Source organism: Pyrus communis, chromosome 2, assembly GCF_041283825.1.
Source record: "Pyrus communis isolate YQ-2024b chromosome 2, ASM4128382v1, whole genome shotgun sequence".
NCBI classification, from domain to species: Eukaryota; Viridiplantae; Streptophyta; class Magnoliopsida; order Rosales; family Rosaceae; genus Pyrus; species Pyrus communis.
In genome coordinates, this window is record NC_142566.1 from 24,090,325 (window position 1) to 24,230,097 (window position 139,773).

General features: G+C 37.7%; 14 protein-coding genes and 4 pseudogenes across 29 annotated transcripts; 11 read left to right on the forward strand and 7 right to left on the reverse strand.

Moving 5' to 3' along the window:
• Nucleotides 1-205: 205 nt before the first annotated feature.
• On the reverse strand, nt 206-1,141 carry LOC137748460 (auxin-binding protein ABP19a). Its single transcript, XM_068488613.2, has one exon. It carries the CDS (start codon nt 1,023-1,025, stop codon nt 396-398), a length of 630 nt encoding a protein of 209 aa, XP_068344714.2. The 5' UTR covers nt 1,026-1,141; the 3' UTR covers nt 206-395.
• A 2,382-nt stretch (nt 1,142-3,523) lies between these two features.
• LOC148698794 (uncharacterized) lies at nt 3,524-7,241 on the forward strand. The gene is made up of 2 exons (XM_088677761.1): nt 3,524-5,501; nt 5,548-7,241. Exons 1-2 carry the CDS (start codon nt 4,389-4,391, stop codon nt 5,692-5,694), a joined length of 1,260 nt encoding a protein of 419 aa, XP_088533887.1. The 5' UTR covers nt 3,524-4,388; the 3' UTR covers nt 5,695-7,241.
• A 318-nt stretch (nt 7,242-7,559) lies between these two features.
• LOC148698795 (uncharacterized) lies at nt 7,560-10,362 on the reverse strand. Its single transcript, XM_088679050.1, has 5 exons — nt 10,093-10,362; nt 9,028-9,177; nt 8,833-8,901; nt 7,954-8,613; nt 7,560-7,586 (listed from the first exon to the last, which is right to left on the reverse strand). The coding sequence occupies exons 1-5, from the start codon at nt 10,360-10,362 to the stop codon at nt 7,560-7,562; spliced, it is 1,176 nt and encodes a 391-aa protein (XP_088535176.1).
• Nucleotides 10,363-14,078: 3,716 nt separating this feature from the next.
• On the forward strand, nt 14,079-17,386 carry LOC148698796 (putative glucan endo-1,3-beta-glucosidase BG4 pseudogene; annotated as a pseudogene).
• Nucleotides 17,387-18,036: 650 nt separating this feature from the next.
• LOC137748459 (putative glucan endo-1,3-beta-glucosidase BG4) lies at nt 18,037-19,080 on the forward strand. Its single transcript, XM_068488612.2, has one exon. The coding sequence runs from the start codon at nt 18,049-18,051 to the stop codon at nt 19,078-19,080; it is 1,032 nt and encodes a 343-aa protein (XP_068344713.2). The 5' UTR covers nt 18,037-18,048.
• A 2,068-nt stretch (nt 19,081-21,148) lies between these two features.
• On the forward strand, nt 21,149-25,457 carry LOC137747724 (E3 ubiquitin-protein ligase SPL2-like; annotated as a pseudogene).
• A 3,413-nt stretch (nt 25,458-28,870) lies between these two features.
• LOC137746492 (E3 ubiquitin-protein ligase SPL2) lies at nt 28,871-32,053 on the forward strand. 9 transcript variants are annotated; one of them, XM_088688356.1, is made up of 6 exons: nt 28,871-29,344; nt 29,912-30,084; nt 30,161-30,582; nt 30,655-30,776; nt 31,321-31,440; nt 31,663-32,053. In XM_088688356.1, exons 3-6 carry the CDS (start codon nt 30,580-30,582, stop codon nt 31,973-31,975), a joined length of 558 nt encoding a protein of 185 aa, XP_088544482.1. In that variant the 5' UTR covers nt 28,871-29,344; nt 29,912-30,084; nt 30,161-30,579; the 3' UTR covers nt 31,976-32,053. The 9 variants fall into 9 exon arrangements, 6 of the variants coding, with proteins under 6 accessions (XP_088544482.1, XP_088544484.1, XP_088544494.1 ...); XM_088688358.1 differs by having other exon boundaries at nt 30,166-30,582; XM_088688368.1 differs by having other exon boundaries at nt 30,192-30,582.
• Nucleotides 32,054-36,850: 4,797 nt separating this feature from the next.
• LOC137746675 (putative glucan endo-1,3-beta-glucosidase BG4 pseudogene) lies at nt 36,851-38,548 on the forward strand (annotated as a pseudogene). The gene is made up of 2 exons (XR_015952297.1): nt 36,851-36,982; nt 37,431-38,548. The product of XR_015952297.1 is annotated as a putative glucan endo-1,3-beta-glucosidase BG4 pseudogene (transcript).
• Nucleotides 38,549-39,936: 1,388 nt separating this feature from the next.
• Nucleotides 39,937-41,069, forward strand: LOC137748449 (putative glucan endo-1,3-beta-glucosidase BG4 pseudogene; annotated as a pseudogene).
• A 306-nt stretch (nt 41,070-41,375) lies between these two features.
• Nucleotides 41,376-44,001, reverse strand: LOC137748448 (12-oxophytodienoate reductase 3). The gene is made up of 5 exons (XM_068488599.2): nt 43,656-44,001; nt 43,329-43,469; nt 42,529-42,659; nt 42,250-42,432; nt 41,376-42,163 (listed from the first exon to the last, which is right to left on the reverse strand). The coding sequence occupies exons 1-5, from the start codon at nt 43,733-43,735 to the stop codon at nt 41,502-41,504; spliced, it is 1,197 nt and encodes a 398-aa protein (XP_068344700.2). The 5' UTR covers nt 43,736-44,001; the 3' UTR covers nt 41,376-41,501.
• Nucleotides 44,002-47,899: 3,898 nt separating this feature from the next.
• Nucleotides 47,900-55,738, forward strand: LOC137747658 (uncharacterized). Of its 2 annotated transcripts, XM_068487801.2 has the most exons (19): nt 47,900-48,392; nt 48,979-49,304; nt 49,569-49,745; nt 49,842-49,925; nt 50,040-50,099; nt 50,520-50,564; nt 51,087-51,286; nt 51,681-52,145; nt 52,264-52,390; nt 52,495-52,692; nt 52,807-52,896; nt 53,028-53,090; nt 53,190-53,264; nt 53,397-53,447; nt 53,767-53,844; nt 54,293-54,427; nt 54,514-54,621; nt 55,010-55,075; nt 55,376-55,738. In XM_068487801.2, the coding sequence occupies exons 2-19, from the start codon at nt 48,996-48,998 to the stop codon at nt 55,442-55,444; spliced, it is 2,400 nt and encodes a 799-aa protein (XP_068343902.2). In that variant the 5' UTR covers nt 47,900-48,392; nt 48,979-48,995; the 3' UTR covers nt 55,445-55,738. The 2 variants fall into 2 exon arrangements, with proteins under 2 accessions (XP_068343902.2, XP_068343903.2); XM_068487802.2 differs by lacking the exon at nt 47,900-48,392 and having other exon boundaries at nt 49,174-49,304; nt 49,562-49,745.
• Nucleotides 55,739-59,303: 3,565 nt separating this feature from the next.
• Nucleotides 59,304-61,826, forward strand: LOC137748500 (growth-regulating factor 1). The gene is made up of 4 exons (XM_068488661.2): nt 59,304-59,944; nt 60,191-60,647; nt 60,998-61,437; nt 61,666-61,826. Exons 1-4 carry the CDS (start codon nt 59,746-59,748, stop codon nt 61,671-61,673), a joined length of 1,104 nt encoding a protein of 367 aa, XP_068344762.2. The 5' UTR covers nt 59,304-59,745; the 3' UTR covers nt 61,674-61,826.
• A 5,137-nt stretch (nt 61,827-66,963) lies between these two features.
• On the reverse strand, nt 66,964-75,507 carry ELF8 (binding protein). The gene is made up of 24 exons (XM_068487640.2): nt 75,101-75,507; nt 74,888-74,954; nt 74,568-74,762; nt 74,051-74,151; nt 73,451-73,504; nt 73,137-73,253; nt 72,979-73,042; nt 72,632-72,846; nt 72,038-72,122; nt 71,627-71,727; nt 71,450-71,542; nt 70,862-70,930; nt 70,646-70,738; nt 70,211-70,477; nt 69,943-70,023; nt 69,693-69,851; nt 69,481-69,576; nt 69,283-69,384; nt 69,092-69,199; nt 68,769-68,993; nt 68,421-68,687; nt 68,239-68,310; nt 67,512-67,826; nt 66,964-67,317 (listed from the first exon to the last, which is right to left on the reverse strand). Exons 1-24 carry the CDS (start codon nt 75,239-75,241, stop codon nt 67,132-67,134), a joined length of 3,273 nt encoding a protein of 1,090 aa, XP_068343741.2. The 5' UTR covers nt 75,242-75,507; the 3' UTR covers nt 66,964-67,131.
• A 35-nt stretch (nt 75,508-75,542) lies between these two features.
• LOC137748644 (mediator of RNA polymerase II transcription subunit 20a) lies at nt 75,543-77,401 on the forward strand. 5 transcript variants are annotated; one of them, XM_088688384.1, is made up of 5 exons: nt 75,543-75,691; nt 75,777-75,878; nt 76,003-76,211; nt 76,293-76,382; nt 76,853-77,401. In XM_088688384.1, the coding sequence occupies exons 2-5, from the start codon at nt 75,860-75,862 to the stop codon at nt 77,093-77,095; spliced, it is 561 nt and encodes a 186-aa protein (XP_088544510.1). In that variant the 5' UTR covers nt 75,543-75,691; nt 75,777-75,859; the 3' UTR covers nt 77,096-77,401. The 5 variants fall into 5 exon arrangements, with proteins under 5 accessions (XP_088544510.1, XP_088544514.1, XP_088544511.1 ...); XM_088688385.1 differs by having other exon boundaries at nt 75,548-75,691; nt 75,793-75,878; XM_088688387.1 differs by having other exon boundaries at nt 75,569-75,878; nt 75,969-76,211.
• Nucleotides 77,402-78,134: 733 nt separating this feature from the next.
• Nucleotides 78,135-80,931, forward strand: LOC137748878 (uncharacterized). 2 transcript variants are annotated; one of them, XM_088688383.1, is made up of 11 exons: nt 78,135-78,464; nt 78,552-78,596; nt 78,752-78,807; nt 78,918-78,984; nt 79,088-79,127; nt 79,337-79,429; nt 79,513-79,559; nt 79,661-79,721; nt 79,974-80,065; nt 80,142-80,378; nt 80,551-80,931. In XM_088688383.1, exons 2-11 carry the CDS (start codon nt 78,570-78,572, stop codon nt 80,701-80,703), a joined length of 873 nt encoding a protein of 290 aa, XP_088544509.1. In that variant the 5' UTR covers nt 78,135-78,464; nt 78,552-78,569; the 3' UTR covers nt 80,704-80,931. The 2 variants fall into 2 exon arrangements, with proteins under 2 accessions (XP_088544509.1, XP_068345168.2); XM_068489067.2 differs by having other exon boundaries at nt 78,141-78,415.
• Nucleotides 80,932-81,098: 167 nt separating this feature from the next.
• On the reverse strand, nt 81,099-83,703 carry LOC137747719 (cytochrome P450 CYP72A616-like). The gene is made up of 5 exons (XM_088688382.1): nt 83,316-83,703; nt 82,673-82,893; nt 82,333-82,583; nt 81,843-82,239; nt 81,099-81,757 (listed from the first exon to the last, which is right to left on the reverse strand). Exons 1-5 carry the CDS (start codon nt 83,635-83,637, stop codon nt 81,329-81,331), a joined length of 1,620 nt encoding a protein of 539 aa, XP_088544508.1. The 5' UTR covers nt 83,638-83,703; the 3' UTR covers nt 81,099-81,328.
• A 9,653-nt stretch (nt 83,704-93,356) lies between these two features.
• LOC137748623 (transcription factor MYB123) lies at nt 93,357-94,954 on the reverse strand. The gene is given in 4 exon segments (XM_068488793.2): nt 93,357-93,519; nt 93,521-94,205; nt 94,319-94,448; nt 94,685-94,954. Coding segments are annotated over 4 exon segments (987 nt in total). The 5' UTR covers nt 94,818-94,954; the 3' UTR covers nt 93,357-93,480.
• Nucleotides 94,955-121,832: 26,878 nt separating this feature from the next.
• LOC137747718 (transcription factor MYB1-like) lies at nt 121,833-123,974 on the reverse strand. The gene is made up of 3 exons (XM_068487877.2): nt 123,716-123,974; nt 123,487-123,616; nt 121,833-122,972 (listed from the first exon to the last, which is right to left on the reverse strand). The coding sequence occupies exons 1-3, from the start codon at nt 123,846-123,848 to the stop codon at nt 122,321-122,323; spliced, it is 915 nt and encodes a 304-aa protein (XP_068343978.2). The 5' UTR covers nt 123,849-123,974; the 3' UTR covers nt 121,833-122,320.
• Between the last annotated feature and the right edge of the window lie 15,799 nt (nt 123,975-139,773).

Consider the following 139,773-nt stretch of genomic DNA (forward strand, 5'->3'; position numbering starts at 1 on the left):
GGGGGTGGGGGTGGGGGTGGGTGGGGGTACATAAGAAGACAGTTTTCGAATTCTGTCTTGTTTTGTGTATCAAAACTGTAAAATTTTTCTCCGGTTCACCTTATCGTGCAATTTTCAATGAATAAGGTACGCTAGTGTTCTTGTTTCTTGATTGAAAATTAAGCATGTTACCTCAATAATATAGAAATAATATAAAAAGAACGAATTTTGTTTGAAAGATGCATATATTGCCTTCAACATAATTGCTGCTACATTGGTCAGACTGAAGCAGTATAATGCTTCTGAAAGCGTACAAGAATCACACTAAACAGAACTCTTTTACTCTCAATCACAACGAGAAAACAAAGGGACATGGAATAACCCCAGAAGACGGGGGATGAAAAGAAAGAGACATTCTAATTGGTACCACCAAGAACACCCTTAAGCTTCTTTATCTGCGCAGCGTCGAGGAAGGTAGTCTGCGCTATCAATTCAGTAGGTAAGTCGTTTTGGAACAGTGCAAAGTCCAGAATCTGCAGACCGGGGCTTGGACTACTGAAGCTAACGAATGCAAGGGCTGGAGTTTTATCTCCATTCACTTGGAAGTGCAGTAGACCTTGAGGGAACACCATAATGTCACCTTTTTTAAGAGTTTTCAGATAAACCGTGTTAGCTGAGGAAACAAACCCGGCAATTATTGTTCCGTGAGCAACAAGTAGGACTTCAGAAGCCCCGGGGTGAGTGTGAAATGGGATGACTCCACCCACAGCTAGGTCTAGGCGTGCGAGTGAAATGCCGAGGCCATTCACACCAGGAAATTGAGCAGCAAAAGCAGGGGTGACTGCAGCTTTGATGATATTCGTGGTGTTGCCAGGAATGCCTAGGCCAGAGTACACGAAATCATCTACCGTAACTTTAGCAGGCTTTTTGCAAGAGTAGCCAGCAGGGCCCTCCGGAGCTTTGTAGTTTGCGACGCAGAAGTCTTGCACGGAAGCAAGGGAGGAGGAGAGGAGGAGAGAAAATGTGAAGAAGATAGGGAAAATCATCTTCAAGGATCGTTTGGTAATTTTTTTCGGTTTTAGCCTTCTGTTTTGAGGTATTTCTTGATAAGGAAATTAGGACTGTATATATAGAGGGATAACGTGAATTTCTTGAGCCATTTGCAATTGGTTGTTTGGAATATGCCCATGAAGGATTCACATGTGCAGTAATATTATAACGTAACGTATACGACCGAGGGAAGCGACAGATTTCAAACTGTGATGCATGTGATTAAGATATTTTCTTCATATAACAACAAGAAGCCTCTTTTTGCTTTTGAAAAATGCAGTAACAGCAAGATATCATGTACACAAAATCTACCGACCTACTGTCAACTCCTACTGTTAATTTTTAAGTTTCCAAATCTTTTGTAGTTTAATTAACAATACGGGCTGGTTTGGTATTGCTGTGCTTTGAAAAAAAACTGTTTATGTTGTGCTGTGAAAATAAGCAGCTGTGAAATAAAGCAGCAAAGTGTTTGGTAAACTTTTTTGTAAAAGTGCTTTTGAAAAAAAAAAAAAAAAAAAAACAGTATTATAGTGTTTGATAAACTTTTATGTAAAATAAATGTGAAAAAAAAACTGGTTTTCAAAGCTGAGTTTTGCAGCTTTGTGTTTTTGACTTTTTTCACCGAAAATTGTGAAAAAAACTGAAGCTGAATGTTTACCAAACATAAAAAGCTTCCAGCTTTTTTTGATAACCACTTTTTTCAGAATCACCACAGTATCAAATTAGGGTGAAGTATCATAAGAATTTTTTTTTTTCCGTGTTCCACTAAACGAATATCAGCTTTTCCGACTGCGTTCTATAACGCTAGCTATATCAATCAAGCAGAAGCAGCACATCCAACTACTTTGCAGATTGGCAATCAGATTGAGGTACTCAAAGACTTTAGCTTGCTCAAGCGCGTACAGCCAGCTCATAGATGCAAAGGTTTAATTTAGTCCGAAATGTTTCTACGTCAATCTTTGCCATTGTGACTTGAGAATCTAAGATTGGAAACAACAAGGAGTGTCCAAAAATGATGCAGAAGATTGTGGTCCTTGAGTCAGGGGGAGGCATAAGAAGACATCTTGACAGCTAAAAGGGGGCAGGAAAATTGGAAATGTGTGGATATCAGAAGTTCCCTGTCTCGCAGGGTTCTTGGATTTCATTATTGGGAATTCTGGAAAGTCTTTTCAAATTCTGTCTCTTTGTATATATATATATAGTAACTGTAATAATTGTTTACATTTCACCTTATCATTACAATATCAGTCAATGCAGATTAACCATACATATTGCAGATTGCATATATATCTGTTGATTCTAAAAATTACAAAACCTACGTGGCGTGCAGGCCGAGTAACTAATAAGCTAACTACGTCCTTCGGTTGAATGCGGGGCGTGCCAACTCGTCAGCCGAGGAGTAAAATTCGTTGATGTCGCGTTGAGCGCGTTGTTGACTTCTTTATCTTGCGACTGCGACCGCGACCGAGGAAGGAACACTCTCGGTCTTTGGGTTCTAGAGCCTGAAGACAAGGCTACTAATTCTGCGAAGTTCACAAATCGTCGGAGCCCGATTCGGTCACTGTGATTATATTTGTAAGAGTATAGGCACGTCGAATCGAGACCAAACTATATGGACACAGGTACTCAAATGTGATGTATGTCTTGATGGTGAATGTAGTTCGGCCGTCGGAATGCCGAACTCTAAAACTCACTTGTGAGTATCCAATCATAAAATCACTCGGCGTCCAGTACGCCGAATAACGCAATTCGTAACACCTTACTACGCCGAGAGGGCTAGCAAGGTGACCTCTACCAACAAGGGTTCGAAAACCCTTCTCGGCCGAGATTTAGATAGGTAACCAGTCGGCCTCGACGCAGTGCTGTTTATCCAAACTGAAGGTGCTTCTCGGTCGGCTGATTTTGCAGCAACATTGTTGTTTATCCAAACTGAAGGTGTTTGCCGGGTGCCTCCACAGTGCTGTTTATCCAAACTGAAGGTGTGTCGGCAGAAAAGAAAAGGAAAAAATCTCAAGGTATTTGAGAGACTTTGCGCAGGGCAATTGTATGTTGAATTCAATCTCCTTCCTTGTTGCATGATTTCTTGTATTTATAGTACCCGTTCCTTGAGACCAAATCACGCCCTTATCTGGATTGGGAGTCCTTGTCCTGTTCCAACTTTACTTCGAACAAACCCACTCCCATTAGGACTTTGAACTTTCCCCTCTTCCGAGGCTTTATTCTTTGTTGACCGGGAATCCTGGTTGCACCAGGACTTCCTCAACCTTTTTGTTTATCTGGAATATTCTTTCTTAGGATAGGACTCGACCAACCCTACTAACTGGCCCGGAATCTATCAAGCAACCCATAGTAGTTGACATAGCATTGGGCCGAGCCCAACCCTATGCTCGGCTCAACAATATTATTTCGAGCCCAAACATTGCCCCCTCGCTTCTGAGGTCATCGACTGTCGACCTTGAAGAAGCGGAACCATCTTTTGCTTTTTAGACTTCGCTTTTCTTGATAGCCATCACTGCATATTTATGGGATATGATTGCACCATCCTTGTTACTCCGATCGTACAGCCACGTGTCGACTCTCTGCCAATCCTAACAATTTTCAATCATGGCCCTCGAAAACGTGCACTCACCGAAGCGTCTCTTGCTCATTAATGCATTAAAACCGCCGCCGCACGCAATCGTGCGTCCTGGATCCTCGAAAACCTCGATCCTATCCCCGCAGGTTCCCAAAATATCCGAAATGATTGGGACCATTTCCCAGTTAAATTTCCCCCCAATTCAAACTAGTGCTTTCGAATATTAAACGGTTTGTCTTCTTTCTGAAACGCCTATAAATACCCAAATTTCTTCCATTCGCATCCCACGCTTTCAGACATTTTGAAAACCTCCCTTTGCCATTCCTGCTTGCTCAAACAAACGCCCTCGAGTTCATCTCTTTGAAACCTCATTCAAACCCACGCATTACTCTCTTCTCTACCAATGGCCTCCTTCATCTCCAAGTTTTCCGATGAGTGCAACAAGTGCAAAGACTTTATTGACCGGAGCGCCATCAAAACGCTACGCTTCGAAAATGACCTGGCCACCACACACCAAATTCTGGGCCCACTGTTCAAAGACGCAGTGCCGTCGTGCATCACTAACCTTTTCAAGGAACAATGCTTAACACCTCTGCTGCAGGGGTTTGATTGGTCGAAATGGTGCTTGGCACGGCCCCAAGGGGCTTGGCCCTCGACTACCGCAGCCTGGGCCACCTGGGTCGACCGAATGAGCGCATTCTTCGGCAAAGAGTGGAAAGCCCTTGGTATCTATAATGCCATCATGCTCTCGACCATGGAGATTACCATGGACAGATAACTGCTCATGGCGGCGCTGAGTTTATGGTGTTCGGCCACTAACACCATGATCCTTCCTTTCGGCCCTCTCGGCCCCACAGTCCTCGACATCTCGGCTATCCTTGGGACTTCTCCATCTGGTCTCCCAATCGATGCCGCCCTTTCCGGATGCCTCTCGCTCCTCGACCTAAAAGCGCTGTTCGACGAACGGGCCATCGAAACACTCAGCCGGGGCGATCGGGAGCCTTTGAAAGAAGAAGTTCAGAAGCTCCACAAGAACTTCTTCAACTACAACACTCTCATCCTCCACTTCGCCGGCCGAGGCGAGAAAAGCCTTAGGAAGGGAGAACACGAAGCCTTCCTATTCTACTGGTACAACAAATTCATTTGTTGTACCAGGTCGAACAAATGCCTGGTCGAGAATATGCCGGTGGCCCATGCCCTGGCTAGTGGTCGCTCCTTGGCGTTCAGCCCGGCTATCCTTGCCAATCTCTTCCGCTGCTTGGCCGAGACGACCATCAACAGAATCGACTCGCACCAGAACGGACCCCTTTGCGTATTCCAACTCTGGTTGCAGGTTTACTTATCCACCATTCGGCCCGAGGTTCCTGCTTTCCAGCGTTCAGCAGCGCTCGGCCCTCAACTGGCCTCTCGACCGGCGTCTCCTCACCGGGCCGACGAGGTCCTCAAACACTTCTTTAATCTCGACGTCCTCTCTGACAACGAGTTTCTGGTGTGTCGACGCCAGGAGTACCCTGCTTCAATCAGGCTTCCAACGGCCGCGTGGGCCGAGACCGAAGATGTTGATCTTCGTCAGCATTGGGGGTCATTTGTGTTGGCCCGCGACCTCTCCGTTGGTTGCGATGCCCGCCGAGCCAGCTGGAAGGTCTATCATCCCCATTTCGTCGCCCGGCAGCTTGGCTACCTCCAAGGTTGCCCTGTACCCCTGCTTGCCACTCATTCCTTATTAAGTCGAGGACATTTTTCTGGTTTATTCGAGAGGGAATGTAAGACGACGGAGCAGGAGTTTCAGGATAAGTGTAAAAAATTTCAGCTTCGGCCGACCGTTCCTGAATCCTTGGGTACTGACACCTTCGGGGACTGGTGGGATGAGTACACCAGCGACTTCTTTGGCGCCTCGGTCGAAGACGTGGTAAGCAGAGTCTTCGGCGACCGGCCCAAACTAGCTCATGCGGCCCAACCCAAGGAGTCGACCCAAGGTATATTGTCCTTTCGCTCTTTGTACTTCAATTACTTGCCCCATGTTATTAATTACTTTGCTATTTCAGGGGGTCGTGTGTCGAGGAAGGTGGAAGCGATCGCTGCGGTGGTGAGGGTGAAAAAATTGGTTCTCACGAAGAGGACCATTGCCACCGGGAAGACAGTATCAGCCAAACGCCCCCATCAAGACGCCGAGCCGGAGGATGACGCTCCTCGCCCTTCCAAACGCGTCAAGAAGTTGGCGAAGAAAGGCGACCAGGAGATTCACGTTGTTCCTAGTGACACCACCGGGACAACTGCACCTGCCGGCTCTCATTCTATCCCGGCTGCCCCGGCTTTGGCAGACCCCCTTCCTCCAGCCGTCTCTCCGACTGAGGCTACGGCTGATCTGGTCGTCGTATCAGCTCCAGCTTCGGAGCTGGCCATGGCGCCTGCCGTGGGGAAGACGGCCGCACCTGTCGAGGCACCCTCCATCCAGCAACCAACGGTCATTCTGGAAGAGGTATAATTCCACTGCCATCCTTTTGTTTATTTAGCCTTCTAGTCGTAACAAAGGTTTTCTCAGGACGTCGAGAGCGACGAGAGTGACGAGGTCCCGCTGGAGCGTCGCCCTCGACCAGCCAACTCACCTCCCGTCCACCCTCCTCCGGTGGTCGAGGCAGCCGCTTAAACGCATCCCCCTACGGCGGATCGTGGAAAAAGGCCCCTGGCCGATCCTGAGGCGACGGCCGAAACGTCGTTCCATCCGCAGGATGAAGACCTCCCCATTCCTCCGCAAAAAGTCTCTTCGGCCTTTGTAAGTCTTATCTCTTTTGTGTTGATTTTATCATGACATGTTCTTAAAGAAATATTAAATGTCAGGTGCCTGAACATTCATTTTACCGACAATTTTATGCGCCGACAGGCGTTGTCTATATTTCTTGGCCACCGTCATGGCCATCAAATGTAGATAACCTCCATCGGCCGCGTGAATTGAGAAGCGGTCTAAGGCACTGGGCTCGGCCATTAAGTTCCCTGGGTTCGAGCAATGACCCAGAGGGCATAGTCGAAGTTTCCTCCCGGCAGGTCTAAAATAATCCCTTTGTCATGCACTACATTACCACGTCTTATTTTCCTTTACAAGTTTTTCTCTATGTGCAGCCTTTGTGGGAAGTGGAACTTGACGCTCTTCTTCAGAGCACGACTGGTGAGGCCGGCTCCTCTGTTGCTCCCGCCGAACCAGTGGAGACCGTGCCAGAGACCCAAGCTTTCGTCAGGCTGCACGAACACCTGTCCCTCTCCGCCTCCCAAGTCCTCCAATGCAAGGGTCTTGACTCCGTTGGGGAGTGCTTAAATGACTTTGCCAGCGGCGGTTACTTGAGCACGGAGAATATCTCCTACCTCACTGACCTTCTGGAGCGGACTCGGCAGCACTTCACCATTTTTGAACAAGCTTTTCGGGCCGAGGACGACTTGAAGGCGGCCAAGGTCGCGCATGAGGCTGGCCGAGCGGAGGTGGAGGTGATAAAGGCCAAGAAAGCGCAGCTGACCGAGTTTGATCGCCAGATCTCCGACCTCCAGAGTCAAATTGCTGAGCTTCAATGGCAAAGGTCTGCTGCTGCTTCAGAGCTTGAGAGGGATTTTGAGGCCAACAGAGCTCGACTTATGGCCTTCGCTGCCGGCATGCGGCACATCCAGCAACTGCAGCTCAACAAGAAAACGAGGCAGGTTGAGATAATTTTGAGCGAAGTAAAGTGGCTGGAGTTAAAAACTGCCCTCGAGACTTTCCTCCCTTCGACCCCCTAGAAAATTATTTTTGTATCTGCTCACTTTTGTTATTAATATAATGGTATTTATTCTTGCATTTCCCACGTGACTGGATAGTACTTTTTTAAAAATTTTCCATTAATCGGCAATTTGTGAATTAAACCGGTCCGATCTCTAAGATGATATGCCCTATTGCCGAGAACTTTATGAACAATGAATGGCCCTTCCCAGTTCAGCGACCATTTGCCAAACCTGGGGTCTTTAATCCCAACAGGCAACACCGTTTGCCACATTAATTCTCCTTCGCGAAACATTTTCTGTCTTACGCGCTGGTTATACGCTCGCTCGGCAATTTTCTTCTGTGCTATTAACAAGTTGCCCGCGTCGATCCGATTTTCTTCTAAGTCTTCTAATTCTTGTCGTATCGCTTGACTATATTCGATACTGAACAAACTACTCTGCTCGATTACTCGTAATGAGTTTATACTCAACTCGACTGGTAACATAGCATCGTGTCCATAAGTTAACGCGTAAGGAGTAGTTCCAGTGGCCGACCGGGGTGAAGTTCGGTATGCCCGTAATGCTTCGTTTAACTTCAAATGCCACAGCCCAGGCCTTTCTCTTACCCTTTTTTTGAGGATGCCGATCAACACTTTATTGCTTGCCTCAGCCTGCCCATTTGCCTGAGGGTAGTATGGTGTAGATTGCTCAAGTCGGATATTCAGACTTGCCGCGTATTCCTTAAACCTGTCGGCCGTGAATATGGTGCCATTGTCGGTTATGATCATTTTTGGCACGCCGAATATGGTCACAATATTTTCCTCTACGAAATTGCATACCTCTTTGGCTGTTAATTCGGCATATGACCTTGCCTCGACCCACTTAGTGAAATAGTCAGTTGCTACTATTATCCACGCGTGTTTTGCCGCCCCCGACGATGGCGTGATTTTGCCAATTACGTCTATTGCCCATCCCCTGAACGGCCATGGTTTAGTAACCGAGTGGAGTAATTCGGCCGGGGCTCTCTGCACGGGTCCATGAATCTGGCATGGTACGCATCTCCGTGCATATTCAATGCAATCCTTTAACATACTGGGCCAAAAATAACCGTGTTGTCGAAGCAACCAACGCATCTTTCGTCCTGATTGGTAAGCCCCACAAATTCCTTCATGTACCTCGGTCATTGTTTGGGCAGCCTCGTGTGGGCCGAGGCACAATAGTAATAACCCGTCCTCACCCTTGCGGTATAATTCATTTTGGTATGACACATAATTGGTGGCGAGGACCTTCGTTCTTCGGTCGTGTTTCCTATCGGGGTTATCGAGGTATCGTAGCATCGTCTTTCTCCAATTGTCTGGTTGCACCTGGACGGCACATACTTCTACGGGGTCTCCTCGTTCTAGTAAGGATGGGAGCGACATCACCCTTGTGCGTATTAGGTGCGTGCATTGGAGAGTTTGCCGATTGACCAAGGCTGGGTACGATCGCAAGCTTGTGGGTGTTACCCGGCCTCGCTTGCCCCCCGTGAGTTGTGCTCCGGAGGCGATCTGGGCGAGTTCTTCGGCGTCCGTGTTCTGAATACGCGAAATATGTTCAAATGTGATCCGTTCAAACGACTCAGGCAGGTAGGTAGCGACCATGTGATAGGGCGCTAAAGTATAACTCATGCAACGAAACATGTCGTTGAGTTGGTTAATCACGAGTTCGGAATCACCGAGGACGAGAACGCGGGATGCTCGTAAATCGTGTAGAACGTGGAGGCCGATGATGAGGGCCTCATATTCGGCCTGATTATTTGTACAGCTGAAATCCAACTTAAGAGAAAAATACCAGCGGTAGTGGTCGGGTGACTGAATGGCAATACCAACACCAGCCGAGGTCGAAGTATTGGAACCATCAAAATACATAGTCCAATGGTTATCACGTGTTGTGATTAAACCGATGTCGACGTCGCCCCCCTCAAAACCATAAGGGGAAGGGTGTTGGGCTAAGAAATCGGCGAGAGCTTGCCCTTTGACGGCCTTTTGGGGTACGTACTGTAGGCTGAACTCGGACAAGGCGAGCGTCCATTTCTCAATTCGGCCTTTGACAATGGGCCGAGTGAGCATGTAACGAATCACGTCTTTTTGGGCGATGACCTGTGTAATATATGGGAGCATGTAATGCCGAAGTTTTGATGCGGCGAAAAACAAAGCTAAGCAAAGTTTTTCGACAAGTGAATAATTGAGCTCCGGCGAATTCAGATTACGGCTGAGATAAAAGATAGCTTGTTCACACCCTACATTGTTATCTTGCGCGAGGAGACAACCAATGGATTCAGCGACTGCCGAAATGTACAATTTAAGGGGTTTGCCGCGACAAGGTGGAATTAGCACGGGTGGTGTGGAAAGGGCCACCTTGATTTGCGTAAATGTCGTTTGATGCTTTTCGCACCATTCAAATTTGTCGGAATCCTTAAGTTTAAGGAGCGTAGAAAATGCCTTCATCTTACCGGCCGAATTGGCGATGAAGCGACGGAGGAAATTTATCTTCCTGAGTAATGACTGGAGCTGCTTCTTTGTTGTCGGAGGTGGGGCGCTAATGATTGCGCGGGCTTTATTTTCGTCGACTTCAATACCGCGATGGTGCACCAAAAACCCTAAGAAATTACCGGTCGAAACACCAAAGGCACACTTGGCCGGGTTCATTTTGAGATTATTCTTGCGCATGCGAAGGAACGCTTGCCACAAATCATCCAGATGCGTTTGGCGGCGCTTAGACTTTACCACCACATCATCGATATAAACTTCGACGATTGTACCGGTTAAGTCGTGGAATATCGTATTCATGGCTCGTTGGTATGTGGCACCAGCATTCTTGAGGTTGAATGGCATGACTACCCATTCGTAAGTACCGAGTGCCCCAGGGCAGCGGAAAGCCGTCTTGTGGACATCGGCTTCAGCGATAAAGATCTGGTTGTAACCGGCATGACCGTCCATGAAAGATAGCAATTCATGATTAGCTGCAGCATCAATTAACAAGTCTGAGATTGGCATTGTATATTCATCCTTGGGAGTGGCCAGATTTAGATTACGGAAATCGATGCAAATGCGAATGGCTCCACTTTTCTTTAACACCGGGACGATATTGGCCAACCATTCGACGTACTGTGCGGTCCTAATAAACCCGGCTTTTAGAAGCCAAACTAATTCGTCCTTGATGCCAAGTTGTACTTCGGTCGAAAATTGACGTGGGGGTTGTCGAAAAGGCTTACACTCGTCCTTGATGAGTAGCTCATGCTCTACAAGGTTTCGATCGAGGCCTGGCATTTCATGATAGTTCCATGCGAAGCAATCTCTAAATTCCTAGAGTAATTTACGGAGCTCGACCTTCATAGACGGTGGGAGTAACGCGTTGATAAACAATGTTCGAGGATCATCGACTGTGCCCACATTGACTTCCTCCAATGGGTCCTTAACCTGGGGCCGATTGTCTTCGAGTTCGACTAGTGCGGCCTGAACCTTATCAAAAGATAGAACGGGGCCGTTATCCGCTTCGGCCAAAAATTTGATTAAGTTGATGCCGGAATTTGGTTCCTTGGCAATGGTGTACCAATGGGCCAGCAGACGTTCCATTGTCAATGAAACTGCGGCCTGACGCCTTTCTTGCTTGGTGGTATCAATCATCGACATTGGTGAGTAAATATGCCAAGCCAAGTTTCGCCGAATCCTGTTGGACAGTCTCAGCCCCGACCTCAATAACTTTCTGTACCGAAATTCTCGTCGGCCGCCCATCCTCGTTAAAACCTTGGAGGGTGATATAGCCGACGTGATCATCGTAATAGCGAGCCTGAATCATGTTGGTTTCAAATGGCTGATTATCGGCTGGGTGTACTACGACCGATTTGTCATCCCAAAAAATGAGGACTTGGTATAGTGATGAAGGAATGAAACTAGTTTGGTGGATCCAATCGCGGCCAAGTAATGCGTTATAGTCGGTCTTTGAGTCAATTATAAAGAATGTCGTCATGTGGTGACGACCGGCAATGCTGACTTCTAACGGGAGCACTCATTTGGTCTGGGACTTATCGCCGATGAAGCTGCTCATAGTTATACCTGACGGGATGAACTCTTTATCAGAACGGCGTAAGGCCTTCATGGCGGACATCGGCATAATGTTGACTATGGCTTCACAGTCGACAAACACTTTAGAAATGGGAAATCATTCGATATGAGCCGTGACGTATAACGGCTTTAGATGTTGGAGATTAACCGAGGGGGAACATGGGAATAATTCAGCCAAAGCTGCCTTAAGGTTGTCTTCGTTTCGGACTTCCCTATCGTCGTCGTTTGCGACGAAATCCACTTGTGTTGCTTCCTCAGCAACTACGTCTCCGTCCAAGAAATTTGACTGATAGGTACTTGGTTGGAACTCAGCTGGTAGGACGTGGACCATATTGATCTCCATATGTTCGAGGACCGAGGGACCCATCGGATCGTGGTCGTTGTTTTCCGTATAAGTAACCATAGTAATAGTCGGCGGAGCATCCTCAATCGAACTTTGGAGTGCCTCGGTGTGAACCGGCATCTGAGGCGTGTTGACCGAGTCTAGCTTATTTTGGCTGTTTTCCTCGACCATGTTTACTGCTGAAGATTTATCTTGGTCCTGCACTTTACGGGCTCGTTCTTCATAGGCGATACGGGCATTCCTCGTGTCTAGATATGCATCCAACCGCGCTACCTTTTTTTCCTCATCGGCTGTGAGGCCGAAGAGAGATACAGCCGAGAAAACTTCAAAATGATATCGCAAATGCTGAAGGTCTTCGAGAGAAAAGGGTAATTCGGCGGCGTCAATATCCGTGTAGGGATCGACCTCAAAACCAAGGACTCGAGCCTCCCGTATATGTTGGAATCTAGCTTTTATCACTGGGTCGGAAGTTTTCTGGATAATTTGCTCGGCATCAGGGCAAGTTAGTGCTAGGTCGAGGGCTTCCTGACACGTATTGGGTAGTCCGTACAAGTCATTGGCGGAATATTTCTTATGAAACTCTCGCATGTATTCCAAGGAGTCACCGAGGAATGGAGGGTGCAGGTTGCGTCGTATTTTGATGAATGGTTCGAGCGGTGGTAACGGAGAAAGTTTCCTTTCGGCCTCTTATCTAAAATTCTCGAGACGAGCTCTCGTCTCCCCAGGCCGGAGAAGAAGCTTGATACGTTTCTCAGACTCTTCAATAGTGGTCTCAAAGTCGGGAGTCGCTACTTTATTCCCTTCGAGTGACTCGGTCATGATAGTCGGGGTTGGCCGTTCACTAATGCTTTCCAAGGCATCTTTTAGTTGCCACCAGTTGGCAGGGTTGGCCTGCACTTCTCGTCGTCGAGCCATGCAAACTATCCGTTGGCGACGACGTTTTTAAGATTTAGACAACGCCATATATAGGCCAGTCGGAGAATTGTAACTGTACCAGCGTTGATCCGGTGTCCTGGGTGGTTTGAACGTTTTTCGATCGGCTGGTGAGCACGACCTGTTGGCATTGCGCGAGTAATAATCCTCGTTATAGAAAGGTACGTCAAAGTTAAGACGCCGCCTGACCGGGGCCTGGTCTTTTGGTCGTACCTGTGGGCTGAGTCTCTCAAACACTTGGCGTCGTGGACCATTACCAAATCCCCTTGGCAATGTTGTATAGGTCATAGATGGTGGGCCTAAAGTTGGTGTCGAAGACGTCTTTTTCCTAGGTTCGACTGGTGTTTTACAATGGTCGCATAAAACCACTGATTCATGAGTTTCCTCAGAACTCGACCCCGTCATAGCCTCATCGATGGGTGGCCCCGAGCGTTCCGCTGGTGGTGCATTTGAAAATAAATCAATCTTCAGTCGTGGTTGACCATTCTGCTTACGGACATGCTGCACCGGGCCATATTCGGCCTTCCCTTTTACTTTATTTTTAGGGAAATGAGCCTCTACCATACCAATTGTTGTTGAGGGGAAAGGATTGACGTCGACCACCATCTACTTCTCCGGGAATTTTAACTTTCCTTTCTCGATCCAACTTTGAATCGTGTCTTGGAATGCAACACAGTTATTGGTTGCATGTTTATTAGAATTATGATACTTGCAGTATATCTTGCCCTTCAATTCGTCGGCCTTAGGGATAGTGTGCCCCAGCCAAAGTTTGATGATTTTTGCTACCAATAATTGATCGAAAATTGCATCGGCCTTGGTGATATCGAAAGTGTATACTTTCAATGTTTTACTTATTTCCTCGGCGGCCGAACGGGTCTTGGTGTCTTTGGGACTAACTTGAGCTAACGTCTTGTAGACATAAGGTTTATCTATTACTATCTCGGCCGCGTCCACACTAGCATATTGAGGATCCTCGTTTTCGGCCAATGCATAGCTAACTGTGGGATTCTTATACAACGTTCCCCGGGATTGTGACTTTGACATCTTATCTTCTCGGAGCAGATAATCATACTGCTCAACGTGTTGAGCAAGTTCGTACATATCTTGAATATTTGCCCCTAGAAACTTCTTTTTGTATTCCACGTCCAAACCGTTTAGGGCGATCCTGACAAATTCCACTTCGGGGAGAGGTACTCGGCACCAATTCCTGGCCGACTTAAACCTTGTTAGGTATTCCATTGGAGATTCGTCAGACGCTTAAGCCATCCTGGCCAACGATGATACGGACATTTCCATCCCCGGCTGATAAAATTGTTCATGGAATTTCTCGACTAATTCTTCCCAACTCTGTACGGAGTTGGGTGGGAGATTAATGTACCAAGCGAAAGCTGAGCCTGTCAGTGAAAAATTAAACTGCCGTAATTTATAGAAGTCACTATTGACGTCTCCACACTGCGCCGTGAACCAAGCCATATGTTCTAATGAGGATAAAGACGATTCTCCGACGAAAAGACTGAAATCAGGGATCTTGAAACCTCGTGGGTATTCAAACCTCTCTACATAAGCCGGGTATGGATGGATGAATTTTGGAAACTTCGGTCCCTTCTTTAGGGCCGAGTCAATCATTCTCTGGACCTCGGTCATGTTTACGGAAGCGGTTTCTTCTCATTGGTTTGGTCCATCGGATCTATTGCATGGTCTGTGTGTCGTTGTTACTTCGTATTGCGTCTAGTAAATCATTCATCTTTTGACCAATCGACTGCTCGACCTGTAAATACTGTTCATCGAGTCGTCTCCGAAGAAACAACCTAGGTGGTGGATCAGAACCCTCCCCACCATCGTCGTCGCAATCTTCCATTATTCATTCAACGAACATGCCTGCTGTTTGGTTAGAGACTTCTGAGTTGCGAGGTTGTCCGCCGAGATAGATTTCATTCTCTCGGCGTGTCGCGCTTGTGGCCTCGGGCGGCGCAACAATGATCGGATTTTTTGCCGGGTGCAAATCCTGCCCAAGGTCTTGCACTGGTAAGTCAGCTGTTGACTTTCCCATGATTGTTTTCTTCTTTACAGACCGTGTCTCAATGGTCATGAACTCCGAAGGTCTAGCACAATGGTCCCACTGGGCGTGCCAAAATGTTGACTCTAAAAATACAAAACCTACGTGGCGCGCAGGCCGAGTAACTAATAAGCTAACTACGTCATTCGGTTGAATGCGGGGCGTGCCAACTTGTCGGCCAAGCTCGGCCGAGGAGTAAAATTTGTTGATGTCGCGTTGAGCGCGTTGTTGACTTCTTTATCTTGTGACTGCGACCGAGGAAGGAACACTCTCGGTCTTTGGGTTCTAAAGCCTGAAGACAAGGCTACTAATTCTGCGAAGTTCACAAATCGTCGGAGCCCGATTTGGTCACTGTGGTTATATTCGTAAGAGTATAGGCACGTCGAATCGAGACCAAACTATATGGACACAGGTACTCAAATGTGATGTATGTCTTGATGGTGAATGTAGTTCGGCCGTCGGAATGCCGAACTCTGAAACTCACTTGTGAGTATCCAATCATAAAATCACTCGGCGTCCAGTACGCCGAATAACGCAATTCGTAACACCTTACTACACCGAGAGGGCTAGCAAGGTGACCTCTACCAACAAGGGTTCAAAAACCCTTCTCGGCCGAGACTTAGATAGGTAACCAGTCGGCATTGACGCAGTGCTGTTTATCCAAACTGAAGGTGCTTCTCGGTCGGCTGATTATGCGGCAACAGTGCTGTTTATCCAAACTGAAGGTGTTCGCCGGGTGCCTCCACAATGCTGTTTATCCAAACTGAAGGTGTGTCGGCAGAAAAGAAAAGGAAAAAATCTCAAGGTATTTGAGAAGCTTTGCGCAGGGCAATTGTATGTTGAATTCAAGCTCCTTCTTTGTTGCATGATTTCTTGTATTTATAGCACCCGTTCCTTGAGACCGAATCGCGCCCTTATCTGGATTGGGAGTCCTTGTCCCATTCCAACTTTACTTCGAACAAACCCACTCCCATTAGGACTTTGAACTTTCCCCTTTTCCGAGGCTTTATTCTTTGCTGACCGGGAATTCTGGTTGCACCAGGACTTCCTCGACCTTTTTGTTTATCTGGAATATTCCTTCTTAGGATAGGACTCGACCGACCCTGCTAACTGGCCCGGAATCTATCAAGCAACCCATAGTAGTTGACATAGCTTTGGGCCGAGCCCAACCCTATGCTCGGCCCAACAATATTATTTCGGGCCCAAACAATATCATACTAATCTCAAAGTAAACCCTAGTACTTGGGTATCACCGGGAGTACATCCTTGTGTGAAAAAAAATGAAAAAATATGGCAAAATAAAAAAGCAAAATGAACAGGACTGACCTAAAATTGAATAGCAGCATCCAACGTGCATATAAGAAAATCTGAGGAAAAGTTAAACAAACAGGTTATGACGTTAAAAGCAGACAAGCATCTCAAATCAGGGCATATATATGGAATGAACTACTCTTGATTTAATCCAAGGCTCAAGTTGTTTTAGGTAGAGAGACTTCATTTAGCCATCTCATCAATCAGGTAGTGTCATCCCTCCAACCAGTAGCCACCGGTTTACCCCGATTGCTCTTTGAGGTTGTGTTACCTTCTTATACATTGTTATCCACTAAATATCAAGGTTTTTAGGCTCCGCTTTTAAATAAATTTGCTGCAAACTTATGCCCAGTTAAGTTGGCTAGACTGATATGCCCCTATTTCTGCACCCGATTTCGAATTCCACTCCCATAGTTTAGAATAGGGTGTTAATTTTTTTTTTATTGACGTATATTCATGATCATCTCAAGTGATTTCGTCTATATATGATTAGAATGAATTAATTATCTAATGCAATTTTTCACTAGAAATTGATCAGTCTTGACAGAATCTTTTGCTACATAATCAAGATGCCGTGAACTCATGGTTTAATACCAATGTAGAAACACACCTAAATGACGTTAACTTCAATTTCATTGCTGTTAATAATGAGGTTATTCCTGGTTCCTTGGGAGGGTATGTCTTTCCTGTAATGAAGTATCTACAAAAAGTTCTCCACGATTAAAACTTAGCGGTATTAAGGTGACAACTGTTTTGCCCGGAAATGCCTTACAATCTTCCTATCCGCCTTCGAGTGGTGCGTTCACATCAGAACAAGCAATGTTAAGAGTGGCATTCTTTCATTTATCCGCGAAAGGACCACCCCTTGTGATCAACGTGTATCCTTACTTCGCCTATGCATCAGACCCTACGAATCTACTCTTGATCTCTGCACAATTTACCGCAACTAGCCCCTTGATTGGGTCGTGAGCTGTTACAACCTGTTTGATGCCATGGTGGATGCTTTATTCACGGCAATGGAGAAAGCTGGAGGGTTGATGTCAGTGTTGTGGTGGCGGAGAGTGGTTGGCCTTTGGACGGGATTGGAAATTTCACCACTCCAAAACTTGCTGGGACATATAACAGGAATTTTGTGAAGAACAGAACCTCGAAACAGGGACACCAAAAAAACTTGGTGCTTACGTTAGAGGGTACATTTTTGCCATGTTCAATGAGAATCAGAAACCTAGTGGTTCTTCAAAAAAAAGTAACCTAGTGGCGTGGAGCAACATTTTGGACTTTGTTATCCTAACAAGCAACCTGTTAACCTTTAAGAAAACTTATGTATCCATCATGTAATTAATAAAGAGAGTGCATGATCTTGAAATTTCTCTATAACTTTTTCCAATTAGGGAGGGTAATTGAACTGGTGTGCGCAGGGGAACCGCAATGCCCCGGCCAACTAGCACCTACTACCGGACTAGTCACAGGGATCAAACTCATTACATATATATATTCTCCTCACCATTTTAATTTTTAAGGGAATAGTACGATATTCGTTGATATGGTGAATGAAGAAGCAAAAAGAGGGATGTTGTGCATTTATTCAGACCTGGATAAATATCGTCATCGGGATTCTTATCATCATGATAGATTTAATTGTATTGATTAGAAAATCATTAAGTATAAATGCAAAAACTTGAAATTTATGGAAGGAGTGAAAGAAATTTACGAGGGCAGTCTTGTTCATTGTCAAAGCAATCAAAGAAAAAGATATACCCGTGCACTCCAAGAATCAACTCCTGAATCATGTATTGGTCTTTAATTCTTATAACTTTGTCTTTATTCAGTGTATCTGCTGCTGTAAATTGCTTGAGTTTAAAGATTTAATCCCTGCCAGGTCAAATTTTGTAATTATAAAGTCTCTTCTCTCTGAGATAAAAAATATTCACAAAAATTCTCAGCCATTTCAATTGCGCTCAGTAATCAGAAAGTGATGGCAGTACTGCATTGGATTGCACTCATTTTATCCTTTGTAGCAACCGTCCACAACCATATAGGCCTCATCGAAGCTTCGCCCAACATAGGTGTTTGCTATGGAATGATAGGAAATGACCTGCCTTCTGCACCAGAAGTGGTTAATCTCTACAAAACTTACGGTATTGGGAAGATGAGGCTCTTTGATCCCAACCCCTCAGCACTCCAAGCACTGAGAGGGAGACAAATCAATGTCACGCTAGGCATTCGTAATGAAGACTTACCAAATTTAGCTGTTAGTCAAGATGCTGTGAACTCATGGTTTGCATCCAATGTAGAGCCTTACTTAAATGATATCATCTTCAACTACATTTCAGTTGGTAACGAGGTTATTCCTGGTGCCTTGGGTGACTATGTTTTGACGGTAATGCTTTCTCTACAGAACATCCTAGATGAAAAAAATTTGGCCGGTATTAAGGTCACCACAGTTGTGCCAGGGTCTGCCTTGGGAGTTTCATACCCACCTTCGAGTGGTCAGTTTACGTCCGAGGTAAGTAGTATTATGAGTGGCATTGTTCCATTTTTAGCGCAACGATCTTCGCCCCTTATGATCAACGTGTACCCTTACTTTGCCTATGCATCAGACCCTGCAAACATTCGGTTAGACTACGCTCAGTTTACTGCGACAAGTCCCGTGGTTCAGGATGGAAGTTTGAGCTATTATAACATGTTTGATGCCATAGTTGATGCATTTTTGGCAGCAATGGAGAAAATAGGTGGTGTTGGGGCTAATGTGGTTGATGTGGTGGTGTCTGAGAGCGGTTGGCCTTCAGATGGGAACGGAAATTTCACCACTCCAGAACTTGCTGCGACATATAACAAGAACTACATGAACCACATAACGTCGATGGCAGGGACACCGAAAAGACCTGGTGCTTACATTGAAGGGTACATGTTTGCCATGTTCAATGAGAATCAGAAACCTAATGGTGTGGAGCAACATTTTGGACTTTTTCATCCTAACATGCAACCTGTTTACCCTGTCTTTTAATTCATAAATTAGATATTATCCAAGATCAGGTTATGCATCTTTCTATTCTTTCTTTTATATATTAATTATAAAGATTTAGTTTAACATATTTTGTAATTATAAGATGACTGAATATATTTGCGATTATTCAGTTTGACTCACTATTTATTTAAGAAAATCAGTAAACACTCTTTTTAGCCTCTCACACTTAAAGTGTGACCCTTTTTCATCTCGGTTAAGTTTTCTGTAGCTTAGCTTGCATGTTTTATCAGTTCAGTTACATTTAGGAGCTCTATGGCTTGAATGTAAATGCATATACAATATTTCCTTAGTATCTTTGCATCGATGTGAACATTTCGAGTAGGATTTTGGAGTTACTTTGCCATCCCAGAAACTCCTCGAGTGGCATCTTAAGAGTCTGTAGTACATCTGTTGCTGAGCCAATTTTTCTATATCATGCCTCGTATTTGAGGTTCCTCAGTTGCTATTTCCTTATATCGTTGATTTTCAACACCGTCGCCATGATTCAAACTATACATTTGATACTTATCCTTTACTAGATTGTGATTAACTAGAGGGAGGTGGAGTGACATATGAGTAATTCAAATTGGAAGCATTGTAATGCTCATGCAATTTTCAGCGGATAAGATGGATGAACACTACCGGCTTATTTCTTGATTGACACTCATTCGAGCGAGACGGTAACCATTCTTCAACCACAACATGGAGCTCTATTTACATTGCACCAACTCTAGCTTAGGGTTGCAAAATCCTGCCTCTATCTAAATTTCGGTTTCAATAATGTGATTGGAAATCACAAAATCTGTGGATTTTACATTTCTTTATTGTGTTATTTATAATTAAGTCGTCCCGATTTAGGGTTTGCTCATTAAGTTGAGTGTCTTTTGAGAGTGGCAACGGTTTTAAGGAATGTTTGTTCCAATAATTATACAATTAAGAAAATACATTCAAATTATGAGAATAGATATGCTAAACATAGAACCATATCAAGTCGGATTTAGTAAACATTCTGATATACTAAACATAGAATATTATCATGTTTTTTTTTTTAACAAACGATATTATCTACACTAATGAGGTGGAAGAGTGGCTAAGCCTCATAATATGCTAGCAATAATGTGGTTCAAATTCGCCTTTAGCGAGAATTGAACCTAAGACTTCTCACTTACAAGTGAAAAAGAATATTACTATACCTTAGTACTAAGTGGCTAATTTTAAGTTTTACATACTAACATTAAATTACAGTTCCCAACGATTACACTAATATACAACATTGTCCTATATGGGAAAAAAAAAAACTCTACAGTCGAGCAAGGCCAGAACCTACTTCTCACACTTAAATCATGGTCACTGCTCTCATATGAAATGGCACCGGCCACCATTACACCAACCCTAATCTACAAAATACGAACACGACGAATCTGATGTCATATGGATGGCTAACTGGAGAGTTTCGTCGACAGACCCTTGAGTAGCTTCCACTACACCAACCCTAATCCTTTATTAAAATTTGTTTCTAGGGTCTTTCTCAAGAATATCCAAATAATCATAGCGTTAACTATAATCTATTTTAGTTTGATGTAGGAGATGATGTTCCAGGGCGACGGTTGTGTGTCATATGCCAGATGATAGAAGGCAATCCGCATTCATTCCTTGTGGGCATCTGGTTTGTTGCCAACGCTGTACGTAATGCATTAGCGAAAAGTTCCTATTTTACCAAAGTGCCCTATTTGCCAGCAAGAAATTCTCGTTGCAGCGCGAATATATATGAATCTTAGCATCAATTTGCATTTCTTAGGGTTTAGTGTTAGAGTTCCATAAGTTTCGGTAATTTTCCCCCTCATGAAGTAAATACTCTTGTTTTGTGTATTTACCTTCTCTAGTTGCATCACTTTCTTTGATCTCATGGGCTATAAGCGTAACAAAATAGCACTGATGACTGCTAGTTTTGGGAACAGTTTTGAACGATGCAAGGAGCCTTCCTACAAACATATTTCAAAACATAGGCAGTTAACTTAATTCATATCAGATGTATGAATGTACACTTATGCACGTTTACACATATGATATGGCACTCGATCTATCGGTTAAATATCAGAAGGTAATGGCAGTTTCGCAATTGATAATGCTTATTCTCTAGCTCGTAGCAGCCATTCAAATCCATATAGGCGTCGTTGAAGCTTAAACTCTTCAAAGCGTATGGTATTGGCAAAATAAGGTTCTTCAATCCCAATCCAAAAGCACTCAACGCACTGACTGGGTCAATAAATCGATTAGTAGGGGAGCGGGGAAGACAATTAGGAGAAAGAAAAATAGGAAGGGTAGTTAACATTCCCAATATGAAAGCTTAGACGTCCAGTCTAAATATATACAATGATTTGTAAAGAAGGAAAATACACCTTATCTCTCACAATTCTCAACAATTCACCCATATACCAAAGGAATTAATTACCAGCTAGGGAGATTACATTTTTAAATTTACATCTCTCTAATAGCGGTGGGACCGGCTTGCTTTGGTGGGTCTCTCTTTATTAGAGACATGGTTCAAATGTAGTTTACACAATGAGGTTTCTTTAGAACTGTTAGGATTATAGGATATTATGATCTCATAGAATCACGTTTGCTAGAGAATATGCTGTTAATTAAGGTGAAAAGTACGAGAGTAATAGACTCACTGTAAGTCTCTATGTAATTTCAAAAATCTATTCACTGAAAGCCTTCCTTCTTCTTCTATATTTCTTTGGCCCCCTTAACAAGCATCACCCTATACCAAATAATCTGTCACGTTCTTTCTCGTTTAGGTTTAGGGTTAAGGCCATCGCTCATCTTGTATAAGCAAACCCTGACGAAACCCACTGCCAATGCCATCGCCGGAGCAAGTTTTAATCTTCCTAGTCTCCAAACTCGCCCGACAGCCCCATTTTGGGCGTTGCCCTAGGGTATGCCGCGGTGCGCACCTTGCTCAAATTGAGCTCCTACTCCTCGGTCCTACCCAAGGTCCGTATCGCTCCCTCCGTAAAAATTTCTGATCTCCGGCCAAGCCTCGCGTTTGATCAATCCGACCAGTTCACTGCAAAGCTCGCCGTCTTCCGTGGCACCGTTGAAGCCAAGTCTGCCTTGGACGACAGCAAATGGAATATCTTTAAAAAGTCTGATGTACTCGTCTCACGAGGAACAATAGATAGAGCCGTCATTGTTCGGAGAACTCAAACGGTACGTTTTTGTTTCTTGTCACTGTAGTCTGTCTGTAGTCTTTTTGGACGAAACTGAAATGGAAATTGAATTTTTGTGAGGTGTGTATTTAACGAATGGATGGCCCTTTTCGGATGGTGGGATTTTCGAGCGTATTGGAGAGCACTTTGGAGAGCTTTGACAGATCCAGGATCAAGCTCCTTACGAAAGGTGCTCAAATTATGTATTTTCATTATTTTCTGTGAATTTTGTTGCTTATATAATTCATTTGACCACATACAAAAAACAAAAAACAAAAAACAAAAAACAAAAAAAAAAAAAAAGAAAAGAGAAAAAGAACATGAATGGTAATTTTGAATCATATTTGTGTAGGTTCCTTTCATTCTTGTTGAAGGCGGTGGTCGCGAAAAAAAACCGATTTCCGATTTTGTTGTTGTAAATGTGCATAGATCAAGGCAGCCGTTACCTCTCACTACAGTTTATCGACGCTTGCACCCTGTTATCGCTTCTCCTTCTCCCTGTTCATTCTTCGAGGCACTTTATGGCCGTGACGAGTGCCAAGTGAGTTTTGCAATTTTTCTTTCTCATTGTTTTAGGCGTCCAAAGTATCATTTTCTTAATGTATAACCCGAACCCTATCTTTTTCGTCTCTAGCATAGGGCTACATACTAATATAGAGAGAGTGCCCATGTGGGTTCCACAAAAAATATAGCCCTAGCTAAAGGAGTTGCCTGCTATATTTAGCAAGCATGGTAGCCCTTAGCTCATTGATAGCCCGTTTGCTAGAGACGGGTCCTATCGATCATAGCTGGAGATGGTCTTATCATCTGAGTTAGTGTTTTTAACTTCACTAACTCTTGTAATGTGATTTTTTGTTTGTTTGTTTTGCTTCTGGGTTTCAAGGGTGGAGTGCTCGAGGAAGAGGAGATTCTTCGTTTGGGAAGGGAAATTAGTGCTATTGGTCTCTACAGTTTCAAAAATGGACTGCTGGAAGTCAAGTCCTGCAAGGATCTTCCCAATTTTCTGCAAGTGGATTTTGTTCTCAGCACTTTCTTTTGAATCTGTACTTTGATGTGTGCATTCTAACTGATGTATCTTTTGCAGCTCTAGGATGTCTAAGGAACAGATGGTTGTAGATCTTGCATTACGTACAAAACAATTGTTCTGGAGTGGGATTGTTCTTGGTTCAATGTCAATTGGCCTCCTTGGCTATTCTGCTGTCAGGTGCAAATATATCCTCTTGTTCCTTCACATTCAACCAATGATTAAAAAAATGAGGTTTTTTTTATATGGGTCCAAAGTAACTAAAAATTGAACCTATTTCAAAAGTCAAAAGTCACTAAAAATTGAACCTATTTCAAAAAGTAGTCTATAAAATTGGACCTATTTCAAAATTTCTCTTAAAAATTGTCGATATGCCACTCATTACTACGGTATGGTGGTATTCTTCTTCACTTGGAATTGAGAGGTCTTAGGTTCGAATCTCGTAGATGACGAATTCAATACCAAATTAGGCTGCCCATTGTGTGACTTAGCCGAACTCCCCCTCCCCTTAATGTAAAAATATCAATGTATTAAAAAAAATTGTCGATATATACTCGATAGGGGGCGAAGCACTATCTTTCCTAGATTTCTCTGAAATTTCAAAGATATTTTGGTAATATTGGCAATGTGAGTTATAATTATCTCGGTGAATAATTCACAATTTAGACATTTGAGAAATTCCGTGATACAAGTTTTGATAAAAAAATAAATTAGATTTTCACATCTTATTTTTCTCTTTCTCATTAATTGAACTTTTTTCATTAAGGTGGTTTGACTTTTGTTCATTTTATTATTTGAATATTAAATTTGTTTTTCATGTCAACACTATTATTATTATTATTTTTTTTAGTAAAGTCAACATTATTAATTTTAGAACTGAATAACTTATTAGTCATTTCCAAATATATCCTTTTAGTATTTTTTTTTTCATATATTTTTATTTTAAATTTGTATCCATTTTTTTGCTGAATAGAACCATGTTTATTACATGTATTTATTTAATTTATGTTTGAAAATGTATCAATGGTTATTTCTTAAAATATATTAATAATTATGTGGGTACATTATTTTTTCGCTAGAACTATGTGAAAAATAAACAATATTACTCTATTATTGATTTTTGAGTAATTATGATAGTTTAATAATATTGTTTAAATTTGTCTAAAGTTAACTTTTGTTGGGATATTGAATGCATAAATGCAAGAGTTAAACCTCTTAAATGATGGTAATAACCTCAACCAAAATATTTAAACAAATTAAGTTTTAGTCTAATAATTAGGTTGACTAAACACCAGAACCAAAATAACCTTGTGATAAAATTCAACCGATTTGGGATCAATTCCGAGAATAAGATTCATTGCACTTTCTAGTCAATGTTCCATAAGTTTGGTTTGAAATTCAAAGGCATATAAAGTTTTTATACAACTGCTCTATCTATGTTCGCATACAACTACTTAACATGATGCTTTAATATTTTAATTACTTTTTCTGCATAATTTGTGTCTTACAAGGTTTCATAAAAACCCTAAAGGAAAAACAAAATGGAATGGAATAGAACAATCCCTTTCCACATTGCATCTAATATTCCAAGTTTTGTTACTAAGTTTATATGTTAAATGCGGATGGTTGATTTGGGAATTTTGTAGAAGTTTCAGACAATTTATGTGTTTTATATCACGTTTCCATTGTTTATTGTTCTTCCACCGATATTGATATATATATATATATATATATATATATATATATCTTTCAATATTTCTCTAAGATCAAGCTATAGATACCACCAAAACCAAAACTTAAATCCTTGTTAATCTACAAATATTTGTTTCAGGATTTGGAATTGATGGAAAGCGTGCAAGCAACAAAGGCAGCTACTGCAATCAATCCGTGCTTCTGAGAACAAAGCTGAAACTCAAGTTCAAGAAGTGGATGCAGAGGATGATGTTCCAAGGCATCAGTTGTGTGTCGTATGTCTTACGAGTAGAAGGCAGAACGCATTCCTTCCTTGTGGGCATCTGCTTTGTTGCCAACCATGTAGTGTACTGATGAAAAATCACGTTTCACCGAAGTGCCCTCTTTGTCGGAAGGAAATTCTAGTTTTGGTACGAATATATGAATCTTAATTAGCATCAGTTTTTCTAGTCTTATTTTGTGGCTTAGCCAAATCCCCTTCCTTCAATATCTTTGTGGGGGAAAAAACACACTTTTGCTAGTAGTAGGAAAGTAGTTATATGGTGAGGGGGTTTTCTAGTTACATCGTTTCATCACTTTCTTTGCTCTCAGCATAATGGGCTATAAACGAGCTGCGCTCGAACGACCTTAAAAACTTAGAAGTTCTATATTGAACTCAAACTATCTTGAGCTATTTTACTATGATGAGTTGTCCGCTCTTGTAACAAAACATAAATGATATAACACAACACTTTCAAATATAATGCTTTATCTCGCATAAACATGATTTTTTTAATGCACGTAGTCTCTTTGGAAACAAAAGATCTGAGGGATATAATATCAATATCCTTCCTAGAAAAGTTCAAACTGAAGATCGTCACTTGAAAAAAACAAACATAATTCTCCAAAAACAAAATCTCAAATAAGATCTTTCATTACACGTAAGTTTATTTTGAACAAGATCTAGTTCAAGATGTCTCATGAAAAAAAAATAAAAAACGAATTACCTATGAGCTTTGCTAGCCAATCATACCAATGTTCTTTGTTTCTTATTGAGCCGAACATTAGTGGCTTTGCTTGTCTCTTTCACGAGCTGAACGCCAAACGTTAGTGGATTGCGTTCTTCAAATAAGATGTGATAGAAGCCTTCACAGCCTTTCCTCAATATCCGTTTCGCCTTTATGGCGGAGATTAATTCATGCTTCAGTTTCCTACGTTCACCTGTGAGAGTGACCACATGCATGCTTGGTCGTCGAAAAGTGACCACTTTGTTTCGGCATTCTACCAAAGCATGATTATGAAACAGCCAATCCGTTCCTAAGATTACGTCAAAGTCCACGATATCCAACGGAATGAGATTAACTGGCACCATTTAATGAGGACGGGCATCCTCTGTACTCCCATTGGATGTAACAGACTTCGCCTCGTAGCATAGCGATTCACATACGTACCTGATAGGAGTACCTTGAGGTTGGATCATTTGAGAAAACAAGGGTGATATGACTGAGTGGATGACATTCGGATCAATCAAAATTTTTGTGAAGTGACCAAGGATGTTTAACGTACCTAAGATCATGTCGGGGTTGTTTTGAGCATCCTTGTGAGTGATGTTTTTGACACGGCCATGGGTCTGCTATCTTCCCGCATGGCCTGTTCCTCAGTTTCCCGATTCAGGTTACCTCGACCCTGGTTGCCTAAGTTTGCCTGCTTGTCTGTCAGCTTTGCCATTGATGGACGTTCTCCTGTGTTCTGATATTGACCACGTCCATTCCAATGTGCCCTCATCCTAGTAATGAGGTGCGCCTCTCTGGTGTTACATAGTGCTTTCAGCATAGGAACCAGACCGTCTGAATACTAGTTGACAGCTCTCGGATATAGCGTAGTATTGCTCTGATAGTGGATGACGCCTCCATATGCGGCCAATTGAAAGGGCCAGTTCTTATGAGTAAGTTTGGCTAATAAGGGACTGTTGTGAGCTAATTCTGCTACTTTTGGGACATTGGTTAGCCCGATGTCCTTGCTGACCGCATGTATAACAACATGTACTCTTGTATTGAAAACAATTTTGAGCACTGGATTTGCTGGAACTGTCCTGAGAGCAGAAACGAGAATTACTCGTAGACTTAGACCTCAGAACGTGGTGTACTGGAATTGGAACCTCCACTAGAAGATACAGGGTTGTAATTGCTCCGTTAGAAAGATTAACTCTATCAGGGTTCAAAGGAAGACTGCCCCCTGGTGCTCTCATGCTGAATGCTACTACCTTCATCACCAAGATTGTCACTCGGGGCATTTCCCGAATCCTCAATGCGAAGTAAAGCATCGTAGAATTTGAGATATGTGGTACATTTCACAAATGCCGCTAGAGAAGCCTGCAAGTGACCTTTTTGGAATCCTCGACGCAAAGTAAAGTCTCAAATAATTTCAGGTCTTGTATTTCGGAGGCATGAACCTGCTCTCAAATCGTTGCTTGAGTATATCCACTCTTCTCTTTCGCCCTTGGGGATTTGTTCCTTCTTATACCTCCACCACGACATTGCTACTCTTTGCAAGAACCATATTGCCATCACGACCCATTGGACAGAAATTAACTGAAGTGTGCGAGAGGTAAAAAGAAGTGTGTGGATAGCACCACCCTAAATCAATATGATTATTTGTTTAAATGAATATCAAAACACTATGTTATATGTATGGTATTTTTTTACTTCATTTTTTTTGTTGACAACTTGAATTTCATATAATAAAAGAAATATATCCTCGAAGGGTCTATGAATTAGAATTATAAGGAAGTGAACATATACTCCTTTAAAAAGATTGAAATAGTGCAAAGCTCTACAAATATCACATTTTCTTAGAACCATATAACATAAAGAAACATATCACTTTAACTATGTAGTCATTTTTCATAGTTAAGGTGATATGATTCTTTATGTTATCTGGATAACTATGTAGTCACTTTTCATAGTTAAAGTGATATGATTCCTTATGTTATCTGGTTCTAAGAAAATGTGATATTCCTAGAGCTTTGCACTCTTTCAATCCTTTTAAAAGAGTATATGCTCACTTCCTAACAATTCTAATTAATAGAATTAAAGACTTTTGGCTAAGAAGTGCTTCATGGATAATGACATTAATTGATTCATGGGCTTGTAGACCCCGTAGGTCAATTTGGGACAACGGGTGCACAAAGTTGAGAATCTATCATACATGTTCATAAGGACGAGTGTTATCTAAATAGTACAAGAAAATAGCCAAAGTAAGGGAATAGCTCGGAGGTCCACGTAGGATTTCCACTTAGCCTACCATGGTCATTTTCTTAATTTCACGGGTTCGGCATATAGATACAATAAATTTTGGGATGAGATGTTTTTTCCCTTTTCCCCCCTAATATTTTTGTATTTTTTCCATTTTAATGATTAGATTAATCTTAATCGTTGAATTTTTTATTATTATTTAATCCGAGAGTCCAGAACATGACACATGACACAATATTAACTTTTTTCAATTTTTTTTAGTTGGAAATCCAATGGCCCTTCCAAAGCCACGTCAGCAAGCCATTGGGGTCTGCTGTTGGACCCCTGCAACGGAGCCCATTGTTGCAATTTATGTTGACCGCTCTCCTCTCTTAGCACATGTATTACACGCACATAACAAAAGAAAAATAATAAACATGGTTGACATCATGCTAACGTCAGCCTAACCGACTGACAAAAGCAGAGCATATCTTGCATGGGTATTTGGACATGCTTTGCATGGGCCACCAATTGCCCAAGCAAATTTGGACCGCTGGAGGTGTTTAAATGGGTTGGAGGGCATCTCTTGTTCCTGATTTTCAAGTCAAAAAGGAAAAATGGCAATGTAACGCGACATTGGGATTCCTTTTTCAATTAGAATTTAAAGGACAAAAAAGGAGAGAGACTAAGAAAAAATAAATATGCACTATGAATTCACAACTTCTCCGTGCTCTCTCATCCGTCGCCCGCCTTGTATAAGCAAATACTGACGACAACCACCGCGCGCAATGCCGCGCGGTCAAATTTTAAACTCCCTAGTCCCCGGACTCGCCCTCTCCTTCAAAAGCCACCTTGTGGGCTTCGCCCTAGCGTACGCCGCTGTGCTCACTCTCCACAAATTCAGCTCCTACTCTTCAGCCCTACGCAAGATCCGCAAAGCTCCCTCCGTCAAAGTCTCCGGGCTCCGTTCAAACCCAGCGCTCGATCAATCCGACCAGTCCGACGCAAAGCTCATTGTCGTACGAGGCATCGTTGAAGCCAAGTCTGCCTTCGACCGCAAATGGAATAGTTTCAAGTCCGGCGTACTTGTTCAGAATACCCTACATTTTCAGAGAACCCAATCTGTGCGTTTTGTTTTTTTTTATTATTCTACAAAAACTTCCATAACTTAATACCGTTAAATTAATAACCTCGGTCCGGTTCCGAGTTGAGATAACGTTTGCCTAAAAATGATTTTCTGATGTGTCGTGTAAATTCTATTTTTTTTTTAATTCTTTTAAATGCAAAATAAAATAATCTCTTCAACGTAATATGTAAGTTAATAATATTAACTTAAATAGAGTTTTTAAATATTTATTAAAATAAATAATGTAATATATTTATAACATATTTTAAGAAAAATGATTAGATTTATGAATTTTATTTGGTCAAATAAATATATATTATTGTTACTTAATAAAGAATATAAAATTCTAATGTTTCTGAAGAAAGTTTGTTCAAAAAAATAAAGAGGATAAAGAATACCTTAATTAATTAATAAGTTGTTAAATTTATCAATTTTTTTTTTTTTGCTAAATTAGTAGATTTTCTTTGGTCTTAAGGTTATTAATTTATTGAGATTTAATTATAATCCGTCTTACCTGTAGTCTATTTGCATAATACTGAATTGGAAATTGAATTTTTGTGTGAAGTGTGTAGTTAGCGATTGGATGGCCCTTTTCGGATGGCGGTCTGATGATAGTATTATTCTTGTTGATCGTGGTTTCGGCCTGAAGTCAATTCTTGATTTTGTTTATCGACATAATCATCATGTTGACGCTTCCCTCTATTCAGCCCTGAAGACACAATTGGCGATAAGTACCCTGTGAGTTTTGCAAACTTTTGGCTCTTACTGTGCTTATTTTTACTACTTTGCTGTTTTTTTTAACAAAAGAATATAGGTCAGGCTGCACGTCTTGCTGTATTTTGCAGTCCTAGGATTTAGCCCACCTTAGCATGCTTGCTGGAGTCGGGGTTTGGGCATTTTCGGGCCGAAAGGAGCCGGCTGAATAGACACTCTAAAACCTCGGACACGTACTCGACACGGTTTGGACACGAACAAGACACGATTAAGACACTGGTCAAGATACGGTAGAGGCATTTTTTGTAAATATAAAAGATATTTTGGGGCATTTTTATAAAAGATATCTTGTGTTTTAATTATTGTGTATGGTGAACAAATTTGATGAACATGATTATTGTGTTTATTATATTTTAATCGGCATTCCTAGCCACGTCCGTATTCCTTTTTTTTGAAATTTATCGTGTTGCGTGTCGCAATCTCCGTGTCCGTGTTCATGCAACCTATCCATAATTGGAGATGGTAGTGTCTTTAGTTTCTATAATCTTTTTAATGTAAATTTTTTTTTGTTCTGATTTGCTTTTGGTTTTGAAGGTTGGTGTGCTCGATGACGTGAAGATTCTTCCTTTGGGAAAGGAAATTAGTGCTGTTGGTCTCTACAGTTTCAAAAATGGAGTGCCGGTAATCAGGCCCTGCAAGGATCTTCCCTATTTTCTGTAAGTGGCTTTGTTCTCAGCACCTTCTTTTGAATCTTCAGTACTAATCTTATTATGGCAATTGTGCTTTAATACTAGCTCTTTGTACTTTGATGTGCATTAAGGCTATTTCCAACCGAAATAGTTAAATATAACTCTGTCTATAATTATAATCTTGTAAAAAATTATTTTGCAATGAACAGTGTCAGACCATACTCATATATCATCTCCAATTAAAGAAACTAAACATAGCCCTTCAATAATTTATTATTTTAAAGTTTTTACTTTAGATTTATTAGTTAATTTAATTAAATTACTTTTGGATATTTTCAAATCTAACCGTTAAATTTAAATTAATTATTGCATTTGAAGAGCTGGGTCCCAAAAAAAGGTTAAAATGTGGGCTACATTTGGCCAAATAATGGTCTGGTGGTGAGCTCTATAGAATTATAGTTCATCCATTGGTTGAAGATGAGTTTTTGGACCAATTAGACTATTTTTTTGGCTTTTGGACCTTTAGCTCTCTCAATTGAAGATGGCCTAAGTGATTTTGTATCTTTTGCAGCTCTGAGATGTCTAAGGATCAGATGGTTGTAGATCTTATACTACGCACAAAAATACTCTTCTGGAGTGGGATTGTTCTTGGATCAATATCAATCGGAGTCCTTGGCCATTCTGTTGCCAGGTACAGTTTTCCTTGAAACATTAAATTCTTGTCTTGCAAGTTACGTTCAACCTTTATCGCTACTGTATGTTTATAGGCTCGTCTAAGGGTCAACCTTTTGTAGTGCTACTGAATTTGGATAACACGCGTGTAATCTCCTCTTGTTCCTTCACCGTCGTTCAACCAAGGATTAAAAATTTGACAAAACTTAAATTCTTGTTGATTTACAAATATTTGTTTCAGGAATTGGAATAGATGGAGAGTGTTGGTTTACGAATATTTGTTTCAGCAACAAAGGCAGCGGCAGCAATCAATCCCTGCTAATGAGAGCAACGTTGAAACTCAAGCTGAAGTAGGAGTGGATGCAGCGGTTGATGTTCCACAGCAGCAGTTGTGTGTCGTATGTCATACGAGTAGAAGGCAATACGCATTCATTCCTTGTGGGCATCTGATTTGTTGCGAACTCTGTAGTGTAAATGTGAGAAATCTAGTTTCACCAAAGTGCCCTCTTTGTCGGGAAGAATTCTTCCTTTCGGTGCGAATCTATGACCCTTAGATCATATCGATGTATCTTTCAATGTTCAGGCTCTCAATGTCAAGAGAAAATTTGTGTGCATAAATGAAAAAGATAATCATGCAAACCAAAGGAACCTAACAAAATAAGGGTAAGGGATATCAGATCACTGACTTCACGAATGCATGATCTCAAGGGGTTATCCATTCCAATATAATCCTAAAGGCCAAAGGAGTGGCCATTTACTAGACTCAACAACTGAACTCACCCGCCACTTAGGACATTGGTTTAGTATTATTCATTACCTCTCAGTGAAAGGTAGGTTTAAATCTTATAAATTAACAATAAAACTAAAATTTATCAATAAACCTACACCCAATAATCAAATACTATTATCACGCAATCTTTATTCTAAAACCCTAAGACACTCTTATTGAGAAAAACAAGCTCGTTTTGACCGACGGACGATGATTTTAGAATTTTGAATCGTTCAACTAAGATATAAATTGATTTATGCACGTTTTTTTCATTTGATTTCAATTTTTTTGGGAGTTTAAGAAACTAATCAATTGCTGATTGATTCATATCTTGCACAATATAAAAGGTTTTGTACTTATTTTCATGTTTATACTAGAAAACGATATTAAACTGAAAATTTGTGGGTTGAACTCTTTAACTTTCATTAGATTTTTATATGTTTAAAAATATATTATGATTGTCAATTAAAGTTAACAGACATTATTTATGACGGTAAGCCCTTCTTTCCTATATTCTTAAACTGATTTAATTTGTTTATGTGACCTGAAATTAATTCTTTCTGCTCAACCCTAATGAATATGATTTTGTTTTAATGTGTAATCGTTTCTTCATTTCGCGCGGATGATCCATTTTGTACAGTACTTGGTTTGAAGGTTGGAAAACCCTCTGGATCGCAATTTCCTTGTAGCATCTGCGCAGAAGAAAGGTTGGAAAACCCAATGCATGGATCTTTTCGATTTAGAAAACCCAAAGGATTATGACAATGGTAAAATTTTGGAACATAATACAGAAAAAACTACAAATTGTGTATCACTACGTAGTAGAACTGAGGAGCACGTGCGGAATGGAACAGCGGAGTTTTCTCAATCAGGGAGATTTACACCTAGATAATCAAGTGCTTGATGGGAATTTTAACTTGACGACGAGAAGGGTTAGTGGAAATGTTGTTGTTCCAGTTGATCCTGAAACCAAGATGGTTTGTTTCAAAAGAGAACCTGGCGGTGCAAATGCTGAAGTATGTTGATTTTACAGAAACGGAAGAGGCATCTTTCTCTAGCCAAGGTGCAAACAATCATGGATCATTGCAGATAATAAGTGAGTAGTACCAATTACTTTGCTCTGCTAGAGGCCCCTGCTTCACGACTGACTTTGGGTTTGATGCACCTCATACTTTGCAGGTATTATATAAATTTATATAAGTTGTGACTAAAATTTAAATTAAGCATTGATGACACTTATTCGAGCTCTCTTCGCCTTTCGACAGTACACTGTAGGAGCTTTGATTTTATTGATTGACAAACCAGTATACGATAGGAGCTCTGATTTTATTGATTGACAAAACAAAGATATGATACACAAAACGTAGTAGAGTTTCAAAACAGAGAACAGTTTCTGATTTTGTTTATCGACGTAATCATCCTGTTGACGCTTCCCTCTATTCAGCCCTGAAGACACTTTTTGGTAATGCATGTCACGGCATCATTTTGTTGATGCTTCCCTATATTAAGCCCTGAAGACACTTTTTGGTAATGCATGTCACGGCATCCTAATCTCATAACATTCTCATCCAATGTTTTAAAAGACAAAGGCGTAGGTGATGCGTTCCATGGAATTATATATATATATATATATATATATATATATATACACACAATATCTTGATGAGATATATATAGTCTTAAAAGAGAAAAACAAAGAATAATATATAACAAAATTATGCTAAAAAGTACAGATATCTTTTGAGATTTTTCGGTCTATAAATAAAAAATATTAAAAAAATTCTTTGTGCTTATCTTTTAGTTTTTTAATATATAGAAAATACTACAAAAACAAAAACTTACAAAAAAGAATAATATAAGAATATGATGACAAAAAGTTGTTAGGAAAGAGAAAAATCAGCCACAAAAGCTTGCATCTTCTTCGTTTCTCCAAACTCTCTGTAACCCAAGAAAAACCCAGATTTCAACTGGATTTTTTTCCAGGTTTCGTCAACTTTTAAACAAAGCCGACGCCCAATCGAATGCCCTAAGGTGCGCCCCGACAAAGTTAGGTGAGTTTTTCATCTACTCCCACAAAACATAGGCGAAATGGCTGCCGCCCCACGTCCAAGGCCGCCTTGGCGAGCTCCAAGGCGAGTTTTTTAAAACACTATTCCCATCACATGCCAAACGCTCAAAACATCAGCAAAATGCATGTCAACAGTGATGTTTTGGCGTGCCATGATGCAAGGGTTAGCGTGTCAAGTGTTAGACAAATGCATGGCATGACAAGCTAACCTTCGCATCGTGGCACACCAAAACATCGATGTTGGCCCCGACACGCCATGCATTATGTCGACAATTTGCGAGGCTTGTTATGGCATGCCATGATGGGAGGGTTAGTGTGTTGAGACAAGTCATGGCTTGTCAAGACTTGTGACATGTCATCGCATGTCAACAATGATGTTTTAGCATACCACAATGTGAAGGTTAGCGCATGTTAGAAAAATGCATGGACATGACATGCTAAGCCTCGCATTGTGGCACGCCAAAACATCAATGTTGGTCCCGACATGATAAGCGTTGTGAATTGTTGACAGAATGCATGTCATGACATGCCATGCATTCTGTCGACAATTCACAAGTCTTGTTATGGCGTGCCACAATGGGAGGGTTAGTTAGTCAAGACAAGTCATGGCTTGTCAAGACATGTCATCCCCTACATTCTGCTAACAATTCATGAGGGTTGTTATGATATGCATTTTTCTAGCACTTTGCTTATTATTTCGGAATAATTTTTTTTTTAAAAAAAGATCTAGGAAAAAGTAGATCCCGGGGCTTAAAATTAATTTTTTAGAAATTAATACAAAACAGGACGCTAGTCATATATGAACGTGTTCTTACCGGTAAGAACACGTTTATTAGTAAAGCTGAAAATTTACACATGTTCTTACAGGTAAGAACACGTTCATTAGTAGATTTGAAAGTTTACAAGCGTTCTTACTGGTAATAACCTTTGTAAATTTTCAGCTCACTCATGGAACGTGTGCTTACCGGTAAAAACACTTCATATATAATTGGCTACTATTTTTTAGTAATTTCCAAAAAAAATAATTTAAGACTCTAGGGTCTACTATTTCCTAGATCTTTTTTAACACTTTCAAACATAATGCCTTTGATTATCACATATGATAAACCACTATTATCTTCTTCCACGACTGGATATAGTCCTATCAGGAGTCCAATTTCTAATCTACTTTGAATTGTAATTATGTTATCACTTGAACATTAGTTTTGTCCTCCACGGATTACTATTAGCTTTGTACTGTTATAAATATCAATGATCAGTAGACTCGCTCATTCATTGAATTAGAGATCACAAACTTTGTTCTATTCTCTTTCAACATATACGTGATTTTTTTATATCCACAGTTTTAGAAACAAAAGATCAGAGAGATATAATATCAGTCTCTTTCTTAGAAAAAATTCAAACTGAAGATCGTTGATCTCTTTCTTAGAAAGATTTCATTTCTTCAATACGTAGGACACCGAATCAGCATCCGGGAAGCCACAGCTTGTATTCCATGCTCTCTAGTGAACCCAGCAACAAATGTACCAGTTTTGAGCCACGTGAAGATAGGTCAGTTTAGATCCCCAGTTTTGTTGAAGCTTATTGAGCCTTTCGATCACTGTCAGACCTAGAATAAGTGGATCAGAGTCAACGGCATCCATGCGAGCAATCGCCGGTGACAGCATGAAAATGTATCAAATTAAGACTCAGAGCTATACGAAAATGAAACATAGAAATGAAAAATGCAGAAACTCACAACTTTTTACTTTTTGACAACGGATATCGTTAATGGGTTAAATTTTAGTTGTCAGGATAGGATTGCTTTTCCTCACTGCTGTAAACCGCCATCTGCGAACCTAGTGCAAATTTGAAATGTTTCAAATCAATTTACAGCCTTACTAGAATTCCCCATCGAACAGAGAAATGTGGATAAATATTGGTCAAAATGTCAATAAAAAGTATAACATGACTAAAACTTGCTATAAAGAGTAAAATGTTAATTGAGGGGGTGTATTCAATTGAGATTTTAAAGGATTTTAATTCTTTTAATGAATCTAAAGGTATTCAATCGGGATTTTAAATGATTCTCTGAAATTAAAGGTGTATTCAATTAGAATTTGAAGGTAGTTTATTAAAATTCTTAGAAATCCGGATGTATTCAATTAGGATTTTAAAGAAGTTTATAACATTCCAATTGTATTCAATTAGAAATTGATTTTAAAGAATTTTAGAAAGTTGAGGAATTAGAGGGAATTGGAGAGATTTTGTAGTGTATTTTAAGCATCCACAAATCTCACCTCTTCCCATGAGATTTCGAGAGAATTGAATCAAAATTTTATATAAAATCTCTACAAATCAATTAAACTCCATAAAAATCCATAGATTTATAAATCTATTAAAGTCTCTCAAATTTTCATTAAGCCGAAATTGTTAGAGCTGTCAATAGCATGTATCCTCATCACCAATTCAAATAAAATAAAAAATTGTATTCTTAGCTAATTTGTCCAATTCCAAATTTACCATCTTTTTCCATAAAATTACCGTCTTATCTCGAATCAGTTGAATCTGTAATTGCAGAGCACTAATTGTTAGTGTGTGTGTATATATAGAGGAATGGACACCTATCAGAGACTCAAATTAGATAAGGTAGACAGACTAGGCTTTCATCATCTGGATCAGGCAATCCAATCCTTCCTGTAGAAAAACCACTGCGCGCCGCTAATCTGATCAGTGTATCTTGAGGTAGTATCAACCTGCCATTCCTTATTTCATTTTTTTTTTTTCTAGAATACGATCTGTACTTGAGGGTTGTTATTTTGTTGATTTTACCATTGGATGGATATTCTTGATAGAACTGTTTCCTGAAGAAATTCCTGTGCATAATCTAAAAATTTGTATGGAAGGAGTGCAAGAAATTTGAGAGGATCAATATTTTGATTACAATGAAAGTAATCACATAAAGAGTGCAACAAATTTATGTATGGATGTATATGTATGTATATTATACGTATATGGTTTCTAAGAGAGTTTGTACGTATATGGAAGGTTGTCCTCCGTTTAGGCTATATATAGTTTCGTATTATACTATTTCGGTCCTTTTGGACAGGATGCTAGCTCCACAGTTTTTGCTTTCTGTCCCATCTCTCATTAGTTTATTATGTACACTTATGAAGGTTTACATATATAACAGGCACTCGATCGGTTATCAGAAGGTGATGGCAGTTTTGCAATGGATTGCGCTCATGCTGTCGTTTCTAGCAGCGATTCAAGGTGTTGTGGATGGTTATTCGGTTGACATTGGCGTTAACTATGGATTGTTGGGGGATGACCTACCTAAACCTAGAGAAGTGGTTAAACTCTTGAAGGCGTATGGTGTTGGCAAGGTAAGGCTGTTCAATCCTGATCCAGATGTACTCTGGGCACTGAGGGGGCAAAACATTGATGTCATGGTAGGCGTTCCTAATGAAAACTTAAAAGCTTTGGCAGAAAGCCAAGGTGCTGTGAACAACTGGTTTGATAACAATATAGAGCCCTACCTAAATGACGTTAACATCTACTTCATCACCGTTGGCAACGAGGTTATTCCCGGTCCCTTAGGAAACTACGTTTGGCAAGTAATGCAGTATCTACAAAACATCCTCGACGAAAGGAGCTACCGTGGTATTAAAGTCTCCACTGTTATACCAGGGACTGCCTTAAAAACTTCATTTCCACCTTCAAAGGGTGAATTCAACGGACAGTCGAGCGGTGTCATGACTTCCATTTGTGGGTTTTTACTTTTTCGAGGATCGCCACTTATGATCAATGTGTATCCTTACTTTGCCTATGCATCAAACCCTACCAAAGCTCCCTTACAATATGCTCTATTTAATTCATCAACACCCGTACACGACGGGAACTTGAGCTATTACAGCCTGTTTGATGCCACTGTTGATGCTTTTATCTCAGCAATGGAGAGAGTCGGGGGAGCTGGTGTCGAGGTGGGGGTATCGGAGAGTGGCTGGCCTTCTGCCGGGAACGGAATTTTCACTAGTCCGGAGCTTGCTGGTACATATAACCGGAATTTCATGAAACGCGTAACCTCCCTGAAAGGGACACCAAAACGACCTGGTCATTACATCGAAGGCTTTATCTTTGCCCTGTTCAATGAGAATCAGAAACCAGCTGGTGTGGAGCAAAATTTCGGGCTGTTTTATCCTACCATGAAACCTGTTTACACTGTATTTTAATGATTCAACATATCAATTTGATATGTAATTAATCTTTCATGTATTCATCAATAAAGTTACACATCTGAGTTTTCTTTTAGTTTTCGACTTGATTTCATCCTGTATTTCATTCAATTGCAACACCATATCGGTTTATTAAATTTCGAAATTTGAACATATAAGAAGAATTGGATGGAAATTGGAATGCAAAAAAATGTAAATTTCAATCATGGATTCGAGCCATAATAACATGGTTTCATGGAGAACATCACTGGATGTGGATGTTCGAAAATGAATGTTTTTTCGTTATTTTTTAAACAATCAAAGAAAAAGATATACTATTACACTCTATGAATCATGGCTCGTTTGTATGTGCTTTTAAAATAACTGAAAGCGCTTTTACAAAAAATAATGTTTTTGGATTTCAAAAGCACATAGCTGGTGCTTCTTGCGGAAAGCACTTCAAGTGCTTTTTCATAATTTACTTTCATTTTTATTAAGGATTGGTTCTAAAAACATTTTCATCAAAAGCACTTTAAATTATTTTAAAAGTATATCCAAACGAGCTCAATTACTTAAGTAATTATCCGCGAAATTAATTCAGTAATCTCTCCTTTTATCAGGAATAACTTCCCAAAATTAGTTTTTAGACACACGACATAATTTAATTTAGAAGGGGATAAGGCCACACATGTGCGAGCAAAATGGACTCACTTAGTCGCTTGTTTCCGCAATCATACTATAAGACAGGTAACTTTGAAAGTCAAATAATACAATTAAATGGGTAAAACTAAAGAAGTAAGCAGTTAACCAAACAAGGTAACAAAAGTAAAATAAATGAAAATCTGTGACGAGCATGACGAGTGGTGATGGGGATTCAACGAATCAAAGAAACCAAAACAAATACTAAGGTTTCGTGAAAATTTGTGGATTTCTGTTATCCGTTTGTTGTAGCATCTTAGCTAATTTGCGGACTTCCTAATTCACCATTTTTCCCCGAAAATTGTGTTCTTATCTCCAATTAGTTGAATCTGTACTTGTTGCAGAACAGTTAAACATATATATATAAAGAGAGGAATGGTCACTTTCCACAGACTCCATTTTCATCATCTGGATCAGCCTTCAGTTAATCAAATCCTTCCGGAAAAAACCACAGCGCGCCGCTAATCTGCTTAGTGTTCCTTGAGGTAGGATGTATCAGCATGCAATTCTTTATTCTACCTTTTTTTTCCTTGGAAAGATACGATCAACTAGCCGTAGTGTAATAGTAGAGTAAAATTTTTAGTTTTGAGGGTATAACTGTTATTCTGTTGATTCTACCATTTGAAATCGTTGATAAAACTTTTTAATGAAGCAACCAATTCATGTATAAATGTATATATACAACCTATAAGTGAGTTTATATATATTTATACTGCTAGCTGGCTCCACAGTTTAGCTTTCTGTTCCGTCTCTCATCAGTTTGTTATGTACATTTTATGCAGGTTTTATATTATAAGGCACTCAGTGATCAGAAAGTGATGGCAGTTTCGCAATGGATTGCGTTCACTCTATCATTCCTAGCAACCATTTACAACCACAACATAGAAATTGTGGAAGCTAAGATGACACTTGACATCGGTGTTAACTATGGGACGTTGGGGGATAACCTGCCTTCTCACGAAGATGTGGTTCAGCTCTTCAAAGACAACCATATTAACAAGATGAGGCTGTTCAATCCTAATCCGGAGGTACTCAAAGCGCTGATGGGGCAAGGAATCTCCATAGTGCTAGGCATTCCTAACGAAGACTTAGCCAGTTTGTCGGAAAGTCAAGAAGCTGTGGATCAATGGTTTGCTGTCAATGTACAGCCCTACATAGATGACATTGAATTCAACTACATTGCCGTTGGAAACGAGGTTATACCTGGGGAATTAGGCAGCTTTGTTTGGCAAGTAATGCAGTATCTACAGCACACCATCGACGAATACCACTACCAAAGCCTAAGGGTGACCACTGTTTTGCCAGCGACTGCCTTGGGAGTTTCATATCCACCTTCAGCCGGTCAGTTCAGCGGAGAGGCAGCCGGTATCATGGCTTCCATTTGTCCCTTTTTGAATTATCAAGGGTCGCCCCTTATGATCAACGTGTATCCTTACTTTGCCTATGCGGCAAAAGCTTCCGATATTCCCTTAGACTACGCTCAATTTACGGCAACAAAACCCGGGTTACAAGATGGGAACTTGAGCTATTACAACCTATTTGATGCCACAGTTGATGCTTTTTTCTCAGCAATAGAGAAATCCGGGGGACCTGATGTAGCCGTGGTGGTGTCCGAGAGTGGTTGGCCATCTGCTGGGAACGGAGATTTCACTGATACAGAACTTGCCGGGACGTATGTTAGAAATTTCGTAAGACATATAACCTCCAACGTAGGAACACCGAAAAGACCCGGTGCTTACATAGAAGGCTTCGTCTTTGCAATGTTTAATGAGAATCAGAAACCTAGCGAAGAGGAGCAAAACTTCGGAATATTTTATCCCAACAAGAAACCTGTGTATCCTGTATTTTAAGGATTCAACAAAAACTTGTATATACGCATTAATAAAGTCACATATCCGAGTTGTTCTGTGAGCTTTCTACTCCATTTCATCTTGTATTTTCAAGCTCTTAAGTCTATAAAACATTAATCAATTAGCTTGTTCAGAATTGATCATGTAAGAACGACTTCTGCTAAAAGAGCACGTACAAAATTTGTATTCAAAGCCAAAGCAATCCATGCTAAAGCACTTGGAATTGCTTCTTGAAGAAGCACATCACAAAGTGCTTCCATGACCTAGAAGCACTTTTCAGTTTTTGGAAAAAAATAGTCAAAAGAGCAATCTCTCGTACTTTTTAGCCTTGTCAGAAGCAATCATAAACAAAAGCAAAATCATCTCAAAATCATGTAAACAACCACATAATCTTATATTATTTGAACCAGATCACTCAATATCCAAATGGTAACCTTAAAATATTTGAACCAGATAATTCGATATCCAAATGGTACAAGTACAATTTCCAAAACATTCAAATCAGAGACGGGAGAGTGGTTCCTCTTTCCCGTTTGATTTGTTCAGAAAAGGGTAGTCAGTGTACCCAACAACAGGATCTTGTGTGTAGAAAGTCTTCCTGTTATACTTGGTCAAGGGTGCATTAAGCTTAAATCTCAGAACCAAATCAGGGTTTGAAATAAAAAGGCGACCGTAGGACACCAAATCAGCATCCCCGGAAGCCACAGCTTGCATTCCAAGCTCTCTAGTAAACCCTCCGCTAGCAAGAAATGTACCGTGATAAGTTTTCCTCAAAGTCCTCATAAACACAGCTTCCTCTTCATCACTACCAGGTTTTCCAGCTTCCGCTTGACCATAGGCTGCGTAGCGAGGCTGAGTCACATGAAGATAGGTTAGTCTTGTGCCCCAGTTTTGTTGGAGCTTATTGAGCCTTTCGATCACTGCCAGACCTAGAATAAGTGGATTAGAGTCAACAGCATCCATGTGATCAATAGCTGGTGACATTCGAACCCCAACTCTATCAGCACCTATTGCTCCAACCACTGCTTGAACAATCTGAATCAAGAATTTGCACCGGTTTTCCAGCGATCCACCATACTCATCTGTTCGATCATTGATCCCGTCTTTCAAGAATTGGTCAATGAGATAGCCATGTGCCCCATGAATCTCAATTCCATCAAAACCTAAACAACATGAAAATGAATCACAATAAGACTCAGAGCTATACGAAAATGAAAAATAGAAATGAAAAATGGCCATAGAAACAGACCCGCACGAATGGCATTCAAGGCAGCCTGGCGATATTGCTCAACAACTTGAGGAATTTCATGGGTGTCGAGTGCTCGAGGCTTAGGGTAAAAGCCATAAGAGCCATCCGGCAACAGAATTCTCCACCTCCTTGAAACAGGATTGTTGGTTGACGATATTGGTGCTCCCCCGGCAGGTTGATAAACTAAATCAATTCAAATTAAAAGTAAAAATAATCAGTTCACTGCTCGAAACCTTAAACCAAACTCTATTGCAACAATTGATTGAATGTGAAGTTTACCTTCATGAGATGAACGGCCAACGTGCCAGAGTTGACAGAAAATAATGGCACCTTTGGCATGAACCGCGTCCACCACCTTCTTCCATGCCTCCACTTGTTCGTCGTTGTAAATCCCAGGAACATGCGGAAATCTGCTTCCACATTAACAATTCAATATCAATAAGGCACATCATTTGGAGAAAAAAAAATTCACAGAAAAATTTTATCTTTGACAAAAACCTAGATATCCAAAAAAAGAGCGAATGGATTCAAATTAACATGATGAACTGTGTGTGAAATAGTAAAGAGTTCAAACTACAAAACATTATTGAAGCGTGTTAGTAAAAACAGTCCACCATTTTACCTTAACGTTATTAGATTGTAAATCAAAACCGAATTTTAAACAAGTCTACTCGAGTATAATTTAATAATCTGACATCGTAATATATTAAACCATTAGCTAAAAGAAATGAAGCATTGTACTAGACATTGATTAACCTATTGAATTAACTATAGAAAACTAGTACAAACTCAGTTTTTTGCAGACTAGTTTCGAGGTCCACTTTGTGAGGATCCTAGGCATTCTAGTTATTTATTGTATATTGTGCGGTCAGTTTTCATCAAATACTATTTGTGTTTAATTTTAAGTAAAAAAAATCAAATGATTTCTGATTTTACGATGCATAATAAATAACTAAAATATAAAGATTTCTAAAATCTCCAAAATAGTGAATAATGGAGATGATTACTACAAAATTTGATAGTGCCACCCTATAATTACTAAAAAGCCAATGAGAAACAATCGGAAACTACAAAATTACCCGGCCCCAGTGTCGGAGATGATAGTGCCTTCACTGATTAGAAAGCCGCCGGCGGTTGATCTTTGAGCGTAGTACTCGGCCAGTGCCGGCTGCGGCACTCCGTTCAACGCCCGGCACCTCGTCATCGGCGCCAGCACCACCCTGCCAAAAAGGACGAATCCGTCAAAACACCCCCAAACTAAACAACCAAATGACAAATATACGCTCCCGGATTTCGGAAGAAATCGGAACCCGCCAAATGAGACCAACTGCGAACTGTCCTGAGAAGGAAGCACCAAACTTGATGCATCCGCGAAGTATTGTATCATCAAAAGGGGAAGGACTGACCTGTGAGAGAGATTGAACTTCCCCATCTTGTACGGAGAAAAGAGAGTGGTGTGCCCTCCCTGCGACGAAGCCTCCGCCATTTCTGCCGATCTCAGATTGCGGGGTTGAAATCTAAGGACGAGCAACGAAGTCAATACAAAGTAGAAGAAAAGGAGGGAGCTTTATAAGCAGGGGCTGCCTGTGATCCTGTAGACGCGCTGCTCCTGGAGCGCTGCCGTTGGGATGATGATGGTGGACTTTTTGGTTGCTGGTGCTGCCCCTTGTTAGTGGGTTTTAATGGTGGTGGTGGACGGTCAACCTTGGCGGGACCCACGACGGAGAGAATCATTGGGCGTTTGCTAATGGCAATGAAATTCACGTGGGGATTAATGTATTTCCGGAGAGATTTATCGGTATACGGATAGTAAATCACATGTTACTATTCAAATTATAGTTTCGTGTGTTAAAAAGTTAATAATTTAAAAAATAAAATTTTTCATCTTTAAAAACAGATAATATTCTACTTGTATACCGGTCACAATAAAATATTTCTTTATTTCCGGTGCCGTTTGTTTCCGAACTTGGAATGTTACTTGAGACGTGTTTGACCGTCGAGTTGACTGGACTCTGTTTCCCGTTTGTGTTGACGATGTTGTGGTCGGTAATGGGCTGGATTTTGATTTGGGTTTGTAATGTGATTGAATTAGGCCCAATTTGTCGATTTGGGTCAATTTTGATCTATAAATAATTGAATTGAAAATTCATGTTTCAATTGATTGGAGCTGACCATATATTCATGACATGAATAAGGACTTACATAGTATATGTACATCATTATTATGACATTTTGTGCTAATAATGCAACTATGTATGAAAATTTCTTTAAATGCATTCTATCACTGACACAAAATATCACGTTGACAGTTAACTCATATTATATAAGCTGCTCATCCAAAAAACAAACAGTACACTAGTCACTAGCAACAATAAAGGAATGATATTCATCTTTTCCAATCCTAAAACCAAACCATGCTCTACTCTATTTAGTTCACCTTTACATGTTAAGTGTTGTTGGTTATGGGATGGAAGATAAGGTATTAAACATTTGAGATTTAATTGATGCATTGCGGTCCAAGTCTTTAGAACGACAGGCGTGTAAGCAATGACTTTCTTCATCAATACTCAATAAAGTATCCTTGTCATCATGTAGTATAAGAGTAATACAACATTGGTATTTTATCTGATTCGTCCATTCATTAGGAGAGATTTTTCAATGTGTCAGAAACACGTCTCGGTACATCAAGTTATCAACTGTTATAACACAAGAGGTTGGAGACTTGAAAGAAAAAAAATCAACCACTTGTGTTATAACACTTAATGTATTAGACCGTGTTTTTAACACACTAAAAAATTTCTCATCAACTAGATACTTCCAATTGTTGCATTGGCAAAAGATTTGAGACTCGTTTGGTTTGATTTGTGCCACCAATGGCAATGAAAAGTCATAAAAATACACCCACAACTCCTTCATCGATCTATACACATACATTATGTATCAAAACAATTATTGTATCAAAACAATTATTGTACATATTAAATTGAAGATCTATACAAATTCAATTGGAAATCAATGTCAATTAAGATGGGGATCCAAGACTTGCACAAAAACATGATAGGAAGATATTATTGAAAATGTCCATGATTACGCATTTACCATTTGTGAAAGGGAAAATGAAAAGAAAGGCCAAATCTTTTGGATTTTTGGCTAATGAAGATATATCATTTTCATACTCAACCATACCTTACTACTAAGAGCTATAATTTCATTTTTATGAGCCTTAATCATGGTGGTTTGAGTTTGTCTCGTATACTCAAAACAATCTTATGCCAAAAGTTTTTATGCCAATCTACGTAGAATTGACATAAAGGTTGGAGTTTCTTATTTCCTTCAAATTTGATTGCATGTCATTCCACTTAAGATTTAACATCTTCTTTGAATATGATATTAGAGTTTTCCCACCTTTCAGCTAGCTTATTCTTATTAATCTACTCTTTAACGCACATACCGATGTTACCCATCAATTCTATATGTCATTATTTGGTCGCATTGCACAAAAACAAGATGTTTGATATATCATAGATCCTAATTCATTAAACCACCATTTCAAAATCAAAGTACTCTATCATATTACGAATAAATCAAACTCTTAACACGTCGTAAAACTAACATCACTCATCTATATTCCTCAAATGCACAAATCCTAATAATTTGCTTTTTTCGCACACCTTTTGTTTTCTCCACTTCTTTGCTAGGGTTTGGTAGGTACAATTATATGATGTTTAAAAGCTTAGAACAGGTAAAATTCATAATTCCCCACCCCAGTGTCACGCTAGCAATGATGTAGTCATGTTGGTCATCCAGTTTGAACTTCCACCCAAGCTTATAACTGACGTGGCATGTGGTCCCCATCCCATACAACATGAGTAGCAAGGGGACAATTTTGTCACCCAAATCATGCCTACATATCCATGCTCAATATATATTTTTATAAGTTAGAAAAATAAATTTAAAATAAAAATAACCGACAAAATATTAAGAAGAAAATGAGTAAGAAAACCCATTGCGCCACGTGTCCTCCACATCCATGTAAACGGTATAAGCATTTACACCTCACCAACCCCCAAAAATGTCTAGCGAGGAAATGCGAGATCCGCGGCGTGTGTACCAGACAGAGAGAGCAACGCCACTAGTAAAGAAAAAAAGATAATATTTTTAAAATGGGAAAGTATTAAATAATTAGGAAAAAGTAGAAAGAAAAAATAAATAAATAAATAGAGGAAGGTGGGTCAATGTGATACAATAATTTTTTTTTTTTTTTCAATCAAGCTATAAATTTTGTTAAACTTTTTTGTCAAAATAAAAAATTAATCACTTTACTAAATTAAACAATTGAACTCACTTGTCATTCAATACCATAATATAGTATTGTTATACTATCTACTTGTAAGTTAGAGGATTTCTTCGGTACAGTCGATATTTTCATAGAAATATTAAAAAAATTAGAGAAAAATAAGGAAATGGAGGGTGAAGTCTAAACTTCACCTCATATCGGAAATTTTGTTAAGTCTATGCTTAAATTGACATATACCGTCAATATTTATGACATATCTGTTAAATATTGGATAAACTTTTATATTTTGTTCAAACTAAATCCTTAAAGTCTCATTTTAAAATTTCTATCATTTCCATCAAAAACAACCCATATTGATATTTGATATATCCGTTGATATTTCTATAAATTTACATACATATATTTTAAACACTGGTGAGGGATAAGTTCAAAACTCGTGAATAATAATTTTGACAAAAACATAGTTGTATAAAAATAAATTCACATGTAAGATTGTAAACAACAAGTAGTTTTTCTCTCGACTCATAAGTGAAACGTTTAAATAAATAAGAGAAAAATAGAGCAATAGTTTTTAAATTTTAACTAAATGATAGCTTTAATCCTTGAACTATAATTCCATTAAATTTAGTCCTTGAATTTGATTGAATGTGGATTACTGGTCCTTTTATGTTACCTCCGTTAGATCTTAGGTTAGTTTGTTGACTTGATTAATGTGGCTTCACATTTTGTTTTCTTGTATTTGTCATGTAGCTATAAAAAAATTATGAAAATAAAATAAAATACAGACATTAGGTAATGAGATTTCTATCACTCCCTTCACAACCCGTCTCTAAAACAAGTTAAATACTAATTATTAGGCTTTTTAGTTAAAATAGTTCCTGAGATTAGCATAAATCTTTACTTGAATCCATGAAATTTAAAATCAACAGAACTCGTCTCTGAGTTTGTCCATCATAAATTATTTTGATCATTCGGTGAAAAACCTTCGTCAAATAAGGACAAAATGACAAAATTTTCCTTAATTTTTATCAAATAGTTGGGCTCATTTGTTTATTAAATTGAAGGTATTTTTATCATTTTACTTCTTATTTAATAGAGAGTTTTCACGGAATGATTAAGATGATTGGTGGTGGAGCACTTCTATCGATTTTAAATCTCAATGACGAAAGTGAGAAATTATGTCAATCTAAAAAATCATTTAACTAAAATGCGTTATTATTATCCTCTAACTATATCTAAAACAAGTTCTATTGCTTAAGAGAAAAATTAAGTATCGCTTACATACAAGAGTTACTTAAGTTTATAATATGTTTAAGTCGTAGTATTTAATATTTAATAACAATACGTGACAATGCCGAGTACTGACATAGGATGGCCATGCACTCGTTACCGAATACAAACCTGTAATCCGGAACGAGATAGAGTTTTCACACGGTTACGCGCACAAACACGAACCAAACAAACAAAAAAAAATTATAAGCAGCCGACCGCCGTTACTGACCGTCCCTCCTTTTTCCTCCTCCATTTTTCGACGCACACGACGCGAGGCCCCCTCTCTCCCTCTCTTCCTCTCTTCCTCTCTTCTCTCTCTCTCTCTCTCTGTCTTCGTAATTTCTGTTTATTTTGTTCCGAAAATGCAATTAGAACTAATTAATTAATCAAATTAATTAAGCTTAAAGCCGATTATTAGTTTAACACCTTCCTCCTCGTCCTCTCCTCCATCATTTCGTTCGAGGAGAAGAACAAGAAGCAGCAGAAATAGAAGACGAAAGCTTTGTTACGGCCGCCGGAGATTCCTCCCCCTAAAATTCTTATATTCCTTTTCGAATTTCAAGAGAATTCAGAGGTCAGTTCATAATTTTTTTGGATTAATTTGTTGCGTATATTCTATCTTTTGTGATTATAATTTCCAATTATCTATTTTTCGTTAAGTACGGATGATTATTGGTGCCTTATGCTCGAATTTCATGGTTTTTTTGCTGAAAATCTTCCAATTTTATTCAGCTGGGAAATTCATGTTTACCAAAAATTTGTCAACTTTATTACTCTCTCTCTCTCTCTCTCTCTCTCTCTCGTGTAACTGAAAGGGCTTGGCAGCAGAAAGTTAACTGATCGACTATTAAGACGGAGGAATAACGTTATAGCATAATTATCTACTTTTAATTCGATTTAGGAACTTCTTTCCAGCTGAAGAATTAAGTTTTTTTTTAATTGTTTATTTCATTGTTAATTTTGGAGATTAATCAACCGGAAAGTTTGAAGTGAACATCAAAGGTTAAAACTTTAAGTAGTGACAGCACGAAACTGATCCTTCGGAGAGTTTCGGCTCGGAGACGATCGAATTAGGAAATATCTGTTATTTTTATGCTCTGTAAGGTCGAAGTTTCGGGGTTTAAGGAGTGAATTGTTGTCAATGTCGAATTTTTTGATAGGAAGAAAGCCTTTTAGTATGAATAAAGATGAAGAGACGGGTAGCCCCAGTTGGGGTGCTTCGTTTTTCGCGCAAACGGAAGATGTTGCAAGAGCAGTTGCTGCTGTAGCGGCCGCTGCTACTGCCACTCATTCTCCGCGGCCATCTTCTGTGTACTCATTGAATGAAGATGGTGGTGGTGGCAGTCCGCTTCAGAGGTTACAACGCCATGTTACGAAAGTTCTAAAAGGTTTCCAGCATCCTCCTGAAGTGAAGCGAGGAACTTACAATCCTGAAGTTTTGACTAGCCAGAAGCGGCAATGGGCAAACTTTCAGTTGCAGTATTTGGTATGCAGTTTCGTATAGTGACCCATTTGTTTCCATGCAACTTATTTGTATGCATTTCAGAATTTGGTTAATCAAGAATCAAGATAAATAATTTTACATCGTACATTCCAAATTACTTCCATTTTTTTAGATTAAACGGTTCGAGGAAAAATTACTTCATCTCTAAAACAAGTTCTGTATGTTAGTTTCAAAATACATTTGCATATAGAAGCAAAAATTTTGTCCCAAGAGATTCCGTAACCCCTCCGTATTTCAAGTGTGCAGGATCATAAGTCTTTAAAGCAGCCAACGAGGCTTTTTGAGAGCATGGTAGTTGTGGGGCTTCATCCTAATTGTGATATTCAGGCACTTCAAAGGCAATACATTGGAAGAAAGTCTGAAGGTTCAGGGAGATTTAGTAGTCAGAATCACTATCGTGTAGAACCTAATATCGAACCTCAGGTGGGGATTTTGTTACCAAATGGCCAATTTATTTGCATAGTGATATGCTTGGAAGTAATTTGAGTGCTAGGTATTAACATGTGTTTCTACTTCCAGGTGTTATTTGTTTATCCTCCGGAAAAGCAGCTGCCTCTACAATACAAGGATCTGCTTTCATTTTGCTTTCCCAGAGGCATAGAGGTTAGGTTTTTTTCTTGACAGATGTTTTGCCATCCTGTTGACACCTCGGCTGTGAATGACACCGTGGAAATAATCATTTTCTAATATTGACACCTCGTATGTGTATGAATTCAGGTACATGCTGTTGAGAGAACTCCTTCAATGAGTGAGTTGAATGAAATTCTTCTAGGGCAGGTATTGTGCGACATTCTGCTCTCATATTCTAATTGCTAATTAATATTTAGGCCACTTTCTTCCTTCATCTGTTTTCTACCTTTTACCCTTAGAGAATCATATATAAAAGGTTTTAGCGTAGGATAATGTTTTTTCCTATCCAAGCTCTACCGGATATAGAACCCCTATTCTTCATGTTTCCACTAGAAAATGAGATTAAACAGAAAGTTTGTGTGTTGAGTTTACTAAGGTTTTAGGATGCTTGTATAGCAACTCTTCTTTCCATGGGACTTTAAACTATTCTGTTATGATAAGATAATTGATAAAGCTGTAGCAGAATGATATAACAATATCATGCAGAAGTTTTCAACTTCTAATAAAAAGTATTAGGCAAAACTTGTTTTATTTACTTGTACTGACCATGGTGATGCTTATTTTCAGGAGCATTTTAAACGGAGTGATCTGTCATTTGTATTCAGACTACAGGTAAATTATAACCTGTTATGCATCCGTGACTCCTTTGTTCTTGATTTTCCTCAATTCGTTATAAAATTTATCTATTTTGCTGCATTTGCCTTTTGACATTTAAATATCTAGTGGTGGTGCTGTGCGATAGAACCATTAGTGGTGTTGCTTGAAATTTATCATTGAAACAACATTGTTTTGGTCGTAATTCAGACAACAGGTTACTTAGAGTTGTATTAGTGCCCACAGAGAAGAAGATTGCTGAGAAAGCACAAAGCATAGTTACTCGGATTGAATTTTTTTTCCTTAATTTTGATTAGATTTATATATGTTTAAGAGGATATTATGGATTGCCAGTTACAGTTAACATACATTATTTAAGAAGATAATCCCTTTTCTACTATATTCTTTATTTTGATTTAATTTGTTTTTGTGAAATGAAATTGTTCTTCGTGCTCAAACCTAAACAATTTAATTTTGTTTTAATGTGAATTATTTCTTCATTTCCTGGATGACCTATTTTGTACAATACTTGGTTTGAAGGTTGCCGATGATTCAACTTTGTATGGGTGCTGCGTGTTAGTGGAAGAAGTAGTGCAAAAACCCTCTGGATTGCTTTCCATGATTGCAGAGAAACATCCTTCTCGCCCGTCTTTGAGCCGTCATATATTAACCACTCAGAGATGTTATTGCATTCTCTCAAGGGTTCCGGCATTTGAGTTACATTTTGGTGTATTGAATAGGTGTGTTGTTGTTGTATTGGATGCTCGTACTTACGCGTGCAGAAAATAAATGCGTGTTTCCTGCTATCTATTTATGCATTAGATGGAAGGTCGTGCAATAACTAATCTAAAAACAACTGAGAGATTCAATTCTTAGTTCATTGAGGAAAAAATTATGGTAGCTTTCTCAATATAAGGTGGAACCGATGTGACTTCTAAACAACACATAAAAGCTTTTGAACTGTCAGCTAAAGGACTCTTGAAACTAAGATTTAGGTTTTTTGAGTAACTGGCGCATAGTTGTGTGCAGGAAGACATATGCTCTTTTGGTCTTTGATAGGTCCTATAATTAGACAATCATCTTTACCGTTTGACAATGTTACTCAAGTTGAATATGTTTGCTATTTTCGTGTAGCATCTTCACAGAGGAAAGGTTGGAGCGATTAACCCAAGGAATAGATCTTTTAGATTTAGAAAGCCCAAAGGATTGTGACAATGGTGAAATTTTCGAAGATACTACAGAAGAAACTTCAAATGGTGTATCACTAAGTAGTAGAACTGAGGAGGACTTGCTGAATGGAACAGCAGAGTTTTCTCAATCAGGGAGATTTGCAGATAATGGGAGTCACCTAGACAATCAAATGGTTGATGGGGATTTTAACTTGCCAACGGGAAGGGTTAGTGAAGATGTTGTTCCAGTTGATCCTGAAACCAAGATGGTTAGTTGCAAAAGAGAATCTGGTGGTGTAAATGCTGAAGTTTGTGAGGTCTACGTTGATGACTTCTCTACAAACAAGCAAGCTGTAGAAAGGCGATTACCAAATGCTGTCCTACCTCTCCTGCGCTTCTATCAGTATGAAAGCTCTGATTCTTCCTCCAGGTAGCAGTTGTACTTTTTTCTATGAATTTTTGGGGGGTGGTGGTTGGTAATTATCAAGGATATGGGCTACTTAAATGTCTAAGTTTCTGTACTTAATATTTGGAAGTGTTTTATGCAGTTTTCAAGGCTCTCCTAGTGAGGACAGAAATTTTAGGAGCGATGTTGTTGATTTTACAGAAACGGATGAGGCATCTTTCTCTGGCCAAGATGATTCTGACCTCATTGATATTCTTGAATGGGCCAAGGTGCAAAAAGGACTTTTTTCTTGGATCTAGATATGAACTGAAGCTCTTTTTTAATGAGAATCTAGAGCCCAATGTCTCTTGACAAAATTATCCCAATTTTTCAGGCAAACAATCATGGATCATTGCAGATAATAAGTGAGTACTACCAATTATGTTGCCCTGCTAGAGGTACCACTGTCAAGTTTCATCCTTTGGACCACCTGCATCCCTTGGAATATCATAGACCAAAAGCAAACGTTTTACGTACTGCTGGCTCAACCATTGATCTGGGTTCATGCAGTACGAGTCTGGAATTCGCTGAGGTAGAGACGTATGATAGCTTTACGAACTTATCTCATATGTGGTGGATTTCGTTGATCTTTTCCCTTAATAATGTTTTTGTTCATTTGAACTGTATTTCTGTTGGTTGTTATCAGGCACAAAGTGCTTTCTTGGTAGAGGAGGAAGCAACTGCATTATCAGTATGGGCTATTGCATGCATATGTGGCTCCTTACGACTTGAAAATGTAAGTGAATGGCTCAACATATGTACGCTGTATTGATTACCTTTATATGAATGAGTGCCGATTTGGGCTACTTCTCTTAGAGGCCTGCTTCATGGCTGATGTTGGGTTTGATTCTCCTCAATACTTTGCAGGTATTAGCATTATTTGCAGGAGCACTGTTGGAGAAGCAGATTGTAATCATTTGTTCCAATTTGGTATGTATTATACATTATTCCAAGTTTATATAGGTCTTGTGAAGATTAACAGTCCGATTTATGTATTCTTTTTACACCTATGTTTTCTGATGTGTACAGGGGATCTTATCGGCCTCAGTGTTATCAATTATCCCTCTGATCCGCCCCTACCAGTGGCAAAGTCTTCTAATGCCGGTATACTTCCCTTACTGCCTACATGTTAGTTTTTAAATATCTATACTTCCCTTACTGCCTACAAGTTATTTTTTAAATATATTAAATGCATTGCTGTTTTCATGTGAATGACAATGTGCATAAACTTTCCAGGTTTTACCAAATGACATGCTGGACTTTTTAGACGCACCCGTCCCTTACATAGTGAGTTCTCAAGTTTTTGGCTGTTATGCATGTCATTTGAAGGCAGAGGCCTATGGTTTATCAATTGTATTTGTTGGTTTATCTGGATCCAGCATTTTCTCAAATTATTATTTGAAAGGAAAACCTCCGTCTGTTTGTCTTCTCCAAGTAATATTACAAATATAAAACATTAGTGCCCCTTCCCCAACCAGCAAAAACTCCGAATACACAGATCACTTTTTAAACCCTTTGCACTAAGCCATCTTTTTCCTTTTTCTAGTTAGCCTTAGTATCGTATCTGACATTTGATTGGTTATAATGACAAAATTTTCTTCTGTAGGTTGGTGTGAAGAACAAAACAGATGAAGTACAGTCGAAACTTTCCAATACAATTGTAGTTGATGCCAACAAGAACCAGGTTTGTTGTTTTCAAGCAGTTTATTTTTCTACTCGTGGAACATGCATAAAAGGCTCTTATAAGTCGTACCTAAAATTCAATCGTATAGTCATTATTCATTGCAATTGTCTCAAGTATATGGTTTTCTCACCATAAAAGAATATTAGCTTATCATCTTTTGAGATAATTATGTTTCAGTGCCAGACAATTCGTTCTAAGAATAATTTTGTGGGTTCAGGGCATGGACAAATCTGCGATTTGGCCTTGGGTTGACAAATAATGTGTGATATTCTTGCCCATAAAACTGAAACCAAAAATCTTTAATTGACGCATCATGTGTTTAGCATTTTCTCATGTTTATTTTAGTCAATTGTCGTGTGTTATCTGGTTTCTCGTGTATGACTAATGTTTATTAAAATGCAAGTATTCTTATAGAAAAACTAAATGCTTCCATTGCATGATATACTAGGTGAAGTCGCCGACAATACCACATTTACCACAACATAAGGAATTATTTTCATCCTTAAGTCCTTATCACGCAAAGCTTGTGGGAGAGAGTTTTTTGGGTAGGAAAAGGCCGGTGTACGAGTGCACAGAAGAACAGGTGTGTTTTGCTTTTTCTATTGTGTATGATTTCAAAAAAATTATTCGTCTACCTTTAATTTTCATGTATTTATTTTCTGCTTGTAGGTTGCAGCTGCCAAGGGTTTCCTAGGAGTGTTAAGAACTTACTTGGATTCTCTTTGCTCTAACCTCCGTTCACATACAATTACGAACGTACAGTCCAATGATGATAAGGTCAGTATTTTGTCCAACAGTGAGCTTTTAAGGGACTCAAGTGCCTTGGAGGATTATTATGTTTCTTTGACCTTCTTTTGTAATGATTAGTACTTTAAAAGATAATCTTCCCGAAAAAAAATATATATATATATATATATATATATGCATGGACTAAGTTGTGTCTCAGATATGGAATGTCAGCGTAAGGCATCATTAAATCCATTCATTTGGCTCTTCAGTTTTTATGATAATAGTGCAGATTAATCGTCAATTTTGTGTTTACCAAAAAAAAATTTGTCAATTTTGTTTGAATGTAAAAATTCCTTGCCTGTGGATCTAGTGAACATTCATATGTGGATGCACGTTCATAATGCTACAGATCTGACACTGATTTCCCTCCAATTAGGTATCATTACTTCTGAAGGAGAGTTTCATCGACTCATTTCCTAGTCGTGATCGACCATTTATGAAGGTGCGTTCCTTGAGATAATTTTCTTTTGTCCATGTGAGTAATAAAATTGTCAAAGAAAACATAAATCTAAGCTTTGAAAGAGGCATGACTTCGGTCAAGAATGGATAATGTTCGTTACGGTATTCTGTGTTTGTATATTGTAATCAATTTATGCAAGATAAATATTAACCACCTTTTTGCTTTATTTCTGAAAGTGACTTGTAATCTTGCTTCAATGCTTACTCTGGGTGCGCTTTGAGTTGTATTGTATAAAGCTGAAAGCACACTGATGTATCATTTTCCTCCCTAAATGCTATGCAGCTTTTTGTGGACACACAAATGTTTTCTGTACATACGGATCTCGTTCTCTCCTTCTTCCAGAAGGAATAGTGCCGCTGCCATGCGAGGTCAGGCCTTGTGTTATATTTTCGTGTTGTAAACCTGAACGCAAGTTCAGTAATGCAACATCATAAGTTCCATCATTCATGAATTCAATCTTTGTTTCTTGAGATCATGCTTCGCATCTCTGAATGAAAAATCGCCCGCTTTGCTGCATATTGTATCATGATGAATCTGTATTTTTTAACATATGAGAGACCTCAAAAGAATTCTAGTATATCCCGCTTTAATTGTAAATACTAATTTTGTTTATTTATTTACTGCCACCAGTAGTGAGATTTTCCATTGGTTTATTTGTTTGATAAGTAAGACATGGTCCTGTTTCACTGTTCGAGTTTAGTAAGTGATTGCTGAGAGCCTTATTTGATGCTGTCATTCTGGTCGATTCATCTGCCAAAAGACACCATGTTTGGGTATATGTCAATTAGTGTGCCTAACTAAACCATGTTTGGCCCTGCACTTCGAGATTTTGGAATGGCTGACAGTGCTTTTGACGCTTTTGGATAATCCAAAAGCATTTGAACTTAGTAAATTTCGTTGTGCTTCTATGAAAGGAATTCTAGCAGATGCGCTTATGAACATAAATACTTTTTACGTAACTATATTGGAATTTGTAATATTTTGTTTTGTTGTGCTTTAAATTGAAATAATTTTTAGATGCGATTACGAGCAAATGTACTTTTGCTCACTAACTTCTGAATGCAGTATAATTGTGGTCTGCCCACCAGTGCTTAGGGACATTTGAAGGGATGTCTTGGCTCAAGTGGGATCTTTGTACAGAAAAAATGCATGTGTTTGGCCTGCCACGTGGGACAAGGATTCTCTCTCCCTCCTATTTCTAATCCATTCCATCCCCTCCTCTCACATTCTCTATTTTGATTCTCTCTTTCTATAAAAAAAATTAATATAAAATGTTGACGAGGCTTAACCGTGATCATTCAGATAGGAGAGGAGGGAAGGGGAGGGAAAGAAATAGAGGAGATAATTCTACTTCTGCCATGTGAGGTAGCAACAGTGTCAGACAGTGCAGAGTACTACATTATGCTCCTTCCAAACGTACAACACAAAAATAGTTCCATGAGAATTGAATGGAAGCAAACTAAAATAGTTCCACGAGAATTTAATGAAACCAAACTATAGCAAACTCTCTTTAATACGTTGGCTTTTTTTTTTTTTTTTTTTTTTTTTTTTTTAACTCAACTTTTAACCCCAAGCTTGGGGACTTAATACTCGGGATGTCAGTGTGGCGTTATCTGAAAATGTTAATGCACTATCATGTGAAATAGATATACTTATAACAATGCGTTGTTGACTTAAGATATCGCGATATGAAAATCTCAAGAGTAGGTAAGTCCATCTTCTGTAGCACGCTCACTTGATAACTACTATTTTTGAAACAAGATTTGTTTCAAGAGATGATTTCCGCCTTGGTTTTTTTTCCCTTCTGCACTCTCTGTTTTAGCTGTTAGGCCATCTTCATTCAAGAGCTATATACCACATTTTGCCGAATTTATGTTTAACATGTCTCCAGCCAAGGGGCAAAAGCCAATATGGAAAGATTTAGCAGTGCAAAGTTCGAGATTAAAAAAATTAGTCCTACAAATATTCTATAAAATAACAATTTTTAAAATATTCTATAAAATAACAATTTTTAAGAAGTCAAAATATATACAAAAGCTACGTTTAGGCCTTCGTAACTGGAGATGGCCTTAGATCGAATAAATTTGAGGGAAAACTAAGGAAAAGTACGAAAGGTAAAAAAATGGGAGTTTGAAAATCATTTCCTCTTGTTTCAAAACTCAATATATGGTTTTGAAACCCCAAGTAAAACTGTAACAGATAACTTAAGAACAAAAAATGAAAGACTTTCACCAATTTGTTTACAAACTTTGGGTCTGTGGGTGATGTTATCTAAATCAGAGAACCGTCGTCTACTGTTGAAAATTCATCATCTAGTAACTTGCATGCTCTACAGTTACCTTGGGTTGGAGATATTTTTTATTGTGCCGGAAATACAGCCCAACACACCAAATGTTACAATACAAGTAGTTGATACTTGAAAAAATAAATTTCAACCACTTACAACGACATTTGGTTTGCTGGACCGTATTACGGCACACTAAAAAACTCTCCTTGGGCTGGACAGTACCTTTTATGGAGAGACCAATTCAGAGTTCAGATTTATTTTCTAGAAAAATGAGTTTCATTTCATATTTTCTTGCTAAAATAAAATAATATACATACGTTCATACTTAGCCTGTATACAATGTCCTCCTGCTACCCCATTTATTGAAAAGTTGATATTTCAGCCAGAAAAAAAAAAAAAAAAATTTCAAGTAAAGAGTTTCTTATATTTTATTGTTTTAAAAAATAATTGTAGTTATTTCCGTAAGAAATTAATCCAATGAGAAACCACAAAACAACAACAAAACTTTTCCTTTGAATTAGTAATAATGATACTTAACCATATATTAAGGAAAGTGATTCCCGAACATCATTTTCTTCTCTCATTTATATTCCTACTTATTTTCAACTTTGAATTAAATAAATTAAACGAGAATAAACTAAGATTATAAACAAAGGCAATGTGCAAATGAATAAAGGAGTGTGAAAATCATTTTGCAAAATTAATGATGTTAGCGCTCTCTCTTTAGCATGGTGCACTTCTGTTAGGTGCTACAGATATTGAAAAATAATCAACTTAAGTGCATATGGCTACAAGAAGAGGGTTAAAACCGCTTCACTTGCTGAAGATGACAAATTAACTCATTAAATTTATAACAAAGTATTATTAAGACCTGTTTAATATGATTAAAGAAGAGCGCCGAAACCGCTCTGGTCATAAAGATCAAATCAAGGATTATGGTCTGCACGCTTAGGCAGAAAAAGTTTGTATGAAGAAGAAGACAAGCCAACGAACAGTAGTAAAATCTGAACATTGGAAGCAAAGTAAAAGCGATGAAACTATAAAAATATCACAATAAAGTTCAAGAAAAAGAAAAAGAAAAAGAGAGAGGGAGGGGGTAGAAAGTAAAGTGAGGGTGAGTTGCTGGTGTGTTTGATCAGAGAAAGCAGAAGCCAAAAGCGGTCCTGCTGCTCTGAAAGCTGAATCAGTGAGGTTTTTCTAAATTTCCGAAAGGGAAAAAGGCCAGATTGTAAGTGGGTCTCTCTGACCCTTCTGAGGTAAAGGAACAGAAAAGAAAAGAACAGTAAAAGAGATAGTAGCTGCAGTGAAAGCCCCAACACCGTACAATCACTTCTCAGACCTACCCAGACACACACACCAACTCTATAATATCTCTCTCTCTAGACATAATAATATAAAGCAAAGTACTTGACTTCTTGTACGGTACGCATTCTTGCGTTTTTACAAATCACAGTTTGATGTGTGTTAAGATTTTCTTTTTATGTTCTTAATGAATTATTTTTGGTATGTGTAAATTGTAATATACATAAACGAAGTTCGTTTCTACGCGGAATGGTTGATTATCTTTGTAGTTATGGTATTTTCTTTTCAATTTGCTATGTTTTGAATTCAAATCTTCTTACCTCTCCTTAATATCAATTAACATAAAATATCGTTTGTAATAAGAATTGATTCGTTTCTCAACAAATCAATCAATATATCTATAAATAAGAAACATTATTTCCCCTTCACTTATTTTCTCCATCGCACACTACTTACTAATTTTTGCCTTTGAACTGAATAAGTAAAAACACTCAGAGAAACAAAAATAACCAGAGGTGTAAAAAAGGAAAATAAATTGTGAAAAACATCATTTCTACTAATGACACTGAATTTTTCACCTCCTTTTTATTTATTTAAAGTCTCCACAATTGATTTGTTTATATATTCACTTGGTTTTATGGATTTCTGTAGAGTTGTCAGAGACAAGATCTGACACAGAGACAGCAGCTTAGCTGAAGAGTCAGAAGCAACAGAGGTGCAGTCATAATATTTGCAGAGTTAGATAGAGAGTTTAGAGAGAGAGAGAGAGGTGGCAAGTGGCAATGGCAATGGCATGCAGCAGAGGCAGCAGCAGCACTGTAATCAGAACCATTAGTTTTATCCATGTACAGAAAATTCTGCAGCTCTATGGTCCCTGAAAATAAATATACCTATTACCTACTCTACTTTCTCTCTCTCTCTCTCTCTAACCCTTCTCTCCTTTGTTTCTGCACTCTAAAATCTGAAACAAACCAGTCTCTGGTTTCATCTTTTCTTTCTCTCTTCGTCTTTGGTTTCTTTGAAAGACCGAGTTCTTTCTGATTTGGGAAATAATTAAAAAAATATGAATAGCAATGGAAGAAACAGCAGGTTTCCTTTCACTCCATCTCAGTGGCAAGAGCTTGAGCACCAAGCTCTTATCTACAAGTACATGGTTTCTGGAATCTCCATCCCTCCTGATCTCCTCTTCTCCCTCAAAAGAAGCACCTACAACTTGGACTCCCCTCTCCCTCCAAAGCTCTTCTCTCACCACCCTCCTCAAAGTAAGCCCCTCTCTCTCTCTCTCTCTAAAATGAAGGGAACTTTATACTTTTGACTGCATATTATTTCTGGGTTTTGTAAAAGAAATGGAACTTTGACATTTTGAGTGCATAATATTTCTGGGTTTTGTAAGAAAAATGGAACTTTGAAGTTTTGATTGGATAATATTTCCCGGGTTTGTGAACAGAATGGAACTCCGAAATTTTGTGAAGTTTTGAGTGGATAATATTTTTGGGTTTTTCTTGCAGTTGGATGGAACTGTTTCCAGATGGGATTAGGGAGAAAAATAGACCCAGAGCCAGGAAGGTGCAGAAGAACAGATGGGAAAAAATGGAGGTGCTCAAAAGAGGCGTTTCCGGATTCGAAGTACTGCGAGAGGCACATGCACAGAGGGAAAAACCGTTCAAGAAAGCCTGTGGAACTTCTCAAAACATCACAAATTTCAACAACAAACTCATCAAACACTTCAACAATTACCACCAGAATCAACACTTCTTCTGATTCTCCTAGTCCTGCAGCCTTTCATTCCCTTTCATCATCACTCTCTTCTCTCTCCTCCTCTGATTCCCACGCTTTCCCTTTCCTCTATCATCATAACTCACCTTCTCCAAGGCCTACTGGAATCGGATTCCCACATCAAGAGAGAAGCACTACTTCCTTGTTTTTGGACTCTGGTTCTTATCCCCAACCCAGCTCAGATTACAGGTTTGTCCCAAAAACAAAATTGTGGTACTTGTTTTTCTGTATCTGTTTTAAGCATTTTAGGCCAGTTGGTAAGGGCGGTGTGTTTGTCCTCACTGTCTGCCCGCCCTTTAGGCCGGTTGGTCATGTCAGTGTGTACGTCCTTATTTATTGCTCGTGGGTTTATAGTTGACCAGAGCAATGTGGCCATCCTCGAGTTTATGCCGGTTCTTGGGTTTACATTGGTTGGTCACAGCAATGTGTTCGGTCTTGACCCTTGAGCTTGTTTGCGCTCTTTGTAAATTAGAGTAGTTGTCAAGAAAAACTTACTGACGGTAGTTGTGATTTTGTATTTTTTGTTACGGATCGAGAAGAAACAGGTATGCTTATGGGATGAAGGAGGAGGTGGATGAGCATGCATTCTTCTCAGAGCCTTCAGGCACAGTGAGAGGCTTCTCTGGTTCTTCATCCATGGACGATTCCTGGCAGTTCACACCGCTAACAATTAGTACTTCTTCGTCTTCAAAACAGAGAAGCTGCTCTGCTTTTCAAAGTGATCAGCAGCTTCAGAGCATCAAACATCAAAAGCAAGATCATCAGCAGCAGCAGCATTACTATGCTTTGGACAGAAACGAAGGATCCCAGAAGACCATTCATCGATTCTTCGACGAATGGCCCCCGAAAGATAAAGATTCATGGCTTGATTTGGATGATAAATCATCGAACAGCGGATCGGTTTCCACCACCAGGCTCTCAATCTCCATCCCTACTTCTGCTCATGACTTCCCCATCTTCACCTCAAGACATCATAATAGTAAGCTGACTTCCAAATGCATTTACTTTTGAATTTGTCTATGATATAAGCAATATTTACTCTAATCCCTTAAATTAACTTAAACTCCGCAAGAAAATTCAAACTCGGGTGCATCTGTTTTAGCTAATCTGGCTACCCTCACGTCGGTCAATTAGCCAATACATTGTTCATGATTTTTCAGACCCAGTTGAGATCTTTATCTAATTATTTCCATTTGTTTTTTCGCAGATGACTGAGTTTTCCAGTACTGGTTTTCTGAACCAAAGGCCAAAAATGTACTTGTGTCACTATTTTATTTTATTTTATATATTTTATTTAATTATGTCTGAATGTGGTTGAATCAGATAATTGTGTTTTAAATGAAGGATCCTAAGTTTCTCTCCGGCAAACTTGTGTTTTAAATGGGTCTGCCAAAAATCTGGTTTATTTGTTTTTTGGGTACAATTTTTTTTTTATGTTTTGTGTTGTTTGAAGACATAATTGAGGAGGGGACCCAAATGGACCCAGGATTTTGGCTAAAAAAAATACTTTGTCAGTGGTGAATCTGAGCTTCCCCACCCAGGTTATGTTGGCAAAAGAGTGAACTCCAATCTTTCCTTGTAAATCTTTAAACCAAAGACTACAAGCATTCATCACCCTTATAAATATATCCACCAGCCACTATACTTGGAAAATGACTCCTCATCACAATAGAGTCGTCTCGCATGCTCTCTCTCGGTCTCTCCCCTCCTGTGTGCCCTACTTTCGTTTTTAGCACCTTTAGAAATGTTTTTGGAGAGCTAAAAGTGAAAGTAGGGCACGTGAGGGGAGGGAGAGAACATGGGAGAGAATTTGACTCCATCACAATGGCTTTGCCCTCTTTTCTTGTGGCAGAACTTCGAGTGGACTGTGTAATCAGGGAAGTTTTCACAATAGGGGGATCAACGTGGAGATGGAGTCAAGATATACATGGGGTCTTATGCTATGATACGAGCTGCCTTACAAATGACGCGGTTTAGGTGCATCTACACAAAACTTTTCTTCTTTCTTGAGAGCTAGTACATTTTCTTCGACCATGGATGTGCCTCCTCTTTCATTGGGAAACCTTAGTAGAATTGTCTGACTAGAACACTCTCGCACTTGGTGTGATCAACATGACTAAAATACACAACGTTCCATGCTTTTGTGGAGAGCTGACCTACTAATAACATGATTCGAGTGCCTATTCACAAGTTCTCATTTCTTGCGAGAGTTTGAAAAACACTTGGCTTCGCGATTACTTGTTACAACAAATTACAGTTTGATATGTGCATTGTGGATTGAGTTTACACTTCCACGCGTGCAACACTGAGATTTGCAGATCTAAGAAAACGATACTTTACATTCAAGTTAGCTCTGTTTTGCAGTCCTCTTGCTCTTTTTTTAACCTTTTGTATTTCCATATCTACTCAGATATTTATGGGTAAAAGAAACCAGGAAAAAAAAAGAAGAAAACGACAAAGTAAGTGGAAAAGGAAAAGAAAGGGGTGCACGTGCACTGGTAATACATTTTATATTTTAAAAATATAAAATACGTAAAAAAGTTCACTTTAATTCTTCGTAAATATAATTTTTAGATTAAAACTATGAGTAAAATCAAAATCTAATTTTAGTTCCTTGTTGTATTAATAATCTCATTTATTAATTATATTTTAATATTTTAATTATTTCTCTTTTTCTTCTTAATTTTTAATGTATTAATTTTATTTCATTACAATTTTTATTTTCATTTCATTTATCGTAGTATATATTGTTGTAAACTACAATATATTTCGATGTACTTTGTGTAACATCCCGTCCCGAAACTAACGAAACGTACGTGTAAAATTTACGATTTTACCCCTAATTTGTTCGTTTACACATTAGTGTTGTGTGGTGTGGTAGGACCACACACACTCATTCCCTCTCTTTTTCTCCCTGATTCCCTTATTTCCTGTCTCTTCTCTCTCTCTCCCCGAGTTCCTCTCTTCTTCTTTTTCTTCTTCTTCTTCTTCTACATACGGACATACACACAAACATACTCAAATCTTCACCAATCGAGAAACCAAGACCACCCTCGTGCTCGTGAGGCTGAGAGGAGTCCAGTGGTGCCATTTCCAGGTAAGAACTTTGACGTTTTCACGTCGATATCACCATGGCCGATTTGAGCACTGTTTATGCAAACCTATTCTAGCTTGTTTTAGGAGATTCTAAGCTTGTAGTTGTGTTTGTGAGGTTCCCAGGAGCTTGGGAGTGTTTCGTTGGACGAGTTTGGACATCGGGATCGTCCTGTTCAAAGTTGGCCGAACTTGGATCGTTGTTGCAGGTATGATCGTGTGATTTTTAGGCCTTAAAACTAGCCTATCGTGGTTCTACTAGTCATAAGCTTCATTTTGGTATAAAGATCGTGAAAAATGGTTGAAAAACGAAGGAGAAAACTAAGTTTGAATTTTTCCCAGTTTTCCTGCGCCGTCGCCGGCGCCGGAGGCTCGCCGGAGAAGAACGGGGAATATTCCGTTAAGTTTAACGGAATATTCCTAACGGCAGTGACGGCGTCAGTTAACGGAATATTCCGTCAGTTTAACGGAATATTCCTGACGGCGTCAGTTGACGCCGTCAGTGTGCATGGCACGTGGCCGCGCGTGGGGGCGCGTGGGTCCGTGCCTGTTCAGGCGCGTGGGGGCGCGTGCGGGGTCCAAAAATTATTTTAAAAATTTGGGTGTGATCCTGAGGTTGTGTAGAGCACGTTGGTATATTCATTTGTCCAATTTGAGCAATGTATGAGAAGTTATTACGAGAAGTTGCTTAGGTGCTTTTAAATTAACGTTTTCGTAGCTTTTTCGCGTATAGGTGATTCGTATTCCGAGGACGAGCGTACACACTCGAGGCAGGGGGGCTACGACCCTTCTAATTATCAGTGAGTGGGCTTTTGTTTTCCGTATATACCTATATACATATTAATTCCCAGAAATTAAATAGAAAAGGTTATTTGTTTTATGCCATGCATCATATGAATGTTGTTTACGCATCATCGCATGTATTAGTAGTGGCATACATATATATCTATATGTGTATTTGGTGCTGTGGACGCACAGGTAAGTGCCAGGTAAGCGGTATTCATGTTGTTATGCAATAGTAGTTTGAAATGCTTAGAGAGCTCATAATCTGCACCCCGGTGTTAGTGCTCCCGCCCAGGGCCAGGGCATAGTCCTTCACGTGATGTTCACCCGCACCACACGCTCGCCTTGGATCCAAGTTAGGTGCAAGCCTTGTCGTGCAGACCACATTAGGTGGTTCCGACTCGTAGGTGACCCGCGATTATTCGCACAGTCTTCACGTGATCGTAGCACTAGAGCGTATATATTACACCTAGTCCTGTCGTACAGACCACGTTAGGTGGTTCCGACTCGTGTGCAGATTCAGATATTGAGTTGAGATTGGAGCTCTATCTGCAGCCGTACAGGTCACGTTAGGTGACTCCCGGCTGCCAGATTATATGTTATTGATGTGATTACGCTTGAGCATTTACATTTATTATGAGATTCTGTTGTGACATATTCTCGAGCATGAATGGCATATCATGGAGCATGATTGACATATCTATACATACGTATATATGTTCATTTTCTGGGAAGTATACAGGTTTTACGGCGAGGGGTTAGAATGTATTTTGTTAAAGAGTTTTCAAAGAGCTTTGTTTTTGCCCACTCACGCTTTTGTTTTTGCGCCCCTCCAGGTTCTAGTGGTCTAGCAAGTTCGGTGGTTTATCCCAGAGGGCGTCCCGGCATTTCTGACAGACACTCACCATTGTAGGGTCACCTTTGGGTGTATATTTGTCGCATTTTTCCTTCTGGACTGTTGTAGACTTGCTCTGAATGGTGTCTCACATACACTAGTACCTTGTATGCTAGTAGGTTTTTAATTATTCGTACCTTTATATTACTATCTTAATAGCTTCCGCACGCGCACATGGCTACGTCACATTCGTGTGATGGCCAGCACTCCCTGATCTCGGTCGGGGTCTGTCACTTTGTCTTTTTCATTTAGGTACATTAAATTCATTATAATATATTTCGGTGAATATATTTAAGTACACACATTTCGGTACATACATTTTGATAAAAACATTTAGGTACATTAATTCAATATAATACATTTCGGTGAATATATTTAAGTACACACATTTCGGTACATACATTTCGATACAAACATTTAGGTACATTATTTCAATATAACACATTTCAGTGCATATATTTCGGTACATACATTTAGGTATATTAATTTAATATAATACATTTCGGTACGTACATTTTGGTACTAACATTTAAATACATTAGTTCAATATAGTACATTTCGGTATACACATTTTGGTACTAACATTAGATACATTAATTGAGTCTTTCAAGTTTGAAGAATGTTAAATAAATAATAAATTACAAAACTCTTTTTTGGTCAAAAAATAAATTAAAATTTTGTATGTTAATAAATTTACATATTTAATGGAAGACATTAAATAAAATACACATTCATTGTTTTGAATTAAGAACACATCAAGGGATTATAATCAATATGTAATCTAACACAAGGTTTATTTTAAATTTTAATCTTCTTGAAGGATTAAAGTTAAAAAAACCCCATAAAATATGACAGACGCTTGATTTACAGAGATACAATATTTTGGTTACAAAATTCAGTTTAAAAAAAAATAATAATAAGAAAAAACAGAGCTAGTTGCCATTTCCTCAGGTATTAAATAGAATATTTATGTTGGATCCCAAGCATTTAAATCTTAATTTACAATTAAGTCTAATTAATGAATCCACAAAATTTGGCACGTGCAAAAAATCATCTTCACTCTGTGAACAAAGATGTAGCAATTTGGGCCGTCTACATTCCTAAATAAATAATTTACAAAATAAAAATAAAAAAGTATCGTGAAAATCATTGGCCACGAAAAAGAAATAGTGGGGAAAAAGTATAAAAAGTGGGAAAAGACCCTTAAGTATTCTAATGTTCTCTTGGATTTGAAGTTACTGAGTTGTAAAAAGTTAAATCTGCAGAAGCAGAAAAAGGAATGCGTGGGCATGAAAGTTGTCTAGTCATAGAAACGAGGCATGGTACAGAAGCCTGTGTTGAGTGAGTGGGTCTGTGGTTGGAGATATAATTGCTTTTCAGATGGAAGTGCTTTCAGATTACAGCACTTTCAAAAGTGCTTATCAGATAGATGTGCATGTGCACTCTCATGTCTTAATCGTCACATATCACAGAATCTGAGTGGGTTTCATTTTTGTCCATTAAGTACCTCACAGTTTCGAAAAAGAACAAAAAATGCACTGTCGTTTCAACATAAGGAGAAATCAACCCATCTCAAATGCATGGCGGTCCTGCTGAACCGCCATGCATCTCTATCAACGATTCACAATCGCCAACAGGATGACTTACAGAAAATCAAAGCACCGACAATGAGATGATGTTACGCCATTCAGGGTGCATACGAAATGAAGGTGTTGGGGAACCAAGCACGACGAATGAAGAAGTGAAGCTTCTATTAGAATTTTTTCTGAAGTACAAAACACTAATGCACAGAATTGTCAAAACTAATGGGGATCACAAAAAGAAATTAAAGATAATTATTTGTTCAAAATTGTAAGACATATTTACAGCTGATCATGTAGAGCTCAAGATAATGAATGGATCTTAATCCTCATCGTCAAGAGCAGCGTCTCCATCCAGTTTATCACCGCCACCTTCTCTTCCTTCCCCGTCACTCTGTAGCTCGGCAGAATTTTCTCTTACAGGGCTGGACTCAGGTTGGTGCTCCGGTTGCTCATCATCATCAGATTCTGAAAATGCCCGCCTTCGTCGAGCCGTGGATAGTGCAGCCTAGAACATGAAGGTGAATATGTTATGGTCAGCAGCAAGGAATTTTTTTACTGGGCAGGTAAATTTCAATAAATATTCCATTAAAAGTTCATTGATGACGAGGCACCATGACATCTAGTCTAAATATTTTCAGTCCATGTCATGTGGTGACAAGATATGTTAGTATCCTTGGATTTATAAAGAGAATTTACTACCTCCTCTTCAGCGTCAGAATCTTCAAGCCCAGCTGCTGCAAGAGGATCTTGAACATTCTCTTCTTCATCCTGCTCGTTCATCTGACCCATGGGCTCCCTGTAATTCATGTTGGCATCTTCATATTCCGGTTCTTCCTGATCATCCATCATCTCAGCTTCTGCTCCCTCCGTTTCATAGCGTGATCTTGAGTGCTTGTCCTTCTTTCTCCTCTTTCCACCCTTTCTCCGTCTCTTTTCACTATGCCCGCCCTCCTCATCATCCATTTCTGACCTTTCCCTTCGCTTAGAACCAGGCGTACTGCTCTTCCATTGCTCCTGAAGATGCAAAAAGTTCAGTGAATTAGCATGTTGAAATTCTTAAAGTTTGGGGAACCAGGAGTACTCCAATTAATTGATGTGATGCTAAGTGGCATCGTATTATCGTGACAGGTGTCTCTTTGAGTAGTTAGAATTGTACCTAATTGTTGTTAGTCTGCTTACTAGCTAAGTTTGTGACTGTTACTATAAACAGTTGGGTCTTGTAATGAAACAGTTGCCATTGTAAAAGAGTTTGTTACTGTTAGTAGAATTAACATTTATTGTACATCGAGTAAGATGTAGAGCGGCTCTGAGTTACTGTTAATAGAATTACAATTTACTGTACATTGAGAAGACGTAGACAGGCTCTAACATTAATGGATACCAAAAAGGAAGAATCAGTTTAGGTACTGCAGTTATCAATCTTTACCTTTATGCGTTCAAATTGTTCCTCCTGTTGTCTCACTCGCTTTAGTTCATCCTCTTGCATTCTCCTCTCCAACTGTTACACGAAAGCATGAGTGAATATATGACTATGATGTAAACTCATACAAATGTATACATTTTTAACCAAAGAGGTACACAGAATGAAGCAACTTTCGTATGCCAAACCTGGAATTTCCTCTGTTCTTCAGCCTTACGACGGGCCTCCTCAGCCAATGCCAATTGACGAGCAACTTCTTGTTTGTGCTTGATCTTCTGCTCCTCATGCTCAGCTGCTTTGAAGTGAACTCTCGCAGCATCAAGCAAGTGACTACAATACTCAACATGGGTATCAATTTTTTTCTCATCAAATCCATGGATGTGAAGGCTGGAAGCAGCAGACAACTGTCTAAATAAACGAACAGCATTTTCTAGCTCTGAAACTGTTGATCGCACCTGAAATATTGATACAAATTTTGATGAAATGGTATGCAAACAAATGAAGGAAAGAAATACTTGAGAAGGTTTTCATCAAACCTCATCAACAGATTTCTTTGGCTTTTGTAACGTTGAAGCTGAGAACTTTTGCATTACAACGCCTGCGTCAAACCTTAGCGTGTAATTTGAAGGTGCCAAATGAATGGCTCTCAGTAAACTCTTTTTGCAGTCTTGCCACTGCTCAGCTTCATAATGGGTACGAGCCAAATAGAGTAGAATCTGAGAGTCCGTGTTATTAAAGAACTTCCTCAAGCAGTTTTGATACTGCAATACATCATAAGTCATCAGCACATGTATGCATTCATCAAAAGAATCTGTCCACGGAAAAGGAAGATGCATAGTATAGAGAAGTGAGAACTCACCATTTTCACAGCCAATGCAAAATTGCCTTGAGCAAAATAAACATGTGCCAAATTTATCCACACGTCTGGCATCTGAACAAAAATGTTTCCACTTGCAGCTTCTTGAACCTAAACAAATGCAGACAGGAAACCACTCATGCACTATACATGGGGTAGTATACAGCTTGCAATAAACCAATTGTCCAACTTACCTGCGTAAAAATGTCTTTTGAAACATCAAAGTGACCTTTCTCTGCAAAGACCACTCCGGCACCATTGGCAGCATACAAATTAGCAGAATGTTGAGATAGGACCTATAAGAATGTAAAAATCAGTACAAAAATAACCATCTGGTTTTTTGACTGAAAACATGCTACATGAACTAAAAAGAGAGAAGAAAAAAGTTATACTTTAGTGTAGAGTTCTTTGGATTTTTCCAGATGTGTAGCTTCCAACTTGGGATTTCTCTTCTCATTGCGAATTGCCGCAAAGTAGTTCCAGTTGCCCTTAAGAGTTTCAAAAAAGTGTATGAGATGTAAATAGTATTAAAGTAACAACTACAGTTCCAAATGTGTTTCCCATTGAAAAGCAGATAAAATTGTAAAAATAATAATAAACACACCAGAGATAGGGTGGCATAGGAATCCTTCCCTTCAGTTGCTTCACTAGCAGCCCGCAAGGTTTCTTTTGCCTTAACCCAGTCATCATTTTTCAATTCCAAGTCACCAAGCATTAATAATGCATTTGGGCACTTGTTATTCACCTTCAGAGCATCATTAACCTATAGAAAGGAGCTCGTTATAGTTTGAATAAAATGCATAGAGAGATAGAAAGAGTTTTTGGAAAAAGAGAGTTATAGGTATAATAACAACCAGTTCAATGCTTAGTTGAAAGTTATTTTGAGCTTTGGCCAGGGCAGCGAGTCTCAGATAAGCATCTACATAGTCTGGATACTGCAAAAGAAGAAAAAGTTCATAACCAACCCAAAAAAATTTGAACCATGATACATCAAAAGATCAGCTTCGTCAGTGTAGATGGTTTTTTCTTTCTTTTATTCAGAACGTTCTCGCCACCATGGTGGTATTACACATAAGAAAAAAAGCACATTCATGAAAGTGCACAAATAGAAAAAAAACGTACCTTAAACAAAATGAGACGGTACAGTATGCTTGCAGTTTCAGTGATATGTAACTGCTCGAGTAATCTGGCCAGGTTAAATAGTGCTGTGACTTTATCCCAAGGTAATTCGACTAAGTGACCTTCTTTCTCAAGATGATGAAATATACCCATGTCCTTGTACTGTGAAATAGTCGCATTCGCATCAATAGATGGGGGGTTTTCTTTACCATCTATGAAGGCCAACCATATTCCATCACCTAGTGCCTCCCTGAAAGTTTGTTGAGCAAGCTGACAGATAGAAAAACATGCATAGTTATCAAGCTAGTTTTCTTTACAAAAACAACTTTCATACATGTACAACATTTTATGAAAATGCAAAATTTGGATGCTCATATATAGTCTCTGCCATACTACATAATTTTAATTGCATCAAACATATCCTTGGAGCGCACAAACCTCAAATTCTCCCCTCTCAAAATGGAGAACCCCAAGATTGTTAAGAACTTCAATTGGTACTTCTTGACCTTCCTTTTTCAAAAGATTATGTGCCTGTAATAATTCACAGCCTTATTATTTTTTAAAGGAAATTACTAGATTCCAGAAACCAAGGACTAAAGAGCTCTATTCAATATAAGGATGAAATTTTTTGCTATATAGGACAAATTAACATACAGTTTTTAGGCAATCCAGAGCAGCTCCAGCATCAGATGAAATCAACAGTTCCCCCAGGTCAAGAAATGCCTGCATTGCCATACATAGTGGAAATATAAGTTCAAGGTAGGATATGGCTTGCCATGCATAGTAAAAGTTCAAGCCATCTTCACAATCACCAGACAACAACTCAAGTCACAAACATAAAATATCAACTATTAACATCTTGGTTATCCTGTTTTTGTATGGGCACAGGATGAAGGACCACAGAACAGCATGAGGACACGCTTTACACAAGGGTTCCAGAGAGCATTATACTGATCATGTACTGTCTTTAGTCTTGCTGTGTGAAGAACAACAAAGACTAAAGCAATGATGTAAGTAGTGTATACAAGGAAAACCCCTAACCAATTGGCATACAACCCTTTTTAGTAAACGGAAACACACTTCTGTAAGAGTGGAACACAACAATAAACAGAAAAGAAAGTATCAGAAAAGTGAACTGTGGATTAGTTGTTATGTTAGCAGATTCACACACACCAATTCTTACTAATGAAAACAATCCACAAGGTCAGAACACATCAGAGACTAATAGAGAGGATTGGTTACCTGGGAATCATTTGGGTCCACTTTTGTGGCCTTCCTCATAAATTCCAAGGCCTTCTCAGTCTGCCCAAGCTGAACATATATGTGTCCAAGGACCTACAAGAAGGGGAAATTGGTAAAAGTACAAAAAATAAAAACAAATGGATCATTTTACATATTTCATTTCAGGTATTAACTCACTTTCAATGTGTCGCTATTATCAGGATAAACCTCCAAAACCCTTTCAAAGTTCGACAGTGCACTTCTAAGATCTCCCATCTTCAGTTGTACTTGTCCCAAACCTGTCACAAAGAGCCCAAATATATGAAAGAACTAAGTGAAAGCGAACAGCATTACACAAACATTAATCATGCTTCAACAATCAGATTTGGGGATATGTTGACAATGACATGGGCCAGGTTGAAATAATGCATGCCAATGCAAACAATGACAACAAAGGATGTGGACCGCCAAAAAAAAGAGAGAAATTATGTTGAAGTCTTGCAGAAGATACGTTAAATACATCATAATCATTACTAATACTATGCCAACACATCACTCTCCAGAAAAATTATAAGCACAGAAGATTGTTAATGGTTGATGGTTACTGACCATAATAAGGAAATACGAACTCATGGGGTTTACTGATTTCCTTAACAGATGCCATGTAGTACACTCCAGCCTTATCATAGTCACCCTGCAATCCAGCAACAACAAACATTTGTAACATTTAAAATCCTAAGTACATGGCCAAAATTAATGGCCTTGATTGCATTAAATCAGATGAGACCACAAGACTTTCTAATAATTTATTTTCACTTGTTTGAAAGTGTTCATTTCCAGCAGCAAGTAACGAAAATTACTGACAATTTCATCATAGGGCCACCTTAGAAATTTGTTTAGCTAGACACCACATTTGAAGGCAGAGTAGCATGCAGAATTAAATGTAGCCTAAATTAATCAATGGACAATCAACCACATCTACAGAGACACACAGAGAAGCTGCCAAAAAAACATTGACATTGTACAGCAAAAACTTTTTTCTGCCTCAAAATGTTTAACTGACACAAAATAGAAAATGTAAAGAACCCCATCAACATAATAATACCAAGAAACAGAAAGACCTTTTCGTTTAAAAAAGAAGACCTTTTCGTTTAAAAAAGAAGACCTATTCGTTTAAAAGGAAAGGCATAACTCTTTCCTAACCTTGCTATGGTAAGATCGCGCCAAGTTGTAGTAGGAATGTGACTTTGTCGGTCCATGGTTGGTCACAGCCAGTGCAGTTTCCGTTAACTGCTCAACCAGAAAGTGCTGACCAGTGTAGAAAAAATGGTTTGCCAAATAGTTCAAGGCCATTGCACAATAAGGGTAAATCTCAAAAGCTCTTTGCATTTTTTCCATTCCTCTCCTTATTCCAGCAGCTATCAAGTATAATATAGCCTCAATGTTAGACTGCTCGTTGAAACAGAGAAGCATGCCCATGATAACAATCAAAGTAAACAAACAGTAACGAGTTAAGAATACTATAAAAATGCTGACTTGCAAAGTCGTACCTGTATTTGCATGCAAATCCAGAATTGCAAGTGCAACAAGAGCCTCAACATTTTCTGGATCTAACTGCAATTATAAATTCATTTTGGTAAAAACCATTGCATGCAAATAGCACCTTCACCTGCTTTTAATGCATCATTAATTGGCTGATATCACTTGCCTGTAGAACCCGTTCAAAGGCCTGCCGAGCTTTATCAAATTGACCCATTTTGTAACGACAGAGACCTATGCCAAGCCTTACAGCGGCAGGACAATCAGGATGTACTTGCAGGGCCCTCTTTATCAAATTCAAAAATTACAAATTAGACCAGTAATTAGTGTTTATAACCGTATCTTCACAAAAAATACCAAATTTCTGCTAGGTAAGAGCCATAATTGCAACCAATTCAAATACAAATAACAAATTCTAGAGGTTGAGAACATATGCTTTCTTGTGTTCTTTCCATTAGCAAAAAGTGGGATGAAAATACAAACCTTGTAGAGCTCCAATGAATCTGAATAGTGCCCACGATTGAATTCAACGCATGCCTGCAGATATGAGGGGCAAATTGTTTACAAATCACAAAACAATGAAGTGTTTCTACACTAATCAAGCGAGTCCCAATTTGGTCTCTCTTGTTCTCACTGGGGCAACTAGGTCTGTCATATTTCAAATGAGTATCCCCTTGAGTTTCAATGTATATTTTATTTCCCTAGCTGATATCTGCCGTTTAAATATCCACTCCTGTGTACCTTTGCCAATTTTCCTATCTCAAAATATTTTTGCTAGCCAGAGCATCATGCTCATAGATCATGGATTCCTGGATAGCCAGGTACATCGCATGGTGGACACCCATAAAAATTATTGCTCCCATAATCAAAAGACTATAAAAAAAAAAAAATTATTGTATGTAAAAGAGAGCGTTGAAGATTTGATGTACAGATAAAGCCTAGACAGGGAAGAGCAATGTAAAAAGCTAAGAATATCTTCTATACTCCTTTTCTACTGAAATTTTCATCACATCTTCATGCGTGTAATCGTTGAAAAGGGCAGACATAATTGCATCGTTAGGCAGAGAAATTAAATGAATATACCTGACCCAAAAGGGCAGGAACATTATCTCGGTCTCCATCTAATACAATCTTGAATGCAGAAAATGCCTGATCTACTTCACCTTTAGCCAATAAAAGCTGACCTGTAAGACAGGTAACAAAAATTGAAGCACCTTCGAATACATGATATAAACATGGCTCAGCTTCGAACAGAAAAAGTTGCCACTATATTATCTCGCCAACATAGATATTCTTGTGGCAATCATTGAGAATGCAAGACAGATAGCGGTACAAGTAAGCAGACAATTTCTAGGATGCCAAATCAAACAGGGCCAGTTATTACAAAGTCTAAGATGCCAAACCAAGCAGTTCTAGGATGACAAACTATGGATCAACTATTAAGTTTGTCTAAACACATCCTAAATGCAAAATCCAGCGAAAAGACAATGTCTTTGGGCGACCTATTTCTCATTACGAACAATCAGAAATTTGATGTAGGTTGCAATCAAATATTTACTCAGATATATAACAAGGTAAAGAGGCTCTGTGGTATCCACACCTTTCCCAACCCAAGTAGAAGGCTCGTGAATATCGATTCTCGATGCTTTGTTGTAGAATTGTGTTGCTAAAATAAAATGCTCCTCCTTTTCCCTCTGTTTTGTCTCAATTTTTCCAAGGTAGGTGTAGTAGGCCCCTAAAGCATTCAAGATGGCAATCCTTTCATAACGAACATCAGAATAATATTCATCAATTTCTGCACCAAAGAACATAATAACCACAAACATTATTCCACATTAATCACCTATAACAAGTACAATAAACAGAACTAAAAAGTAATAAACTTTTCGGATATGGAACGAGTGGGAAAACAATGATTACCAGCACCGGAGCCTTCCTCCAAAATCTGGCGGAACTGGTCAAGCTTTCCTTGTTTGAAATACTCTCTCTGCAGCATTACCAATTCAAAATTAATACACCAACATATCGAAACTCCGTGCACTGGAAAAAAAATCGAAACCCAATTGCTCAGAAGCTCAAACAATCACACCATGAATTCAAATAAATAATCAATTTACACTGAAAATTACGAACCGCGATAATGAGCCAGAGATCGAGAGATGCTTGCTCGGCCTTGAGGATGTCGATGATATCGGTAGCTTCCTTAGGCAGCTGATCCAGAACCACCATCACCTCCTCCTCCGAATTCTGCACCGGTATATACACGCACGCCATTGATTCCCCAAATCACCCAGAAAATTAAGGAAAAAAAAAAAACCCTAGCTCCTCCTATACGCCCAGCTCTTCCTTCTCTGAATTGGCCGGAGAATGTGATCGGCGGCCGCAAATTGGGCGCAAAGAACGCAACTTTTCTTCGCGTTTTGAGGTTGGAATTTTGGGGTTGGGGATTGAGAGAAAACGGAAGACGCTCACAGAGTCACTCTCTTGTTTCCGTGTTTCTCATCATTTACTTAACTTTTTAAAATATAAAAACCAAACCTATTTTTTTCTTCTTCTTATTTTCTTTAAACCGCCTCGTGCTAAAAATATGTCCTTTTTTGCACTCCGAACTTTCAATTTCACTCAATTTAGTCCTTTAAAATCTCCGAATTCAATCAGCGTCCTATATCTCTGCTAAACCCTAAACCAGAAACCGACGATATCCGAGGCAATGCCACTCAAATGGTAACCACTGTAAATCCCAACACAGATTCGGACAGTTATGTATGATAAAGTTTTGTGCTTGATTTTTGTGGTGCTGCAATTTTAGGGTTTTGCATTGGCAGCCCAACGCAGGGACGACGGTCAACAGTCAGATCGTAAACGAAGTCACGCAGTGCGTCGAGAGCATCAATGGCGTCAAGGAAGGAAGGTGGAAAACCAAATTTCTCATCTTTCAAGTTTTTAATTGTTTTGTTTTTGGATCTTGTTTGTGGGTTTTGTTAATTGTTTGAAAAATTAGATTTTGATATAGTACATTGTGCGTGCATCATCAGAGCCGTCTTTAACCGGGGAACCCCCGCGTTATCTTCTGGGGATTGCGCTGCCGGAGCAACCCAGTAAGTACTACCTGATAATGCGGTTGCAGCGGATAATTCTCGAGGTGGATTCTTCGATTCAGGCGATTATGGAGAAGTTACAGTCGTACAAATCGAGGGTCTCGCTTTATTTTGAGGTTTCCCCCTCCAATTGGTGTAGTTGGAAGGTTTGATGTTCTGAATTTTGGAGGTGGAAATCGAGAAAATGGTTTTACTTGATTCTTTGTGGTTTATGGTTTAATGTGTAGGGGTTTCAGTATCAAGTCGGGGACTTCCAATTGAGAGTGGGGAAAGTTATTCCTACTCATTCCGAAAATTTAAGAGGAATAGTTATGGAAGTATGGACGTTGCTATGAGCTTGAAATTTGGTTGAGTATTTGAATATTTCGGTTTTTACGAGTTTTAGAAGTTAGATGTGCATTTTGAAATAGCTGAGGAGTTTGACAAAGCTTTCCATTGAGAAGGTGCCTTTTGGTTTTATGTGAGTATTTTCCTCTGTTCTTACGGAGCTCTCTGTTGGAACGTTTAATGCTGATGGTAATGCATGGTGAAAGTAGTTTACTTGTTTAGGCACCTCGATTGCACTTGTGCACGAGTTTGGAATACAGGATGAAGAACTCTTTGCCGAGCAATGTGATTACCAAGCTCTGGCTAATATATGAAAGTTGGATTTTTGACGATTGTTCGTTCTAATTAAGCTTTCACTTTTTAGATTAGTGACTCAAATTAGTAATGTTGGATTGATTTCTTGATCTCCCTGTTATTCTGGTTCTGAGAAATAGTTTCATGTTAACTCTGTGTTCTGCAGCTGGAGTACCTTCCCATTTCTTCAATGGAAAAAGCGAGGCAAGTCATGGAAGAGTTCATGGATATATGGCAGCAGGCTTTGTCGAAAAGATCATTACTGGGGCACTTCATGCACGTGGAACCAAACTTTTCCAAGTATGGCCTTGACCAATATACTTCACAACATACTGCTGTCCAGTATGCTGCCATTATGGCTCAACTCATTGCGACCGTGCAAGCAGTGCAGCAATCAGCAAGAAATTAGGAAACGAAGAAAAAGAATTTGATGTGTGTCACTCGTCAACTGGTTTGAGGAATGGATGATTCCAATTCCATATCTTCTTAGCGCTGACTCTCCCGCTGCTTGGATAGAAGAAAACGGGGAGTAATGAAGTTCTGTATGCAGGTTTGATTGTCCATGGAAGAATAGAAAGCAAACGATAGGATGTTTGAAATCGAAAAGAAGTAATTTCTTGAGATCCCTTTTCCCTCACCTTGTTAATTATGGTTTGGAGTAAAGCCGATTCTGCGTTTATTTTTTGTGCTAATTTTGACATGATCATATTCCACATCCCCAATGTCCAGAACTTCATTCTTGTTTCTCTGACATCTGCTGAGGAATCGCCAGGAGAAGGAACCATTTTTTCCGGATCCCTTGGAAAAGGAAAGATTTGTTGTTTTGATAAACCTAAGCAAGGCAGTACATATATACATACAAAAACAAAACAAAGATTAGGAGTTACCCACAAAATGATAAACCTCTTGAAAATGAGAACAACTTGTATTGCCATAGGTTTGTTCGTCACGGTGGTGTTTTGTGTCAATAACATAAGAATGTGTGGAAAAAAGTTAACGCGTGTCCTTATATTATTGGTATGTGACTTCACTTGGCGGTGAACTTGTACCGTGCAAGTCATTCTCCATCAAAATATGACGAAATTAGAATATAGGGAAAAAGTTTGTCAAAAAGACCAAAATCATGCCCAAGTATTGAGAGAAACTTCTCTACACCTGGGATCTCATTGTGGTGTTTTAAACCAATGATACAATATCACATTAGAAAGCTGCATTTTGTTGTCCAATAGCATCCTGGGTATAGTGAAGGGCAAAATCTTGGGGGAAACCGTTCTCTCTCTCTCTCAACATGTGGCGTGGCACAAACCGTTTGTAGTTTTGTGCATGTGATAACCGTTTAGGGGTTTTACTCTGTTGGTTTTCGTAAATAAAAAGTCACGTGACTAACCAAGTCAATCCACAAGTATTTTCAACCTGGGCCTTTTCCATGTGTTTCGGATAGGCTGAAACTGTAGAGCCCTTGTTGAACTGAGGTACTATAACCCATGCGAATCCGCAAAGAACAAATTTTTTTGCTTTTTGCACGTACTGTGTAAATTAAGAGAGAGAGAGAAAAACTGGTGCGAGTGGGAACAAAGGGGCCGCAAATCCACGTGAAGCCGCACACTAGCACTGCAGAGGCCCTCACCGCCCCTATAAAACCTCCGTTTGTTGAACAGAAGAGGAAGAGAGGGCTTTGTGTTCATCAGCCACCGCTCTCTCTCCTCTCTCTCTCTCCCCTCCAATACAGGTGAGCCACCACCACCTCCATCATCATATCATATCATCGTTCTGCATAGGTTATACATGTTTTTTATTTGGGTTTCTTGTTTGCAATCATGGGTTACCAATTTTTTTCTCTAATTTTATTTGTTCTTTATCTGAAGATTCTCGTTTAATCTCCAATGGAGCCAGAACCAGCTCCCAGAAAGGTTTGTTTGATACACACACACACACACACACACACACACACACACACATATATATATATATATGTTCTGCAGTTATTCGATTCTCTTTTGGTTTTTTCAGTCGTTAAAAAGTTTCACTTATCGTGTTTTTTCTGATATGTTTTTGCTCACTGCAGAGGAGATTCATACCGAAAGCTGCCCCGCGCCGGGTTCCAAAACCTGAAATCAAAATGTACGTTTCACTTATGGTTAAAAGTTAAAACTTGATAGCAATGCCTATATGCCCTTTGTTGGTTTAATTTGATTTTTAACTTGTGTTGTTCTTAATCTCTTGGTCTTCAGCGAAGCGGACCATGTGACGGAGGAGTCTGATGCCGAAAAGGCTAGGGAACTGCTGAAACGATTCAGTGTATGTAACTGTGTTGAGCAAATGTACTTAATTTCAGTTTTTTTTTCCAATATCTCATGTTATTTTTTGTTTATTTTCGTTATTGGGTTATCTGATATTGTAGGAAAGATCAATACACGCAAGGCCGAAAGATGAAAAGAAATGTAAGGCTCTTCTAACTCTGCGTTGTGACTCTTGAATTCGGATTTAAATAGGCCAGATATCATTGTGGTAGTCCAATTGCGATAATGCTATAAAATTCGTATCCCTTCGATGTTTTTGGGGTTTCTTTGAGTTTGGCTTGAGTAGATAATACTGCCCTACAATTTTTTTGGGATTAGAACTGTTTTTCATCTGTTATTTAAATTTGCAGTGGCGCCTACACAAATTGCATTTGGTGGTGCTGCATCCACATCCGTGAAAGTGTATGGTGCTCACAAAGGCGGGAGTACTTCAGCCACTGATGGTATGGTATCCTTCGATGTAGTCTTTTAGTTTATCTGCTAATGAGATGCTTCTAGTACCTCACCCAGGGTCGTGTTTTTGCAGCTGCTGCCTCGGGCATGAAAGTGGAGAAAGAATATGGTTCGCCATGGGTAGGTTACATTATGACTCAGATATGCGTAGTTATTGGTTTCTTCACTATCCCTATTTTTCTGAATTTTATGTGTGTGTGTAAATGTGGATGTTGTTGCAGAATCAGTACAGTTATTACCCTGTAACTCTTCCTCTCAGACCGCCATATTCTGGTGATCCTGGTAAGTTGTGGAATGCATGTTAGAAAAGAAATATTATGTCGCATGAGAGAAGCAATAGGATTGTCAAATTTTCAGAAACACGACACGTTGTAGCTGTTATATATTTGTCTAGGCATTGCTTTTTCGTTATAGGATCCACATCCAACAGGTTTCATTTTCCATCTGATCATATATATGTTTCGTCTGCTGTCAAGGTTAATCTCAACCTGTGTTTGAATAATGCACCAAATGTTCTACCTATACCACTTGCAGAAATTCGTAATCAGGAAGAATTTGGAGTCGGTTCAGAGGAGTCAACTTACGATGAAAACTCAACAAAACCGGCAAATGATCTTGATCTATTGGTTGGTATTTCGACAGCTAAAGCTCAAACAGTGCATGCTTGTACCCTATTATTTACATTTGATAGTTTGTTGGCAGGAGGAAAATAAAGCAACAAGTATGTTCTTTCTTCAGTTACCGCAGTATCTGCCTTCAATGAAACGATCAGCTACAGCAGATGGCCCTGAGGCAACAAAAAGCTCAGGGCCACCGGGAAGCAGGCACAATATGCAGAAGTTTTGTGCTTTGTCTGATTTACCACCTGGCCACATGGGTAAGATGCTGGTGTACAGAAGCGGTGCTATCAAGCTGAAACTAGGAGATACCCTTTTCGATGTGAGTACATTTCGTAATAAAGATGTTAAATCGAATATCTTCTCTTGTCTTCCTCACTTCTGCCTTAACTGTTCGTGCTGAAAATACCTTAAAGGAGATCGTAGATTTCCGTATGTGTTAGCAAACTCCTGTTAACTACGTTCTTGTATAAAATCTTGTCAATTTTCTGCAGGTCTCCTCAGGAATGAAGTGTGGTTTTGCCCAGGATCTTGTGGTTACTAATGAGAACGAGAAGGGATTTGGTATTATCGGCGAGCTGAACAAGCGAGCCATTGCAACCCCAGATATTGACTCCATTTTGGAAAGTGTAGATGGTTTATTCTAGTTTTTTTTTTTTGCCCATTTACGAATACAGTTTTGGTTTGTGAGAGTGAAAAATTGCGGCACTTTCTTTATTCGACATTATCCGAGAAAATAGATGACAAGTTCCAATTGGTAAGACTAAATACCTTGATAATATGCAGAAGAGTGGAGTGTTTCAAGTGAACGTATTGCAACTAACCCTCTCTATTCTGATGGTATTGAAATAAATCCATATTCTTTGTGTGCTTGCGATGTTTCTACGTTCTCTGTTTGCAAATAACATTACACATTCGATTCTCCATTAGACATTAGACAGATAGGATTCTTAAATCTACTGCTTTAGTAAATCGGGCTCTTGTCGGCCATCTGATCCAAGACACGGCAGTCAAAGATCATATCGGCTTCTCACACTTTCTTGGGTCGATTCTCATAATTCGAATGCATTTTTCTTAATCCATAATTACTGGGACAAACAATCCTAATGGTGGTGGTGATATGTTTATTTGGACTCTAAGAAAACACTGAACTTAATAAGCAAACCCTACATCTTGACTTCTTCACTATGAAGAACACACTGTTGAGATGTAAAGGCCAACAATTTTTTATTTCAAGTCACATTATTGAAACCGAAATTTAGATAACCCTCCCTAGATTTGGTGCAATGTGATTAGAGCTCCATGTTGTGGTTGAAGAATGGTAACCGTATATGGAGCATGAGTATAGGAAGGCGAGAGCTCGAACGAGAAGTGTTGCCGAAGCATAGCTAGAGCAACCTTTGCTTCCATTATTGCAAAGTTCTGGCCGATGCAGGTCCTCGGGCCCCATCCGAATGGAAAGAACGCCTGCTGGTGGTCCTTTGTTGCCTTGGACACTCCTTCTGAGAATCTCTCCGGTTTGAATTCCCCTGCATCATCACCCCACAGGCCGGGATCATGGTGAATCTGTAGGGTTGGGAGAGTAATGTCAACTCCTGCCGGAACAATGATATCTCCTATTTTCGTTTCTTTGTAAGTGTGTTGGTATCCTGCAATCGCCGGTGGGTACAGCCTTAAAACTTCATTAAGTATCATGGTTACCTGCAAAAGAATTACAAAGTATTTAGAAGAAGCTGCAAAGATTTTTGTGATTGTAAAGAGTGGTCATGCAGAGAGAAATGCTCACAATTTTGAGGTGGCTTATGGCTTCAAAATCGGGTTCCTTTTTCCCACAAACTCGAAGGACTTCGTGCCTTGCCTTTTCTTGCCAGTCTGGGTGCATAGCTAAGACAATCAGGGTCCATGTTATCCAGCTTGAGGTGGTTTCTTGGCCGGCAAGATAAAACTGCTTGCACTCCTCTATCACCTCTTCGATTGTCAGCGTCTCATTGATTTTCGTATTGCTTGGATTTTCTGATGAATCCTTCTGGTTATTAGACTGCAACAGCACTCCTAGCAAGTCATCAACCCTTGATTCCCCAGCCCTCATTGTGTTCATTTTCTTCTCGATTATGTTTCGTAGCATTGACGTGATGTCTTTGGCCAATTTCTTTCTCCTTTGGTTCTTTTCTGTTGGAACAAATCTGTACTCAAACAGTCAAAATGTTAATTTTTATCGCTAACAAATATGAAAGCATGAAAGCTAGGGTTTTAGACAATGGAAATTGGAAATGCACCTGAAACCAGGAATGTATAAAGTAGTCATTGCTTCAAATGTCAGCACTAGAAGCTCTTTCTGAAGCTCGAAAACCTTCTTCCCTTCTTCGTACGTGCTTCCAAACGCTGCTCGAGAAATAACATCTGCACTAAGCTTTTGGATCTCAGGCCAGATATCCATTTCAAAACCTCCTCCTCCTCCAAGGGGAACCACCCTCTTCCACTGCTCTATCATTTCGTGACAACTGACTGCGAAAACCGATTTCATTTCCTACATGTAAAAAAGGGAGGAATGAATCATTCTGAAAAAGAAAGAAAGGAATCTCTAAAAGCAGAACAAGATTTTCTGGAAATACAAACCTTAAGTCGTTCTAAGTGGAAAGCAGGATTGATAATTCTTCTGTGTTTGGTCCATTTCTCACCCTCTAGACTTGCAAGTCCTCTCGTCAGAATGAGAATCAATGGATTCAATGGCGGCTTACCGAAATGGCCTTGCTTGTTCAACAGAATTTCTTTCATCAGCTCTGTGTCCATGATGATCAATCTTGGTGTTGTCCCAACCCAATACATTGATATTTTGCCTGTATTCAAGAAAGGGGAGAAATTTTGAAATGCCTAATTAACTTACAACCTTCTTCTGATTTGCCTTCTCGACTTTTAATTTGATTTTAAGTCTCCCATAATCTTTTAAAACATGTCAAATTTTTCAAGTGAATGGACAAAAATAACCTTCAATTTAATGTAAAATTGACATATTTGACTGTAGGAGTAACCTGACAAGTTTTAAAAGTTAGAACATCAAGGAAACCAAAACCAAATTAAAGTTCATAGGCACGATATTGACCTAGAAAATATAAAGAACTCTTATTGGCACCATGGAACGTTAACAAGTGCAATTTCTCGTTTACGTTTTTATAACTTATAAGAAATGAATGCATAATAGCTTTTCTGGAGTGCGAATAACATTTCTCAGAATAAAAACATAATTCACAAGGTGTGTTACCATATTTCTGCATGATAGTTGAGGTGAACGGGTCGACACGTGAGGCAATCTGGTGAGTTAAGCTCATAGGCTTGGACCATGCTTCCTTGATCAGCCTAACAAACTCCTTCATGTCTCCAATGAGTGGCCTGTAAGGGGTGCCTCTAATCCCTTGACGCTTCAGCTGCCTCTCTAGCCACTTGGGTTTCCAAAAAGTGGAGTAGGAAACCCTAGCAGCACCATAGAGCAGCAGAACAAATGCAAGAGAACATAATAGCAGTACATATTCTTCCATACTAAATAAAACTGAGATTGTTTGGATGTTTGATGAATGATGATTCATAAACTCAAACTTGAGCAATATATAATAGAGATTTTGGAGCTTCCAGTCAAATGCTTATCTTGTAACAAAGGAAATAATCTGTCAAATCTAATGTTCTTTTATAATGTTAATTCGACGTTGATTAATGATGTTCTATCTTGTAAAAAAGGAAATAATCTGTCAAATCTAATGTTGTTTTATAATGTTAATTCGACATTTTTTGTTGACTAACGATGTTTCATTACTTTAAGTCATTTATCTAGTTATTCTTGATACGTGGACAATACACCATCTGATTAGTCAACTTTTGTTCATGCTTTCTGAGATATCAGATATTACTTTTTGTTTAGTTCCTCTTGGAATGTTTTGTGTTTACTTGAGGCCCAAATGTTTTAGTTTGCTTGAAGATCAAGCTCTGGTTGGGAGGATCAAATCAAATGTGTCCTTTTCGTGAGGATCAAGCCTTGACCCATAAAATAAATAAGAAATAAGAAATTATTATGCCGATTTGGACAAATCATCTATATATGTGGTGTGATACATCAATGCTACTTATGTGGTGAAAAAATTCTTAATAACATATATTTGATAAGTCTGTTATCAATCTCGGTTTAATTTGAACTTTTTATCTAAAATGTCTAAATTTGTTATGTGTGCGTTGTATATAATGGTGAAAAGGTTTTTTAAGGAATTGGTTGATTGAAACATGCTTTACACTTGAATCAAATTTGCAAAGCGATGCATGTATTTGTGTGAGTTGGAAGGACTTTGGATGGAATGTTCGATTTGGACCGAGACAGCTAAGAAACACAACCACAAACATATTACTATCAAGTTTTTCACCACAAGAGCAACATTGAGTTGTACAATTTAGCTTACAAATTTATATAACACAAACTCTTTAGTTAAGTGGTTGAAAGTATTAATCCTACATTTGGGAAAGAAGGGACTTTGCATGTGTTAAAAAGTAGTTGGGGTATTTCCCATATTGTCACTTGGTTTTATGGTGGAACCTCAACTTTCTTCATGGTATCAGAACATTGTCAAATGTTTGAAGCTAAGTAAATTAAAGATATATTCTACAAGAATAAAATTGAAAATTGAAAAGCAAAGCTTCCTAACTATTAATATTTATGAATCAACATATTTTTCTATTTTCCATCACATGGATAATGAAACTGTGTCTACCATCTGGTTACCAACTTGAGTCAACTCACCCAGATCATTATCTAAAACTCCCCTTCTAATCAACTGCTGCAGAGCTTGTGCCAATGCTTCAGAAGCCGGAGGATCCACAAACCCAAATTTAAATACATCACCAAACCCTAGTTTCTTAAGCACAAGAACTACATTTACAAGGTTTCTCCTTTGTACTTCTGGTGTGTTCTCTTGTAAACCCTCGTAAAAATTATTAGTGTACAACCTGTAGCACGTAGATCCCGCTTAGCGCTAGCTCTGCCCTCTGCGTTGCCTCAGCCTTCGAGACGGGACTCACTCGATCCAACTCCTTCCCGGCCATCGGATCATAAGACTTCATCTTGCAAAGACCAGAGTCAATGACATACTGAATACTGTTCAACATTTGCCACGAAATTTCAGCCGGGCCTGTTGCAAGTACAACCTTCCTAACCCCTTGAGGTGTTGGCTCCAAAACTTCTGCACTAATGGGGGGTGTAATCAACTGGGTATGACCACGAGGATTGTTATTTGCTTCAACGAATGGTCAAAGGATTCGATTTCTTGTTGACCAGGCAAAAATACCAATATGTCACCAGGTGCTTCCGTCACATGAAATACCAGGGTTTGTGTAACTACTAAATCCACCAAGTCATAGCCATCTTCCATGGTATGCATGTAGTGTATCTGATTACGCCCCATTTGTCGGGGAATTTGGAAAATCAAGTCAGAATAAAAAAAGTCACAAAATTTTTAAGCATCTATGACAGTTGAACATGAAATTAACAGCTTAAAAGCGGATGGTCTTAGTCGAGTAATATTTCTAAGTATTCCAAGTAAAATATCAGTTGAGACTTGCGAGCGTTCTCTCTTGTGCCTCAACCACCATCACCACACTGTAGCTCTCCACATTTGCTTCCCTCTCAAATATTTGACGCACCAAAATCCCATCCGTCATGTATTTGATCAAAACATTAGTATGACCCAAAGTATTAGGGTTGGAATAGCCTACCTCATGTCCAAGCTGGACTCCCCTCTCCTCAGCAACTTTGGCGGCGACATCTGGCATGACATGAGTGAGTCCACGTGGCAGTGTGATTCCAAACTTTTCTATCCATCCTTTGTGTACCCTGCCTCATATAGGTATTGAGGGATTTCTGTAGTTTTTCCACATCCAGGTTCCCCAACAATAACAAGAACCTGATACTTTTCAATTGCTTCGAGCAACCGATCATGACAGAAGTAGAGGGGTAGTTTTTTTTTCTCTCCTTGTCAAGCTTCTTGCTTAATGTTGGTTTCGAGTTCGCCAGAGAAATAGATGTTGCTGATGAAGATGCCAACTTCAGATTTCTGAAAGTTTAGGATTGAAGCCACCGGAAAACTGTACTGCATTTCAATTTAGAAGGTAGAATGCCCCATGAAAGGCCTTTATATAGATATCTAATCAGTTTTAATTTTTAAACTCTCTTACAACGCGGACTGGGATTACTTGTTTTTGGTGTAAAAGATAAACCTGAACTAATCGACTTCTTGAACCAATCCAAGAAACACCAAACCAAATTGCCCGGCCCTTTGTTTGGATGTCCAAAACAATAACAAAAGTGGAAAAATTTATTGGGCTTTAATTTATCAGGGCTTGTGAAATGCATGACAAAATCTGGACCCAGGCCTTGCCCCATTAAAGCGTTTTTGAGACTACTAATGTCATTGTCCACACTCTTCTCTTCTTAATAATGGTTGTACCATTCCATTTATTTTATTTCATTATTATTAAGTGTGGAGGGCTCGAAAATATTACAATAATTTAAGAGAATGTAGAGTTTCGAACCTGAGATATATGGATGAAAACCCAGCACTTTCGATCACCTGTATTTAGAGAGGAAGGAGAGATCAAACCTAGCTAGGACGCAATAGGTTGAAAAAGAAGGCCCTAACCATCAGGTCAATCTACCACTTGTAAAAATGTATTCTAGCAGGAAAAATTTATAAAGTGACATATTGGGGTTTAAAGTGACATGAAATTACGGAGATATAATTTGTACGAATTGATTGAGTTGAGGACCCAATGTGACTCCAATAATTTTTTTAGAGTGTTAGGGAGTGCTTTTGTATGAAGCAGTTCAGCTCGTAAGCACTTTAGTCATGGCCGCATTTAATTTTGTTCATTCAAACATTGTCGAAAGCATCCTAAAATCGCTCTCGAACATGCCATTAGGTGAGAGTAGGTATACCTAAATTTAATCGAAACCGAAAAGTCTAATACTTGCACTCCTAACAGAAGTAAGATTATGGCTTCTGGTCAAATTATTTTAAGGCAGCCCTCCCCTCCTATACCCTATATATTCCTATTTCGCCACATCCTTTCTTTTTATCGTTAAGGCTGTTGAAAGTCATGGAATATTTACCCTGGTTTCATATTTTGTTCCCTTTCCCTGATCCATTAAAACTTGAGACTGGCTAAAAATAGCATTCTAGGGTTTCTGGCGTGCTTGAAAAGTCTCCTCCACAGACAGATATATATATATATATATATATATATATATATATATATATATATATATCAACTGTTTGAGAATGGTGAGAGATCTGAAAACGCATAATCAATCAATAATATTCCTCCTGAATTGGTAAAAGAAATGTCGATCAGTACTTTCTTCACAGCGCCCTATTAATTTTCAGTAAAAACCATAGATCCTCCATATATAGGTCACTTTTTTGGCTTGGTGCGTTTGGACTTAGGAGCATAGACTTGAGCAGTTCACTTACCGTATGAAAGTGGGTAAATAAGGAATGAGATATTTGCACAAGGACAATGCTTTCCTTATTTTCTTGGAGGATCAGGAAATCTTTATTTCCTACTATGTGACTGTGACATCATTTAACCATACAATAAGGGTAATCAGAACAAACCATTCTCTTTAGTATCATTTACAAATCATCTCTAAAAATATTCATTTGGTTTAAAGATTGTTTAGTTATCCATATGAATCAAATAAATTGACGGTTCATCATCATAAAGATGGCAAAATGGTCTCCAAAACAATTGAATATTGAATGGTTAATGGGAAAAGAGGAGTTTCCTCCTATTTCAAAAATGAGAGAAGTATTATCCTTTGTACAAGCTTAAGCTAAAAATTGACGAACAAACAACAAGAACAAAAATGATCGAGGTGCCTATGTCACGTGATAGATTAAAATTTACCCTGCATACAATGTTATATCTCGCTACTATATATTAATCAGTAAGACCAAAAAAGTATATTAGTTAAGTTTTTGTTGCTTCTCATCATGAAGATCAAATTGCTTCAATTGAAGAAAATAACATGAGTTTACAACTTTACATCAGACCGGATTTAGTAAGATTCTCGAATATAAATTATACATATATTTATATATTTTAACATACAAACATTGTCCAAAATATTCTTCCTTGAGAATTAATTAAATCGACAAACTTTCAAACACATAAACTTGCAACAGAAAACCATAGAAGAGAACATACAAACATTGTGCATGCTACAAAGAATATTAGACAGAAATGTTAATTAGTATGGAACTTAGTGGAGTAGGTAGCACACTTAAGCTTAAAATATAACCAAGGAAGTTGTATAAAATTAAACTTCCGATCATATCCAATATTGTTTTTAGATTAAGTGGTTGAGATTAACAAAAACTTACCGTACATCATGTTGAATATAATCAATTAAACTTGACATGGAAAAGCGAAGTCCAAAAGCAAAGTCCTGGAAATAATGGAGAAAAGTTCGTCCTTTATACTTAAAATATTATATTACCATATGTCGAAATCTTTGTGCTAAAAGTCATAAAAAACAAAAGGCTTTTTAGTCAAAATAATCAATGAAATTTGTATAACTCTTCATTTTGGTCCCTGAGATTTGAAATCAATAAAATTGATCCTTGAGTTTGTCCACTATCAATCATTTTGGTCATTCCGTGAAAAATCTCTATTAAATAAGAATAAAATGACCAAAATACCCTTAATTTTTATCAAATCATTTTGGCCTATTGTTTATTAAATTGAGTGTATATTTGTCATTTTAATCCTTATTTAACATGATTTTGCATAGCGAGACCAAAATAATTGATAGTAGACAATCTCAGAGATCACTTCTATTAATTTCAAATTTCAAGGATCAAAATAATTTGTTACGCAAATCTCATGAACCATTTTGGCTAAAAAACTAAAATAAAATAAAAAAACTGTATGAGATAACAAAGTAAACCACGATATAAGCATGGCTCATGGCTGGCGACGTTAATGCCATATAATTCAGGTGTGAAAGATCAAGAAATTATTCATGGATGGAACTTGGAAGTCTCTCTCTGTCTCTCTTTGTCTAACGGAGAGAAAACACGTACCTACTACCTAATGCCATAGAACACCAAATCTGTGTGATCCAGGGGACAGCAAGATCTGTTAGGACTAGCATTTCTCCCGTAATTGTGGTCTCGAATTCTGCTAATTTGTCAATTATTATATTTTTATCTTATTCAACAATTTTGAACTTTAATGTATATATGAAATAAAAATAATATGCATGCTGATTTAATCACCAGCTTGCTTCAAACCAGTTCACAGTACTCATTCTCGCATCTCTCTCTCTCTCTCTCTCTCTCAATAACTTCCATCACTTTTCATAAGTATGATGTTTGTATTTGGGTTCAAGAATAATTTTTTGTCAAGACTAATCCTGGAGAGATCTTAACGATAATTTCAATTGAATACCAATTATAAAGTACACGTGACGTCGTGTTTAAATTCTACTAGTATTTATTATTATCACATGATCCATGTTTAATTTTCTATCTTCTACCATTGGATGATACTAATATATCAGTACACAATAATGGTCAATGGTAATGAAGGTATAAGCACAATTTTTCTAAAATGTGGCAACTTTAGCTTCCCACAAAGATAAATGACATAAAATGTTACAAAATTTAATTTTCGTGTCATTTTGTCAATATATTAAACCACTTAAAAAAATACCATTTTTAATATTATGTCAATAATATAACAATAATGAAATTTAGACTTTTCTTGTGCTCCAACTTGTTAGTGCATGGATGATGTGGAAAGCTAGGTACTTTCTAGTTTCTAGCATGGATGGACGTGGAAAGCTAGCTACTTTCTAAAGTGCTCATATCACCTGCCACCAAACAGTTCTATTGATTTTGTTTCATCGACAAAGAGTGTTAGATGTTGACCTAACGAAGTAAATTGCTTTTCGACCCCAAATAAATGAAGTTTATAGTTTAGACCTTCGTAACCTTCTGGCTACCACTGCTTGCATGCCCTCGTTGGGTTGATATATCATATATTATTCATCACCCCTTTTGTGCACATGCCCAACGTAGAGGCACGATAGGCCCCCAATCCACCCTTAAGGCAATGCAAACGTTGTAGTACCTAAAAGGCTGACATCGTTGGGACCTTCACTCACTACTGCCAAAGAGGGAGTAGTGTGGGAGGCTTTGTTGGATTGGGACCATTTGAACGATCATTTGTGGCCAGCAGCCTCGCTTGATAGCAGAGACACGTGTTTACTATGGAGAGAGAGAGAGAGACAGAAGTAAGATTTGAGAAATGTTATGTTCAATCATTTGACAATAAATAGACACGTAATAATTTACATTTTGTGATAGAGAAAGTTTTTTCTCTGTTAGAGAAATAGTCCACAAGGATGGGATACCTATTTTTAAACTTAGCAGAGTGATGCAAGACGTAGGTAACTAAAGAGAAAAACTTTTTAAACTTTCTAAAAATGGGACAACTAGTGGTAAGGGAAATATTCACATAAACATTTCAATTTTTCTCTAACCACAAGTTTAGCTTCCACACCAGCAATAGATTTTGAACCTGAGACTTTCAATTTTTAGTTTGAAGGAAGTCTCGCAGTCCGTTATTTACCATTGGACCACTAATTCGTAAATAACGGTACATAACTAATATAGAACAAAACACCATATTCACATTTGGGTTCAATTAAATGGAAGCACATGAAGCACTTTTTAGCTCCTCTATGATTGTAAAGGCTTGAAAATACACTTTTTAGTTAGTTCCTCTAAGGTTGCTATCGCCAATTCTTTTGACTAATACAATATCGTTTCTCTTGAAAATTTGAAATCAAGAACTTACAGATTTTTATTGGGCATGCCCGTAAGCTAATTGGTGTGAAAAAGTCAAATTAATTGAAACTTCAGACATGAAGAATGTTGTGCCACACACATACTTTTTAGATAAACTGCCGATTTAGTCCCTCAATCACCACCTCAGTGAAATTGGGTCCCTGAATTATTTTTTCTGTAAAATAAGTCCCATAATTCATTAAAATTGCTAATTTCATCCCTAATATTATACTCAAAACTATTTTATCTAATTTTTCGTCAAAGTAGTCACTTGACATATTTTAGAGATTGTTGCCGCCATTTTCTTGCATACTGCCCTTAATGTTGCGTGTAAGTTGCGAATCAAATGTCCAATTTACCCTTCAAAGTTAACTCCGTACACTATTTCTTCCAAAAAAATAAGTCCTTAAACTATGAAAATCTACCAATCTACTCTTTAAAATGTATTACATGTAAGACATGCGACTTAAATTGACGAAAAATTAAATAGTATAGCTTCGAATTTAATATTATGGATGTAATTGGCAGATTTTATTAGTTTGAAGACTGGTTCTTTCGAAAAAATAATTTAGGAACTTAATTTTCACTTAGGTAATAATTTAAGTGCTAAATCGACAATTCATCCTAATTTTTAATCTTTTCAATTAATTGACTTCTTGAACATCAGTTTCAACAACTGGGCATTATCATGTCTATAATGAGAAATGCTACGACGATTATTTCAAACTGAGATTCTTACTGCTCAATAATTACACAAACTTGGTCCACATAAATAAATGTTAAACGTCGATGACTCTTATCAATCATAAGGGGCTGGGTCCCCTAGGATTGAGAGTATTAATCTTGCAAGAAAGGACGAACTCTATACGAAATTCCACTCTTTGTTTATTTTTTAAATTGTTTTCCTTCAAAATTTTAATTAAAAAACTTACACCGAAGAATCTGTGATAATTGGCAGAAATAAAATAAAAAAGGTAAATTATATTTTACCAATTTAAATTTGAGATCTATTACAATCTTATATAATATTTTCAAAATATTTTACTTTTATACATAAAGTACTATTTTATTTCAATATAATACATCCGTTATATTTTATTACTCTAAAAAATAAAAAATAAAAACCAGAAAACCCAGAAACCCATTCCCCCGACCACCTCCACCTCCTTCCCCATCACCATCGCAGCCCCAGACCACTCCTCCTTGCACCACTTGACCCTCAACGCTGAAACCTCTTCTAGTGGTGGTGCTGGTGGTTCATATTCTAGAGGGAGAGAGGAACAAAGGGTGGTCGTGTTCCATCGTTTCTCTTGCGTTGGATCCGACCCTGGTTCTCAATAGGTAACCCATTGCTCTCCGTTGTCTGATTTTTTATTTTATTTTTTGGTTTCTGTACGATTTGTAGATCTGGGTGTGTTTGTTTTTGGTGTTTTGGTTTCGAAAGTTGTGGGTTTTGAATTTGGGTTCGATAGGTGCATTGTGGGTTTCCTTGTTCTTGTCGAACAATGTGATTTTCTGAATTTCATGATGCTAAATGCTGTTTGGTTGGTGAGAAATCATGGAAGAAAAAGGGAATAAATTATTGTGTGGGATCGTTTTTGCAGAGTGAGATTATCTGTTTGGTAGCTGGGAAAGTAGAGGGAAAAGGGAAAACTGGATTTTCATTTTTTCAAGAAAGATTGGATCTCTTGTGAATTGATTAATTTCAAATGAGGCATTTGAGTGGAAATTTCCTTCGGCAGTGGGTCTCAGCTAGGGGAGGGGAGGTGAAGAGAGTGGAGGCGAGGGAGAAGGTGGGTCGGGAAGGTGAAGAGGGAGGAGTGGTCTGGGGGCAATGATAGTGATGAGGAAGGGTTGCGGTGGTGATGGGGAAGGGGGTGGAGGTGGTCGGGGGATGGGCTTCTGGGTTTTCTGGTTTTTTTTTTTTTTTTTTTTTTTTTTTTAAGGCTAATAAAATAAAAAAATAATTGTCATGTCGCAACCACCTCAACTTTTAAAAGATTAATGAATGGAGAAACTAGCGGATATATTATATTGAAATAAAATAGTACTTGATGTATGAAAACGAAATATTTTAAAGATATTATATAAGGTTATAATAAACCTCAAACCTGAGGTGATAAATTGTAATTTACCTAACTAAAAATCATAAAAATCCAGATTTGTGTCAATTTATTTGTATGTACTTTGAGCAAGCCTGTTTTTTTCTCCAGGTGAAGCAGTCCATTTCTTTTCTCTTTTTCATAGCATGTTCAACTTACAAATCAAAAGGTTCCCGCTCCACCACAGGACAACATAAATACACCACACATGAGGCCATATTCCATCGAAAAAATAACACATCTCAAAAGTCAATTCCTTCTTTTTTTTTTTTTTTTTTTTTTTGGGAAACAAAAGCGAATTCTCTGATCATATAAATCAAGCAAAAGTAGGACTGCCACTGATAATTATGATAAATATCAAACATGACCAGCATGGAGACAAGATGACACCATAAAAAATATTACGATATATACAATAGATAATAATTAGGAAAAATTATTCAACGACTCTCTCCAACTCCAAGGCATTCTTCCCCTTGATGGTCAGAACCCAGAAAAGAATTGTAGGAATGGAAATTGAGAACCAAATTTGGCTGAACTTGAACTTGATCATCACCATCGTCGCTACCGCCATTCTTCCAATGTTGCAGCATTCCTTCTGAAAAAAATCGAGCGGTTTCATCTACACAATGTGACATACCATTGTCACTGCCATTATGATTCAATTCATCGTGATTAATCTCCGGAAAATCCGAATTCAGAAGATTGGCTAAGCTAATCTCATCCATGTCAAAATCCGCCAAAAAATCCGAGGTTACATTTTCTTGATCAGCATTGATATTAGAGAACGAAGAAAATGACCGTGTCCTATTAATGTGGTCATCATCCATAGCTGCTGGCTTGTCACCAAACATTAGTCCCCCTGCATTTGTTTCCTCAGTGCAATGTTGATGATCATGACCAAGTGGGACTTTGTGTGGGTGTGGGTTGATAAAAACTTTGGTACACTTAGCAGCTTTGGTACGGACAACATGGGATGATGGTGCTGCCATGTCCATCATTTTTGCTTTCTTGGAATTTGGTTCACCATTTTTGCGGTGCTTGAGATCTGAAGCGGATCCTTGTTGGTGGTCATGAACTTTTTTACCTAAATTTGTGTTCCAGTAGTTCTTTATTTCATTGTCTGTTCGCCCTGGAAGCCTACCAGCTATTAGAGACCATCTGAAAATTAAAATAAAAAAAAAACAAAACAAAAAACAAAAAAAAAAATCCATCAAAATAAAGAACCCAATTACTAGAATTTCATAAATAAAAAAAAATCAGAAGAAAATTACCTGTTCCCCAAAAGTTTGTGAAGCCTAATGATAAGCTCTTCTTCATCTGGAGTTATGTTACCTCTCTTAATGTCTGGCCTCAGATAATTCAACCACCTAAGCCTGCAGCTCTTCCCACATCTGTTTAAACCTGCATATATGATTAAGTACTAATTAATTAGACATTTATATGATTTTCATGCACAATTTAGAAAACCAGCGATGGGCTTGCTCTAAAGTAAACTACTATCAAGCCATTGTGGTTAGCCCAGCGGTGAAAGTGGTAAGAGTAGTCTGGTAGGTTCAAAGCTCGAAGTCCTTCAATGTAACCGGAAAAAAGGGTAAGCTACTATTGATTCTAAGTTAGCATTTTGATTTAACTGTTACCTGCTTTTTTGGGAAGGTTTCTCCATCTGCCTTCTCCATGGAGCTTGATGTATTCAGTGAGAACTTTGTCTTCATGGGCAGTCCAAGCACCTCTGTTCATGCCCTCCTTTGCACAACAAGGGCTTCTCCCCATTATTACTGTTTAGGTGCTTGGTTACACCAGAAAACTATATATTTTCACTCTGAAACTTGTTTCTCTCTCCAGCCTCTGGTTTTTCGCCAAGACTTATGCTTATTTGATGTGGTCTCTTATGGCCTTGCAGTCGGATACTTACATATATATATATATAGCCGCACATTTTCATCACGCCTATGTTTATATTATAAAGCCATTTTTTCAATACACGTTACTTGTGGTCTTAGATTTAGTGAGGCCCATCGCACTTGAATCAATGGAAAATTCTAATCATTTTCTCGATCTAAAAAACGTCACTCTTAGAACACCACACAAAATGGAAAAGAACTTGAAGAAAAACTATTGTGTTGCGTGATAGGCTGAATGACATTTACGTTGAGTTAAGTGCGAAATATAAATTACAAATAAAAACTTTTTTTTATCATAACTACAAATAAAAACTTATAGCACATGTTATGTATATAGATTATATCTTCCACTTAACTGTTTACTTCCTACATCTTTTGGTAGCACTTTGATTTGAATATGTGATCATATTGATTTAATTTCAACATTTAATGCGTACGTTAATTCAAATTTATGTATTTTTTTTGTTTGAATATTTAATATGTATTTTATTCAATGTCTTTTATAATTAAATATTTGAATTTATAATCTACATATTTTGATTTATTATTTTTGTTTAACTCTGACGCTTCTGACTCGGATAATCCAAATAGATACTCGAAATGACCCAAATGTTTAAGTGAACATCTAAATTGAAGTGTGCTGACCGATACCTAAAGAAAAACAAGGCCATAACTGAAAGTGAGGTGTAAAAAGAACAAGATATAAATAATAAATTTGTATGCACAAAGCAGACGATAAGAATTTCACAATATATAGAATATTAGCAGGGCTTCCTCTGAGCACAAAGTCAACTAGTGGACCAGTTTGCCATTATTATTTTTCGTCAGATTGTGATTCACTAGTCACTACGACCATTCATCGTTTTAAATTCCCGAATGATCCCTTAGATCCAATTTCCATTAATTTTATGAATTTAACCATCATATACCTCCCTAAATACATACAGGAATGGTTGCTTGATTTCTGGTTCTCACCACGTCTCCCAAAATTTTCATCTGTCATCAAACAACCCCGCTCAAATTAGGTGGGATGGAGCATCCATAACAATTGCACCTAAGCAATTATAAGGACCCGACTACGTACCAATGAGCGAGTTTTGGTTTAAAGATTTGTATATATTTATAGTTTCTACCAATGCTTGGTTTAACGTATTTTCTACATCATGCCATGATTATACTTATGTTTATAAGTATTATTATATTGGTTTAATGTATTTTCTACATCATGCCATGATTTAACGTCCGTTCTTTCATGCATCTTGTTAAAAGGTCCAACTGTTCAGATTAAGAGCAGATCTTCTCGTTTACCACGGCTCCAAATGGAGAATTAATCCCACTCACTAAAAAAATGATTTGCACATGTGAGACTTAAATGGATAAATGACAACGGTGACTAAAGTAGCTTAAATTTGATGTCTATTTTTTCAATCCTCATACTAAAATGTCCAACTGCTCAAATTACAGACCAGATCTTCTCATCTACTACGTAGAGTTGATAGATCTGATAAATAAATCTTGTTTGTGTCATTTTTATGGCATATTCATTATCTTATTGGATTGGATCGTCTCAAATCTGTTATCTTACCGAGTCCTTATAGGTGATTTGATAATGCCCGACTTGTTAACCAGTCATGTCGGGTTATTAGGTGCAAAAAATTATCATGCATAATGTCTATATTGGTAAACGGATCGTGTTTGCGTTGTTTATTTGTCATGCCCGTTATCTTAACAGATTCTTAATGGATGACTCGATAATAACATGATTCGTTAATTAATTCTTAACAAGTGACATAATAATGATCAATTCGTTAACGAGTTGACCTAAAACATGATAATAAGACATGTATTGGTAACATCATGATAAGATATGTATTGGTTGGTATTGGGAACATCATAATAAGATATGTATTGATTGGCATTGCACAACTGAAAGCAAATATTATGTAAGTCACTAGAGTTAGTCTAGTGGTGAGAGTAAATAAAATGATCGGCATAATTACATTAGATTTAGGGTTCGAAATCTTTGGATGCCCCATAAAATTCAAGTATTGCAGAAAACATGTGGATTCTTATTTGCTAACTTTTTGTTCTAAGTTTAAATTTTTGTTTGATGCGCATTCTTTCATCACTGAACACTGGCAAAATTATTAATTCTTCTTATCAGCAAAATTATAAATTGTTATTAGTATTTTAAAATTCTCATTATACCCTCAAAACTTTTTATATTTAATATATATATATATATATATATATATATATTTGTAAAAAGTGCAAAACAAGATCTTTAGGTTGGGGTCGATTTCAATTCCTTACAACATCTTTAAAACATTTCAATTTCATACATTTACTTATCATTTTATTTCAATATCATACAACCGTTAGAAAATCTGTTAAGTTAACCGTTAAGCGATGACGTGATAAATATAGAGTCCCCATTTGTAATGACATAGCTGCCACATTTGTGGCACATGGCTAAACACTTAATAAAAAATTTAAAATATTAAAATAATTAACTAAAGAAAAGTAAAACGAAAAAACAACCCAGAAGTCGTCTTCCCCGACCCACCCCTTCTCCCATCCATCATCACCCACCCAAAAATCCCACCCCTTCTCCCATCCCCCATCACCCCTCCCAAAAATCCCCCATCACCCACCCCTAAAAATTCCACCGAGCTCACCCCTTCCATCCAAGCTTCTTCCTCCGCTTTTCTTCTTATTCTTCTTCTTCTTCTTCTCTCTCTCTCTAACCCTAATCTCGTTTGACGGAGTTGGTCATGAAGAGGAAGAGGCCTTTTCGCGGGTCCCTCTGCACCAACTTCAGGTATTGGGGAAAATCGATTTTGTCAATGGTTTTGCCACAAAAGACGATGGCGGAGGAGTCGAGTTCGAACTTCGGCCGGTTAGGTGTAGGTCCCACCGACGAAGGGGGTGGGCTCGGGTGGGATTTTTTGGGGTGGGTGATGGGGGATTTTTGGGAGGGATGATGGGGATGGAAGAAGGGGGTGGGCTCGGGTCGGATTGTTGGGGTGTGTGATGATGGATGGGAGAAGGGGATGGGTCGGGGAAGACGATTTTTGGGTTTTCTTTTGTTTTTTTCTTTTTTGTTTTACTTTTCTTTAGTTAATTATTTTAATATTTAATTATTTTTTTATTTAGTGTTTAGCCATGTGGCACAAATGTGGCAGTCACGTCATCATAAATAGGGAACCCATATTTGCCACATCATCACATAACGATTAACTTAATAGATTTTCTAACGCTTGTATGAAATTGAAATAAAATGATAAGTAAATGAATGAAATTGAAATGTTTTAAAGATGTTGTAAGGAATTGAAATCAACCCCAAACATGAGAGGATAAAATGTAATTTACCCATAATTAAATGAGAATTGTTATTAGCTCTTTAAAAATTTAATTGTGCACTCTAAACTTTTTACATTTAGAAAGAAAAATAAGAGTGCACAATTAGATTTTTAAGTGTCAATAGTAGTTCTCTTATTTAATTAAATATGTAGGATTAAGTACTAACACACATTTTGACCACATGGGTCCGGTTATATTCCTCTTCACTTGTAAGTGAGAGGTCTTAGGTTCGATTCTCACCAAAGGCGAATTTGAACCACATTATTGCTAACCTATTATGAGCCTAAGCTTACCAATTCTCACTTAAGGGGGTGTACTCAATTGGGAATTTGAGAGATTTTAATGGATTTATAAATCCATGGATTTTTATGGAGTCTAATTGATTTGTAGAGATTCCATGTAAAATTTTGATTCAATTCCCTCAAAATCTCTTGGGGAGAGGTGAGATTTGTGGATGCTTAAAATACACTACAAAATCTCTCAAATTCCCGCTAATTCCTCAACTTTGTCAAATTCTAATTGAATACATCTGGAACGTTATAAACTTCTTTAAAATCTTAATTGAATACATCCGGATTTCTAAGGATTTTAATAAACTATATTAAAATCCTGATTGAATATCCGGATTTCTAAGGATTTTAATAAATTATTTTAAAATCCTGATTGAATACCTATTAAATTTCATAGAATCACTTAATTTCCTGATTGAATACCCCTAGATTCATTAAAAGAATTAAAATCCCTCAAAATCTCAATTGAATACACTCTCCCTTAGTGTAGATAATATCGTTTGTTCAAAAAATAAAAAAAATAAAAAAAACACACACACACACACACATTTGGAAGCAGAAAAAAATAAGTAGGATAATACTTCTGTAAAGTACGTATATGTAGAAAAAGTACTTAATTACTCTCAAAACTAACGTTTTTTTCATTAGCCGATCAAAAAATACTGTAAAGAATTTTGTATGCACATATTATTGTACTATTTTGTTGTTGTCGACTTTGAGTCTGCCTTATTTGTTTCTTACTCTCAAACTAACCTTCAAACTCCAAAAAGCCCTAATACTTGAGTTCCCAAAAAAACCCTTGAAAGATTCCCCCCCGTCCCCCTTCCCCTTTTCCTCCTCTTCTTTCGCTCTCGATTTCGCTTTGTGTATAAAAAAGTATGTAAGATTGCGTATGTGAGAGGTTTCCAAGAATGCTAACATCTTGGAAGTAAAGCCACTGGAAAATATTTGAATAAGACTCATCACTCTCATGAGGTCCCGGAATGGATCGATTTGAATCGTCCACGTCTCCATCATACATCAATATATTGCATGCAGTTTCCTTTTCTTTTAATTATGCACTGTACATATAAACATTGCAGGGTCCTCTGATTAAATTTGTGATAGAGAGATTCGATTCCCTATGTATTGTCGATCGTTCATATATGATACATGGGTCACACAAGATGAATTATTGGCTTCCATGCATGTAGAGACAGTGAAATGTTCCGTGCATGTGTTTTTAAATACCTTCTTTCTTTTGGTTGGTCAAATATATATGATCTGTCCTTCTAGATCCATCACTTCTTTGTTTTTTCTTGTTTGTTTGTTTAATCATCTAGTATGTTCGGCCATACACATATACATAGTTTGCACAAAGTAATGCAATTGTATAAAATTTGAAAGCATATATTTAGTTAGTAATATATATATGGGCTAGGATGTGGGGACACGCTTTTGACACATATTCTAACACTCATTTTGTATTGTCCACTTCATAATGTATTGCAAAATGTAAATTATTATTTATATTTTAGTACATTATTCATGAATTATCAAAATTATTAAGACATTCATTTGTAATGTAGAAAATGGACGAATACCATTATAAAATAAACATTAAATTTAATCCAAGCGGTCATATGATTTTGGATTTGAGTGATTTTTTATAGACATGATTTTTTAAAGAAAACCTAAAAGATAGACGGATCAGATTGTTACATTATGGAATGCGCCATACAAGAACATTTATTGAAATGTATGTCAAAAAGGGGTGTCATTGGATCCTAACCTTATATATATAGCTAAAATGCTTTCTAATTTCTACAACTTGTTTTACATGCTATACAAATTATTCATAAGCAAGTTATGATCTTCTAAAAACTGGCAGAGTTTGGAATCTCATTATAATTTCTAAAAAGTATTCTGTTTTTGTTCATGATTGAAGCCTACCATTGTATTTGTTTTGAGCACTTTTTACGGTAACTACTGCTTTTTCTAGCACGTCGAGTGGGCAATGCTCTTCTCCAAGTTGGCTACTGCCAATTATGGATAAGCTTGAGATTAGCTTTGGAAATAGAAAGTAACTTTGTTTTCTTGAATAAATTCCTATAGGTTCAAGGATGTTAATTAGAGGCTCTAAAGGAGAAAAACTTGTGTGGGGCTCAACATGTTATTGGACTTTGCTCAGTAGCACACTAGCACTACTGCCCACTCAAAACTTGTCATTTGTTAAATATTAATATAATTTCTATTTATAAGTTTCAAAATATTTAGGTATAAAAAAAAACTAAAAAGATTATTTAAAATAACTAAAATATAAAAATAATAAAAACAAATAAAAATAGACAACCTCACCCCCCCCCCCCCGGGGGCGGGGTTCATCTCCATCGGCACACTTACTATCCACCCCCTCTCAATTCATCATAATCCCTCAATTAAAGATCAGTTGCATTAGTGAATTTTTCTTCTTATCCCCTCTACAACGACCTTGCTTGGTCTCCCACCATTCATTAATGTTTTCCCTTCATTATTTAGAATGACTTTTAGTGGTCTGATCATTTTAGGGTTTATGGGTAAAGATTTGATTAAATTTACAAAGAGCAGTGACATTTAAACCCCGGCCAAATAAAACTCTCCCCTTTCTTTCTTAACAATTCTCACTTTGTAAAAAAGAGTTTGATGATTAGAGCAAAACAAGAGAGGTTTGATGAATCGAGAGATATGTATTTTTGGACATGCATTGAACAATGTACTAAATGAAAGGGTTGGGTTGGCGGGGACAGGAAGGAGGGAGAGAGGAAGGAGGTGAGCTTGAGATAATAAATCTTATATTTTTTTTTTTTCGATTTTAGTTTATTTAGTAATTTGGTTTAACACATGGCAAGTTTTGTGTCACATCCCCGCCTGGGCCCCTGCCACATCCCGGGCTCGACTCCACCGTAGCATGATATTGGTCGCTTTGGGCTCCGACCATGCCCTCACGGTTTTGTTTCTGGGAACTCACACAAGAACTTCCCAATGGGTCACCCATCCTGGGAATGCTATTGCCCGAACTCGCTTAAAAAGGTCTTGTGCTAGGTAGAGATGAGAATATACATCTAAGGCTTACAGGATCCACTCCCATGGGCGATGTGGGATGTTACATTTTGAGTGGTGGTGGAGTGCCATTCAGTAAAGTTCAGTGACAAACTAAGCCCCACACAAATTTTACGAGTGCTGTGGGAGCACATAGATCGTTTGGCCCCAATATTTGAGTCACATGTTCTAGTATAATGGAAATTTTTTTGAAATTTTACCATTATTTTTTTTATTGTTATTTTTCGTGTAACGTGATATTCAAGCTCCTAGTTGAATTTAGGTTTGAAATAGGACGTGACTTTCATTTCTTGAATACAAATTCCTAAAGGTGGACATCCCCTAAGTAGTAAGGCCATCTCTAACCGAAGGCTGGTTAGATGACTCGTTTTAGCCCTCTGGCCCTCAAAGATATTAATATTTTAATGAACAGTACAAAGCCATATTTGCCTCAATCTCCAACTGAGGGCTAAAGGGCTATCGGACTCGTTTTGGCCTTGTCACAAAAAACCGTCTCCAACTGAGGGCCATAGGGCCAAACATAATTTATTATTTAAAAACTACAACTTAAATTCAAATCCAATGGCTAAGTGACGTCAGTTATAGGAAAAAAAAATAGAATTTAAAAAAATATATGAAACAAATTTTGTGAAATAGAAGTTATAGGAAAAAATGAAATTTAAAAAAAAAAATAGGAAACAAATTTTGTAAAATAGAAGTTATAGGAAAAAAAATAGAATTTAAAAAAAAATTGAAACAAATTTTGTAAAATAGAAGTTATAGGGAGTTGTAGAAAAAAATAGAAGTTATAGGAACATTTTTGTAAATAAAAATAAATAAATAAAACTGTAAAAAAAATTCAAAAATAATGGCTAGCTGACATCAGCTAGCTGTTGGATTCAAATTTTTATTTAAGCAATCCTGTTGGTTATAACTGACAGGAATATATTTATATTAAATATACTAAATATACTCATGTAAATTATAACTGATATGATTGCTCTGATTTTCTGGCCATCCCAGGCTGGCTGCATATAGCCAGCCCTTTGGCCCTTTGGCCTTTTCAGATTCCGTAGGGCCCTTGAGCCCTTTGACCTAGCTCTCGGTTGGAGACGATTTTCAGGCTATTTTCTGCCATCTGGACCCTTCAGTTGGAGATGGCCTAAGGAAATAAGAAGCCTAGGGTGAGCCCTTGAGAGCAAGTCCACCCTATGTGGATATGTAACATCCCACATCGCCTAGGGGAATGATCCTTAAATGTATATTCTCATCCCTACCTAGCACGAGGCCTTTTGGGAGCTCACTGGCTTCGAGTTCTGTAGGAACTCCGAAGTTAAGCGAGAAGGGGGCTAGAGCAATCCCATGATGGGTGACCTATTGGGAAGTTGCTCGTCAGTTCCCAAAAATAAAACCGTGAGGGAATGGTAAGCCCAAAGCGGACAATATCGTGCTACGGTGGTGGAGTCGGCCCGGTAAGTGATCCGCCCCGGGCCGGGATGTGACAATTTGGTATCAGAGTCAATCCCTGGCCGGAAGTGTGCCGACGAGGACGTCGGGCCCCTAAGGGGGGTGGATTGTAACATCCCACATCGCCCAAGGGAAGGATCCTTAAATGTATATTCTTATCCCTACCTAGCACGAGGCCTTTTGGGAGCTCACTGGCTTCGGGTTCCATAGAAACTCCGAAATTAAGCCAGAAGGGGGCTAGAGCAATCCCATGATGGGTGACCCACTGGGAAGTTGCTCGTGAGTTCCCAAAAACAAAACTGTGAAGGAATGGTAAGTCCAAAGCGGACAATATCGTGCTACAGTGGTGGAGCCAGACCGGGAAGTGATCCGCCTCGGGCCGGGATGTGACAGGATAGGCCGGCTCAAAGCCCCCAAAACAGACCGGCACCCTTATTTTCTCCTCCAGTTCAGCCTAATAGGCTGGCACCCAGCCCAAGCCAGGCCATAGACCGACCCAAAATGTGCTGAGCAATCAGCTGGCCTTTGTGACGTCATGCTGGCTTCAACATGATGTCATAAGCCAGTTTCTACCATGTTTCACTTAGTTATCTAGTTTCTGGTTTCCCAGCGCCACCAGAAGACCCCTCGTCGTCTTCTTTGTTGGACTCCGCAACCACAATCCCAACAACAACCACCCCTGTAATCAGGGCTCATCAAGCTCTCGACGTACACCGACACGCCGTGAAGAATATAGTTTCCTTCTTCGTCTTCATCACCGTGCTAGATCCGAGCCATAAAGTTGATTTCTCACTGTTGAAGAAGTTGATTTCTCATTGCTGAAGAAATCACTGGCTTGTGGTTTTGAAGGGAGATGGAAGGACAAAGGGGGTAAAGAGGGTGAGAATCAACAGCGGAGAGCTTGGGGACACAAATGAAGTTCTGCTTTTCCATTTTTTTTTTCCTTTTTTCTTAAGTTTTATAATAAAAAATAATATTATTTTAATAAAATTAACTAGGTTATTTTTTGTTAGGCGTGGAGATGCATTTGACCTATTACTGTTCATTGGGGCCTATCACTATTCATTGAGTATATAAAATAGGCTAGGTGCTTCCGTATTTTTTTAGAAGTGAACTTGTTCTGATGTCAATTGTCAAAGGAGTAGCTGGTATATTGGAGTAATAAATTAGGTAGTTGGTATTTTACCATATAAAATGCCATGCATCGTTTTCCATGGCCTTGAACCACACCACCTATTAATTCCTCCCACGTTACTTACACTATTTCTATCACTTGCTGAGAAATTAACATGGCATAAACAATGAATTAGAAAATTGACTATTCTACCACTTCCTGAGAAATTATCATGACTGAATTTGATTTTAGGGAAAGTGTTTTTGAATTTCAAAATTATTCAAAATGTTGTATGCAAGAAACATTAGATATGTGTTTATTGTAAAAAACATTTCAACTATTTTTCTAAGATTTACTGTATATTTACTAAATTTTAATTTCAAAAATATTTTCACAAAAAACGCTTTCAATCATTTTAAAAACAATTACAAATAAGGAAAACTAATGAAAATGACTTGAAAATTTTGAGTTTTAACGATAAGGATAAAATAAAGGGTAAAATGTATAGTACTAGGATTGATTTTTTAGTGTAAAAATATAATTTTTCGTTAAAATAAACAATACTAAGAGCTTTTCATTAAAGTTCCTTTACAAATAAGCCTAAAGGTAAACTTTGCTTTCTGGATCCAATAATTACCACCGAACTTCCAAACTGATCGCAGATATCCCAATTCACTTTTGTCGTCCAAGGAATTGTCGAAATGCAGCAAATTAATGTCCTCATAGATACTTTTTTTCAAGAGAATTTTAACAAAAAATTTCTAGTGCTGATCATTTTAAAGAAAAATCATATTTTTATACTAAAAAATCAATTCTGGTACTATTCATTTTATCATTTATTTTATCCTTATCGTTAAAACTCAAAGTTTTCAAATTATTTTCATTAATTTTTCTTTTTTCTAGAGTCCATGATATTATATATCATCTTTACTTAAAATACCTCTTCAAGTTCTTGATATGGTAAATGTCCCAGATGATGGAAATTAAACGACAGTCAAGTAATGATAGTTGGCTTGGCTCCACATGACAGACACATTTTATCAACTTGTACTAATTTATTATCAATTTTTTTTTTCATGATATGTATTATTAAGTGATCTGGAAATTGAACAGTTAGATTTTACATATAAAGATTAATGAATCCTTGCAATTTTAGATCTTGTATAAATATTGTTCACTAAATGGGATGTAACATTGTAGCCAAACCCCTATAGTACTACAAAATTTATTACAAGTTAAAACGATGTGGTTTCATTGGTAATAGTAAATAATTCTTACATCAATTTTTTTAATATTACGATATATTTAACTAAGAAGGTGAAGAGTTTGGAATAAGCCACAATGAATCTGTCATAATCATTTGGTATTGAACTTACCATCCATAAGAGTCGCACTTAAGATCTTTCACTTATAAATGAAGAGGAATACCACTAAACTGTAGTACTAAGGGACTCAATAATTTGGTTCAAACTCACCATCCAAGAGAGTTGATCCTAATGTTAGAGTATAAAAGATGTGTATGTAAGTCTTTGGTTAGTATTGTTAGAAGGATGATTATGTAACCTACAAGTAGAGAGGAATACCACTAGATGTAGCAATTTTTTTTTTTTTTAACACACGATATTATCTACAGTAAGGATAGGGGAGTGGGCTAAGCCTCACAATAGGCTATCAATAATGTAGTTCAAATTCGTCTTTGGTGAGAATTGAATCTAAGACCTCTCACTTCCAAGTGAAGAGGAATACTAGCCGTAGTACTAAACGGCACCACTAGATGCAGTATTAAAGTGAAAAAAATTACATCAAACAAAGTATTAATTTTTTTTTTTTTTTTTTTTACAATAGATCGAAGTATCTTAATTTATTTTAGGTTAAAAAAAAAAAAGAAATTTTATTTGTGTTACTTGTAATAAGATTATAGAGTTTGTTAATTAGTTAGTCAGAGTGGTTTACAATAACATAAATGCTCCTTCACATAAGAACTTCATCGTTAAGAAAATACAAGATTCAATATAATTTGCCTGTTCTTCTTGGTTGTCTATCTTCTTCTACAAGCTTTCATTTCTTCAGCTCACTTCTGGTTTATATGGTTAACAATTTGAACCCTATAACCTCTTTCTATACCCACTTGTACTTTAAATGTTAATTGTCGTTTTTATCTTATTGCATAATTACCATCAAGTACAAGACGAAATTAATAATAAAATTAAAATTTATCAATAAACCCACACTTAATAATTAACTCTACCATCAGCTAAAATCCTAAGAGCTTTCATACACGAAAACAAGCTCTTTTTGACCCATGGATGATGATTTTGAAGTTTTAAATCATCCAACTAAGGTATGTATCGATTTATGCAAGTTTTTTTTTTTTTTGTTTTTTTAATCATTTGATTTCAATTTTTTTTAGAGTTTAAATACAAGGATTCGATGATTGTGGAGTTTCTTATATTTATGTGCCCTCTTTGTCACATCCCGGCCCGGGGCGGACCACTTCCTGGGCCCGCTCTACCACCATAGCACTTGTCACATCCCGGCCCCGGGGGGACCACTTCCCGGGCCCGCTCCACCACCGTAGCATAATATTGTCCGCTTTGGGCCCCAACCACGCCCTCATGGTTTTGTTTCTGGGAACTCACACGAGAACTTCCCGATGGGTCACCCATCCTGGGAGTGCTCTCGTGCGCTACTCGCTTAACTTCGGAGTTCCTACGGAACCCAAAGCCAGTGAGCTCCCAAAAGGCCTCGTGCTAGGTAGGGATGAGAATATACATATAAGGATCACTCTCCTGGGCGATGTAGGATGTCACACTCTTCGTATGTTCCTTTGAATTATCTTTTACTTCTTAATTTCGTTTTAGGTATTGCCGCATTGGAGAAATTCTTTGGTCCTATCTTGATTAACTTGTGCAAAACATTAATGCTCTGAATTGTGGGTGGTTGATTTCAATGAGATTGTCAATCAATTGGAGAAGAGTGGTGGGTGGGTGGCCCATTAATTGGAAAAAGGAAGTGGGTTTGTCGAAGGGATTGAGAAAAATCCAATGGTGGATCACGGTTTTACTGGTGCAGAATATATTTGGCATACAGTGTATGATTAAATTTGATTATGGGGATCACGGTTTTTCGAATCATCAGAGTATAATTCTGCTTGGGTAATCAACATTTATTTGAGCCGTTGATTTAATCTTGTACATCATCCACCTTTAATGATCAAATTATAAGACTTAAATACTCCTCCTTTTAAGTTGGTGTTCCCGCTTCTTCCTTGGATACTACTAAATTTCTAAAAAATCTCGACAATATTTGCAAATCCACAAGAAATTATCATTTTGCGTTGTCTGCATTAAATAGCAATGATGCCTCTTAGAAAAACATTTTTGGTGAGTAGTTAAGTCCAAATAATATGCTTCATGATTGTGGCTTTATTTTTGTTTTTTTCTTCTTCTTGAAATAACATTGTATTTAGTCATAGCTATATTTGATTTAGGTAGTGCTATCAACCCATTTTTATCTTCCACACACCCTTATTTGTTTTGTCGTTGATCTTTTTCAATTTATTCTATCAGACGGTCAGAAATTGAGAGAGTGTATGTGAAAAGTAAAACAGGTGTGTGGATAATACTAGTCCCCTTGATTTATTGAGAAAAACAAGCTTTTTTTTATTCCAAGGAAAGTGCTTCCATCGTCTATGGAACATTAGCTGTTGATAAGGAGTTGCAGCAACATTAGCTGTTGGTAAAGAGTTGCAACCAGACAAGGTGAAAATGAAAATGTTAGTTTCCAATTGCAAGCTTTCAGTGCACTCTGAGGCTACTGATGTGAGATTTCTTCAAATATCATATAACATATAATTCAAAAGTTGGTGTTTGTGGAACTTTTCAAAAAAAAAAAAAAAAAAAAAAAAAAAAAAAAAAAAACTAAAAAAAAAGTACTCTCTCTTTCATTCAAAAGTTGGTGTTTGTGGAAAGTTTTCATGAACCTCTCTTCTCTTTTTTCTTCTTCTTATACTTCGGGTTGACGAGAGAGATAGGAGGAAGCATAAAAAAGAGGTGCATAATTAAAATACTTACAATTTAATAAAATAGGGTATATATATTTACAACGGAAGGGGAATATATATAGGGGTTAGGATAGGGGACACATACTTTTTTAACATTTTGTAGGCCTATTCCGTAAATATTGCTACAATTTGAACCGTCTATCTTTTAGGATTTTGCTTCAAAAATCAAGTCTACAAAAAATCACCCAAATTCAAAACCATATAACCGTTGAATTAAATCATAATCATTTTAGTAATTTTTGTGAAACCATATTGTTTATTTTCATCATTACAAATGAATGTCTTAATGGTTTTGGATTTGTTTATTATTTTTAATGAATGATCTATGAATGATGAACTGAAATATAAACAATTCAGATCGTTAAGATATAATATATATATACATATATCACAAATTCACAATGTTGTTCGCAGGTCTATTGTAGGGCTTACGAAAAACTAGCAAACCTCGTATATACACAAACCATAAACACTAGGAAAGAGATGCCAACATAAAATTCCAATTTAGAAAACCAGGAAGCTAGGTACATGTCATTATTATTTCCCGTACCATGGAACCTAAATTTCAAACAAAATCATTCAGTCTTCGAACAAAATGTTTCATCGACGTATGAATTCATAACTTTCTTGATTTCAGATCTAAATTAATAATTTCACGCAGAATTCCTATACCTAATACTTAAAAGTCAAAAACCACAAGTATAATTTGAGGAGGTGGATTGTCTGCCCTCCCATTTCCATACTCTCCCTATGCCCTCCTGTTTGTCTGGTCACGGTTAAGTTATGTCAACATTTTACATTCCTATTACTTTTTGTTTTATTATTTTTATAAAAAATTAATATAAAATGTTGATGTGGCTTAACCGTGACCACACATCACAGAAGGGTATGGAAAGAGTGAAAATGGGAGGGCAGACAATCCACTTCCATAATTCGAACCATTCATATATCTCATACTGTAAACAATGAGTGCCAGTTCAGTGTGTGATTGTTCTTCGAATTTTATCTTATGTCGGTTCGTTTTTATTTTGGCTCAAAGTCCTTATAATAAAGTAAGCAATGAATAATACGTTTTGTGAAAAGATAAATCATAAATAATACGATTTTGTTTTTATGTATGCATGTGAATCACATGCTACCTAGTCCAATTCAAGTATGTTATAATTTATGTCGATATAATATCAATTATCAATGGAGGAAGACTTGGCTCCTCAAAGGTCAAGGAGAAACTCTCCTTAAAATACTTTATCGCCGATTCACAAACTTTCGCTTTTATGAGTTATTCATATTATAAATCATTTTGTATGTATCATTTCTACAAAAAAAAATTCAATTAAAATTTAAAATCATTTAGCCTTCAAACGGTATAAAGAGGAACTTCTCCTCAAACATTAGGAAGACAAGCTCTTCTCTTATCAAAGCTAGTCGTATGTTGATGGAGCCAGCAAATAAGTCTGCTTTGGGGTATGGTCCATGTGCCTGTGTTTTCATGTAGTTGAATGTAATTCACCTCAAGTTAAATAGAATAGTTGACTTGTCACTTAATATTACAATTTAGTAGTATTTTTCTTTAATTACAAGTAATAAATTTTATTTTCGATTCTCGTCAAATTCGAATTCGAACAAAAATAATAAAGATCATCCCCTTATAAACACATTGTTGATTCTAATTAACTCACTCTCTCTCACATATTAGTTGACACTTAAAATGTTATTCTACACTCTTATTAATTTTTCTTTATATTAAGAAAGGAATGCATGCCAACATTTTTGGGATTTTATTAGAATCTATTCAAATGTTCCAAAACACTTTTGTATTAAAACTAATGCATCGATCAATGACACAATGAGAGAAGTAATCTTGATCTGGCCAAAGATATTACTCATTTTCTTTATCATCGAAAAGCTTGCAGGTTGCTTTGACCAAAAAAGAAAGAAAAGCTTCCAGGTTGTATTGACACGTGCAGATTTGTATGGTCTGCATGAGAGAGAGAGAGAGAGAGAGAGAGTATAATGAACGGTGAGATAATTGGGATCAATCGAACAAAACTACTGACAGACATGAACAGGAGGACAAGACTCCGCAGAAACTGGAGATGATGATTAAAATTAACGAGTCATGCATGTGGTCCATAATGTACGGAGTAGGAACCTGTCTCCTCCCATTGATCTGTCCTCCTCTCTCTCTCTCTCTCTCTCTCTCTCTCTCTCTCTCTCTCTCTCTCTCTCTCTCTCTCTCTCTCTCTCTCTCTCTCTCTCTCTCTCTCTCTCTCTCTCTCTCTCTCTCTCTCTCTCTCAGTGAAAGCAATACAAAATGTTGATCTGATTTAGTCATAAATGTTTAAATAAAAAGACACTGATCTCTCTCTCTCTCTCTCTCTCTCTCTCTCTCTCTCTCTCTCTCTCTCTCTCTCTCTCTCTCTCTCTCTCTCTCTCTCTCTCCAGTGAAAGCAATACAAAATGTTGATCTGATTTAGTCATAAATGTTTAAATAAAAAGACACTGAAAGAAATGAACATGTGAGGGGAGACTGGATCCATAATGTCCAATGGTCGTAGTAAGTAATAATTTGCATATGTTTATAAAACTACCTCCTTAAGGCTCAACCTCCATTCTTATGGTATATATTGAAAGTCGGATGGTGCTGTTGCAGCCTAGCAGCTGGAACACGAGGCTTGCAGAGACTTGGCATTACGTACAATATTGTAATTAACATGGATCATGTGTACATCTACGAGATTCTCTTTGTCCTTTGTCATGAAAAAAGGAAAACAACAAACAACAACTGATGTGATGATTTTTGTTGAATTTTTTCACGTGCGTACATATATACATGCATGTTGTTTGGGTTAATATTTGAACTTTATACTTGAAGAAAGAAAGCCCAAAAGAGTTCAATAAAGGAGATTTTGCCCGAGGCCCAGAGTCAAGCCCAGATATCTATCTCAAGCCAATATGGCGGCTCCTCATTAATGAAAAGGCTATACAAGAGAATTAACAACCTATAGAAATCAACCTATTATCAGTCAAAAAGCACTTTATGGTGACAATACACGTAAAATGTTGATGACTCACTACCCCCAAGTTACTTTCGGGCAAATACAAAGGCACAGTACAGTCGGGTTAATTCGTCTATAAAAGGAGGAAAAGACCCCAAAGATAAGGACACTCAACCAATCAAACAAACAAACATAAAACTTGCCTCTCGGTCAAGCAAATACCCAGAAAGTTGTGCTTTGTCCAGATTTTGTACCCTTTTTAACCTTAGACTCCCTTTAAAAAGACATCTTTTGTCTAGTGTAAAAGCTCTGCTACATTTTCTAAATGTTGTAGTTTCGATTCTCTTGTGTAAACTTGTTCACCACTTATCCTGCTCTAGTACTCAACCCCTTGTAACTACAAAGAGAAGAAACTGCAAGACATTTAAACCTTGCCTGACAAGGTGAAATCTCACCCGACTCTCTTTGTTTTGTCTTTAAGTTAATAGATATGGTGTTATGATGTATTCCCCAGTATATATTCAAGTCATTTCCAGTCTTTTGATGAACCAGAGTTCCATCAGTTCTTAGATATGGTTCACTTAGTGGTTTTATTGTCATAAGAAGACTAAATATGAATTAAACTGATGACTTGATCAGATTTGGAACTCCAACCTTTAAGCATATAAGATAACCAACTAAAAGTCCTTGATCTTAAGGCATAGAAAAGAACTTAATGTAGACTGAACCTATCTACGACAATCCTTTGATAATAAGAAGTTAGAATAACTTGGGGTGCAAGTAATCGGCTTAAACACACTTATTCTACATCTGCCATACTGAGATGGCAGTGGCACGCCGAAGCACTTAGTTTTGATTGTAAGCCTCAAGGCCTGCATCTAAGGGCCCACAAAGGCACCTTTCAGAACTAACTTTGTCCTCCTCTTGTAGCATCTCAGCAAGCCGGAGCCCGACAGTCAACCAAAGTGCCAACTCCTCGGGGAGCTGTGTGCTCAAGCCAGGGACCCATTCCAGCGAGATTTTCTGCCCGAACATAGTTTTGGCACGCCCGGTGGGATCACAAGTCTTGTATGTCAAGAAGATGAAGGAAAAAACAAACCTTCAGGAGGAAAACAGAGCAAAAACCACTCTAGTATACACCAAGATCTAGCATGGCAAATCTCCCAGAAAACTTGCAAGGGCTTATCTTGACAGAAAGCCCGACTCCTTCTGAGAAATCATGAATGAGGGTCATAAATGAAGACCTGCGGGCTACCATGATAGCTGTCTTGAAAAACATGGAGAAAAACTCTTTAGAAATGAAAGAAGAAACAAGCAGACTTTGTTCCTTAACAAGAAATCTGCAAAGAAGGCTAGATCTAGAATATTCTACGCCAGAAAATGACCAAGGTAGAAAGATAATAAAAGAAGCTAGCCCTGTGGAGGAGCCAATTATTCTTTTGTTTCCTATACTTGAGGAAAAAAGGAATAAGGAAGAGAACAAAGAATGATTTATAGTGGATCAGCCAGTGTTGGAAGAAATCCAAGAAGCAGAGTTGCCGGACCCCTTGTTATTTTCACTAAACAATATAGGGCAGAGCGGGCTGGAAATAACAAAATACGAGATGCCCCAGTTTATTGGGGAATCCAGTGAAAAAGGAGAGTGTACGACTACAGACAAACCTCTTCCTTATAGGCCACCATCGATGGCTAATAAGGGAGGGGATGTCAAGTGGTGGCAGCCCGAGTCAAAGAAGAAGGCCTCATCGGGCAATGATTGTAGCCCGAAGTGGGAAACTCTTTACACCCCACATAATAACACAGCCAATCAACAACTCAGAGATAAGTTGGCTGAGTTAAGAAGGATGGTGGTGAGAAATGCTCAGCCACAAGCTCACCCGTTGTTTAGGGTCACCTATCAAAGGCCCTACCCAGAATTCATTGATGAGCAAAATCTCTCTCCTCTTAACTTCAAGATGACCTCATTCCCAACATTCAACGGAGAGAATAATAATGTGTCCTCCAGATATCACATCTTCAAGTTCTCCAACCATTGTGTGGCATTTGAAGATAACCCCAACTACAAGTTGAGATTGTTTGGAAACTCCTTAGTGGGCTTAGCATCTCAGTGGTACTCTCTGTTGCCCCCAAATTCCATTGCTAACTGGGGGCAAATGGAGATGGCATTCCACGAGCAATTTTACAAGATGAAGTTAGAGATGACCATCAACGATCTAGTTGAGGTAAAGCAATACGAGCATGAGTTTACTGAAGACTTCATTATGAGATTTAGGAGGACAAGGATGAGATGCAAGTTTCCTATCAACCATGTCCAGCTCATAGCTATTGCTCATAAGGCCTTGAGACTACCCTTAAGGAAAAAGTTTTATGGCGTGTAGTTTAATGAGCTTTAAGAGTTGGTGATTGCGGCCACTAAGTATGAGAAGTTGTTGCTTGAGGAGCAGCAACTGAAGCACTCCTCTAAAACACCATATTTCTACAAAAGTAAAGTTGCCATCCACCAAGTGGAGTTTGAAGGAGAACCAGAAGAAGATGATGGTCAAATGAGAGAAGTGATAGACATGTGTACAGCGGAGATGACCACTTTCTTTAAACCTTTGGTAGTGAAAGAATTAGTTCAGCCGGTCAAGGATCAGAAGGTGATAATGAACGATGGTGGATTTGTCCCTATGAAGCCCCCAAGATACAAGAGCTATTCCTTTGACTTAACCAAGGCAGCAGAAATCTATGAGGAATTGGTACGGGCAAGAGTAATTGTGCCCAATAACACCAAAAAACAGTCTACGCCCCAGGAATTAAGAGGGAAAAAGTATTGCAAGCTGCACTACACCTTCAACCATTATATCACCAACTGTGTCCAATTTAGAGACTGGATACAAGATCTCATCATTAAGGGAAAGTTACTATTAGAGAAACCTCATGCCAACATGATGATTGATACAGATCCCTTCCCAGAAACCCCAATAAACATGATTAACTTAACATGGGCCAAGAAAGGGAAAGGGAAAGACACTTAGGAGGAAAAAACAGAATGAAAAATCTACAGGGGAAACTCTCAAGATGTTCGAACAATCTAAAACAGCCATAATAAAGGAGGTAGTTTTATACAGTCAACGGGTGTGAGCTAGAAGTACCAGCAACAGGAGCCATCCTTAAATCAGGAGATGATCAAGAGAAGAAAGAAAGAAGAGATAGAAACCTGCATAAGTGTTTTGTGGACAGCTGGAAAAAGAAGCTCAAAGAAGGTCTTCTAAAGGTTGGAAGAGAATTTTCAACTAAAAATGTTGTCAGAAGTTCTCAAGAGTTTTCTTATAAGATTGGGTAAATTTGGAGGGAAGTCCATAAGCACAACGTTCAGTTAAATCATAAGTTTTCAAATATGAAGGATCATTATCAAAAGGGTTTACGCAAGTTGATAAGGGTAGAGAGGGACTTCTACCATTAAAAGTTCAGAAATGGAATCCAAGTAGAAGAAGATTTCATTTCATGAAAGGATAACAGAAATCTTAGTCTAACAACTTTACATCTTCGGCCAGAGCAACTATTTTAGAGAAGTACGTTTGCATGATAGTGAAAATTTGGCTTGATTCTCCAAAATACATGTTGTTATTCACAAATTGGGTTTTGGGATCCACAACCTCTTGGGAAATCTTCTCCATATGTTCTACTTTTTGGGAGAGGTGGTTGGTGAGGGTCACTTTCTCGGCTTTAAGTGAACACAACTGCTTTTCCAAGCGCTGGATTTCAGAATCAACCACTGCAATCCTTTCTTCCATCACTGACCCTTCTTCTACCAACTGCCAAAGCGCGGCTGTACTCTTCACATGTTTTTCCTGAAAGCGCTTCACTCGATTTGATGCCCACTTGGCCTTCTGATGTTGATCCCTTAGTGCTCGCAAATTCTCGAAGAAACTCATAAAAGATTTGTACTGAGCCTGGGATAATAACTAAGCTTGGTAAAGCTCAATAAAGGCATTCTCTACGTCATGAAGGGTCTTAAGGCTGAAAGAAGTTGCGAAGTCCCTTTTCATCCAATCCTTGAAGATTTGACGAGCATTTTGAAATGAATGAGATTCAGAAAATGTGGAAGGTGACTGCAATTTAGTTTTGATTTGCCCGAACTTCTTTACAGGTCGGGCAAAGATAACGCTGATGAAGCGAAAAATGCCCCTCTCGTACCTTCAACTGTAACAGTGGGGGCAACCTCAGCTAGAAGAGCAGGAGCATGAATGAAAGTAGGTTTTGCAGAAGTCTTGGCTCGTTTACTCACATGCTTAGGGACGGAGATTCCTGTGATACCAAAAACCGAAAAAGGACGAGGAAGGTCTCTCTTGCACACTATATGCGGTGGAGATTTGCCTGAACCTTCTCCAGAACCCTGTTGTAACCAAGATAGAAAGATTTACGAGTCAAAAGAAGACAAGGTAAATCTACCTGAGTTAAGCCCGGAGCCTTGGAAGGAGGTTGAGGGGGAGTTACTTCCCTTGATTGCTGGGAAAGACTGTCATGACTTACCAAGGAATGAGAGACAGTGCTTGAACCTTCAATAGAGACCTACAAATAACAGAAGTAGAGATAAAAGTCAGTGATTAACTTATGAAAAAGAAAAGCAGAAGGTCTAAGTAAGGATATACCTGAGGATGAGAAGCAAACACTTCAGAGGCTTCAGGTACATCAATAGGATCTGCCCGAGAAGCCTGCGGGTTAGTTACCTCTGAAACCACAGGAATCTCAAGGACTATGGGCTCCCAAAAGGTAGAAACTAGTGTTTGATGGAAGTTTCATGCTTGAGAAGCCTGGAAAGAATTGAAGATGATGAATACAAAGAAAAAGGATTCTTAGCATAAGAGTGTTAAAACTGGGAAATTACTGAATTATTGTCATCCTCTACATAGTGCATCATCTCCCCAGTTGAACAATCAAACTGGGCACTTACTGAAGGAGCTTGCATGGATTAGGCGAAAGGAGAAGAAGCCTCGGGCGGTGAAATCTTTTTTGCCCGAATCTCATGTGACAAACAGTTAGGCAAATAGTTATTAATACAGAAAAAAGGGGAAACATTCGAGGAAATGGCAGATTATACCTCCAGCTCTTTGAGAGATAAATCTCAAAGTTCATTAACTTGCTGATACATTTTAGCCCCTAAAGGGTCCTCCCTTGAAACAATAGTAGGCTTCTCGGATGTTGGGGGTCCTAAATGCTAGAAAATAAATTTGTTAACTCTCAAACATAAAATATAAACGGAAGATTAAGGCAAGATGCAGTTACTGGAGGATGTTCGTTTCTGCCTGCCTGTTACGGAAACAACAACATTTGAAGTGTTTAAAGCAGAAACAGCTTTTGAAGACTGAGAGGTCTGAGATCTTGTACTCTTCCTGGTTAGAGTTGCACGCTTAGGCTTGGGTTGTTTTTCAAGCTCAGAATCAGAAGTTTCGACCAAAACTGTTCGTACCAGCCTAGGTGTTCGAGTATTTGCTTCGGCCTCTTCCTCCGCCTCCGAGTCTCCAAAAAGCTCATAAATATCCCCACATTCTCTAGCTTCTCGCCTCTCAGCCTCAGTTGCAGCTTCCTGAAGGATCAACACGTCAGCATCTTCTTTATCTGACCTAATGTCTGTTGTTTCAGTATTTCCTTGGGCTACAAGAAAATAGGTAAATGAGGAGTTAATGAAAGACGGGCTCACAAGATTTTCATAAAATACAAATTGAAAAAACAGAAAGTACCTATTAGAAGAAAATGGTTCCCTTGATAGACCATTTCCTTCCAATTCTCGAGCTCGCCCGAGCTAGGATAAGATTTAAGAGAAAGTTGGTTGAAGAGACGGTCGTGAGCCTCCTATAGATCTTCTCCATACTTCTTGATCCATTTAGTCTCCCACTAAGTAAAGAAAGTCGAGGTACATTCAAAATTAAGGGCTAAAGGCTTTCATGCAACCTTGCTCATAACCTCAAGGCTACATCGGGCAGCTCAGAAAGTGGCTTCTAAAGCCTAGCTACCTACTGCATAAATTCAGGATAATGGAGGCAATAAGAGGTACCACAATGAACAGAGTCAAAGAATGAGATTGGATGCAACCGATAAATCTCTCATTGCAGAAATGATTAGCATTTTCTCCAAAGGCATCTTAGAAGGCTTGATCAGAAAGCCAGGGATATCGCCTAAGAACAGATGCCCCCTCCACTTCAAGTCTGCCCGAGTCCTGCAAACTCTAAAAAAATAAAAGCAGGCAAACGTGGAATGATCTGTGAGAGTAGCTTCAACTAGAATTCGGGCATAGGCCACACCTTATGGGAACTCCTAGTTAGTTGCCGGAAATTCTGGGAAGTACCATTGTAGCCATAATTAGACCATCCATATTGGTCCATTAAGGTTGGTCTCAAATGGTTCACCCCGAGTCATCTCAAAAAGGAGATGGTAAAGATAGGAGAGGAGGAACGGGCCCATAACGACATCATCAAAATTATGAAGAGCTTTTACTAAAGGGATCCATTCAACTTTCACTCTCTTGGATTTGTTGGGGAAGACATGGTCGTTAAGCCAGTACAGAAGGAATTGCCTGTGCTCTTGATCTAAGTTAACATTAGAAGAACCTACACCAAAACTATTCTTCACAAAAGGGATGAAACCTTTGAAAGATGTCCCATAACTTTTGAAAGTTGTAAAGTTATATTCCAGTTGAAAATGGGGAGCCAATGTACCTAAACTCTTCGTAGTCGGACGAGAATGAGGAGCCATGTCATGAGTCACATCCACAATTCTGCCTGATGGTCTTAACTAGAAGACTTACACCATATCTAAGATAGTTGGAGACTGGGGCCCATCCTGAAGTCAAAAGTGTTGGTGCCCAAGTTCCAGAAAATGAAAACGGTAGTCAATAACTCGGGCTTAGCGACCACGGTGGTCTTTGAGAGCATTATTAGTTTATAGATGCCATTCTTCATCCATTTCCCTTTAAAGGTAGGGTCGAGATCATTTATCCACTTAACCCAGGACTTATCATTCATCAGAGGAAAGTCGCGACGGTGGTTTGACCATTTAGATGAAGAAATGCCTGACTCAGCCAGGAACGGGTTCGAAGTAAACCAATTGGCCTTGGGCATGTTGGTCTTTACTGCAATTAGAACTTGAGAAGTCCATGTAGGTCCTAGTAAGTGCACCCCCTTTTCTTTCAAAGAAAAGTTCAAAGTGCAGACCTGCCCGAGGGTGATGAAACGGCTCAGGGTGGCAATACCTTCACCAGATTTGTAAGATGATCGAGGTTGAGTGATTGATCGAGTTTGGGTGGTTTTTTTAGGCCATTGATTGAGCTTGAAATGAAAAGGGATAAGAAGAATTCAAGTCAGAAGGAAGGGGGAAGTTGAAAACAAGAAAGATTTTTTGGGAATTCTAGGAAGTTTTGAGGATTTAAAGGTTTGAAATTGCTTGAAGGGATTAGGAAAGGATTATGTATTGAGCAATTAATTAGCAACAAGAGATCGTGGGTTAGTGCAAAGGGCACAGTTCACAAACGATTGCATTAAAACAACATAAGTTCCGAGTAAAGAAGTGCGACAATGGTTACTGAGAAGCTGTTGTTCAATCATTATTAGCGCCTCAGTTTGCAGGCTTAACAACGATTGAAGAGGGCATTGTTTGGGTTAATATTTGAACTTTAGACTTGAATGAAGAAAGCCTTAAAAAGCTCAATAAAGGAGATTTTACCCGAGGCCCAAAGTCAAGCCCAGATATCTATCTCAAGACAATATGGTGACTCTTCATTAATGAAAAGGTTATACAAGAGAAGTGACAATTGATGGAAATCAACCTACTATCAGCCAAAAAACACTTTATGGAGGCAATACAAGTAAAATGTTGATGACTCGGTACCACCAAGTTACTTTCAGGAAAATACAAAGGCACAATACAATGGGGTTAATTCATCTATAAAATGAGGAAGAGGCCCTAGAGACAAAAACACTCAACCAATCAAACAAACAAATATACAACCTGCCTCACGGTTAAGCAAATACCCAGAAAGTTGTGCTTTGTCCAGATTATGTACCCTTTTTTAGCCTTAGACTCCCCTTAAAAAAACATATTTTGTCTAGTGTAAAAGCTCTTCTACATTTTCTAAATGTTGTAGTATCGATTCTCTTGTGTAAACTTGTTCACCACTCATCCTTCTTTAGTACTCAACCCTCTGTAACTATAAAGAGAAGAGACCGCAAGACGTTTAAACCTTGTCGACAAGGTGAAATCTTGCCCGACTCTCTTTGTTTTGTCTTTAAGTTAATAGATCTGGTGTTATGATGTATTCTCCAATATATATTCAAGTCATTTTCAGTCTTTTGATGAACCAGAGTTCCATCAGTTCTCAGATCTGGTTCGCTTAGTGGTTTTACTATCATAAGAAGACTAAATATGAATTAAACTGATAACTTGATCAGATCTGGACCTCCACCCTTTAAGCATATAAGATAACCAACTAAAAGTCCTTGATCTCAAGGTATAGAGAGGAACTTAATGTAGACTTAACTCATCCACGACAATCTTTTGATAATAAGAAGTTAGAACAACTTGGAACGCAAGTAATCGGGTTAAACACACTTGTTCTATATCTGCCATACTGAGATGACAATGGCATGCCTAAGCACTTAGTTAGTTTTGATTGTGAACCTCAAGGCTTGCACCTAAGGCCCCACAAAGGCACATTTCAGAACTAACTTTGTTCTCCTCTTGCAGCATCTTGGCAAGCCGGAGCCCGATAGTCAACCAAAGTGCCAACTCCTCGGGGTGCTGTGTGCTCGAGCCAGGAACCCCTCCCAACGAGATTTCCTGCCCGAACACATGCGTGCAGATTTTCTTTCTTATATGTATTTTGGTTCATATATGCGATGATAAGTTGCATCATGTATTTCTCTTTCCAAATGATTTGATCACAATGTGCATATAGTGCGCTATGCGGAGCGGTGGGGATTGTATATTGTGTTGTTAGATTTCTGAGGTTGAACTTTATTTTTCAACAATCAACCTTGTTCCAATAAAATAAAATAAAAAACTTTGTCATATATCCTATTATACCTAAAATGATGCATTAAATCACTTGTGTTTTCGGTACCTGTAAAAAACTTATCATCTGGCACAATGTTTAGGGCATTTGAAATTGTATCCACCTGAAAAAAAAATAAAAATAAAAATAAAATCTAATAGTAACCTATTTTGAAATCGTATCAGAGTGGATCACAATTTTTTAAATTAGGAAGTTTCAGCATATTACATATTTTTGGAATCTTAGTAATCTTGAAATTTTCGGAACATAATTTGGAAATTCATATAATTCATATTTTTTTAATACTCTCAAACTTTTTCGTATATGCAATTTATTTTCTTTCTTAGTATTTGGTATATGCTTATGTATAAATTCAATTAATTTTGTTATAATAGTATGCTTTTTCTTTTTAATGTATAAGTATATGTTTAATACAAAAAAAAAATGAATAAAAGGTATCCAAAACTAACAATAAAATATAAAAGTTGGAGTGTTCAATAACCTTTTTTTTTTGTTGAAATAAGTTCAGAACATTTCAAATAAAAAATTCAGAATTATCAAAATCCCTAAATGCGTTCCAATCTCTAGGGGTGTGTTTCAAAAGGATTGGATCAAAAACAACATTTCCAATTTTCATTCCAAAATTTCAAAATCGGGTCAAATAAAAAAAAAAATTTAATTTGGAAGTTTTAGCATATTCAGAAATTTCGGAATCAGAGTAATCTCAGAAAACTCAGGACATAAATTGGAAATACATATATTTTCTATGTTTTTTTAACATTCTCTAACTTTTTCGTACATGCAATTTATTTATTTTAAAATTTGGTATATGGTTATATATAGATTCTATTAATTTTGTGATATACTAGTATGCTTATCCTTTTTAATATATAAATGTATGTTTAATATTAAAACAATAAACCAAATGTATACAAAACTAACAATAAATACAAAAGTTAATTACAAAATATATAATTTGTGTAAATAACTATAAAAATTGAAAGTTTTTGAAAGTTTTTTTTATTTGAATACTTCAAAAAAAATTGCATAAAAAATTTATAATTCTCATAATCTCTCTAAATGCATTTCCTTTTTAATTTTTTGGAAAATATTCGGATTTGGAATTTTTCAGATTCGGAAAATTTTCCAATTCCAGGAATTGGAAATACCATTCCAACTTGCACCCCTACCAATCTCCATTCCAATTTTTTAGAATTTCCGGATTCGAATTCAGAAATTTTATTTTTAGAACCGGAAAGACCATTCTAACTTGCACCCCAATAAGCAAACCCACCAAGTGTCATCAATGTCCAATTGAGGCCATTAACTCAGCCCCATTTCTGTTATCTTATTCTTTCATTCTGTTATGTTTTTGCTGTAACCTGCCCCTTTTTCAAGCTACGGTTATTATGGTTGTTCTTAATTTGAAGCTCAATGTACTATAACTCATGGTGTTGAGAGTTTTGAGACCCACTACTAACACTTTTTAATACAAGCAAATCCTACATGCATAATATAGTTTATTTATTAAAGAGTGTATCCCTAATTTTAATATATTTGAAGCTCAACGTACTACATGATACCCGCAGCTTGACAAGCATAGACAACAATAATGTTGGAGACTTGTCTTTACTTTTTATATAGTAGAGTAATGATACACTTACCATATATTTGTATCATCTCTCTAATAAAAGAAGAGTCCACAAATATATGTGGATTTAAAAAAAATACTAAATGATGGTACAAGTACTTGTGGCAAAAGTAGCATTTTTGTATATAGTATGCTCACTATATGTGCATTACACTCCATATACTGAAACTAGCCATAACAAAAAAGAAACTACTTGTCTCCCACTTATTGACCAATTCAAATCAAATAAAACAGAAACTAATTACGAAAATGATCTCTCGTAATTAATTAAGGGAATGTTTTATTGTCAACATTAATATTAGCCCTAGCTAGCTAGCTTGTAGGGTTTGATCGATTTTAACTAATTACTGCTCCACTTTTCATGATCGTCTTCTAAATTCAGAAAATATGAAATTGCATTGAGGCCGTGGACACGATCATGATCATCCTTTGGCTGAAATATCTGGTCATCGTGATGATCATGAACACTAGCGGTCGAATTTTCCAACATTGCTTCACCCATCAAACCTTCAAGCTTGATGATTCCATCTTCCATTTCTTGATCACATTTATCGATTTGATCTTGGAGAAAATTCTCTGTCTTTAATAAATCAGATATGAAAAGGTCATCGATATTGAAATCTATTAGAAAACCACAAGGAGGTGAGTCCTCCTGTGGATCCTGAGACGCTGATGAACTAGGGCATTCACACGGGACCAAACCAGGGTTTACATTTAACCTATCAACCATTTGATCGTGATCGTCCAAATGTGATGGGATGACAACCTTTCTGCACTTAAATGCTTTCGTTCGAATCACCTGGACCGTCTGATGAGACTTTGATGCTGGTTTCGGTTTTGGTGTGTACTCGTTTGAGTTAGTAGTACTAGTACGTTCAGGACGAGGAGCCTTGTCGCTTCCTTGCTCCGTTTTCTTGCTCAGAGTGGTGTTCCAGTAGTTCTTGATCTCATTGTCAGTTCGTCCCGGCAGTCTTCCAGCGATCAATGACCACCTGATGAAATACATACATCACCATAACAAGTACAAATTCAGAAGTTCATCTTGCTTCAATATGTGCTTTAATGAGTATCCATGGATATACTGGCTTCCATTTTCTCTATAATTTCGGGATTGTGACATGTTTTTCTTTCTTTTGGTTTCTCTGTTCTGGCTTTTTTTGGTTTCCATTTTCTCTATAATTCTTTATAATTGGACGACTTTACTATTTATTCTTGAGAGCTTTGTTTTTCTATTGATGGGGGACGGCCGGTGGGATCCCAGAGCGTATAGAACTTTCATCTTCAAGTCTATATCGTCTTACTCCGAAATAGCTAATATCACCTTATATTCTATTTATTATTTAAAAAAAAAAAATCTTTGCTTCAATATTATTGTTCAGATATGTGTTGTTGATGTCAAAATTTGAACTGACGGTCAAGATTGAAATGAAAAAAAAAAATCATAATCAACATAAAAACGGAGTTGTACTCATTCTTACATGCATGCATGCATACATATATACATACCTGTTTCCAAGAAGCTTATGTAGTCTAATGATGAGGTCTTCTTCTTCACCGGAAATGTTACCTCTCTTAATGTCAGGCCTCAGATAATTCAACCATCGCAGTCTGCAGCTCTTTCCACACCGGTTTAACCCTGCAGCAACATAGTTAATGCTAATTTGGATTCTACGCATACAGCATCTGAAAAAAAATATTGTAAATTTAAATATGTAAAGTGCATACACACACATACCAGCTCTTTGAGGAAGGTCTCGCCATTTTCCTTCTCCATTTGTTTCAATGTAGTTGGTAAGGATTTTATCTTCCCAAGCTGACCATGCTCCCCTGTTTAGCCCTTCTTTATCACAGCATGGTTTTCTTCCCATCTCTCTCTCTCTCTCTCTCTCTCTCTCTCTCTCTCTCTCTCTCTCTCTCTCTCTCTCTCTCTCACAGAGAGTTCAAAGTTCAAAGACCAGCTTTGGAGCGTCTTTGATTGATTAGAGCCTTAGATTACTCCCCATGGTGATATGAAGGGGACATATATATGTGCATGGAGTAATGCTAGAGAGACTTGGGGGGTGTAGTCAAATTAGGATTTGAGAGGATTTTAAAAGACTTTAAAATCCTAGTTTAGTCAATTAAAAGATTTTAAAAGATTTTGAAATCCATTCAAATCTAGGTATAGTCAATTAAAAGATTTTAAAGGATTTTAAAATTCATCCAAATAGCGTTACCCATGTGCACGTAATGTAAGATTCGGAAAGGGATCTTCTCCAGATCCCTTCCACCAAGTCTTCCCCATCAACTAATCCGGACCCTTGAAATTTGATTTACAGCTAAAAACATGGGCTACTTTAAAAGTTATAATAACTTTAGCCGTTAGATCAAATTTCAAAAACCCAGATTAGTTGATAGATAGAATTTTGTGAAAGGGTTCCGGAAGGAATCCTTTCCGTAAGATTCTACTAATTATAAAACTATAACAAAATTAACAATTATATATTACAGATTCTCTATGGCATAGATTGGGTTCCAAATAACAGAAACAAAGGACACACTTCTCAGAACTGAAACTGAACATTTGGTGTCATCTTCTCACACCACTTGGCCTCAGCATTAAATATTCAACGACTGTGATTCTGACCATCTCTGCCTCATTTTTCAAAAGGCCCAATTGAAGCCAATTTATCTTAATAGAAAAAAAGATTAATTAAGGCTAATCATCAGAGCTTAACTAATCATCAACTGTCACGTTTTTCAATATCTTCGTTGATTAAGATCTCTTCACACCATGTACCAAATCTTCATCAAAATTCTTTCTGGGGAGAAATTGGTAGTTATGATGGGAATATAAATGGTACATCACGTTTTAACAGGAGTGGTGTAAAATTTTATTTTTTAAGTTATTAACTTTTTAGCATACATGTCTCATCATTTGTAAAATAACATATGATGTATCATCTCGTATACTGATCACACTGAAAAATCTCTCATAGCTGGGACCACTTCCACTCATAGTCAATTACCATGTGGACCTTCTGTAAATATTAATTAAGTTTAACCATGTTTAGTCCATTACTTTTACTTTATGTACTCGGGATTTGGGTGTTCACTGACATTATTTCTCTGGTTAATCACTTGAATCCTAAAAAAGCTTTTGATTTCCCCACTCCCTGTTCTTGCCGCTACACAGTCTGTTTAGATGATCGATATCTTATTAGATTCTTAATAGATAATCTAATAACGATTCGGTTCGTAAAAAAATTTTAACGGATGATTTGATAACGACTTAATTTGTTAACGAGTTGACTTGACATCTGTTATTTCGTATTATTTCGTATCTGATTAACAAGTCATATAAAAAATTGTTAAGCCTAGTTAGAAGGTTTGAGATCGTTCAAAATCTTTGACTCGTTGAGTCATTGGTGGGCTTTGGGGCATCTACCATCTACATAAAAGAGTGCTAGATGTATTATATGACAAAATGGAAAGGAAAATAAAAACATCTTTAGGCTCTTGGTACTATTAAAGAAAGATGATACTGTAAAATAATGTCTAAATAAACATGATGATGATGTAAAATATTGAAAAGAAACTTGTATAGGGGTTTACATTGACAACCAATGGAAGAATCACTCCTCTTATTAAGCTATAAATATTTTATTTATTTTTTATGGAACTATCAAATCAAATATACAACATGTCAGTAAATTTCTTCCTTAATTTTTTGATATCAGACAATGAAATTTGATAGGAAATCGTTTACTATCGTAACAATTACTACATTTTATATTAAGAGTATCTAAGTATTCAAGTTAAGAGAAATTCTTCAATGTATCTGAAATAGGAGGTGATACGTCATATGTTATTATACAAATAGATGAAAGTTTTTATTAAGTATTCTTCCATGTATATAATAACATATAACGTACGTACTCGAATTTTATACTGCAAATCTCGCGTGCTAGAGCTTGCATGCATAATTGCATGTGCAATGCAGCCAAACTTGCCAGTTCTGATACATTCGAAAAGTCCTAGTCAGCTGACGGTTCTTATTTTTTTCCAAATATGTAGCACTTTTTTTTTGTTGAGAAATTTGGAAATATGCGATTTTAAATAGCCTCTAAAATTGATGTTTAGATGACTGTAGTACCCTCTGCCAAAACTTTCTCTTTCTCCCAACATTGTGATTTTTTTATTCTAAACCTTATCCTCGTTGTTGAAACACCAGGGTCCGACACCACCAGTTACTCTGTTATCTCTACTCAAAAGCAATAAAATCAAGAGATCAACACGTCAATCACTTGGCGCAAGCGACTGTCAGTTTTTTCTTATCACAAACTCCGCAGCTAACAACCTCCATCGCACGATGAGTTTCACAATTGCCACTCAAGCTGTACTTGAGTAGTCATTGAGCAATGTGTGAGTCTGTAAGAGGTATTCAAGACCTCGAGTAGTAAAATTCAAATAGAGATGAGGGGTTTAGAGAGGAGAAACGCCGGAGTTCATAGAAGAGAGTTTTAGTCTTAGAGCAATTTAATCTTTAAAACATCAAATTTGGTTAGTTTAATAAGAGTTAGAGACTGATAGCAATTTTTTTTTAAAGTAGGATTATCTCCCTTCAAATTATCTCCCCTCTCCTCCTCTTCTCACTCACTTTCCTCTTCTTTTTTTCTTTTTTTTCTCTCTCTATATAAAAAAGTCAACATAAATGTTGACGTGGTTTAATCGTAACCGTTCAAATAAAAGAAGACTAGAGAGAATGAGAATTTAAAAAAGAGAGAATCTTACAATATTTTTTTTAGTTGTCTCATTGAATAATGTATGTCGAGTGTCGTGACTACTACAATAATAATATAGTGTTTTTGTGGTCTGTGATCGTATTCGTGACTTCTTAGGCTGAGTGACGTGCTTCAGTTGGAACATGCACATTTATATTTTGTGGATCCACAAGGGGCCTTTAAATTTAAACACTACAATATGAAGAAGAAAACTACGAAAATCAGCAAAGCTACAGTGCACAGTCGACACTTTTTATACTCCACCAGAACTTTGAACCAGAACTTTGAAAATCGTTGGATTATTCGAGGCACATAATAACAATTTCTATGCTAATTTGATTAGTTTTTACTGATATGAACTATTCATGATGATGATGATGATGAGAATGGAAATCGCAAATTTTTATCATAAATGGATGAATAAGGAAGTACAACTAGTGGCGGATTTAGGATTTGAATATTAAGGATTTAAATGTTAAAGATCAAACTTTTTTAATTGAAACAGAGCATGAAAAGTATAAAAAATACTTCAATTTATTCACTAAGACATTTCGTCAAGTATTTGGTGGGCACAAAAGGGAATCATACCAAACATTCAAAGGATCATTGAAAGACATTCACATGTATATTTTCCAGATTCCAATTGGTCTTGAGAACACCTTGGTCCCAATGTGCTTCCCCTAATGGGTAGACGAATGTATAAACACTATGTTTTTTCTTTTTCTTTTTTTTTTGATCAAAAGAGAGATTTTGTTATATTAGATGTTATATTAACTAACACCGTCATATAATGGCCATTTCCACCATTATGATAAAGGCCACTTGCGCATAAACACTGTGTGTTATGGTATTTCTTGTTCGCACCTAACATAAATCAGAGAATATAGAGCAATTCAAATTTGAGTATTTGTTACTGAGTGGTAGGTGGACGCATGAAACTTGCATCAGCTGAACATATACCCCTCGTACCTATATGTCCTCATGGTCTATAGAAAAATTAGTCATTTGCCTCAATCTACGTGTTTGGCAATTATCTCTTTTTTGTCGTTTACTTTATTTTAGTATCATTGTTTTTTTTTTTGTCAAACTATGTGGGGTTTTTTTTTGTATGCACGTTTTTTTTATTTTTTGAAATCCTAATGGGAAAAGGGTAATTTAAATATTATGAAAGTTTCATCATTTTTGTCTTCTCCTTTATATATATAAATAACATAAACATTACCACGTCTCATTAAACTCGATCAAGAAGGTGACTACAGTGTCCATGGTAATAAATTATAAAATTCTGAAGCCACCTTTGGTGCCTAGAATTGGATTGAATTAGATGACACATAAATACAATGCATATATTGAAGGTAGATGTAAATAATTTTTTTTCTTTTATTTTGGGGGAAGATTAGAAGGGAACATGAAAGAAACTTATATCTTCTAGTCCTACTTTTTTTAAAAAAAATTTGAAAGAATAAATTTCTTTAACAAGTAATATATCTTGTACCTTTAAATTAGACATAATTTCACAATTTCTTTCTTATCTTCAATATAGTAAATTATCCAATCCAGTTACCAAACATCGAGCAATCCCTTAGCCACATATTTTATTAAATACGTTCAACTTCCACGGATGTGGCCAATAAATATAAGTTATTTTTATAACAAGTGGTTTAGAAGTCCAAAACTCAAAGAAAATCTGGACGGGTCTAAACAATCATATCTGGGTAGCACAACAAGAATATCATATTGTGTAACAGATTTGAGCTTTGACGCTAACAAATTTAGGGTTGTGTTTTAAGGGACAGAAATTTAAACGGAGTTAGTTAAAAGGTTTATGATTCTATATTATAATAAATTTAGAATTAGAGACTAATACTTACAAATTTTTAAGTTCAAAGATCAAAGTTGCGTTTCAGTACAGTTCAAAGACTAATACTACCTTCAACTTGAGCTTCCATATTCCTACCATTATTATCTTCCAAGGATGATATAAATTGGTTGTAAGTTTAAGGTCGGGAAATTGTTCCTCACTGTATTCAATGGAAAATTTAAAAATACTTACGGTCGTAGAAGGATATCTTGGAAAAGGATTTGATAGTGCTTCTTTGAAAGCACTTCCTAAATATTTTTTCCCAAACATTTTAAAAGAAAGCGCAAAGTCTACCAAATTCATACAAATCTTAGGGTCCATAAATATTTGGGGGGAAAGTTGGAGTGTTGATATCGGTGTTTTAGTCTTCAAATTCCATTGAAGTCTACCATTTAATGGAATCTTTAAACTCCCCATCAGTTTCATAGCCTTGAGGTTTTTCAAAACTCTCGATTGAATACGCCTAGATTTTCAGATTCTGTCTAAAGCCTTGTAAAGTCCACCGAAACTCTAGGTTGAAGCCCACAAGAAGTACTCAAATGCCCAAACACCAAATTGCATTGCATCAACCAAACCAATGGATCAAATACTAATCAAATCAAAGAAACCAAAATTCCAAACTTGCGTTTTCATTCAAAACTGATAAAAACCATTAATTTACCAAAATCATGCTTAATCTTATTAATATTAAGGACACATAACAGAGCACAAAAAATCTTTAGAGACTTGCAGATTGAGGCGCCCCAATAACGTAATCAACTTCGAACACGTTTTCCACATACTCCCTGACCTTGTCCTTCTCCTTCTTCACTAGCTGCTGCTTCGAATCCAAGCCTTCAAGCTCCTTCACTACCGGAAACACCGCTAGCGACACGATCGAATACCCTTTTGCCCTCACAGGTGAAAATTTTTCCAGCGAGGATCCTTTTCCAAGCACTTGAATCCAAAAAAAGCTTTTGATTTCCCCACTTCCTGTTCTTGCCATTACACAGCCGATTCGGATGACTGATATCTTATTGGGTTCTTAATAGGTGATCAAATAACGATTTGGTTCCCTAATTGTTCCTAACGGGTGATCTGATAACGACCCAACTTATTAACGAGTTGACCTGACACTTGTTATTTCGTATTATTTTGTGTGTCGGATTAACAAATCATGCAAAAAATTGTAAAGCCTAGTTAGAAGGTTCGAGATCGCTCAAAATCTTTGACTCGTTGAGTCATTGGTGGGATTTGGGGCATCTACCATCGCCAAAAAAGAGTTTGCTTCTTTCTTTTTTGTTTTTTTGTTTTTGGGAGACTGGATATATTCACAACCAAGGCGAAAGCCAACAGTACAGCAAAACACACTTAAGGGCAGTGCGGGGGACCGCAGCATAAGGACGCTGCCACAAAGGCAAGGCGTCATCCCAACACATCCCCACAACACAAAAAAAGAGTCTGCTTCCAAACAGATGTATTAGAGCAAAATGGAAAATAAAAACATCTTTAAGTTCTTGGTAACATTAAAGAAAGATAATACTGTAAAATAATGTCAATTAAAGATGATGATGATGTAAAATATTGAATAGAAATTGTACAGGGGTTTACCTTGACAACCAATGAAAGAATAACTCCTCTAATTAAGCTATGAAATCAAATATCCAACATGCAAGTGAATTTCTACCTTAATTTTTGGATATCAGACAATCGAATTGGATAGGAAATTGTTTACTATCGTAACAATTACTACATTTTATATTTGAAAAGTGTTATTGGCACTCCAAAAATCTCATTCTACGCTCGTACTTTTCTTTCTAAATATAAAATGTTTTGAGTGTAGAATGAAAATTTTATAGCGCTAATAATAATTCCATTATATTAATGTTTGGAGAAATTCTTCAATGTATCTGACACACAAGTAGTATGCTATATGTTATTATACAAATAGATAAAAGTTTTTTTTAAACGTTCTTCCAATTATATAATAACATATGACATATTCTACACTAAAAAAATCTCTTGCGTGCAAGAACTAGCACGCATAATTGCATATGCAATGCAGCCAAACTCGCCAGTTCTGATACAGTCGGAAAGTCCTAGTCAGCTGACGGTACTTATTCTTTTCCCAATATGTGGCACATTTTTTTTGTTGAAATTTGGAAATATGCATTTAAATAGCCTTTGAAATTGATGTTTAGAAGAATTCAGTACCCTCTGACAAAATTTTCTCTTTCTAATATTGTGATTTTTTTACTCTAAATCTCATCCTTCTTGTCAAACCATCAGGGTTCGGCAATGCCATGTGATGCTGTTATCTCTACTCAAACGCAATAAAATTAAGAGATCAGCACATCAATCACTTGGCCCAAGCGAGGGCCAGTTTTTTCTTATCACAAACTCCACGGTTAACAACCTCCACCGCACAATGAGTTTCACAATTGCCACCTGAGCCGTACTTGAGTAATCATTGAGCGATGTGTGAGTAAGTGAGAGGTATTCGAGACCTTGAGTAGTAAAATTCAATTATTGAAATAGAGATGAGGGGTTTAGAGAGAAGAAACACCGGAGTTCAGAGAAGAGAAAGTTTTAGTCTTAGAGCAATTTAATCTTTCGAACATCAAATTTAGTTAGCTCAATAAGAGTTAGAGATTTATAACAATTTTTTTTAAAGTAGGATTCTCTCCCTTCAAATTCTCCCCCTCTCCTTCCCTTCTCTCTCGCTTTTTTCTTTTTTTCCTATCTCTATAAATAAGTCAACACAGTTGTTGACATAGTTTGTCCAAATACAAGAAGAATGAAGAGACGGAGAATTTAAAAGAGAGAGAATTCTACTTTATTTTTTTAGTTTGTCTCATTAAATAATGCATGCCGTGTGTCATGACCACTACAATAATAATATGGCGTTTTTGTGTTCTGTGATCGTATTCGGGACTTGTTAGGCTGTGTGACGTGCTTCAGTTGGAACATGCACATTTATATTGCACAGTCGACACCTTTTATATCCACCAGAACTTTGAAAACCGTTGGATTATTCGAGTCATATAATGTTAGAACAATTTCTATGCTAGTTTGATTAGTTATTACTGAGATGAACAGTTCATGATGATATGAGAATGAAAATCGCAAATTTTGATCATAAATGGGTGAATAAGGAAGTACATTTATTGGCGAATCTAGGATTCGAACATTGGAGGTCTTAATGTTAAAGGTCTAATTTTTTTTAATAGAAATAGAACATGAAGCGAGTAAAAAATATTTCAGTTTATTCATTGAGATATTTCGTCGAACACTTCGTAGGTTTGTTGTCGTCAGTCGAACCATATAGCGCACATATATGTTAACGTCAATATATGTTGAAGCAATCTGATGAGTGATATCGAGAGAATTTGTCGAGTACTCTCGACGCAACCTGTCGAGTATGCCTAGTATGCATTATATCAAATAGTTGGTGGGCACAAAAAGAGACCTATACCAAACATTCAAAGGGTTCTTATAACACTTTCACATGTATATTTTCTGGATTCCAGGTGATCTTGGGACCACCTTGGTCCCAATGTGCCTCCGCTAGTGAGTACACCAATGTACAGACACTATGTTAAGGACTCACTTGCATATAAACACTATGTGTTATGGTATTTCTTGTTCGCACCTAACATAAATCAGAGAATATAGAGCAATTCAAATTTGAGTATTTGTTACTGAGTGGTAGGTGGACGCATGAACCTTGCATCAGCTGAACATTAGCATCGACACATTCCACCGATATCACGAGTTCTACATGTTACATTGTCATTACTCATGTCATGTGGAAAAAGAAAGGGAGTGACTTTGTTAGCCAAATCATACAACCCCTCGTATCTATATGTCCTCATGTTCTATAGAAAAATTAGTCAATTGCCTTGTGAAAAATAATGAACGTGACCACCCACAGTCTCACTATGTGGGGGTTTTTTTTGTGTACGTGTTTTTCTTATTTTTTGAAATCCTAATAGGAAAAGGGTTATTTGGATGTTTTGAAAGTTTCACCATTTTTGTCTTCTTCTTTATATATATATATATAACACAAACATAAACATGTGTCATTAAACTCGACCAAGAAGGTGACTGCAGTGTCCATGATTGGTAATAAATTATAAAATTCTTAAACCGTCTTTGGTGCCTAGAATTGGATCGAATTAGATGACACATAAATACAATGCATATGTTGAAGGTAGATGTAACTTTTTTTTTCTTTTTTTTTTTTTTTTTTTTTTTTTGGGAGGTCAGAAGGGAACATGAAAGAAACTTATCTTTTTTAGTCCTACTAATTTTTTTCTAAGATTGAAAGAATAAATTTCTTTAACAAGTAATATATCATGTACCTTTAAATTAGATTTAATTTTATAATTTCTTTCTTGTCTTCAATATAGTGAATTATCCAATTCAATTACTAAACGTCGAGCAATCCCTTAGTTACATATTTTATAATACGTTCAACTTCTACGAACGTGGGTCAATAAATAAAAGTTATTCTTATAACAAGTGGTTTAGAAAATTTGGACGGATTTAAACATTCATATATGGGTAGCACAACAAGAATATCATATTGTGTAACAAATTTGATCCTTGACGCTAACAAATTTAGGGTTGTGTTTTGACAGAAAATTAAGGAATAGAAATTTAAACAGAATTAGTTAAAAAGTTCATTAATCTATATTATAATAAATTTAGAATTAGAGACTAATACTTACAAATTTTAAGTTCAAAGATCAAAGTTGCTTTTCAGTACAGTTCAAAGACTAATACTACCTTCAACTTGAGCTTCCATATTCCTATCATTATTATCTTCCAAGGATGATATAAATTGGTTATAAGTTCAAGGTCTGGAAATTGTTCCTCACTGTATTCAATGGAAAATATAAAAATACTTACGGTCGTAGAAGGATATCTTAAAAAAGGACTTGATAGTGCATCTTTGAAAGCACTTTCAAAATATTGTCCCCAAACTTTTTAAAAGAAAGTGCAAAGTCTACCAAATTCGTATAAATCTTAGGGCCCATAAATATCTGGGGGGAAAGTTGGAGTGTTGATATCAGTGTTTTAGTCTTTAAATTCCACCAAAATCTACCATTTAATGGAATCTTTAAACTTCTCATCACTTTCATAGCCTTGAGGTTTTTCGAAACTCTCGATTGAATACGCCTAGATTTTTAAACTCCGTCAAAAGCCTTGTAAAGTCCACCGAAACTCTAGGTTGAAGCCCACAAGAAGTACTCAAATGCCCGAACACCAAATTGCATTGCATCAACCAAACCAATGGATCAAAACACTAATCAAATCAAAGAAACCAAAATTCCAAACTTGCTTTTTTTTCCAAAACTGATAAAAACCATTAATTTATCAAAATCATGCTTAATCTTATTAATATTAAGGAAAACTAATGAAAATGATTTGAAAATTTTGAATTTTAAGGATAAGGACAAAATAAAGAATAAAGTGAATAATATCATGATTGACTTTTTAGTGTAAAAATAAGGTTTTTCGTTAAAATAAATAGTACCATAAACTTTTCGTTAAAGTGAACAAAATATTATAGACACATAACATAGCACAAAAAATCTTTAGAGACATGCAGATTGAGGCGCCCAACAACGTAATCAACTTCGATCACATTACCCAAATACTCCCTGACCTTGTCCTTCTCCGTCTTCACTAGCTGCTGCTTCGAATCCAAGCCTTCAAGTTCCTTCATGCCCGGAAACACCGTTAGCGACGCGATCGAATACCCTTTTGCCCTCGCAGGTGAACAATTTTCCCCGACGCTAATTTGATTAATATCCCTAAAAATCCACTTAAGCCCTTTAATCACACCTAAAATCTCAGATTTCGACTCCTGCCCTAACTTCTCCTTCAATTTCAAAAACTTCACACGAATTGCAGACCCCGGCAGTGGGACAGTAGGTCCCGGAGGTTGTCGATGGCCATGACGTCGTCACAGACGGGGAGGACCAATTCTCTCACCACTCTTAAGTCAATAAAGCATGTTACATGGATTTAAGCTAATTAGAAAATAACTATTATACGCTTCTACCATTCTCTCTTGACTTTGTTTCTTTTTTTATTATTTTCCCCTCTCCGATTCTTATGTAGTCCCTATCAAAACTTGTTGCCCAGCTCTAAATCCTATCAGCCCTTCAAGATAGAACTTGATAAAGGTTCGTAACCACGAAAAGTAAAGCTAACCCCATGGAATATTTTTTCATATTAATTAGAACCATATATATCGCTAGTGGAGATATATATGGCCTAGAAAATATAAATCACAAAATAGCCTAACTAGAACCAAATTTTCCATGAGAGGCTACATAAAATTACAACACTTTCCATTGTGCAAATCAGTAATATCCTCCCGAGTGCAAATCAATAATATCCATCATTTTCTCTTTCGCTTGTTTATGTATCCCTTTAACTTTTTTTGGGGCATGTTTCAACTATAAAAGAAAAAATATATAAAGTTTGTGATAGCGATATTAATATTGTATGTCTGAATCCATTAACGTAAAAGCATAGAACATGAAATAGACACTGCAACAAAGTGTCTAAATTCACAGCACAAGAAACAAACACTATGCTGCAGTGTCTGAATCAATAAACCTATTTGAATCTCAATGTACAATCACATAACAGAAAACAAACACTACAACGAAGTGTATGAATTCATAGAATAGGAAACAGACACTGCGTTGTAGTGTCTGAATCCACAAACCTATTTGAATCTTAATGCACAATCACAAAATAAGAAACAGACACTGCAACGAAGTGTCTGAATCCACAAAACAGGAAATAGACACTGCAACGAAGTGTCCGAATCCACAGAACAAGAAACAGACACTGCGTTGCAGTGTCTAACTCCACAAACCTACTTGAATCTGAATGCAGAATCACAGAACACGGGAAACGGCAATTAAACTAAACAACATAACCACCATGAATAAACATACACAGAGCCAACAAATATGTCGAAACAGACTAAAATTGTTATATGCCCAAACTAATTTTAACATCCAAACAAGCTCAAATTCAAAACTAACAGGTATAGTATGCAAAGTTACACCATATCTATCAAAAACACAACTCAAATAACCTAAAACATCAAAATTGAATAACAAGAAGAAAATAGGAAGAAACAAATTACCTTGATCGTGATTTCTCAATCGCAAGTGCGAATTGTTCGTTGGAATCAGTGCAAATGCTAATTGTTTGTTGGAATCGTTCATTGGATGATGAAGGTGGTAGGAGGCGATAAAGGTTAAAGGTGTTGTGAGGCCAAAAAATGGAGGTTGAAGATGGTGGGATGCGGGGAGGTTGAAGTCTAAGAGTGTTTTATGGCTGCTGCATGATTTACAATGAGGGAAGATGGAAATGTTTGGTGTTTTAAATGATAATGGCATCATTTGTAATTTTAATTTGATTGAGGTGTTTTAATGTATCTTAAAGTCTCATTGACCTATTTATAATTCTAATAAATTTGATTGACCTATTGTTATTATCATAACTTTGAATTGATTTTATACAAAATCACCCTAAAAGTTATTTAGTTATGTTTAATTAGTTTTTAATTAAATAAACCTGACATGGCAATGTAGAGTCCAAGTCAAGCTGAAGTCCTAGATTGTAGGAGTTATGGTTAAGTCTGTTCACCACGTTCAAATTTGTTTATGTTGCTTAAGGTAGTTGAACTCCATAAAATCTGCACATGTTGTGCTAGTGGTTATTATGGAGATTGTTACTTTCTATTTAAGTTGTAAGCTTTGTTTTCAATTAATGAGAAGAGAAAACAACAATATTCAAGCATCCTTTTACGTTTAAGTTAATTCCATTATCCAACATCTGTTATCAGAGCCCATTTTGGGCCTGAACAAACTTGAGAAAAAAGGTGATGATTGTGTCTTACAACAGCAAGAAACAATGGCAACTGACAAAGCCACTGAGAGTTTTGTTCAACCAGCGATTCAACGGTTTAATAGTCACTACGACCATTCGAGCATGCTGATGGAGAACTTCCTCAGGTCAAAGAAGTATTGGAATCTTGTGGATTCAGGGATTGACGCCCCAACAGAGGGAGTTGTGTTGACTGAACAACAATAAAATAGGGTTGCTGAACAGAAGTTAAAGGACTTGAAGGTGAAAAACTAACCTTTTTCAGGCACTTGATCGATCTATCTTGGAGACTATACTGGAGAAGGAAACCTCCAAACAAATATAGGTTTCTTTGAAGAAGAAATATAAAGGGTCAGAAAGGATGAAGCGTGCAGTGCTTCAAACTCTAGAAAGGGACTTTGAAACTCTACAAATGAAATTAGGTGAGTCCATCACTGATTTCTTTGTTAGAACTCTGGGAATAACAAGCAAGATAAGATCCAATGGTAGCACCATGGAAGAAGTCAAAGTTGTGGAGAAAATTATGAGATCATCGACTCCAAAATTTGACTACATTGTCTGTTCAATTGAGGAGGTAAAAAATGTTGTTGAGTTATGAGTTGATGAACTACAAAACTCTTTGTTAGTGCATGAACAAAGACTTAACCGCACCACTGCCAGTGAAGAACAAACAATGCTGAAAGCTTCCACTTTTTTTGAGTCCTCAAGTTCTCGAGGAGGAAGAGGTCGTGGAAGAAGTGGTCGAGGCCATCAAGGTGGTGGACGATCTGAACATCGAGATGACAGCAAGTCACCTTGTGTTTTCAAAATAGATGATGACTCTGAAGAAAAATGAGCATACCACTATGATAAGTTAAAAGTGGAGTGTTATAGGTGTGGAAATTTTGACCGCTACAAGAAAGAGTATTACACGAAGTTACCAAAAGAAAATGAGAAAAGTCAAACTTTGTGGAGAAAAGGAAGGAGGAAGAGACACTTGTGATGGCTTTTCATGCACTGACAGAGACTGATCAGGAGATATGGTATGTGGACATGAGTTGCAACAATTACATGAGTGAATGTAAGTCTTCCCTTATTAATTTGGATGAAAGTTTTCACACGATGGTAAGTTTTGGTGACAAATCAATAGTGAAAGTGATGGGTAAGGGAGATAATCAAATCAGAACCAAAAACAACTTTATTGAAACTGATTTAAAGACAAATTTGCTGAGTGCTAGTCAATTACAAGATAAAAGTTACAGGATTGCAATCTATAAAGGAGAGTGTGAAGTGTATGATCCCAAAAAATGCTCTATTGTTGTTGTAAAAATATCTTCCAACATATTGTTTCCTTTGAAAATCAAGATTATGCAAGCTTACCTGCTTGCCAAAGAAGATGACACGTGGAGATGGCACTATAGATATGGTCATTTGAACTTTAATGGCTTGCAAACACTTCACCAAAAAGGGATGGTCATTGGCTTACTTGAGATAACTCTTTCATCAAAGGTGTGTGAAGAAGGCATCACTGGGAAGCATCAAAGAGACTCTGTTCCAAATGGCAAGGTAGCAAAGGCTCAATCAATCTTGGAAATGGTTCACTCTGATCTATGTGAACCAATAAATCCCAACTCAAATGGTAACAAAAAAGATTTCATCTCATTTATTGATGATTTTAGTAAGAAGACATGGGTCTATTTCTTGCAGGAAAAATCAGAAGCATTTGAAGCATTCAAAAGCTTCAAAGCTCTAGTTGAAAATGAATTAGACAAGAAGATTAAAACACTAAGAACTGACCGTGGGGGAGAGTATTGTCCGAAGAAGTTTGATGCATTTTGCAAAGAGAAAGGCATCAAGATACAGCTGACCACTGCCTATACACCACAACAAAATGGTGTAAGTGAGAGGAAGAATCGCACCATTCTCTACAAGGTTCGAAGTCTACTAGTTAAAGGAAGCATTCCCAAGAAGTTTTGGCCTGAAGTTGTGCTATGGTCAGTTCATATCTTAAACAGAAGTCTCATATTTTCTGTTAAGAATATGACTCCTCAAGAAGCTTGGAGTGGATTGAAGCCTACGGTTGATCACTTTAGGGTGTTTGGGTGTATGTCATATTCACACATCCCTGATGAAAAAATAAAGAAGTTGGATGACAAAAGTGAAAAATGTGTTTTTCCTTGGTATAAGTGAAGTTTCAAAAGCTTACAAACTGTACAATCCAGTGACAAAGAAGATAGTGGTAAGCAATGATGTAATATTTGATGAAGACACCATGTGGAATTGGTCTAAGAATAGATCGATTCAACAAAAAAATCCAGTCGATGATTATTCAGACAAGGACGATGTTGCAGCTCTTGAAATTCAAGCCCAAAAACCACCTCAACCTGAAGTTCAGTCATCTCAACAATCTGAAGAAGGGGGATATGATCTGAGAAATGAGAACTCAAGGAAGAGGCCAGCATAGATGATGGATTACGATGTAAGTTATTCAAGTTCTGATGATGTGCTTACTTTGCATTATTTGTATACAGTGATCCAATCATGTATAATGAGGCTGCTAGAGAGGAGAAATGGAGGGAATCAATGGACAATGAAATCAAGTCCATTGAAAAGAATCAAACCTGGGAGTTATCTGATATTCCAAAGGGAAAGAAAATCATTGGTGTTAAATGGGTGTTTAGAAGAAAGTTGAACGAAAAAGGTGAAGTTAACAAGCACAAAGCTCGTTTAGTAGCCAAGGGCTACAAGCAGAAGCATGGCATTGGTTACAAAGAGGTGTTTGCCCCAGTTGCAAGGCATGACATGATCAGGATGGTGATCTCTCTTGCAGCCCAAAATTCCTAGTCAATTTTTCAGTTAGACGTGAAGTCAACATTCTTGCATAGCAACCTGCAAGAGGAGGTGTACATTGATTAACTACCTAGTTATGAGAGAAAATGAGAAAAAGAGAAAGTGTTCAAACTGAAGCAAGCACTCTATGGACTAAAACAAGCACCTCGAGCTTGGTACAGTCACATAGATGCTCACTTTGCTAAGCTTGGATTTCACAAATGTCCTTCGAGCACACTCTTTATGTCAAGACTAAGGAAGAAGGTAAACTACTCATGGTATGCTTGTATGTTGATAACTTGATATTCACGGGAAATGATGCTAAAATGTTTGATGAATTTAAGAAGTCTATGATGACGGAGTTTGAAATGACTGATCTGGGATTAATGCATTATTTTCTTCGATTGGAGTCATTCAAACTACTGCTGGTAATTTCATCTACCAGAAAAAGTATACGCA

What these genes read in the sequence shown, in the direction of transcription:
- LOC137748460 (XM_068488613.2), bottom strand. Translation starts at nt 1,025, where the DNA reads ATGATTTTCCCTATCTTCTTCACATTTTCTCTCCTCCTCTCCTCCTCC.
- LOC148698794 (XM_088677761.1), top strand. Translation starts at nt 4,389, where the DNA reads ATGGCGGCGCTGAGTTTATGGTGTTCGGCCACTAACACCATGATCCTT. An exon ending in GCGACTTCTTTGGCGCCTCG is followed by an intron (nt 5,502 to 5,547) that starts GTCGAAGACGTG and finishes GGCCCAAACTAG; the next exon opens with CTCATGCGGCCCAACCCAAG.
- LOC148698795 (XM_088679050.1), bottom strand. Translation starts at nt 10,362, where the DNA reads ATGCCAATCTCAGACTTGTTAATTGATGCTGCAGCTAATCATGAATTG. An exon ending in TCCTCGGTGATTCCGAACTC is followed by an intron (nt 8,902 to 9,027) that starts GTGATTAACCAA and finishes TCGCGTATTCAG; the next exon opens with AACACGGACGCCGAAGAACT. An exon ending in CGGGGGGCAAGCGAGGCCGG is followed by an intron (nt 8,614 to 8,832) that starts GTAACACCCACA and finishes CGAAGAACGAAG; the next exon opens with GTCCTCGCCACCAATTATGT.
- LOC137748459 (XM_068488612.2), top strand. Translation starts at nt 18,049, where the DNA reads ATGGCAGTACTGCATTGGATTGCACTCATTTTATCCTTTGTAGCAACC.
- LOC137746492 (XM_088688353.1), top strand. An exon ending in AAGGATCTTCCCTATTTTCT is followed by an intron (nt 30,777 to 31,320) that starts GTAAGTGGCTTT and finishes TATCTTTTGCAG; the next exon opens with CTCTGAGATGTCTAAGGATC. An exon ending in CTTGGCCATTCTGTTGCCAG is followed by an intron (nt 31,441 to 31,662) that starts GTACAGTTTTCC and finishes TATTTGTTTCAG; the next exon opens with GAATTGGAATAGATGGAGAG.
- LOC137748448 (XM_068488599.2), bottom strand. Translation starts at nt 43,735, where the DNA reads ATGGCGGAGGCTTCGTCGCAGGGAGGGCACACCACTCTCTTTTCTCCG. An exon ending in AAGTTCAATCTCTCTCACAG is followed by an intron (nt 43,470 to 43,655) that starts GTCAGTCCTTCC and finishes CCTTTTTGGCAG; the next exon opens with GGTGGTGCTGGCGCCGATGA. An exon ending in CTTGAATGCCATTCGTGCGG is followed by an intron (nt 42,164 to 42,249) that starts GTCTGTTTCTAT and finishes CATGTTGTTTAG; the next exon opens with GTTTTGATGGAATTGAGATT.
- LOC137747658 (XM_068487801.2), top strand. Translation starts at nt 48,996, where the DNA reads ATGAATAAAGATGAAGAGACGGGTAGCCCCAGTTGGGGTGCTTCGTTT. An exon ending in GCTTTCCCAGAGGCATAGAG is followed by an intron (nt 49,926 to 50,039) that starts GTTAGGTTTTTT and finishes GTATGAATTCAG; the next exon opens with GTACATGCTGTTGAGAGAAC. An exon ending in CATTTGTATTCAGACTACAG is followed by an intron (nt 50,565 to 51,086) that starts GTAAATTATAAC and finishes CTTGGTTTGAAG; the next exon opens with GTTGCCGATGATTCAACTTT.
- LOC137748500 (XM_068488661.2), top strand. Translation starts at nt 59,746, where the DNA reads ATGAATAGCAATGGAAGAAACAGCAGGTTTCCTTTCACTCCATCTCAG. An exon ending in CTCTCACCACCCTCCTCAAA is followed by an intron (nt 59,945 to 60,190) that starts GTAAGCCCCTCT and finishes TTTTTCTTGCAG; the next exon opens with TTGGATGGAACTGTTTCCAG. An exon ending in CAACCCAGCTCAGATTACAG is followed by an intron (nt 60,648 to 60,997) that starts GTTTGTCCCAAA and finishes CGGATCGAGAAG; the next exon opens with AAACAGGTATGCTTATGGGA.
- ELF8 (XM_068487640.2), bottom strand. Translation starts at nt 75,241, where the DNA reads ATGGCGTGCGTGTATATACCGGTGCAGAATTCGGAGGAGGAGGTGATG. An exon ending in ATAATAGCGACACATTGAAA is followed by an intron (nt 71,543 to 71,626) that starts GTGAGTTAATAC and finishes CCCTTCTTGTAG; the next exon opens with GTCCTTGGACACATATATGT. An exon ending in TGGACCCAAATGATTCCCAG is followed by an intron (nt 70,931 to 71,449) that starts GTAACCAATCCT and finishes ATGGCAATGCAG; the next exon opens with GCATTTCTTGACCTGGGGGA.
- LOC137748644 (XM_088688384.1), top strand. An exon ending in CCAATTGGTGTAGTTGGAAG is followed by an intron (nt 76,212 to 76,292) that starts GTTTGATGTTCT and finishes TTTAATGTGTAG; the next exon opens with GGGTTTCAGTATCAAGTCGG. An exon ending in TAAGAGGAATAGTTATGGAA is followed by an intron (nt 76,383 to 76,852) that starts GTATGGACGTTG and finishes TGTGTTCTGCAG; the next exon opens with CTGGAGTACCTTCCCATTTC.
- LOC137748878 (XM_088688383.1), top strand. Translation starts at nt 78,570, where the DNA reads ATGGAGCCAGAACCAGCTCCCAGAAAG. An exon ending in AACTGCTGAAACGATTCAGT is followed by an intron (nt 78,985 to 79,087) that starts GTATGTAACTGT and finishes CTGATATTGTAG; the next exon opens with GAAAGATCAATACACGCAAG. An exon ending in CAAATGATCTTGATCTATTG is followed by an intron (nt 80,066 to 80,141) that starts GTTGGTATTTCG and finishes GTTTGTTGGCAG; the next exon opens with GAGGAAAATAAAGCAACAAG.
- LOC137747719 (XM_088688382.1), bottom strand. Translation starts at nt 83,637, where the DNA reads ATGAATCATCATTCATCAAACATCCAAACAATCTCAGTTTTATTTAGT. An exon ending in TCCACTTAGAACGACTTAAG is followed by an intron (nt 82,584 to 82,672) that starts GTTTGTATTTCC and finishes TTTTACATGTAG; the next exon opens with GAAATGAAATCGGTTTTCGC. An exon ending in CCATAAGCCACCTCAAAATT is followed by an intron (nt 81,758 to 81,842) that starts GTGAGCATTTCT and finishes ATTCTTTTGCAG; the next exon opens with GTAACCATGATACTTAATGA.
- LOC137747718 (XM_068487877.2), bottom strand. Translation starts at nt 123,848, where the DNA reads ATGGGAAGAAAACCATGCTGTGATAAAGAAGGGCTAAACAGGGGAGCA. An exon ending in AGACCTTCCTCAAAGAGCTG is followed by an intron (nt 123,617 to 123,715) that starts GTATGTGTGTGT and finishes ATGTTGCTGCAG; the next exon opens with GGTTAAACCGGTGTGGAAAG. An exon ending in CATAAGCTTCTTGGAAACAG is followed by an intron (nt 122,973 to 123,486) that starts GTATGTATATAT and finishes GTATTTCATCAG; the next exon opens with GTGGTCATTGATCGCTGGAA.